The following is a 144179-nucleotide window of genomic DNA, read 5'->3' as shown; positions in this document are numbered from 1 at the left end:
GCAAATTAAAATGATATAGGCCACATATCCTATTCCGATTCGGCTTGCCTCCAGTTGCAAAATAACAGGACATCTCCTTGGTCAGTAGAATGCAGACAAGAATGCTAACTGTTAGCATTCTGCTGGTGGCTATGGGGTCAGTAGAATGCAGACAAGAATGCTAACTGTTTTTTATTTTTTATTTTTTTTTTAAATTATTATTTTTATATATTTTACAATTAGCATAAATGTAACAAAATTTCATATATCTCAGTTTTATATATGAAAATGATCACTTTTATCAATAAATATTAATATATATTAAAAAAAATCTGTTTATCTCAACGGAATTGAAATTGAAAGTTAAAAAAAATCGCTAAAAAAAGTCAGACGCTTTCGCGAGAATCTAAGAACCAAGACAGGACCAACGCACACCATTAAATCGGTTAAAACCAATATAATCACAATAGGGCCCACAACTGACCTACAAGTACAACTGACCTTGTCACACCACAATAGATTACATATAATATAAAATCGGAGGTTAAGGTGGGACCCCACCCAATATAATCACAACAGGGCAACAATTTGTTTTGGCGAAACTTTGTTTTGTTTTGGCGGTCTCCAACGGAGCATCCGGAGCATTGTGGGGAGATAAATAAGGTGCTCAGATTTCTACGCTATGCTTGTTTTTGGTTTTCTGAATTCGTGAATTCGTGTAGTTTTCTTATTTTGATTGCATGCATTACCACCATTTCTACTCTTAAATTAAAACCTTTTAAAGAAAAGATGGCTATTTTCTTTCCCCATTTTTTCTCTATATTCTGTGTCATGCATATGTGCCTGTTCTGCGACCGCCACAAACTGGAAGTCTAGCGCGTTTCCTTCATCACTTGAAAACTACAGAGTGATTAGTGATATCTCTTCATCTGATCTGTAACTTGGGTTTTTAGCCGAAGACTCAGGAGATGACTGATCATCAATATGCCCCGCCGGCCTTTAAATTAGCGGGAGTTAGCAGACGTTTAAGGTTGTTGCTAAGGAGACTGAAACGAGCACGAGACAGTGGCTTTGTGAGAATGTCCAAAATTTGGTATTTGCTGGATAAAAATTTGACGGATGCTTTTGTTGAGCGGCTTGAGCAACCCAGTCCAAATGAAGGTCGATTTTGATATGTTTGGTGCGGGCGTGAAGGAGGACTTATCGGTTTCCGTTTATCTCACCGAAAAAACAATCGCTACAAAATTGCAAGAATTGATGTGAAAAAATGGACTAACAGAAAATCTACACAGCAGCCTCACACTTTTTTATACCATTAAAAAATATGAATTTACTATTTTACCCTCTGTTATTTTACACTGGTGTGTTGGGTGTGGGGCTGCTGTGTAACAGTGCTCATGAACTAACTCATAGATTCCGATGGACCCACAAAGATAATCGCTACAAAATTGAAATGGACTAACTCATAGACCCACAAGAGCAACGAAGCAACTTTTTAGGAAATCCTAAATGGGACCCACAAAGAAGCAACTTTAGGGGGACAACTGTCACCCATCACGCTTTTACAAATATATAATCACAACAACTTTAGGGGGTGACAGGAATTTGTCACCCTCACGCTTTTACAAATATATAATCACAACAGGGCAACACAAACGAGTTCCTGCTCCGGAGCATTGTGTTGTGGAGATAAATAAGGTGCTCAGATTTCTATGCTATGCTTGTTTTTGGTTTTCTGAATTCGTGTAGTTTTCTTATTTGGTGGATTGATTGCATGCATTCTTAAATTATAACCTTCAAAAAAAAAAAAAAAATTATAACCTTTGAAACTTTCCTTTTCAAAAAAAAAAAAAAATTATAACCTTTTAAAGAAAAGATGGCTATTTTCTTTCCCCGTATTTTTCTCTATATTCTGTGTCATGCATACGTGCCTGTTCTGCGACCGCCACAAACTGGAAGTCTAGCGCGTTTCCTTCATCACTTGAAAACTACACAGTGATGAGTGATATCTCTTCATCTGATCTGTAACTTGGGTTTTTAGCCGAAGACTCAGGAGATGACTGATCATCAATATGCCCCGCCGGCCTTTAAATTAGCGGGAGTTAGCAGACGTTTAACGTTGTTGCCGAGGAGACTGAAACAAGCACGAGACAGTGGCTTTGTGAGAATGTCCGAAATTTGGTATTTGCTGGATAAAAATTTGACAGATGCTTTTGTTGAGCGGCTTGAGCAACCCAGTCCCAAACCAAATGAAGGTCGATTTTGATATGTTTGGTGCGAGCGTGAAAGGAGGACTTATCGGTTTCCATTTATCTCACCGAAAAAACAATCGCTACAAAATTGCAAGAATCGATGTGAAAAAATGGACTAACAGAAAATCTACACAGCAGCCTCACACTTTTTTACACCATTGAAAAATATGAATTTACTATTTTACCTTCTGTTATTTTATACTGGTGTGTTGGGTGTGGGACTGCTGTGTAACAGTGCTCATGGACTAACTCATAGATTCCGATGGACCCACAAAGATAATCGCTACAAAATTGAAATGGACTAAGTCATAGACCAACAAGAGCAACGAAGTAACTTTAGACCTAGGAATCCTAAATTGGACCAATTGGACCCACAAAGAAGCAATTTTAGGGGGACAACTGTCACCCCTCACGCTTTTACAATATACAACTTTAGGGGTTGACAGGAAATGACAGGAATACCCTCACGCTTTTACAAAAATGACAGGAATACCCTCACGCTTTTACAAATATATAATCACAACAGGGCAACACAAACGAGTTCCTGCTCCGGAGCATTGTGTTGGGGAGATAAATAAGGTACTCAGATTTCTATGCTAAATTTGTTTTTGGTTTTCTGAATTCGTGTAGTTTTCTTATTTGGTGGATTGATTGCATGCATTCTTAAATTATAACCTTCTAAAAAAAAAAAATTATAACCTTTTAAAGAAAATAGCCATGGCTATTTTCTTTCCTTTTCAAAAAAAAAAAAAAATTATAACCTTTTAAAGAAAAGATGGCTATTTTCTTTCCCCGTATTTTTCTCTATATTCTGTGTCATGCATACGTGCCTGTTCTGCGACCGCCACAAACTGGAAGTCTAGCGCGTTTCCTTCATCACTTGAAAACTACACAGTGATGAGTGATATCTCTTCATCTGATCTGTAACTTGGGTTTTTAGCTGAAGACTCAGGAGATGACTGATCATCAATATGCCCCGCCGGCCTTTAAATTAGCGGGAGTTAGCAGACGTTAAAGGTTGTTGCTGAGAGACTGAAACGAGCACGAGACAGTGGCTTTGTGAGAATGTCCGAAATTTGGTATTTGCTGGATAAAAATTTGACGGATGCTTTTGTTGAGCGGCTTGAGCAACCCAGTCCCAAACCAAATGAAGGTCGATTTTGATATGTTTGGTGCGGGCGTGCAAGGAGGACTGGCATGTGCTTACGATCTTGCCTCACCAATGTATAGGGGCAGAGGTAACTGGAAAGCAGAGCTCGCCAAGGAGAGATGTAAGACACTGAAGTTCAGCTGCCGTATTTGCTACTGTGGGCATGAAACAAGGTTGTTTCTTAGTTAAACACCGAAGGCACCTGTTAAGCGGCGGCCATCAGAGCTGTCATCAATAGTGCATTAACCTGCAGCTTCTCTTCCTCCTCTAAGCGACTAAATATGCCCGAAGATGTTTCTCGACGGCATTTTGTTTTTCATTTCTTCCACCATAGGCTTCCATTATTTTTGTCAATCCCTTTTCTTGTTTCTGGTATGCCTCTGTTTTGCAACAGAGCATTCCTGGTATGATCCTATTGGGTCGTGGATGGAGATAGTACTCCCTTATCCAAGTTTACTAGGTACCCAGAATATTCATGGCTATTCTCTCTCCATCTCTAATAATTTAGACAGCCGATACGTCAGTTATCTTCCCGTATCATCTTTGTTTCGGTCCGGTACCTCCGTCCGGTTCAACATTCTCGTTTGGTCCCTTTTTATTTCGGGCCAAATTACTCAAACACCAGTGTCAGTGTGTGTGATTCTCTCTACACGCTCTTTTTCTTCACAGATAGTGTTGGATTTGGGAGAATCTTGGGGTTCTGTTATTCTCTCTTTAGCTACGTACAGAAGTTTCTGTGCTACATATTATTTTCTGAACGAAAGTGGGAAACTTTAGAATTTTGTGTACTTTTGGATTGTTGATTATGAGATTATGGTTTGGGATTGAGATCAAAGAACAGGACATATAAAACTACGTATTATTGGGTTAGCATCACGGAGTACATTTCTTATTTTAGTGAATAAAAATTGCCTTCAGTTTCAGCTCTCTATGATAGAAGGGGCACTCTACGATATAATTTCTTTTTGGGAATGCTAATTGAATTGGTCTTCCTCTTCATAAAAGTTCATGACATGGTTTTGACATGGTTTGATACTAGGAACATTTTTCATTTAACCCCATTCGCTCCCAAAATGAGTAAACCTACATTTAGTGTTTTTTTTTTTTTTTTTTAAATTTTAATATAATCAAGTGGTATTAATGGGCGTCGAGTTTGGCCAAAAAGGATTCTAAATTTGCTTCAAATGCTCTGTGTTATCTGCAGGATAGAGCTGATGGGTGGGGCCTGTTGTTCAAGGCATGTTACAGCTGTTTCACCAAGCCAGGACTTTGAGCCAAGGCAGCATGTTGCCTCTCCACCTCCAATACTTGTTGCTAGTGGGGCCTCCGAGCCAAGAAGGAGGTTATATGTGGAGCATCCAAACATAGCTGTCCGTCATAACAGCCTGGACGAGGTAATGCAGTATTTTCGGTTTCTAAGTGAATGAACTGGTGTTATTGGAGAATGACAAGATGTAGCCAGTCTCTGTTGAAGTCTACTGATGATACGTAATCAATTGAAACCAAGGAAATTAAATCGCTTAAAATTTGAATCAAGATCAAACCAGGAGATGACGGTAATGCTACTACGTAGTTATCTTTATTCTTTCGGGTTTCAAATATAGGATACTGATGTATGGGAAACTCATCCTTGTAACTATTGTAAAATCCAAACACCTAAGCATCATTTAGGTCTTTAATGTCTTAGCTTGCTTTTGGAAACGGCTTCAACCTTCAATGCTGGCCTCTGCCTGAAAAACACTGTGGCTTGCATTTTGAAGTGGTTGGAGATTTGACCTTGTTGGCCTTTCCACTTTTTAGTTAAAAGATGTTCAATGTTGTCTACACCGTAATAATATTTGAGACGCTTAATATTATTATAGTCCAGACATCATTACCATGGCATACTTCGATGAGTTTGGAGTGCGCTAAGTGTGAAATGCTCAATACTTTACTACCATGGCATATATTAATGAGTTGGGAGAGTTTTAAGTGGGAAATGCTTAATCTTACTGAACTGATGTTATTTCCTATCTATCACAACATGACATTATATGGTCTATACCAAAATGTACCTGGCATTCTTATACGACTCGTATGCCTCTGTGCTCAGTGATTAGTTGGTACCTTTCTGTTGATGACAAGACATGAGATAGTGCCTTTGTGAGGCATTTGACTCTGTATTCTGTTGTTAGATGAGTGCTAAAGATCTGTGTGATGAGTGATCTTCTGGAGGAGCTGTGGTGGTATTTGACATGTTCTGGTCATGATCAACCTTGGGCGGGAACATGGGATAATATATTGTATAAATTCACTTTTCCTGTTTGTTATGTTATAAACACGCACACACATGCATCTGTTTCTCTGTATGTATGAAAAACCTTGTTATATTGACTCTGTATTCTGTTGTTAGATGAGTGCTAAAAATCTGATCTGTGTTATGAGTGATCTTCTGGAGGAGCTGTGGTGGTATTTGACATGTTCTGGTCATGATCAACCATGGGCGGGAACATGGGATAATATATTGTATAAATTCACTTTTCCTGTTTGTTATGTTATAAACACGCACACACATGCATCTGTTTCTCTGTATGTATGAAAAACCTTGCTAAGCACCCCAGTTCACTGAGAGGAAGAAAAAGGCATTTGCTTTATTCTTATTGTGTCTCAACTCATTTTCAAGTCTTGGTGTATGCTCTAATTGGAAATGCAACTGGCGCGTTACAATTGTCTATATGTAGCTGATCTTGGTATCTCTTATCTTTGAAGAAAACATGAATTTTCATATAACTGTTCTCGGTGATGCCTATTACTGGGTGTGATGTACTGTTGATCTTAATTACTGTAAACTTATGACATTAATTCTGAGAAATTCTACTGACCTTAGGTTCTTGAAGCATTGGCACATGCTGGCCTGGAGTCTCCCAATCTTATTGTTGGTATTGACTTCACCAAGAGCAATGAATGGACAGGTATGGTCTCATATTGGTGCATACATACTTTCTTTCAAAGTTGAGTGAAATACGCTTGCTTTTGTATTAGGCACTGAGTCATTCAACCGGAGAAGTTTGCATCATATTGGAGCTGAACAAAATCCCTATGAACAGGCGATGTCTATTATTGGAAAAGCAGTGGCTTCCTTTAATGGGAACAACTTGATTCGCTGTTTTGGATTTGGGGATGGTATTTCTTCTATATTGGTGTTACATTCTTTCTTTCTTTCTTTCTTTCTTCTTCTTTTTTTGTCTGAAATTCGTCCTGTAGATAGCTAAGGATATATGCAATTCCATTGACAGCAACAACACTTTCCCAATAAGTTTTCAGTTTCTATCCAGATGAGAGGTTATGTAATGGATATGAAGAAGTATTGGGACGATATAGAGAATTGGTACCTTATGTACAGCTTGCAGGTTTGAATCTCTCTTATTATTTTCTCTGTTCTTTTCTCTGTTCTTCTTCCTTTGCTTATGGAACATTGTATCCCTTTCCTGGACAGGGCCAACATCATTTGCCCCCGTCATTGAAATGGCCATCAATGTCGTTGAGACAAGTGGTGGCCAGTATCATGTGTTACTGATAATAGCTGATGGAAAGGTACTTTGTCTCTGATCTTTACTTCACCTATTTACAAGAATCCCGATCCATCTGCGCACAATTTACAAACCAAAATGATTCTGTAATTATCTGTGCCTCCTAGGTTTTGGATTTAAATAGTGAAAGGGTTATATTTCAAGAAATTAAGAAGTTTTCTTTTAATTCTGATATGTTTCCGTACTTACTGACATCTAGCCCAAAGAACTTCAGAAAAAAACATCTACAAATTGTCAATATGAGTGTATCCATTAGAAAAAACCTCTGTATTAAACAGCATAATTATGGCATGAATTCCCTACTTAAAGAGATTGTCAAGTTTGCGTTGTATTGTGAATAACTTAAGCTGTATAAAATTGAGAGAGTATGGTAAGACTAGAAACTGCATAGGTCCTTGGTCACCAAGAATTGTAGATATCTTTGTTTAGGGCTAATCATACAGATTCTCCACCCATTTACTTATCAAAGAAATAGAAATAAAAGGATTCTCCACTCATACATATATGCTGCAGACGCCCTATGGCTCTAGTGGTAGTTACCATTGAATTCCCTCATTGATGAAAGGATTAGCAGTTGAAGCAGAATCCTTGAGTCGAATAACATATCAATGGATCAATAACTTTTGTCTTGGAGGAAGTTAGAGCTAACAGATACTAAGAATAAAAACAAGTTCAAGTTTAACACAGAAAGGTCCATATTATTATTGTATTACTTACAGCTACAAAATCTCCAGTTTCTGATTAAAAAGTTTTGCAGTCAGACACACTACACACGGGGAAAACTTTTGATGCAATAGTAAAAGCGAGGTAAGGCCTTGATCACCTGTTTATGATCACACACTCTGCTTCAAGCCACTTATTTAATGTGCTTTACAACTTGCAGTGAGTATCCTTTGTCAATTATTCTAGTTGGGGTTGGAGATGGGCCATGGGATAGCATGAGAGAATTTATTGGTAGGATCCCTGTTCGTGTCTTTGATAATTTCCAGGCAAGTAATCCCGACACTTCTGGATATTATTTTGCTCTATTTAAAGTTCGTATCATTTTCTTCATATTTTTGGTCAATGTTTGATTGACAAGTAGTGCATTGTTTTGGTTTTTGTAGTTTGTGAATTTTACAGAGATAATGTCATGGAATATGAACCAAACCGAAAAAGAAGCAGAATTTTCTCTTGCTGGCTTGGTTAAACTACCATCTCAGTATAGAAAAATCATAGAGCTTAATTTAGTGGGGTAAAAATACATGTCTTCTCTATTTTAGAGTCTTCATAATTTTTTTATTGCAACTATTAACAGAAATCATTTTCAATTTGACGATATGCTTATTTTCAACTGTTCAACCTGTTTTAGTAGAGGGATGGCTCATCAAAGGGTTCCCCTTCCCCCACCTATGCAAACTACAGCTTCTTTCAGCACCCAAGAATCTTCTTTTAGGAGCAACTTGATTCTGAGTGCACCCTCTTCCAGTGTAGATCATACGGTTGGTGCCTTGGCCCTCCCATGTTATACTTTTGTTAATTCTGTAATGCACACCCTACTTCTGGAATTGGCCATCTGCCTCTGATAACCATGTCACGATGCAAGTGATCCTGGGGTCTTGATCTCAAGTCACAATGTCACCAAGAGTACTATTTTAAATCCTTGATCTCAAGTCAGTCTTATGATTTTAAACTTCTCGTTTTTTGTTACCTGACAGGTTTGTACCATTTGCGATGACAAATCAAAGGACACGTCATTTGGTTGTGGACATTCGGTAATGCAGTTGGGCATTCTGCTTGGATCTTTTTTGGAGCTTAATTAGTTAATATTCCATAGGTGACCTATATCCTTTTAATTTGCAGACATGCTGGAACTGTCGAGTAAACTGCGGCCACTTATGCCCCTTTTGCGGGGGTCGATAACCAGATCCAGGCGCTGTTAACCATCTGTTGTTCAGGAGAACTTTCTGGTCACCTTAAAACTTCAACTCTATTATGAGCATTAGCATTGGCTTCATCAAAAGTCAATGCATCTTCAAATTTTGATGAATTTATTTAAAATGAACCTACATTAGATTCATCAAATAGGTATTTGGGAAACTTTGAGCTACAGTAATTATTACTTTTCTTTCAAATTTGAAGGTCTACTATTCCACATTCAAACTAATATTTTATTTTAATTTTAATAGGCAATAGTTTTATTTTATTTTATTCTAAATTAATTGGGAATCAATTATTTAAGTACTAAATTAAAATATTAATGTCCATATGGTTAGTATAATTACAAAATATGAAGAAAAAAAATTAAAAATATTATTATTAAAAAAATAATATTATAATATTATTTTGATGAATCTAATGGCTAATCTAATGTGGAATTATAGATATGAAGGTTTTGGATTTATGAAAAATGTGTACTTTTCATCAAATTTTAAAGATAAATTTGATGAGTCCAATGCTAATGCTCTTAAATTTGCCAATACTTTTGGTTAACAGTGGATGCTAGATTTAGCTCTGAACACTGCATCAGATATTTTTCCTAGCGGAGCTGCTACAAATTGTGCCTGTATGTCATTGACGTGGCAATGCGTGTTTATTTTATTTTTAAAAAATTATATAACGGAATATATATTGTTTTGGTAGTTTCAACTCCTCTCTTATTACCGTTCTAACTTCCAAAGCAAGTACAGTAGTCTTGGGCTAAAAACTGCAACCAAGCAGCAAACAGCAACCATTCATGATCTCCTACCTTTTCTTCACCACCCCACTCTCTCTCTCTCTCTCTCATGCCATACCCAAACCTTCCAAACAGGCTACATAAATGTCTTTCTCCACTACACACAAACACAACCCTCTCTCCCTCTCTCTCAGAACGATCTAGCTAGACCAAAATTTGTAGAGAAGGAAAAAAGAGAATAAAAGAAAGATAGAATTGGAAGGATGGGAGGAAGGAAAGAAAGATGTCTTCCATTGTCCCCCAACCGCAGCTCTCTCCCAAAGACAAACTCTACTTGTCACAAATGCCCTTCTGCGAATCCCATTTTCGTCACTCGTTCCTCCCCCTCTATCTCCCATCTTCTTTTCTTACTCCTATAAGGTGAGCTTTGCAGTTTTCAGTGGGTTCTCATCAACTTCAGTCTTGACCTTTATATCTCTAAAAGTCTCAATTCAAATAGGATTCGTCTATTTCTTGACTGAGATTAGAGTAGTGAGTTACCTAGGACCAAATCAAACTTGGAGCAAAATCCTCGAACACAAAGAGAAAGGCTAGTTAGGGTTAAGGTTCTGTAATGGTAAGGGAAGTCGCACAAAGAGAGGGCAAGGGAGAGAGGGGGCTAGGGGAGTTTGAGCAATCTAGAACCAAATGTGAAACACACCGTTTCAACACGGGTGGAGGAATTCATCAACAGTTCGGCTTCAACTAAACTGTAACATATTCCTTGTGAACAATAAATGAAAATAAATTAATTTAAAGAAATGATATTTACAGTAATAAATTGTGTAAATATCGTACAGTTTAAAAAAATAAATAAATTAATATAGAATTCACATAAAAAAATTAATTTTTTAATTATAAACTTTATTTTTTTTTAAATAATTGTATAATATTTATACACTTTACGACTATATATAATATTATTCATTGTTTTGAGGGGAGCTCCTGCAGAAATCGTGAGAGAGAAAATGAATGAACATTCCAGGTGAAAATACAAGAGACTCATTAGGTACTTATACCAGGTACCCTAGGCTACCGTAGGAAAATTGTAACACCCAGGCCCGCAAAGTCGTCCTCACTGCCTATAAAGCACTATCATTTTGATGAGTGATTTTTCTCTCTTTTTGCCTCTCCTTTTACCCCGACGGTTTCTCAGTTTTATCCTATACTACCCCTTTTTGTCTCATTCCCATCAGTTTTCTTCTCACCATCTCATCCACATTCACGCCACTCCATTTTAGTTTTTCTCTCCCTAACTGCCTTTGCCTTTACCATGCCACACTCCCTCACAAACTCTCTCTCGCTAATCTTTTTTTTTTTTCTCTGTAAGCTTCCACGCTGCATCAACACGCACCCAGCCAATGCTCAGCCACTGTTATGAACCTATAAGTAAGAACAGTAATATAGACAATAAAAGAGAATCAAGAATAAGAAAGATGATAATAGCTACGCCTTGGGATGTTTGAGGCTCCCAATTCCTCCCAAAAATAATGACAAACGGTTTCAACAATATTTTCATATTCCCAAACAAGAAGCCTATTGCTCTACATATACTGGAACAACTAACTAAGGCCATGGGCTAATTCTACTAACATTAACTAGACCCATGGGCCACTAAACAACTTCATAACTCAATTAAAGTAAAAGGTAACAACTAAGTTGGACATCAAGCGTAGCCCACTTATGGGATTCATAACAAATTCTCTCCCTTTAAAGAACCTTGTCTTCAAGGTTCCAGTTCAACATTTCCGCCTCTGTTGCTATTCAAATCCGTCAAAATCCAACATAGTGGACAAAAACTCTTCGGCATAGCTGGCTATAAACCCCAGAATTTTGCCATCAAGATATACATCATTACACTTCTGCCATCTATCAGTCACAATTGCATATTTGCCTTTCTTCCCTCTGCAGCTAAGGCCCTAGACAAGCCTCTCCAACTTGCAAACTGCCAGGATAAGCACGAAATGCTTCAATGGCTGCACTTTTACTTAAAGTATCTGCTCCAAAGCTTGATGACATGACCAACTGTATGGAGGGAGCTCAAGTGGAGTGTTGAGATTGTATGGAGGCTTTGGACCATCGTGATGAGCTGAAGGGATACAGGTACCAAGAAGATTTCTATAGAGAAATCATCCATGCTTGTTGCAGTCTAAGAGAATGGAACTTATGCCAACTAATCTCGATACCATCTTCATGGATAGGTACCATCGATTAAATTTATGGTGAGGTAGAGGATTATAGACATGAGTTCAATTCTTCTAAGACAATCAGCCAGTCAATTGGAATAGCCCACATCTTGACATTGATTTTAGGCTGTGGGTCCATGTAATCGTGCACTTGACTGTCATCTTCTGTGAGCTTGTAAAACTTGTAGATATCACCTACATATTCGACTGCTATCCAAAAAACAAGATCAAATCCGTTTGTGTCAAACAGCATTAAAGCCAACAGTCCAAATCCCATTCCAGCTACATAACCCATCATAGCTCAATGAAGCATAAAAAATGCCTTCGCCCCCATTTCTTCTTCCTTTCCTCTATCAAAGGGCCACAATATTTGTTCCTCTATCAATTTCCAAAGTTGTAGCAACTTCATCCCATACCACCCAAAAACACCCTAAAGTGGCAATATATCAAACAGATAAGGTGCAAAAATATTCTTACTCTTAAAATTTTCAACACTCTCCACCATGAGGGCCTTTTTATCACTCTTCATCAAACCAAATATTGCTAGTGTACACTTTTCATCTCTTCTAGAATTGCCTACACGGCAACCATGCTGTTCAGCAGGGGCAGTGTGCTGAAAATTAGTTGCTTGCATTGCAACATTTTCAATCTCCTTTTCAGCATTTGCATCCTCCACAATTTGATCAGTGTATCCTCTCAGTTGAGTAAGTTGCTTCACCCAAACTTTTACAATCTGGCGAATTCGACCAAGAACCTCCTCGCTCTTGGCAGCTTCCAGTTTTATCTTGTTAAGCCTAGCATCTACCAAGAACTTCTCCAGTTCTTTGTTTCTCTGTCTATCAGCTTCACTGGGCCCAACCGTTGATATCGATTTCTCTATAGGGAATGCAATGTAATCTCCACCACCGCTTCCACGATTGTACTCACTATGCTCATCGACTTCCTTTGTTAGAATCGACCTCAAATAACCCGATTCTTGTTTTTCCTCAACAATTCGACTAGAATCATTATAGTTGTCCATCGAAATCATAGCAACATTGGGCATAAAGCTGAGTATCCTTTCTGTGAACACAACATTACCAGTCATTCCTCTTGGATTTATTTCTCCCCCTTTATCAAAGGGCTTGAACACCACTTTAAGTAGTAATTCATCAAATGAATAATGAACCAAAAGTTTCTTACCGATAACAACGAGTCCATCCCTTTGCAGTTTTACTGCTTCATGAGCCTTCTTTGGACCTCTAAGAATAACCATGGCTATTTCTTTAGCTTAGCCATTAAATGAGAAGTGGGATCTGAAAGTGGGGAAAATAAATTCGGTTTCCTAATATCAGAGGGAAGAGGCATTGCTGTGAAGATAACTTCCGTGGGTACTACCACTATCCTCTCCACTCCAACTGCCTTCTTCTTTTCTTCCCTCACGATTTTGTCTTCACTGTTCGTTTCAGTTTCTTCGTGCATTACCGATTTCTATGTTTCTTCCATCTCTACTACCGTATATTCGTCCTCTTCATATTGCCACTCCCAGAGAGTCTGCTGTAATCCCACGTACTGTTGCTGAATATTCTTAGAATTTTCATGCAATCCGTCGACTGGTACTCTTATCTCCAGCAACTTATCCAGCATTTTTTTAAGCAACTTTGTTTGCTCTTCATTGAATCTTACTCCGTCTGTGAGGATCGACTGCTTTGATACCACTTGTTATGAACCCAGAAGTAAGAACAGTAATATAGACAATAAAAAAGAATCAAGAATAAGAAAGATGATAATAGCTACGCCTTGAGATGTTGGAAGCTCCCAATTCCTCCCCAAAAAAAATGACAACGATTTTCAACAATATTTTCTAGATTCCCAAACAAGGAGCCCCTTACCCTACGAACAACTAACTAAGGCCATGGGCCAATTCTACTAACATTAACTAGATCCATGGGCCACTAAACAATTTCACAACTCAATTAAAGTAAAAGGTAACAATTAAGTTGGATATCAAGCCCAGCCCACTTATGGGATTCGTAAAAGCCACCGTAGCCTAGCTCCCTCAACCACGATCGGGTAGACGTCTCCAGCCACATCATCAGGGTTGGTAGCCTTTCCTGTCATGTCTCAAGTCACCACAGCCGCGATGCGAACTATCGTTCCTGCACCACACAATGATCACAACCTCTATTTTTAGGAAAGAAAAACAGAACGTGTGTGAGCTCTCAGCCCGCTACACAACTGGAGCCTAGCTATGCCGCTGCACCTCCTTGTCGCCTCAGAAGATGCCGTTGAGTACTACACATCAGCCCCCCTAATAGCCACGGCATCAGGTGAGGTTCTTCCCCTCGACGCCGTTCCCATTCTTTTCGATCTCTCTCTTATCACTCTATCTCTCTCTCTCTCTCTGTTACTTGGTCATGCAGATCGACAGCAGTTTCGTCTAGCGTAGTTGACCTCCATCCAGCCACTTGCAGCCCCGCCTAGCTCCATCGCATGCCCTTCACACGAGTATCTGTTTCCATTTTCATTTTTTGGGTAAGCTCTACCGCTCAAAGCTTGGTGTTCCTTCGTGTGTGTGTTTGTAAATGTCGCCGCCCAAGTTTGTCTTCCTCACGTATGGTTGCCTTAAAAGATTGTTTTATGTGAAACACTTCGGACCGGAGGGTCCTATAAACAGAGAATAACGGAGGCCAATCATAATTTGCCACGTAAGAGGTACATTTTAAAGTCTGTACTGTGCGATGTAGGGGATAAATCGACTCCATCTTCGTTGCTTTTCATCTGGAACTCAAATGAAAACTTCTCTCTTCTCTCTCTCTCTCTCTCTCTCTCTCTCTCTCTCTCTTAGAAACCCTAATGTTAAATCTGAAGCTAAATCGGAAGCTCAATCAGAAGCAAGCAACATGCAGAAAAATCAGTTTATCCCAAGTTCATCAAGGTTTCTGTCTTTATTATTCTCGCGTGCGTCTATACCAGTTTGTATCTAAGTGAACTCTAAGAAAAATCCATTTAGACCAAAATAGATTGATTATTTATTGATTATTTACACTTTGTGATGTGAATGAATCAGTGAGTGTTTACACCTTTACACAGCTGGTTGTTGTCAATGTTGCTTGCGAGAAAATCTTAAATTCGTTTAGCTTCAATCAAAATGTGAATCTTTTTCCAATTGGTGTTAATTTGTTTTCTTTCAAGCTTGTTTATGCGTGAATATTAGATTCACTAGATTTATAGTAGGAGATCCCATGGGTCATGATGGGTAATGACTTGAAAAAGTGTTCTGCATAAAAGGGATTTGATCTTGTAAAGTGTCTTGCAAAAGTGTTCCGCATTAAAGCAAATATGCACTGTCTTGCAAAATGAGTTTTATTCGATTACATTGTAAAGTGTCTATTTCTTATTATCTGAAGATTAAACCTGTATGTATCATTAAAAAGGCTCCTATCAACCATGAATAATTTCAATTTATGATACTTAGAGGCACTATTATTACTTGAAAAGTTGCTAGTAAATTGATAGGACCTTATGAAACAGGTTATTGTTTTTTTCACCAGTACCATGGATGAAGAATAGTCACTTTGTTTTTGTTGCGAGTATGAGTGAGTTTCGTGTACTGCAAAGTAGAAATAGACAAGAAAAATAGAAGATGGCTGCAAAGTAGAAGATGAAACCCGTCTTCAATCAAACGTAGAAGATGGTTCGAAATAGAGAAGATTGGGTTCGGAAGAGAAGATTGGGTTCAAAAGAGAGAAGGGGAAGAGAGGAAAGAAATGATGGTAGCTGAATCACGTGAAGAGAGAGGTTGAGAAGGGGGACTTGTTTCCCTACATCGCGGCAATCAGAACTTGTTTCTGTCTCACTGACGTGGCTATCACCTATTAGCCTCCGATAAATACGAGTCGTAGGATTGTCCGGTTTTAAGTTATTCTCTTATTTTATATTACTCTGTTAACCTAGTGTGCAAGATATTGTTTTATTACGTTTATGCCCTTTTATTTTGAAAGTGATGATCGAATATATTTTGAATGATATTTTAACATGGGTTTCTATCTTTCTTTTTTATTGGTCTTGTTTTAAGTTGGATTGTGTTTAGTCTTTTTACAGTAGTCATAATTTTACTCTATTATTCATAAACTTGATTTTAGAGAAAATATTTAAAGGCTTTAATTATATTATGTAGTATTAATTTTACAATTAGATTTTGGTAGTAAATTGTAAGCATTTAATCTTTTGTTTTAAACACTTTAAGCCCTTATTATATAGAAATAAATATTTGATAGTTTTAAATTAGATTTTGATTAGTAGTTTACATTGATTTTTAATAGAAGTATTATTAAGAATATATTATGTGCTATGGTCGACTTTCAGGAGAGCCTTTGTTGAATTGAACTTGTTTCCTAGTCCAAGGTTTGTTTGACTTCTTGTGTTAGCCTAAAAATTATTAAAGGTATTAATTTATATTATTTGGTTTAAATCTTACAATGCGATTTTAGTAGCAAATAGTAAGTGTTTAATCTTTTATGTTAAATACTTAAAGTTTATTGTTTGAAACGAACCTTAAAGGTTATTTTTAAAGATGTTGGTTATATGTATGCTATTAAAATTAGTGTTGTAAAATAAAAGAATATGTTAAGAATATTAAATCCTATGGGTATTATTAGATGTCCTGTGAAGTTGAATAATTATGTTAATTAAAAGAAAGTACACCTATTTTTAAGAGAGAAGGTTTTCGCAACTAATTTTATGAAAATTTAAAGTAGCCAAAGTATTCTATTATTTTATAATATGTTATTATTATTTTAAATATTATTTGATTATGTTCTTCGTTATGAATTCGATTATAGATATTGAGGAATTTAGAAGGTGATGGTATTTTAGGGTTAAGAGAATTTTAGGCTTTGGGAAATTAAAATAGGCTATTTGAGTATTTTAGGTATAAATATGTGATAACTGTTCAATTGGAGATTTACTCAAGTTACATGAATTTTTTTTATGTGATAATTGATTTTCGTTGGCACTACTGAGAGGAAATTCAGAAAAGTTAAGAAGTTCAGGTAAACAGAGTTCATATACTAGCTTTGCACAAAAAGAAATGAAATGAGGTTAACTTTGACAATATGCATGCTTGTTTTTTAAAAGAAATTTGAAAACAACCTCATATGTTTGTTCTGCATATGCATGAAATATGATAAGAGAAAGTGTTTTCTATCATAAATGGTGTAGACATGAGCTAACTTTTGTGCATTTTATTTCTGAACTGAGAAAGAGCGAATATGAGTCTTTTTGAAAAATTCTATTTTGATGAAATGAAGATGCTCTTATTCATGAGATCTAAAAGTTTTGCTATGAATAAATGAAGATGCTTTTATTCTAATTCCAAACATGTGGAATGATAGGAAGCTATTCAGTACTTGGTTTTTTATGTGGCCTTTGAAAACTTTGGCATGAGATTTTGAATATGTATTATGATAAAAGTCTGATTCTGATATTCTGTACTGTTTTTGATACAGCCCCACCATGGGTATAATAGTGGCATACAGCCTCACCACAAGTATAATGTGACATAACCTTACCACGAGGGTTAAACATGGCATATGGCCCTGCCATGGGTATAATAGTGGCATACGGCCTCACCACGGGTATAATGTGGCACAACCCTACCACAGAGATTAAACATGGTATTTGTCCTGATGTGATGCTATGAGATGATATGAATATAATGTTTCAAATTAGATATGTTAAAGGATTTTATTTTTGGGAAAAGTTTACTTTCTAAAGAGTTTCGCTCTAATGTTTTGTAATAAGATCTGCTTTTGTATTCTGAAAGAAAATATTTTGTTATGCATTTTGAACGTTATAAAAGCTCGTGTTTACATACTAGTATATGTGCTCTGCTTACTGAGTTGTTGATAGCTCACCTCTTATCTTCACCATATTTTTCAGATGATTTTGAATATTTCAGCTAAGGATCAAATTATAAAGCATTGGATGAGATGATTTAAGAATGATGGTTCAAGTTTAGAGAGTTTCTATATGTCTATTGATGAAATTTATTAAGAAATTTTATTGTGTTATGATGACTTAGCATTATGGGAAATTAATTATATTGAGGAAATTAGTTTGTATCACAATTTCTATATGATTTTGAAAATTTGGAGTTTGTAATTATATTGTTGAAATATGACTTTAAGTGATAGGAAGTAACTCTCCGACCCCTGTGAAACCGGGGCATTATAAAAATAACATAAAGCCGCAAGAACACTCTCCAGGCCATTACTAAACCATTACATTAATTAAAATAGTGAGGCCCACATACGGCCCCAGCCCTAGCTCCTTATTCACTTGTTGTTCAAAACTCTTTGCCTGCAAGGTGGGCAAATCTTCCATCAACCATGAGTAAGCCTCCCATGTTGCTTAATCTTCCTCCTCTCCTTGCCATTTCACAAGCAACTAAGCCCGTGCGTGATTCCCTGATTTCACCATGTGTCTAGCCAAGATTTCTTATGGTTCGGGTCTCAAAATGCCGCGGGGGTCTATTGGAGGTAGTGACGACAACAGTGAGGTGGTGGATCCAAGCTTCTTTTTTTGAGTGGATGTTAGACGTTGGCGGAAAATCGAGACGATAAGCTGCTTTCCCAATTCTCTGTAGTATTTGAAAAGGCCCACAGTATTTTTGTGCAAGTTTGAGATACCTTCTTTGACTCACTGTGGTTTGCCAATAAGGTTGTAGCCTTAAGTACACCCACTCCCTTTTAGAAAATTCTTGATCCTTTAGAAAATTCTTGATCCTTCCTGCGTAAGTCTGAGTATTTTTTTCATCTTGTTCTGAGCTTTGTGCAAGTTGTGACAGAGTAATCTTGAAATTTGATCACGGGACCTAAGGGTGGCTTCCACCATTTCAACTCTTGTTGTACCCAGTACGTAATTTGTCCATTTTGGTGGGGGATAATAGTATAGTGCCTTGAATGGTGACATTTTAGTGGAAGTTGTGAGTTGAGTTGTACCACCACTCTACTAGTGGTACCCACTGAGACCAATCCTGGTGCTTATCCCTTGAAAAATACCTTTAAAATACTGCCTCTGCTTGTTAGTCTATTTGTGGGTAGTACGTGGTGCTTAGAGACATATGGACCCCTTGGAGATTAAAGATCTCCTACCAAAACTTATTGGTAAAAGTTTTATCCCTATCTAAGACTATGGAAGTAGGGAGGTGTAGTTTAAAGATGTGCTGGAAGAATAGCTTAGCTATGTCTGGGACTGTGTAAGGATGTTCGAGGGGAATCATGTGGCTGTATTTGGTGCATCTGTCCACTACCACCCACAGACTATTAAAGCCATGAGAATTGGGTAAGCCTTCAACAAAATCTATGGTAATTTGGGTCCATGGATGGGTGGGTAAAGAAAAAGGTTGGAGTAACCCACTAGGAAGTGTATTCGGGGTCTTAACCCTTTGACAAATATCACAAACCCCCCCCCCCCCGCAGGGATGGACTACTGTACGACAACTCTAGCAGTTTGTTTTTAAATTCCTCACTTTGAGGAATATAAAGCCTATTCTTATACAGTAGCAATCCATCTCTCATAGAGTATTCAGCCCCCAATTTATTCTCTAAAAACAATGAAATTAAGGATTGTACCTGATGGTCATTGGCGCATGCTGCCTTGGGGTCTTCTGTTAGCAACATCAGTGTCACTTCCCATCTTTCTCTTTTCTGGACAGCACATCTGCCACCCTATTCTCTGCCCCTTTCTTGTATTGTATGACAAAATCGTACCCCATCAATTTGAAGACCCATCTTTGTTGCATAGGTGTGCCCACCCTTTGGTCAATTAGGTGTTTAAGGCTCTGCTGATTCATCTTGACCACAAAGGTCCTTCCTAGGAGATAAGGCTTCCACTTCACCATCGTTGCCACAAGAGCATAAAGCTCCTTCTCGTAAGTCGATAAGAGTAAGGATCTTCCTTTCAAGGCTTGACTAAAAAAAGCCAAGGGTCTTCTTTGCTGCATCAAAACTACCCTTATGGCTATACCCGATGCATCATACTCAATAACAAAGGGAAGGGTGAAGTCAGGTAGTGCAAGGATAAGGGGGCAAGTCACCGCTTCTTTTAATATGTGAAATGCTACTTTTGCTTCTTAACTTCACACAAAACAATCTTTTCTTAGCATCCTTGTAAGTGGACCAGCTATTTCTCCATTGCCTTTAATGAAATGACGGTAATATCCGATCAAGCCCAAAAACCCCCTTAACCCTTTTATGGAATTAGGTAAGAGCCAATCCTTCATAGCTTGCAATTTTTTTGGGTCTGCACGAACCCCTTGGGCAGAAATTAAATGTCCCAAGTAGGTTATTTCCTTGCGTCCAAACCTACACTTGGACTACTTAGCGTATACTGGTGTTGTTTTAGGATTTCTAGAGTCACCTACAAATGCTCAACATGTTCAGCCTCATTACTGTTGTGCACCAGTATATTGTCGAAAAATACAAGGATAAACTTCCTTAAGTAGGGCTGGAACACCTTGTTCATCAAGCTTTGGAAGGTCGATGGAGCATTAGTTAGCCCGAAGGGCATAACAAGGAATTCATAGTGACCCTCATGGATCCGAAATGCCGTTTTATGCACATCTTCAGGCCTAACCCAAGTTTGGTGATATATGGACCTTAAGTCCAACTTAGAAAAAATCACAAACCCATGCAACTCATTCATCAACTCCTCCACTATCGAAATAGGAAACTTAACCTTAATGGTAACTCCATTCGACCCTCTATAGTCCACACACAACCTCCACGTCCCATCCGGCTTTCTTACTAGCAATACCAGATAGGAAAATGGGCTTTGGCTGGGTTGTATGACTCTCGAAACTAGTAATTCTCTAACAATTCTTTCAATCTCATCTTTTTGAAAATATGGGTATCGGTATGGTCTCATGGAAATGGGTTTCGTGTTTGGGATTAAATTTATGGCATGATCATGGGTTCTTGAGGGTGGAAGGCCTTTTGGTTCTTCAAATACTACTGAAAATTGCTTCAGAAGTTCCTAGACAGAATCTGGTACCTCCTCTTCACCCACCTTCATCATACCATGTAACATTTGTAGCACTACTCCTTTCTTTTCCAGCTTGTTAAACTTGTTAAGGGACCCTTCTTCAATCAACTTTGTAGCTATCAAACCCTTCAATTTCACCATTTTCTCACCAACAGAGAAACTCATGGTTAGTTTTTGAAAATCCCAAAGAATTGACCCTATCTCTTGGAACCATTGGATCCGAAGAACCGTATTACATTCAGCCAATACTAACACATGAGCCTCCAGAAAGAAAAGTGTGTCCTGAATTTTAACCTTGACACCCGAGCACCTCCCTTCACTGGGAATTACTTCGCCATTGGCCACCCTTAATTTAACTTTTTCCTCCATGTTCAGGGGCAGTTTAGTCTTTTTCAACACTGCTGGATCTAAAAAATTGTGAGAGGATCCAGTGTCGATTAAAATCGTTACCCATTGGGCCCCAATCCTTCCCATCCATCTCATGGTTTTGGAATTTTGAAATCCCGTCAACGCATGAAGAGAAATTTCTAGATTATCCACAAAAGGAAGTGTCACTACTTCCTCCACCACTTCAGGAAACCCTTCCTCTTTCCCTTCTCCCTCTTCTTTTTCAAAAAGGACCTCTTCTAGCAGGTATAGTTTTGGTGTTGGTTTATTTTTTGTTCCATTTGGCATCATAGTAATAGTACAAACCTTTTTCTCTTCTCTCTTTCATTTGTTGTTGGTTTATTTTTTGGATTTGGATGTTTGGTTTGGGAACTTTTTTGTTGGGCTCTCACAGGTTAGGCTTTTTCAAGATTCCTAGGTAAGGGGAGTACATAGGTCCAGATCTAGTTGTTTTCTTGGCTAGGATTAGGTTCTGTTCTTGTATTTTTGCTAGGCTAAAGGTTGAAATTAAGTTAGGTGGTCTGAACATTCTCATTGTCAGTTGTATGTCATCTCTCAACCCACTAAGGAAGAAACTTAATTTATGGTGTTCAGGAAGGCCTCTTAATCTGTGGGATAATACCTCAAACTTGTCTTTGTACTCATCCACTGTTCCCCCCTCCCCCCCTTACCTTAACCGAGAGATAGACTCCAAAGGGTCATCATGGGCCTTTGGTCCAAATATGACCAAAAGGGCCCTAATGAAATTATCCGAGTCTGGTATTTGCCCTGAACTTTCTAAGTCTTGCAAGAGCACCCACAATAGCTTTTTCATCTTATCTTTTAAAATACATCATCAAAACTCACTTTTTTTATTTTACATAATAAATTTTACAATATATCATACATCAGCTTATCTATTTTTTCTTTATATCATTTAAATATTATACTTTATAATATTTTTTATTCATTTCTAATATTTTCTCTAACTATCAATAATATCCTCATCTCTTTTAATATTTACAATATCTCCCCTCTTCCTCCCAGCTTCTCTCTCTCTGAAAACCAGAAATCACATAAAGAATCTGAAACTCAAGAAATCGCGACTTTACCTTCCTCCAATCCACCAAAATCACCTTCAAATCCGTACCCAACCCCACCACTATCCCTTTCTCAAATCTGTGGCACTGTTCTCGTCGTACCCATCACTCATTTTGTTTCCAACCAAAGCAAAACCCACCCTCATCTCACACTCCAGAACCTACCAATAAAATCCCACCAAATTAAACCAGTTTCACCACGAACCCATTTCTAGCAATCCCTCAGCTTCACAAACCCTTCAATTTGGGCCTCATAAGATGAACTTTGGATGAGATCAGGGAAGATTACCCAGAGGGCTAGAACCCACTCAGACAAGGAAGAGCAACTAAAAGCAAACTGTGGTTGTTGGAATCAACGAGAACAGGGAGGGAAGATGACACTAAACACACGGTGGTGCTTTTGTGAAATAAGATGAATTTTAGATGCAGAGAAATAGAAACCAGAAGAGATAAATTAATTTTAAAATGTTTACATTCATAACAGTGTCATGCGACATGTAGCGATAACATTGTAGCAAACTGAAAAATAAAGATGAAGTAGAGAATCGGTTGGATGTGTATTTTAAGCTAAATTCTTCAAATTTTACATATAGATGGATTTTACACAATCCATTAGGAGTGCTCTAACCATGCTAATGCTTTTCCTTCCATATGAAATGATGCTAACTTTAATCTATGTTGTGGCAGGGTATTGTGAAAGGAAAAAAAAAATGTTGTACCTTTTAGATCCAGCCCGTTAGGTCATCTCCATGGAAAGATGGAAATTCTAGCATGATAGTTCTAGTCTGCACATCTCCACAATTCTATAGCTAGCCTCTCCTTCAGCTACTCCTTCTTTGGTGGCTGCTGCTACTTCGGATTTGAAATCGGGCCCCTTACTTTATAGGGCTCGGACGTGAATATGGATGTGGCTTCTAGCTCAGCAACAACTCTGGCTTCGGATGTTAAAGCCTGCGAAGGACACTTCGACAGTGCAATTGTTCTTCCCTACCATTGGTCCAAGTGGTCTAGGACTACAGCATGCCAAATCCATTAGACCACAACGATGAAATTTGATGCAAACTTCTCTGCTCTTCTACGATTAGACGTAGTGTCATTTCTGTAACCACTCTTTTTTCTTTCGACTTTTTTTTATTACCCAGCTCGAGAGGAAGCTACTCTCTCTTTGGTGCGAACATCTTCCTTCCATGATCCATTTCATGTCAACTCTAATTAGTTATCAAAAGGCCTTACAAGGAGCAAAGCTTTGAAGCTAACTCGACAAAGCCTGATAGGAAAAATCTTATTATCCCTCGGATGGTGGGTCACCTTATATTTGCACGCAACAACGAAAGTCTCCTCGTCATTTTCTTCTCCATTTAAATTCTCTTTATCGGCTGGAGTATTCGAAGATTCCAGACAGTCATCTCCAATCCCTTCTCCATTTCCAGCTTCCAGAGCAAGAGAGATTTTCTCAGACCGGTACCCTATGGCTACATTGACACACTGCCGATCCAAGCAGCTTTATGTTCCAGGAATGTTCTATGGGTGCTATTGATGTTGACCCCTATGGGTGTTAAAAAATGCGGTGAACTTGTAAACCAAACCGGTGGGACCCGGTCCCAAGTTTGGTTCGATCTAGTACAGGTTTTATTTTTCTTCAAACCGGTCAAAATTGGTACGTTTCCGATTTTTCTGTTTTTAAAACCAAACCGAACCGAACTGGACCGGTTCATATAATATTTTTTAATTTTTTCTATTGTATATAATTTTTATATATAAGATATAATTATATATAAAATACTTTTGTATTATATGATAAATTACTAATTAATATAATATTAAATTTTAAAATCTTTTATCATTTTGTTTATTATATTAATAGTTATACTAATATTATATAGCATATATTAATAGTTATATTAATAGTTATGCCGGTTTAGGAGAGTAATCGGTTTTGAAAAATACAAAACTGATACATACTGATTCGGTCCTATAATTTGTCCAAAATCAGACCGATTACACCCCTATTAACCCCCCGCCTCCAGCATTCAGATTTCTCTTATGCTACTCCATCGTAATGAGAAAAAGCTATTGTACTATTCAGTCACTTTGTCTTTTTAAAGCAAACATAAAGCAAACATTTCAGTCTCTAGGTTGGAATATTGAGCTTATAAACCATGATGTTATGTGTTGTGGATTTGTTTAGGTCATTGGGCCCATCTTGTAGTTGAGTCAGTCTAGTGCCTTCTGTAATTGTTGTAAATCTGGAAATCACATTATAAACGGTGTCTTTCTAATACCACTTGTAACATATCCCTTCTAAATAGTAAATTAAAATAAATTGCTCTTTTCGAGGGGAGCTCCTCTAGAAATTGTGAGAGAGAAAATAAGGGAAATTGAAATAGCTTCTTGAACATTCTAGATGAAAATACATAGATGAGTCCTCAGGTACTAGGGGTGTAAAAAACAAAACCGATAAACTGATAAACGGACCGGACCGGACCAAACCGGTGGGATCGGTCCGGTCCTGAATTTGGTTCCGTCCGGTACCAATTTTATTTTTCTTAAAACCGGTCTGGTTCTGATTTTTCTTTTTCTAAAATCAGACCGAATCGGTTTGTATATATATTTTAATTTTTTATATTGTATGTAATATTTATATATAATATATAACTATATATAAAATAGTTTTGTATTATATAATAAATTACTAATTAATATAATATTAAATTTTAAAATCTTATATCATTTTGTTTATTGTATTAATAGTTATACTAATATTATATAGTGCATATTAATAATTATACTAATACTATATCACTATATATTATAATATACTATAATATATCATTATAGTATATAATATAGTATATCATCTTAGTATATAATACAATTATAATATATATTATAATATACTACAATATATTATCACTATAATATTATATATTATAATATACTATATTATATATATTATATAATGTATAATGTAGTACATTAAAACCGACCAAACTGGACCGGAAACTAATAAAACCGGAGTATCGATTTAAGAGGGTAACCGGTACGTAATCGATTTGAAAAATTCAAAACCGGTACGTAATCGGTTTTAAAAAATTCAAAATTGGTACATACCTGTTTGGTCCTAAATTTTATCTAAAACCAGACCGAACCGGACCGGTTACACCCCTATAAGGTACTTATGTACCAGGGAGAAATACTTTTTGCAGTCGGGAGATGTAGTCGGAGTGCAGTCGGCTGTAAAAAAAAATTAATACGGGACCTACATGAAAATAAAAAATTATTTTTATAACTTTTTATAATTCATGTAGGTCATCTTGAATATAAAAATTTTTTTTTATAATTTTTTTTATTCATTCTGTACAGCCGACTGCATACCGACTGCATGTGGCGACTGTATGTAGCAAAACTGTATACCAGGTGCCCTAGGTTACCGCAGGAAAATAACATAAAGGCCATGGGCCATAGCTAGCTGCGGGCCAAAGGCCAGGCCGAACTAAATTATATAACTGATAGATTAAGGCCCCAGGAACAGTCTCCTAGCCATTACTAAACTACTACATTAATTTAAATAGTGAGGCCCACGTACGGCCCCAGCCCCGGTCCTCATTCACCTGTTGCCCTGCGTCCGAAGACTTCGAAGACTTTGACTTGGCCTTTTAGTTCGTGTTCTGCACTTCCCTTCCAACGCCGTTCATCCATGGTAGTTCTAGGGCTTGTTACATAAACGCACATTTTTATTTAATATAAAACGGTGCGTTTTACTCCACGTAAGATGCCGTCCGTGGGGCCTTCCTTCCGTATGCCTGGGTTTAGAATTTTTCTTTTCCCGTACACTTCTCCTGTTTTGTTGATTCCTGGTGTGTTTTCTATGTATGGTATCTCCTTTCGATTCCTGGGTTCCTCTGACTTCATTGAATTTGGTGTTAATATTCGACTTTGCCAAAACTTTAGTAAACGGTGTGAGTTGTGGTTGATGGGACCTATACAAACAAAAAGTATTTGTAATTTTCACTCGGTAGGAGTTCAGTTTCTGGTTTGCATCTTGAAGTTTGTTGAGACCTGAGCAGCCCAATTAGGTGGTGTTAATCACTTCACAGCCTGCATTATAGGTTTTCAATTTTGCCAATCGCATCTTATGATATTGAGTCATTTCAATTTTGCGGTTGAGAGTCTAATGTGTTTTGTCTTGTCCAGTTTTAAGCATTGGTCTTTTATGGCACCTTTTTGAGCTTTTTTCTTGATGTATCCATCAACAAAGCTTTTTCTAAATGAAATTGGAGTATTTCCCCCTTCTTAGGCAAAAACCATGATCTGCACCCACGGGGAGAAGTTTGGTGAATCCATTCCATAAGCCAAATATTCAATTGCAAAAGTTCAAAAATTATTAATATTACAATATTGGTTTTTCGTATTCATAGCATGAGTGCCAAATAGGCTGAATTCCACAAAAAACCCATCACTACTAAAACAAACCTCCACTATTTCTATCACAGCAAGATTCTCCGCGGTATCACAGCAAGATTGATCTGCTTAAAAAATGCACAATGTTTTAGCACGAAGAGGCTGTCTGGAGTATAGAAGACTCATGTCTCTAAGTGCATGACTGCCTTGGTGGATTTGGACTCCCACCTATTTCTTATTTAAATGGCTTTCACCCAAAACACACAGCTCATATATATGTATATAAAAGAGCATTGTTCCCCAACATTCGTCGTTCAACAAAGTGATCTCTCTCACATTGCCCTCGATCACCATCACATGGCTGACCAAAAACGCCACTCTCTTTCTTTCAAATCTTTGCTTATTGCAGCGTTTTTGTTATGGATCCCTGATGTTGGATTTAGTGCTGCGGCTGTAGGGTCCCCAGGAAGGGGCCAGGGCCAATGGCAGCTCCTCCTAAACAACACCGGAGTGGTGGCAATGCACATGGCATTGACACACCAGAACACTGTCTTGATGTTTGATCAAACAGGATCAGGCCCGACTGGGTACCGTCTCCGGCATCGTAACAACGGGAGAAGGTGCACTCGATCCAAGAATGATTTTCAAGATTCCTCATGCTATGCTCACTCTGTTGAGTACGATATTTTCCAGAACAAAATTAGTCCTCTAACGCATTACACTGATCCCTGGGGCTCTTCAGGTTCTTTCTTGAGCAATGGAACACTCCTACAAACAGGTGGATTTGGTCATGGTTCTCGAAGTATCCGATACTTTAGGCCATGCCGGGATAGTAAATGTGATTGGAAAGAATCGAGGAGAAGGTTATCCAATGAGCGCTGGTATGCTTCGAATCAGAGACTCCCTGGGCATGACAGGGTCATTGTCTTGGGTGGAACAAGTGTCTTTACATATGAATTTGTACCAAAAAGGTCAGATGGAGAAGGATCTTTTGATCTTCCTTTCTTGCACCAGACTTATGATCCTGATAGTACAGGAGGGAACAACCTCTATCCCTTCCTTCACCTTTCTTCCGACGGCAATCTGTTCATTTTTGCAAACCGGGATTCTATCCTTTTCAATCATAGAAGGAATAGGGTGGTCAAGACCTTCCCTCAGATTCCTGGGGCTGGGTCGAGGAACTACCCGAGCTCCGGGTCCTCGGTGATTCTTCCATTAGACCACAGAGACGGTTTCCAGAAGGTGGAAGTAATGGTGTGTGGAGGTGCAGCTTCAGGAGCTTATAAAGCAGCTGGTGAAGGAAGATACTTGAAAGGTCTGAGCTCTTGTGGAAGAATGGTGATCACAGGGAACAAACACAAGTGGAACATGGAAAATATGCCTGGACCCCGTCTTCTAAACGACATGCTGATCCTCCCCACTGGAGATATCCTGATCATCAATGGAGCACAGAGTGGTTGCGGTGGATCCAACAATGCAAGGAATGCTTCTCTCCAACCTTACCTCTACAAACCAAACTCAAGACTAGGCAGAAGATTTTCAGTCCTAAAGTCCACCAAAATAGCCAGAATGTATCACTCATCCGCCATTGTTTTACCTGATGGAAGAATCCTAGTTGCTGGAAGTAATCCAAACAACAGGTACGCTTCCAGAAACGTGGCCTACCCAACTGAGCTTAGGTTACAAGCATTTGTTCCCCAGTACATGGGGCGGGAATATCATAATTACAGGCCGATCAACGTGACAATACACTATGGAGATCACGGTGAGGATGGTGTTAAATATGGCAGAGAGTTTAGAGTTTGGTTTTCGTTGGGAACGAAGCCAAGCAATGGAGTGGAGTTCAATGTTTATGCACCACCCGTCACAACGCATTCCATCTCGATGAACCAGAGGATGCTAAAGCTGAAGTGTAGGAGCATGGTGAGAGCTAAAGATGGAAGGATGGATGCGGTTGTGGAGGCACCTCCATCTCCAAATGTTGCACCCCCTGGTTATTTCATGCTCACTGTAGTGAATGGAGGAATTCCTAGCATATCTCAATGGGTGAGGTTCACAGACACGTAAAATTAAGATCAGTTTGAGATCCCTATCCTTCCCTAGCTAGAAGATTAGGAATGGAGGATGATTCGTGATAACTAAACTACATTAATTAATGTTATGAAAAGAGATCACATTAATTGGGCTGCGGGCATGCATAGCATAGTATGATTTTTTACCCTAATTAATTAGCAATGCTACCATGCATGGATCCAGCCGATCGTTTTGTGCTTTTATTTCTCTCAATTTTTCCTTCCAAAAGTATTTATTTCCACTTGTAATCAAACAAAATATTTATTTGCAACAAACCGCTAATGTGCCTTCATACTAGCTAACATAAAATTCTGTCTATATTTTTAGAAATTTTTATCAAGTCTTACTATAAGCGATAAAGTTTCGCATCGGCTTGCATGTAATAATAATACTTTGTAATGAAAAAGATTTAGGAGTTGTTTGGGATTACAAACTATATATCTCATATCTCAAGATGTTTCATAATTTTCTTCTCAAACATCATTTAAATACAAACACTCTTCAAATTCAAATTTTCAGCTTTTGCATCTAATCATTATCTACTCATTACAACTTTCTCAAACATCCAAATAAAATACTATTGTAATTCTAAAATAAAAATAATATTAAAAACTATATAATAACACTATTGTAACTTCAGAATATTTTTATTCAAATTTTTTTCTCACATTTCTCAAAATCTAATAAAACATTTTAATTCAAACAATTTAATTTCACTTTCATTATTATTCATAAACAATTTTACCATTAGAGTTAAAATTAAAACCGGTTAGGCTGTTAGAGCACCCCTATCCGGATCCCTATAAAATTTTTTATAATTTAACTCAAAATCACATTCCCTCAAATTTATCCCTAAATTTTATTCATCTTCTAAAAACCCTTCTACATCTCATTCATCATCCCTATCTCTATTATATTAAATAATATTTCTCTATTATTTTTTATTACTTTTTTCTCTCACTTCCATTTACAATCTTAACTACTAACTCTTTTGTCTTATTATCTTCTTTTCAAATATCACTTTCTACTAAATATTTATACAATTTTTACTATCCAATACAGTATTATTTTTCAAACCGAAATTCGTATTATAAAAATATTAATTTTTGTTTAATATGTGCATTTTCAAACGAGATGGTTAATTTTTTTACATTTAGTACTTTTTATCAGTTTCTATAATGGTAATACTTAGTCACATATTGATGATAAAATTTTTTGTCATTTCTGTAACGGTAATAATTTTTGTCCTTTCTTCAATGGTAACATTTTTTGTCTTTTCTCCAAAGGTAACTTTTTTTTGTCTTTTCTCAAATGGTAACATTTTTTGTCCTATATATAACGGTAACTTTTTCTTCTATAAATATACATATTGCTAGTATTCACATTCTCACAAACTCAAGTCTCATTTGATCTATAGAACCGAAATTCAATAGTTTCCCATGATCTCCCACTCCCTTCATCAAATGGCTCGTACATTCTTTTGCAAATTGCTCACATACGTATCCTCTAAAGATGATATCGATATTGTTCTTAATGACGAGGCCGATGGACAGTCATCGAGGCATCATAGCAATCGCCAACGTTGTAAGTTTATTCGGCGTAATCATATTCAAGGGCATGAACGTCTATTTCGCGATTATTTTGCAGAAAATCCAGTATATCCCCCGAATCTATCTTGAATGATATTTTGGATGAGCCGTCCCCTATTTCTCTATATTATAAATGAGATAGAGTCTTACGAGTCGTACTTCGTCCAGAGAAAAGATAATGCTGGAAGACTCAGTTTATTTTCTATGCAAAAGATAACCGCAATACTTAGAATGTTGGCGTATGGGGTTATAGGAGATTTTATGGATGAATACATACGTATTGGTGAAAGCACTGCAATGAAGAGCCTCAAATAATTCTCTGAGACAATAGTAAGTGTTTTTTTGGATGAATATCTACAGTCGCCAAATTCCAATGATATTGCCTGATTGCTTGTTGTTGCCGAACAACGGAGATTCCCAGGAATGCTGGGAAGTATTGACTGCATGCATTAGAAGTGGAAAAATTATCCCGTAGCCTGGAAATGTATGTACTCCGGCCACATCCATGAATCGACTATTATTTTAGAAGCAGTTATTTCATATGATTTCTGGATATGACATGCATTTATGGGTATGCCTAGTTCACATAACGACATTAATGTGTTAGAGAGATCTTTTATTTTCACGGAACTTGCCTAAGGGCGTGCTCCTCCAGTCAATTACACGATCAATGGCAAGGACTACACTATGGGGTATTACCTTGCTGACGGTATTTATCCCAAGTGACAAACTTTTGTGAAGACGATTCCATCACCACGAGGGAATAAGAAGAAAGATTTTATGAAAGCACAAGAATTGGCAAGAAATGATGTCGAGCGTGCATTCGGATTACTTCAACAACGATTTGCAATCATTCATGGACCTTCCTGAATGTTCAAAGTGAAGGAACTAACAAATATAATGAAAGCATATGTTATTCTACATAATATGATCATTGAAGATGAGCGTGATGATAGTGAGGGGGTCCAAACATTGAGTATGATCAACTTGATGATGAACTCCTGGAACTGTCGCGCAATCATACAACTGAGCTTATGGATTTCATGCAGCGTCATCATCATATTAGAGACATTACAGCATATCATCAGCTCCAAGCAGATCTAATTGAACATCAATGGCTATTATATTCCCAACATTAGGCATGCCGCATTATAGTATGGTATTTCCTTCATGTTAGTAGTGACTATGTTTGAGTTAATCTCCCCTGCATTTGTATTTCATTCATGTTAGTAGTAACTATATTAATGGTAATCAAATTTTATTTCGTATTTCCTTCATATTAATAGTGACTATATTAGAGGTAATTTGTAATTGTTTCTGAAATTATAATGGCCAATTTCCTTGCTTAAAAAATATCAATTTACACCACAAAATTAAGTTGATCATAGGTTTAGTATCAATAATATACTCATCTATCATTGTCCGAAACATAATAAACAAATAAATAAACTTTTTACAAAAATACAAATCAATCCAAATCTGCCGCAGCATTGTGTCCGTCATTATTTCCCTTTGCAGTTACTGGAAATATAACCGCTGCATTTCTGGCATGGCAATCACGTTCATCATCATAATGCGTTGATCCGCTTCCTTCAATCCGAGCTCTACTTTTTGCGCCTCCAATCTCAATCTTTTGTCTTCTTGAAAGATTTTATTTAACTCTCTTTCCCGATCAATCACCATCTTTTCGCCTCCAACCTCAGTCTTTCATCCTCGAGACGCAATTTCTTTTCCTCTTTTTCCTTGTCATACTCCATCTTTTCAACCTTAAGGCGATAAAACTCTTTCTCTTGAGCGTGTGACTCCTCCAAAAGCTTATACTTCATCTTTCAAAGTTCAAAATTTTCTTTTGCTTGCCTGCCTTGAGCCTTTCATTTTCCTTTCTCAGCTTTCCTTCTCATTGATCGATCTAATTCAATCACCTCATTCTCCATCACATTATCCACCTCGAGATCAAAGACTGAATCTACTGCAGTGCCCGAACATCGAGTCGGGGTCGGGAACGGGGACATCATCTTCATTCGCTTTATATCCTCCTTTGTGGAATGCCAAATCCACTTAGGTTGGTCCTTCAACAGGTGCCAACAATACTCGAACTAGAATGAACATTTATCTAACGATTGGTACATAACCTTGGCCTTGTCAAACTTGCATGTAAACAAAAAATTCCATGTTAAACCAATGTACACAAAAATCTATAATTATTTGTAAAACAAGTACGAGTATGGTAATTTTACCTTGTCTTGCTCGGTCATGCCACTTTGATTCAATCTGGGCTAGTTTTACACAAAATTTATTTGTGGCCTTTGAATAACCGACCATCGATGTATTAAAGACTTTATTGTTCGGTCAGTTGTGGTTTCTTTAAATTGTTGGAAGTAGTCAAAAAAAAATTTTCATAGTTGGGAGTGTTTTTGATCTGTTCCCTGTACAGCATCAAGGCTACAATTCAACCATGCAGAGACAAGTAACTTGTCTTCTTTAGGAGTGAAGTTCGCACCCCTGACTGATTTCCTAATGCCGATAGGCTTGTTAGGGGGTAGGGGTGGAGATTCATCAACGGTCATAGGAGAGTTTCCACTTTACCCATCGTAAGTGGGGTCGAGTTGAGGATCTTAACTAAGGAGGTTGGTGAAGTACATATGTCCAGGGTCTTATGAATCCATCTCTAAAAAAGCATTAAAATGTTAGACACGTCACTTTGAAGTTTGGGGTTTAGTCGGGGTCGTTGGCTCGAGAACCGAATGGTGACATCTTGAAAATTTGATCACCCACTCATGGCTCTAACAACCAGTTGCCAGTACTTGTTGGCCGTCCGGGTTACCTAGACATTGAGGAAATGACCATAAATTTCCTGCATCCGCACATGCGGTTGTCATCATCACAACCGAAGGGGTTTAGTTTACACATTACTTCTCTATCACAACATAATATAAAATAACAGCCAAACAACATGCAAATCACAATAATGTTAAATAAGAGCATCCCCATTCGATTTATTAATATATCGAATATATTAATAAATAAAAAGGCTCCGAATAGTGTAAATATTGACTGCATACGTAAGCAAGGAGCCCAACATCAAATGGCTGCAAAACCCCACCCGAACCCCGATTGCCTTTTGTGGATCGTACCACAAACTGCAATATGGTCATCCGAGTGAGAATTATCCCGCCATATTGATGGGGCTCCATTAACACTTGTGAATTAACCCGCACTATAACACCATCATTACAACCTAATAACAGCCGCCCTCCCCTGAGAGATACGCAACCCTGCAAATCACCCAACACCAAATAAAAAACTAGAACATCAAATGAACTATAGAAAAGCACTGATATTACCAAGACAATTGCAATATTCCAATAACTAAGCATATAGAAAAGGAGCATGTTATTGGCGCACCATTAAAAAAACCATCCATTCATACACGTGAATAAATAAAATTATTACCCTGACAAAAGCAACCAAAAATTAAAGATGAAGTCAATTAATCCATAACCAAGAAACATATGAAGAGGAAGGCAACCAGAGTACAAAGAAGAGTGTGAAAAATATGAGAATAGAGTAAATATATAACATAGCCAGCTAGTATGAATTCCTCTCCCCGTTGCATAAACAGACAAAATGTGAGAACATCAAGAATGAATATAGAAGACAAAAAAAAAACACACAAGAGAATCATCGCCATAAAGATTTTTTGAATAAATTACTTATTTAAAAAACCATTCTTGCATTTCCAACAAGGGTTAATAAAAGTATTTCATGAAATAAGAAAAAAACATTCTCAGCCGTACTTATATTCATTCATTGAAATAAAAAGATAAAGCATCAAATGGAAAGTTAATAAAGAATTAACCCATTCAAATCTCAGAAAAAGCAAAAAAATTTAAAGCTCTAGAAAATAGTTGTACAGAAATTCATTGTCAAACAAAATCATTGTTGGTAAGAACAGTTGCATTAAGGTTTGCATGTCATATTCTGTGTAATATCTTTATGTAGCTTCTTATAGCTCTAGTTGGAAATTGAAAGGTTGTCATGTGGACTTAGCAATAGATCTATCAAGAGTTAAAGAATACAAATCTATAAAAGTGGAAGGATAAGTGAAAAGGATATGCAAAGCGAGCTATTTAAAGCATGTTTTGAGTTTACTTGAAGCCAAACTTTGAAAATTATGATAAGACTTTAGTTTATCAAGAGTCGTCTAATACATGGTCCATATCCTGTTATTTTATTTTATTTTTTACATTTGCATATCAAATAGCATTAATTCCTCTCAAATTGTAGCTTCTATCCAATCTATTGTTTATCAACCAATAGATTATTTGTCTAGATGTTTCCAGGAGCTTTAATTACTCATTTGGTGGAGAAGATGAGCTCTCTTTTCTAGCTTATTTTGCCAATAAAAAAATAAAAAAAAATTCTAGCTTATTTCTTTTAGATTGACATCTCACATATTCTCAATAACAACTGCCATACCAGCAATTAGCAAACTCAACCGCATAGCAAAGAACCAGAATCCATAATAGTAAAGACAAACAAGCATAATGCTCAACCATTCTGCCAGCCAGCATGCAAAAACCAACCAATCACCCGAATGACATATCTGATGGCCATTTGCAATCACCCCAATAACATATTCAAGGCCACCCACCAAAGCAAATAAAAGCAAAGGCATAGAGCCCACAAGCCATGAAAGTCCATTGGGGAAATGCACAAACATCATGGCATAGCTGCCAAATCACTAGAGATCCAAAAGAAAAAAGATAAAGTAGAGCTCAACCATGATGAGGGAACAAAGAAACAACTACTACACAAGTGCTATACCTCTATTGTTTGGATTTTTTTAAAAATGCAACTTGGATGACCCACCAAAGACAAACAATCAACCCTACAGAAATGTGCCACTAACACCCGAGGCAACATATTAATATCCATGAGCATGCATACAAACTAACAGGCAAAAGCAGTTTATCATGGTGCCAATGACCTGCTAGCACCCTCTGCATTCCCATAGTGGAGCAAACTCCATTTTAGTTCGACCCTGTTTTGCTGTGGCAGTGTTGCTCAGGCTAATTCCAACTTGGATTTTCCATTCTAATAATTTCGTAGCTCAACCAAACTACAACTCCCCACCTATTAATGTCTGAATAATCTAAATCTTGTCAACATGCCAATACACTTCAAATAATGCAGATTTGATTTACAAAATAATAGCACCCCATCAGCTTAATGTCAACATCCATAAAATCAGATCATCCGTGATAAGAAATTTGTTGAAATTGATATCCAACAACCATAAAACCAGATTAATGTAAACTTCGCGAAAATCAAACTCAAACCAAATGTTTGAAGCCCCAGATCAAACACACGCCAAGGCATGTGATGAGTTCCTCTTCTACCGAACCAGAGCCTCCATTCCTGGCCAACCACTCCACGGAAAACACAAAGCAACCCGCTTGAAGTGGTGTGAAAATGTGTAGGGAAAAAGATCATAGTGGGTTTGAAAATGTATAGGTTTTTTTTAGAAGGAGAAAAAAACGGAGAGAGACTGAAAAATAGAGAGAAACCATATGGGTTTTCTGAGAGGGAGGCGATTAGTTCATAGAGAGTCCAGATCCAAAAAAGCATAATGCTTAATCCATAGAGAGAATGGGGGAATCCAGCCATGAAAAGAAACCGAGGGGATATGACTTACAAAAATTGTCGATGGAGAGGATGCACAGGGTTGGTGGCTGCGTTCAAGGGAGGGGCTTCAATAGACGAGGTCACCCAACTGTCGAGAGAGAAGAAAACATGAGACAACGATGGCCAGGGAACGAAAATAACATTTGGGGATGTACAGTCATTCCTCAAATATGGGAAACTTTTGTAGCACCCGTAAACCTCATCCCCATTTTAGGGATTGGGATGGAGATAATGTTTTGATGAAAACCGGATAACTTTCCCCAAATTATAGGATTTATTGCCAAATGTAGATGCTAATAGGGATGATCTTAGCCTGTTTTACCCCAAACAACAGCTCTTTAATGTGTGAGCTTCACATAGGCCTAACACTTTATCTATCATGTGCCCCACTGCAAGAGAAAGAAACGCACGCAAACCCCTCCATTCTGATTCCTCTCCCACTGGAGGATAGACGAAAAACAAACCCCTTTTCTCCGTGACTTGTTAAAAAAACTCAAACACAACCATCACCACACTCTAATGAAAAACAACAACCAGAATCTAGCTACAGAAGCATTTAATGGAGCAAATCTAGCAAACCTCCCACCTGGGTTTGTGATTATTAAATCTTAACTCAGAAGCGAACCCCTTCCTTCCCATCATTGAGGCCATCAAAAGCCCCTGTCCTCTGTGTTGCATCTCAATGATTGTGTTATTTCTTTCCTTTTTATTTGAAAGGATTTTTAGGATGTCTGCAAGTTTGGACGATGTCAAGTTTTGGCTACCACCTAAGTTTATCACCGACGACGACTTGGCCACTGACAAGAATAATAATTGCTAGAGCAAAGGTAATGGGTTCCGCTCCGACACTCAGGCGACGAAGTCTTTGTTCCCCTTCGAGTTTCCCTACGGGTTTGGCTCTTTTGGCACTTTGTTGGATCTCAATTCTCCAGTGGAGGCTGCGATGCATGATTGATGGTATCTTTCCATCGAATGCTCTATTTTGAGAAACCAAAAATAGAGTTAGGTAAGGTTTCTTTAGTGGCGCACAATGAGGCTTGCGTAGGGGTTCCTAGCAGCTTGGTTTTGGAGGTTGGTGAAGGAGGCTTGAGCGGTAATGGTGCAAAGAGGTTGGTGGTTGCTGCGGAAGAGGCTCACGGTTTGTTCAAGAGCTGGGCGAAATCAGTGATTTAGATGGTGCAAGGCAGAACCATGCATGGAGATGGTGGTCTCGTGAGGTTGTGTTTCTACATGCAGGCGGCTGGTCTAAGTTCTCCAGGACAAGTTGGAGATGGAGATGGGCGGAACACATCACAATAGAAGAGTAAGTTAAAAAAGTTACCATCAGAAAATTTAGCAAACAACGGTGGGAGGACGACGGAAATGGGCGGCAGCGACAAGGGAAGAACTAAAGAAGTGATTCACAAAGCAACGAACGTGAGGGGGCTTAGTGGTGTTTGGAAGATGAATCCAGCCCAACTCATTCCAAATCAATAGACCCACTATTTTTTCAATTTCCTATAAAAAGATTTAAATTTATCTTAACTTATTTCATACATTTTAATCTAAAAATTTAAACTCATCTCAACCTAAAAGAATTAAACTCATCTTAAAGGAACCAACAAAATATTATCATTCACAAATAACCAATACCTTTGCCATGGAAAACATATCTTTAAAATAGTTACTAAATTATTATTCACTAGGCTTTTTGAAGCAATTCTTTCACGAAATATTTCATATGCAAGTCAATATAGGGAACAAATAATTATTTGATTAATAAGAAAAATTTTAAATTTTAAATCATATAAATCAAATCTTACTACATTTAAGGTATAGGGTGGGGCTTCCGACTAGACCACTAATGAGTTGTGTCCGCTAGAGAGTGAAATTATTTTGACTAAAAAAACATGATCATTGACTTTTGTATTTTTTTTAAAAGAAAACGGTATCCTAATTTCATTTATAAGCCTCACTTTAGCAGAGAAATACTATGGTTATAATAAAAACACTTGGGGTTACAAATAATCATAAAAACCCAACCCAGATATTAAAAATAACTACTTTAAAAATCAGGTTAAACATTACACCAAGATAACGGCATATTAATACCTTAATAAGACAGAGCAGAGCAAAACAAATGATAATTGACTTTAAGAAGATTTGAAGCTGCCGAAGTACATCAGCTGAATTAATTGGGGGCATGCAACTTAGAACCCCCGCCCAAATTAATTACTTCAATCATACATTAATAAATCCAAACTCAAAAGTACTCTTAACTTTATGGTACAATCTGCGCGATAATTAGCATAAACGACAGGGATGATATCATGTCCAACATATAATATATATGCACGCCCGGTTCTTTAATTAGTACATGACAAGTAATTTATTTCATTTGATCAATTTAATTCGTCTGATGCAGGAAAAACACGAACAAATGTGCTAAAGGTGGAATCTAATTAAAATCCTCTAAAATACTTCAACCACAATACCATAAATATTATAAGAGTCACCTTAGATACACTTTTAGGGTTTATAAACTTTGCGCATCATTTCCTTTAAAAAAAAGTAGAATCTATTATTAAAAATAATTTTTTTCACGTCAATCTATTCTAAATTTACCAACTTTTTAAAAAAGAGTACACGGGATTTAAACTCCTTAAGACTGCATTTCATTTCATTTTAAAGGAATTAATGCGACCAGAGTGCCCTCAAAAAATCATCAAGAGGTTTTCACCTGTCACAGCATGATGCAAATTCCTTTATATATTTAATATATATTGTAGTTGTAAACCAGAGATTTTCGAACTCTAAAATTGGTCCGATTCAAGTTTCAATTATCACCATCCATATCATCAATGTCATGTACTCGACACAACCATGTGATAAAAGGGCTATAAAGTCTCTGATATTAAATGAGGTACGTACCAAAATAAAATAAAAAAATAAAAATAAAAAAATAAAAAAGAAAAGAAAAACTAGTAAATTGTATGAAGGAAACCTTTGCCACGCATCCTCATGATACAGATCGAGATCATATATATATATATATATATATATATATATATATATGTATATCTTTGATTTACTTGCAGACTAGCTAGCTCTTTGCTCGTAATTAGGTGATGCATGCCGTGATGGTGATGGCCAAAAAAAGGGTTGTCTCGATTATCAGCAACAGGCATTACCCAAAAGTTCAAGCTTCCACCGTTTCATTAATTGCACTCAACTAGTTTCTTCACAGCTTTTCCCCACTAAATTAGCGAGAGCCAGCTCGCAAGAGGAGTTTGTGAATGATAAGAGTGGTAGCTTTTCTTTTTCTTAAAGACTATCTTCAAGCCTGATCAAGGGGGTCTGAAGTTTTTAGATTCCTTGTATTTTTTTTTTTACCAGCTTTGAGATGGCTTCAAACAAGCAATATTCCTACTACAGACTGAGAAATGAAGGTGGTGGGGTAAGTGATGAAGAACCAGAAGATCAGAGAGATCTGATCAGGAAGATAAGCAGCTGGTCCAAGATCAGAAGGTTTGTTGGCAGGAGAAGGAGAACAAAGGTTCGAATTCCCGGCTTGAGGAAGTTCTTGAGAAAAAGAAAGAGGTTCTTCACCAGGTTTAAGGTTTCATGGAGCAAGGTTTTGAAGAGGTTAAAGAATGGGCAGGCTCACATGGGTGATTTATTTGCTGGAAACTATCTGTTCATGCAGGTCAATCCCACAGCTCCTTTCAGAAGTGGTGGGAGACTAGAGGAATACCATCATTATGGATTCAAATATCCTGTGATAACAAGAAATATAGCAAAAAATCCAGGACCAATGTATTAGCAAAACTAATAAAACCTTGTAAATTAATATTAGTCCTATCCGTGCGTAAGTTGCGTTTTGTGTTCTATATATGCAGCTAAGATGTCCATATTCATGATGTCTTCCCGTAAATATATATATATATATATATATTTATATATTTATATATCTATATGTGTGTGTGTGTGTGTATATATGTTGATCACTTGTTTGATCTTATGGAAAAATAATATTTGTCATGGGTATTCAGTTTTGATCAACGGAGGAACAATATGTCAATATCACCAATATTAGTGACAGTGGCAGCTAATAAATCATCATCACTGGGTCAAAAACTTTATCCATGCAATAGGAATGATAAGCAAGAGAATGAATGCACAGGGTGTGATAGTTCTTCAACCGCCACTACTCCAATATCTAGGGGTGAAAATTGACGTTGTCGGTTCAATTTTGGTCCAAAACTGATGTCGCACTGATGTATTCCTCAAATTTTTAGAATGAGCTGAACTAGTCAATTAGGGGGAGCAAACTGGCAATTTCGGTGTCGGTGTGATTTTGGTCTATTCTTCGATTTCTTCTTGTTGTTGTTGGTGTTGTGAAGGAGGAGGGGATCGGAGAGCTATAGTGCTGCGGGGCTGCGTGTGAGAGAGAGGATTGAGATTATGAAGAAAGAAGAAGAAGAGGAAAGAAGAAGAACAAGAAGAGGGAGGGGAAGGGACGGGTTATTAAGCACAATGTCAAAACGGCTCCATTTGGCTTTATAATTTTTTTATAAACCAAAAAATTAAAATAACGTTGTTTTATTCATTTAAGTGAAATAACGATCGTTTTCTATACATATAATATAAATAAATATATATTTATATAATCAGCCAATTAAGTGGTATTTTTTTTATACCACTGGTCGGCTGGTTCTGTGCTAGTTTCAGTCGGTTTCGAATTGTGACGGCCAATTCACATGGATGACAACCAGTGTAACCGGTTTTTGTATTGCCCTACAAATATCTGTTGGTAAATATATTTTTCATAAGTAAAATGCTAGTTGAACCGAGAATTCCTACAAACAAAATGGATCGATTGGGTTTTTTTTTTTTTATTTAATGATTAAGAAAATGACTATTAATAATTTATATTATATTTTTATTTTTATTTTTTAAAAATTATTTGAAGATGTATACAAAATGATTGAAAGAGAAAAGGAAAAATTTAAATTTTTTTTTTTAAAAAAGTACATTTTTACTAGTCAGTATAATGTTGGTACCATTCTGGTCCCTAGCATTGCCCTTTTCATTAATACAACCACTTTATTAATAAGTTATAATTACGTACATCTCTTTTTTATGGTTGCTTTGTTTCAAAAGAAATAATATATTTAGAAAAAAAAACGTTCCCAATACAAACATATAATATTTTTAATGGATTATATATTTTTGTAAAACCCTATAGGAAAAGTTATAGGAAAAGTTGCCACCCGAGTCCTAACTCTAAAGTGCAGTGAACACTATAAAACCATTGCCACATGTCATTAAATTATAAGTCAAAATGTGATACAAGTCAGTAAAGTTACACATGTACAAATTAGTTATGTTAGTTAGCTCTAATGTATATGTATAAATAGAGGCCTGATTCATGTAAAATAGATACAAGAAATAGGATACAAGAAGTTCAATTTTCCTCTCTAAGACTCTGTTTCTTCCTTTACTTTCTTGCAGTATTTTTCATTCCTTTATTTTGAGATGGTATCAAAAGAAATAAACTCTGATATGAATATGGCTTCCGTTTCGTCTCTGTTTATGCTTAAGGATTTTTCCAACCCTTATTATCTTCATCATGGAGAAAGCCCTGGATCGATCTTGGTCTCTCAACCTTTGAATGGTGAGAACTATTATATGTGGAGCAGATCTATGTTGACAACTCTCAATGCCAAGAACAAGACGAGTTTCATGGATGGAATGTTTTCTCAACCTCAAAATCAATCTGATCCTTTGTACATTCTATGGTTTCGTTGCAACAACATGGTCCTTTCATGGCTTTTGAATTCTCTTATACGAGAAATTGCTGCCAGTGTTATCAGCACTTCAATTGCTGAAGAAGTTTGGAAGAATCTGAAAATCGAGTTTACACAAGGTAATGGTCCTAGTTTATTTCAACTTAAGAAAGATCTTGCTTCATTAGTTTGAGATCAATCCTCTGTTGTACTCACTGATGTTCCACCCATTGTCACCATTAAACCTGCACAAACTGAAACTACAGCTTTCATTGGAGCAATTTCAGCCAAGTCCAGCTAGACCAGCTCTATTCATGTTTTCTCTCTCAGAGTTCTCAAGTGGGTATCATCTTCCATTTTAGTATTCGCTGCCACATTCTACTTTTGTTCTACGTGAAATAATGGACAGATCAACAGACAGTACATAGTGACAAGCATGCATGTTCTAGCTAGGTGTTGTGATTAGAAAAAATTTAGGATCAAAGAATAGTATTTTTCCTAACCAAAAAAATATTTCTTTATTTCCTTTTGGGTTTTAACTAGATTCTATATATAACGGCATGTTTCTCTGTCTCAACTTTTGACCTAATGGTGCGACAATTGCAGGGGATTTAGGTTAACAAGTCTCTTCAGATCCAAAATTTGGTGGATGATCCCTTGTTTTGGAACGTCAGGCTGCGATGTTCCAATAGAAACACAATTTCTTCTGTTGGAAGCAAGAGATGAATCCAGCTAGAATCTGTGATGAAGATTCTAATCCCACAACTGTGAACACCTTCTACATTTTGGATTTACCTGTGTTGGATGGACTATTCTGAACTAGTTTACAAGGCACAAGTATAAAAGAGCTCGAATTTTGCGTTGAAAGTGGTGGGTTTGCACTTTTGGTAACGTTTTCCTACCTTTAATAGTCCTTTTTTTCCCCATCTTAACTATGGCACATCATTTTCTACTTGTGATTCTGTTTCATTTTCCATCATGTTCTTGATTGTTCACTGCCACAGGTGATCCTGATGTTCAAACCTCTCTAAGACTCTATTTCTCCCTTTACTTTCTTGCAGTATTTTTCATTCCTTTATTTTGAGATGGTATCAGAAGAAATAAACTCTAATATGAATATGGCTTCCGTTTCGTCTCCATTTATGCTTAAGGATTTTTCCAACCCTTATTATCTTCATCATGGAGAAAGCCCTGGATCGATCTTGGTCTCTCAACCTTTGAATGGTGAGAACTATTATATGTGGAGCAGATCTATGTTGACAACTCTCAATGCCAAGAACAAGACGAGTTTCATGGATGGAATGTTTTCTCAACCTCAAAATCAATCTGATCCTTTGTACATTCTATGGTTTCGTTGCAACAACATGGTCCTTTCATGGCTTTTGAATTCTCTTATACGAGAAATTGCTGCCAGTGTTATCAGCACTTCAATTGCTGAAGAAGTTTGGAAGAATCTGAAAATCGAGTTTACACAAGGTAATGGTCCTAGTTTATTTCAACTTAAGAAAGATCTTGCTTCATTAGTTTGAGATCAATCCTCTGTTGTACTCACTGATGTTCCACCCATTGTCACCATTAAACCTGCACAAACTGAAACTACAGCTTTCATTGGAGCAATTTCAGCCAAGTCCAGCTAGACCAGCTCTATTCATGTTTTCTCTCTCAGAGTTCTCAAGTGGGTATCATCTTCCATTTTAGTATTCGCTGCCACATTCTACTTTTGTTCTACGTGAAATAATGGACAGATCAACAGACAGTACATAGTGACAAGCATGCATGTTCTAGCTAGGTGTTGTGATTAGAAAAAATTTAGGATCAAAGAATAGTATTTTTCCTAACCAAAAAAATATTTCTTTATTTCCTTTTGGGTTTTAACTAGATTCTATATATAACGGCATGTTTCTCTGTCTCAACTTTTGACCTAATGGTGCGACAATTGCAGGGGATTTAGGTTAACAAGTCTCTTCAGATCCAAAATTTGGTGGATGATCCCTTGTTTTGGAACGTCAGGCTGCGATGTTCCAATAGAAACACAATTTCTTCTGTTGGAAGCAAGAGATGAATCCAGCTAGAATCTGTGATGAAGATTCTAATCCCACAACTGTGAACACCTTCTACATTTTGGATTTACCTGTGTTGGATGGACTATTCTGAACTAGTTTACAAGGCACAAGTATAAAAGAGCTCGAATTTTGCGTTGAAAGTGGTGGGTTTGCACTTTTGGTAACGTTTTCCTACCTTTAATAGTCCTTTTTTTCCCCATCTTAACTATGGCACATCATTTTCTACTTGTGATTCTGTTTCATTTTCCATCATGTTCTTGATTGTTCACTGCCACAGGTGATCCTGATGTTCAAACCTCTCTAAGACTCTATTTCTCCCTTTACTTTCTTGCAGTATTTTTCATTCCTTTATTTTGAGATGGTATCAGAAGAAATAAACTCTAATATGAATATGGCTTCCGTTTCGTCTCCATTTATGCTTAAGGATTTTTCCAACCCTTATTATCTTCATCATGGAGAAAGCCCTGGATCGATCTTGGTCTCTCAACCTTTGAATGGTGAGAACTATTATATGTGGAGCAGATCTATGTTGACAACTCTCAATGCCAAGAACAAGACGAGTTTCATGGATGGAATGTTTTCTCAACCTCAAAATCAATCTGATCCTTTGTACATTCTATGGTTTCGTTGCAACAACATGGTCCTTTCATGGCTTTTAAATTCTCTTACATGAGAAATTGCTGCCAGTGTTATCAGCACTTCAATTGCTGAAGAAGTTTGGAAGAATCTGAAAATCGAGTTTACACAAGGTAATGGTCCTAGTTTATTTCAACTTAAGAAAGATCTTGCTTCATTAGTTTGAGATCAATCCTCTATTGTACTCACTGATGTTCCACCCATTGTCACCATTAAACCTGCACAAACTGAAACTACAGATTTCATTGGAGCAATTTCAGCCAAGTCCAACTGGACCAGCTCTATTCATGTTTTCTCTCTCAGAGTTCTCAAGTGGGTATCATATTCCATTTTAGTCTTCGCTGTCACATTCTACTTTTGTTCTACGTGAAATAATGGACAGATCGATAGACAGTACATAGTGACAAGCATGCGTGTTCTAGCTAGGTGTTGTGATTAGAAAAAATTTAGGATCAAAGAATAGTATTTTTCCTAACCAAAAAAATATTTCTTTATTTCCTTTTGGGTTTTAACTAGATTCTATATGTAACGGCATGTTTCTCTGTCTCAACTTTTGACCTAATGGTGCGACAACTGCAGGGGATTCAGGTTAACAAGTCTCTTCAGATCCAAAATTTGGTGGATGATCCCTTGTTTTGGAACGTCAGGCTGCGATGTTCCAGTAGAAACACAATTTCTTCTGTTGGAAGCAAGAGATGAATCCAGCTAGAATCTGTGATGAAGATTCTAATCCCACAACTGTGAACACCTTCTACATTTTGGATTTACCTGTGTTGGATGGACTATTCTGAACTAGTTTACAAGGCACAAGTATAAAAGAGCTCGAATTTTGTGTTGAAAGTGGTGGGTTTGCACTTTTGGTAACGTTTTCCTACCTTTAATAGTCCTTTTTTTCCCCATCTTAACTATGGCACATCATTTTCTACTTGTGATTCTGTTTCATTTTTCATCATGTTCTTGATTGTTCACTGCCACAGGTGATCCTGATGTTCAAACCTCTCTAAGACTCTATTTCTCCCTTTACTTTCTTGCAGTATTTTTCATTCCTTTATTTTGAGATGGTATCAGAAGAAATAAACTCTAATATGAATATGGCTTCCGTTTCGTCTCCGTTTATGCTTAAGGATTTTTCCAACCCTTATTATCTTCATCATGGAGAAAGCCCTGAATCGATCTTGGTCTCTCAACCTTTGAATGGTGAGAACTATTATACGTGGAGTAGATCTATGTTGACAGCTCTTAATGCCAAGAACAAGATGGGTTTCGTGGATGGAACGTTTTCTCAACCTTAAAATCGATTTGATCCTTTGTACATTCTATGGTTTTGTTGCAATAACATGGTCCTTTCATGGCTTTTGAATTCTCTTACACGAGAAATTGCTGCCAGTGTTATCAACACTTCAATTGTTGAAGAAGTTTGGAAGAATTTGGAGATCAGGTTTACACAAGGTAATGATCCTAGTTTATTTCAACCTAAGAAAGATTTTGCTTCATTAGTTCAAGATCAATCCTCTGTTAGTTCTTACCACACGAACTTGAAAGTTGTATTGGATGAATTTTTTACTGTGAAACCAATTCCTAGTTGTTCTTGTAATCTGGGCTATTCTTGTGGAGCTTTAGAAACAGTAATTGATCAGCATCAAAAGGAATATGTTGTTCAATTCTTGATGGGTTTAATAACTTTTTTACACATATTTGAGGACAAATTCTGCCCATGTATCCAATGCCATCTATTGATAGAGTTTTATCTCTTACTTTACAAGAAGAAAAACAAAGAAAGGTAATGGGATCATCCTTGATGATTGAAACTGCAGCTTTGTTCAGCAAGAATGTTCCTGGAATAATGGCCAAGAATTATAAAAAACAATGACCTAAGCCAATTTGTACTCATTGTGGTCTCACTGGGCACACAGTTGACATATGCTACAAGTTACATGGATATCCACCTGGATATCGTTAGAATCCAAGAACCAAGACTTCTTCTATACATCAAGTTTCATTATCTTCAAATGATCAAGATTGTTCTTCCATAGATTCCACTCCTCAATTTCCTTTCACCAAAGAATAGTGCCAACAACTTTTTTCTTTTCTACAATCTTCTTCACAAACACCTCAACCTACAGCCATGAATGCTATGAACAACTCCTTTTCTGTTTCAAACTCTTTGAGTTTATCAGGTATGATTAATTCACCTGATTTTATTTCTAAACAATCAAGTTCCTAGATAATTGATAGTGGTGCTACTGATCACATGGTCAGTTCTATTTCGCATCTCACTACAATTACCTCTGTTATAAACACATCAGTCAAATTGCCAAATGGAACATGTGTTCTTGTCACACATGTTGGAACTGTACAACTTTCAGATTCATTAGTTCTTCATAATCTTCTATGTGTTCCATCTTTTTCTTTTAACCTCATTTCAGTCAAAAGACTCACAGAAAATTCTTGTTGTTTTATGTTTCTTTCTCATTTTTTGCTTCATACAGGACCTACACTCATGGAAAACAATTGGAGTAGCTAAGCAAGTAGCTGGACTATATTTGCTGCAAACATCTATGGTGAAGTCTAGTGTTTTTTCTACTGTAAACCTCCATTCTGCTGTAAATTTTCCTTCTTTCGATCTTTAGCATTTTAGGTTAGGCCATCATTTTCTCAATAAAATTCGAACACTACAAAAGTTGTTGCCTAATATACATACTCCTTCAAATTTCAATTGTAATATCTATCCATTGGCAAAACATAAAAGGTTGCCATTCAATACTAGTCATTCCATTAGAAATAAGATTTTTGATTTGACACACTGTGACATTTGGGGTCCCTTCTCTGTAGAGTCAATTACTGGTTTTCAAAATTTTGTTACAATTGTGGATGATCATTCACGTTGTACTTGGGTATATCTAATGAAAAATAAATCTGACACTCGTTCTCTAGTTCAATCATTTTTTAAGCTCATAGAGACACAATTTGATATTCATATCAAAACTATAAGGACTGACATAGGAGCTGAGTTTGATATGCCTGATTTCTATTCATCTAAAAGAGTCTTACATCAACAAACATGTGTTGCTACACCTCAACAAAATGGTGTCGTTAAGTGTAAACACCAACATCTATTAAATGTGGCAAGATCCCTTAGATTCCATGCCAATTTACCTCTTGTTTTTTGGAGTGACTGTGTCCTCACAACAACCTACTTAATAAATAAAACTCATTCTCCTCTACTATTTGATATAACACCATATAAAATGTTATTCTCAAAACCACCAAATTATTCTCATCTTAGAGTATTTGGTTGTCTTTGCTTTGCATCAACCTTATCCCATAATCATTCTAAATTTGCACCCAAACCTCATCCTTGTGTTTTTCTTGGATATCCATATGGTAGCAAGGGATATAAAGTCTATGATTTAGAAACCAATACCACTTCTTATCCAAAGATGTCATTTTTTGAGAGTCTATATTTCCATTCAAAACTGGCCATGATCTTTCTACCAAATCAGTAGTCATGCCAGTTCCCCAAACAGATGATCTCATTCCTATTGATATATTCACATCTCCTATACCTCAGACTACTCAAAATACCCTTTCAGATCCTATTGATATTTTTTCAAATTCCATATATGAGCTCACAAATAATTCAGTCTCAACTACTTCCAATTCTGCTACTCCACAGCCTAAGATTAGAAAATCCACTAGAACTCGCAAAAACCCAACATACCTTGCAGATTATCATTGCAACTTAGCTCATATTGCAAATGCCACTTCATCATCTGATTCTTTGAGCAAAGGTCCCCTCTCAGGTACTCAATATCCAATTTCTTCTTTTCTATCGTATTCTAATCTTTCTTGTTCTCATAAAGCATTCACACTTTCTATTTCTTCTAAAAAAGAACCAACATATTTTAGACAAGCCATCCAACACACTCAGTGGTGTGCTGCCATGGTTGATGAAATTAAAGCCTTGGAAGATAATGAAACTTGGACTATAACTCACTTACCTCCCAACAAGCAAGCTGTTGGACGTAAATAGGTTTACAAAATGAAATATAAGTCAAATGGTTCAGTGGAAAAATACAAGGCCCGATTAGTTGCTAAAGGCTATACACAATAGGAAGGTTTGGACTACTTGGAAACATTTTCACCAGTTGCCAAGTTAGTCATTGTATGAGTTTTGTTAGCCATAGCTGCATCCAAGAACTGGTCTTTGCACCAACTGGAACCAAATGATAACCTCGTAATCAGATAGGAGTTAGCATGCTCATTTGGTGCTGCGTTCATCTACTCCTGTTGATTCTTTTGTCTGATTTAGTGCCTAAAATCTATATACATACATACATGTACTTGAGATAGCTTTCGTTGGCTGCACTAAGAATTGTTTGTTTAGTACCAAGATAGCTTAAAGATGACCATAAACACGACGTCTAGCATCAGAGATGGCTGCCTCATGGTGCATGAAAAGGTTGTACTCACTGATGTTCTGCCCATTGTCACCATTAAACTCGCACAAACTGAAACTGCAGCTTTGGAGCAATTTCAGCCAAGTCCAACTGGATCAGCTCTATTCATGTTTTCTCTCTAGGAGTTCTCGAGTGGGTATCATATTCCATTTTAGTCTTTGATGTCACATTCTACTTTTGTTTTGCATGAAATAATGGACAGATCGACAGACAGTACGTAGTGACAAGCATGCATGTTCTAGCTAGGTGTTGTGATTAGAAAAAATTTAGGATTAAAGAATAGTATTTTTCCTAACCAAAAAAATATTTATTTTTTTCCTTTTGGCTTTTAATTAGATTCTATATATATAACCTCATGTTTCTCTATCTCAACTTTTGACCTGATGGTGCAACAATTGCAAGGGATTTAGGTTAACAAGTCTCTTTAGATACAAAATCTGGTGGATGATCCCTTGTTTTGGAACGTCAAGCTGTGATCTTCCAATAGAAACTCAATTTCTTCTATTGGAAGCAAGAAATGAATCCAGCTAGAATTCGTGATGAAGATTCTAAGCCCACAACTGTGAACGCCTTCTACATTTTGGTTTTACATGTGTTGGATGGACTATTCTGGACTAGTTTACAAGGCACAAGTATAAAAGAGTTTGAATTTTGCGTTGAAAGTGGTGGGTTTGCACTTTTGGTAACGTTTTCCTACATTTGATTGTCCTTTTTTTTTTTCCATCTTAACTATGGCACATCATTTTCTACTTGTGATTCTATTTCATTTTCCATCATGTTCTTGATCGTTCACTACCACAGGTGATCCTAATGTTCAAACCTCCCAAGTAACAGAATCATTTTTCTAAATTTAGGGGACAGTTCATTTGCTCTAATTAAAGACTTTATAGTATGGTTCAATTACTTTTCATTCTAATAGGTTCAAATGGCATGTGGTGATTCGTTATTACTTCCATATACTGCTTGTGGATGAATAGGATATTGGAAAAGCACAAAGGTACATTCAGTCACATAGAGAACAAGAAGGTAAGGAAACCAAATATCACCATTTTCATGGTGACTGTATTCTAGACACTAACACACTGTCGTTTCAATTGTTAGCTCCCGGCACATTTGGATTGGTTTGGATAGAACACCTGGGATGTATTTTATAGTAATATCAGTGCATAAGGAATTGAATAGGGTCCTAAAAGGTAGAATGACAATAAATGAGGTGCCTTGGTCTAACTTGAACCATCTAGGAAAATTTCAGACTCCACATCTTTTCCCATTTGTATGCAATTTTTCAGAAGGAGGCTGCTTGCCAAAGTGTGTGTTCATCGATGATGGATGGCAAAACACATCATATGAAAACGGTTTACAATATGGGGAAGACACAAAGTGAGAATTTTTTTACATAAAACAATTCATCTTTGATAATCTTGTAAGATTTTGCATCACTTTACTAATCAATTGTCATCAAAATTTATCCAAATATCTAGGTTCATGTTCAGGTTAGTAGATTTAGAAGAAAATCCCAACTTCAAGGGAGAAAAATACAATAATCTTCATTAATTTGTCAACTTCAAGGAACTTCAAAAGCAATAAACTGATCTGCTCCATGAGTATGAGCAATGACTATCTATTTAGGTTTGCCTAATCTTGGTTTAAAAACTAAATCAGAATTAGACAACGATCTACATAGCTACCTTTCGAGCTGTGGTATTGATGGAGTCAAGGCGGATGTTCGGAATGTAGTGGAAACCATTGGTGCTGGTTATGAGCGCCGGGTTGCATTGATGAGACTTTATCAAGAAGCTCTTGAGGAATCTATTGCAAGGAACTTCAAAAGCAATAAACTGATCTGCTCCATGAGTATGAGTAATGACTATCTATTCAGGTTTGCCTAATCTTGGTTTAAAAACTAAATCAGAATTAGAAGTGATTTTTGAATGAGCAAGCTTTTCAATTTTAGCTCTAAGAGGAGTGCTTCTGCTAGAGTATCAAAAGATTTCATGCCAAATGAGCCTACATTTCAAACTGTACATATTGTTGTAGCATTTAATAGTCTTCTTTTTGGGGAGGTCGTCGTACTAGATTGGGACATGTTCTACGTAAGATAATGCCTTGAATATATTTTTAAATCCCATATCCACTCAATACCAATATTGAAGCTATTAGGGATCTTGGCTGTTGTATGTTGGGAACTATATCAGGGAACACATAGCATTAATTGATAAGAAGAAACGAAATCAGAATTATACACTAATTTTCAAGAACATTCCACTTCTTGTGTTCTTGTCCCTAATGACAATTAGTATTAAGTATCCCTTTCACAGCTGAGCTCCACGGCTCAGCAAGAGCATTGGATGGTTGTGCGGTATATGTAAGGTCAGCCAAGAAAGATACTAATTACAGTCTCATTAGAAGTAATCACCATACATTGAAGAAATATCTCTTGGTTTCTAAGTTTCTTTCTATCTAAGACTTGCAGTGACAAGCCAAGCAGTCATAATTTCAATGTCATCAAAAAGCTTGTTTTGCCTGATGGCTCTATCCTTAGAGCTAGATATGTGGGGCGACCTACTCGTGACTGTTTATTCAACGACCCAGTCATTGATGGGAAGAGGTGAGATAGTCACTCTAATACAAGAAAATTTTTATTCGAACACTTTAAAGAGAGAATTAGTATTCTCAATGCTATTACTGTTCACACAATGACTAGTTTGCAGTCTTCTCGAGATTTGGAACTTGAATAAGTTATTAGGGGTTATTGGCGTTTTCAATTGCCAAAGATCAGGAAAGTGGCCACCTGTAGCAGGTTCTCAATATCTACCACCCCCAAGATCTGCACTTATTCTTGCAGGTAGTGTTAGCCCCTTGGATTTTGAGTTTCTGGAAGAGGTTGCAGGTGAAAGTTGGATTGGAGATTGTGCATTATATGCATTCAATTCGGGTTAAGTATTGTACTTTTCACAGCCATCTTTTTCTTAATGTCCATGTCAGCACACACCAAATTTTGCCAAATTTTGCACAACTCGAAACTTGAAAATTATGTACTGCAGGATCACTCTGTACAATGCCAAAAAATGGAAGTTTAGAACTTTTCTTGGGAATTCTGAAGAGTGAAGTCTTCACCATCTCTCCTGTTAGGGTCAGTTAACACCATCTTAGCTACATTTTTTTTCTCATCTCATTTGAAATTATTTTTCAGCCATATGTTTACTAAAGTGTAAAAGAGTGCTACGCAACATGTCTTTGGTCAAGAGATTCAATTTGCTCCAATTAGACTGCTTGATTTGTACAACTCTGGAGGAGCCCTTGAAGCTTTAGAATGCAATGCTGGTGATTATGCATGGATGGTGAAGGTCCAAGTATGAGAATGTGGACATTTTGGAGCCTATTCCAACAAAAAACCAAGGTTGTGTTATTACTGTTCACACAATGACTCGTTTGCAGTCTTCTTGAGATTTGGAACTTGAATAAGTTATCAGGGGTTATTGGTGTTTTCAATTGCCAAAGATCAGGAAAGTGGCCACCCGTAGTAGGTTCTTAATATCTACCACCCCCAAGATCTGCACTTATTCTTGCAGGCAGTGTTAGCCCCTTGGATTTTGAGTTTCTGGAAGAGGTTGCAGGTGAAAGTTGGATTGGAGATTGTGCATTATATGCATTCAATTCGAGTTAAGTATTGTACTTTTCACTGCCATCTTTTTCTTAATGTCAATGTCAGCACACACCAAATTTTGCCAAATTTTGCACAACTCGAAACTTGAAAATTATGTACTGCAGGATCACTCTGTACAATGCCAAAAAATGAAAGTTTAGGAGTTTCCTTGGGAATTCTGAAGAGTGAAGTCTTCACCATCTCTCCTGTTAGGGCCAGTTAACACCATCTTAGCTACATTTTTTTTCTCATCTCGTTTGAAATTATTTTTCAGCCATATGTTTATGAAAGTGTAGAAGAGTGCTACGCAACATGTCTTTGGTCAAGAGATTCAATTTGCTCCAATTGGACTGCTTGATTTGTACAACTCTAGAAGAGCCCTTGAAGCTTTAGAATGCAATGCTGGTGATTATGCATGGATGGTGAAGGTCCAAGTATGAGAATGTGGACATTTTGGAGCCTATTCCAACAAAAAACCAAGGTTTTGTTCTGTGGAAGCAAAAGACCAATATTTCAACTACAACGCTATGGCTAACAACGTGTTACTGATAATTACACTGCACGGCGAATTTAGTTTGAGAGAGATCTAAATCTTCTATTAGACGTAAGTATGTTAAAACTTTTTTGCTTACTAACTAGATAATGAAGCAAGCATGAAATGACTGTTGTCTTTGAGACTGAATTGCAAACATACTTTATGTGGTGGCAGCATGAACCATGAATGTATTATGTATGCATAAACTCTTTGTACAGTCATTTTAAGTATTTTTTGTACATTCTACTAATATAATTGATTGTGTTACTTTGTTTTAATATAAAATAACTATTTTGACCAATCACATCGGTAAAATACATAAAAAATACGCAAAAGTGACTATATATAATAGAACTCATATTTATATTAAGAAACTCTTTGTTGATCTGTTCATTATTTTCCTTCTTCAACTTTTGTTAATTACAAATTAGTTTCTTAATATTTTATTGTTTTAATTTGTTTAAAATCAAAGCAAACATCTTCAAATCTTAAAATAATACAATTTTAACTTTTATCATTACTCATTATTACTCAAACTCAAAATTTAAAATGATTTTTTCAAAAATATATATTAAAAAGATTATATTTAAACAGCTTTTCAAGTCTATCCTCATCCACTTTCACAATCTACAATACAAATATATTTTAAAAACATTATTCAAAATTCTCTCTCCTTTTAAACAAAATCTAATAAATAATAAATTTAAAAAATTTACAAAAGTTCATAAAATTAGTAAAACAAACATGATCTTATTATCGCAAATTAATATCGTTTCATTAACTATTTCTTTCTCTTCCGATTGCATGGAATGTTCTTTTTTCAATAATTTCTGATCTCAAATGAACCTCTCAATAAGATTATGGTATAGATCTAAATTGATTTGGAGTCTTAGTTGTTTTCTCCTAAATTATTCAGAATAATATAGGTTGTGTTCTTACAAATTATATAAATAAACAAGAATCTTATAAAAAAATTGGTCATAATTGAAATCAAAATCACTTCTAAACTTAAAATTAAATATTTATAAATAAGATAAGAATGAGCATAAATGTATGATTTAAAAAAAAAATAACTAATATTATTTTAAATAATTTAAAAGAAAATATCTAATACCCAAAATCAATTTGGATGTGCACCATATTCGAACTCAGACGAAGTTTTGCCCATATGTTATAGAAAAAAGATCTTGCAGGATTCTGACTTAATCCTTCAATTTCATCAGATGATTATTCATATAAAGGTCGTCTATCATAAAACGACATCTTTTAATGTCGTCGTTGTTTGGTTAATAACTGACCTGTTCTCCCTGCCCCTGGTCCTCTCTTTTTCCCTATAAACCCCGTCGTCTTCTCCACTCCTTATCCTCACTCCTCTAACCTCTACCCCCGCCCCCTCGACTCTCCATCTCGATCGAAATGACTGCTGCAGTTACGTCAGTCTTCAAGGCCTTGTCAATGGCCGACTCATCTTGCGTAACCACCTTTCCCTCACTCTTTACCACCACCACAAAAAACCCATATCGGATTCTCTCTGTAGCCTCCAAACCTATCAAGCTCAACCTCTCGTGCTCTCACTCTTCACTCTTTTGCCCACGTCTCTCTCTCAGAAACAAGACCCAATCTTCCTCCGTAACTACCTTTGTAGCCCAGACCTCAGATTGGGCTCAACAAGAAGAAGAAAACAACACCATCACCATTGACACCGAGGACCGTGTTTCGGGTTGGGATGCTGAGGGAGAGGATTCGGCCATTGAGGGCGTTGAAGCGGAGGCAGAGGGTAGTGAAGATGGGGTTTTTAAGGAGACAGAAGAACAGGAAGACCAGTTTGTAGAACCTCCAGAAGATGCAAAACTTTTTGTTGGAAATTTGCCTTATGACGTTGATAGTCAGAAATTGGCTATGCTTTTCGAGCAGGCCGGGACGGTGGAGATTGCCGAAGTGAGCTTTATATGGCTTTCGGTTTTGCAAAGTTCGTGTTTTTGGGTTTTAATGGTAATTTTACGTGGTTATAATATGTGGAGAATTTTGGTATTTCTTATGCGGTTGTAGGTTATTTACAATAGGGAGACTGATCAGAGTCGTGGGTTCGGGTTTGTGACGTTGAGCACTGTTGAAGAAGCTGAAAAGGCTGTAGAGATGTTCAGCCGCTATGTAAGTTGCCTCTACCACGCACACTCTCTTTTTCGAGTGTAGGTTCCTTTAGTTGTTTATTACCAGAATTTTATTATCAAGAATAGGCATAGCCAAGTACACATGAGCGATACAAGAGGAAATACTACATACAGTAGCTAAAAAGACAGAACAGACTAAAATAAACCCAGAATATCTTCACCATTCATTACAATAGCCTTAACCCAAAAACATAAAGTTTTGAAAAAAAAAAAATCCCTAATTTCCTCTAGCGACCGTTCTTTATCTTCAAACATCTCCCATCTCTAGCCATAAACACCACATCAAGCACAAAGGAATTATTCTCCAAATGGCAGCAATACGTTCACTCCTCTCTACACCTCTCCAACAAGCTAGTAAATCCACCACTTGCTTAGGCATCACCCTAACAATACCCATCCTTCCAAAAATCTCGTGCCACAAACTTTTAGCCACCTCACAATGGAGAAACAAGTGATTTTCTAATTCAACATCTTTCTTGCACATGGAACACCAATCTACAACACAAAGTCCACGCTTCCGTAGATTTTCCGTAGTCAGAATTTTATCATGAGACACCAGCCAACAGAAAAAAGGCACCTTACTCGGCACATTAGCTTTCCAAATGCTTTTCCAGGGGTAGTTGCATACATCTTGACAGATTAATGCATTGTAATAGGAATGAACAGAAAATCTGGAATTTCTTCCCTGAATCCACATCAATCTATCCTCCCTTCCTTGAACAATCTTCAACTCATATAATCTACTAAAAAAATCAGAGATAACATTAACTTCTCAGTCATTCACACGTCTCACAACATCAACCTTCCATTGAATACTATTATTCGAAAAAGAGAGAATCAGCCACAGCTGCATCTTGATGCCTTGCAATCTGAAAAAGTGAAGGGAAGACATTCTTGAGAGCTGACTCGCCACACCAATTTTCATGCCAAAAATATATTCTAGATCCATCCCCCACCTTGAATTTGACATGTTTAACAAACTCCCCCCAACCCATTCGAACTGACTTCCACAATCCCACCCCATAAGCTCCTCTTACTTCATTTGAACACCAACTCCCCCACATACCCCCATATTTAATATCTATCACATTTTTCCATAATGAATCCCTCTCTAAATGATTTCTCTCTAACCATTTCCCAAAAAGTGCTTTATTAAAAAACCTCATATTTCGCACTCCCAAACCTATAAATCTTTTCAATTTTAATAGAAACCCCAGCCAGAAAAGGAAAGAGAGAGGAAATATGTTGGAAGATTAGACAATCTACTCTTTATCAAAGTGATTCTACCCTCTTTAGACAAATATAACTTTTTCCAGCTGGCTAGCTTCCTCTCAATCTTCTCAATCACCCCGGCCCAAATCAAAACAGATTTGTGCAGAGTTCCCAGGGGAAGGCCAAGATACCTCAGAGGCAGCAACGATATCTTACACCCCAAGATATTAGCCAAATCTGAAATATTTGAAATTGAGCCCACTGGAACAATTTCAGATTATCAAAGTGATTCTACCCTCTTTAGACAAATATAACTTTTTCCAGCTGGCTAGCTTCCTCTCAATCTTCTCAATCACCCCGTCCCAAATCAAAACAGATTTGTGCAGAGTTCCCAGGAGAAGGCCAAGATACCTCAGAGGCAGCAATGATATCTTACACCCCAAGATATTAGCCAAATCTGAAATATTCGAAATTGAGCCCACTGGAACAATTTCAGACTTGGTTAAATTAATTCTAAGGTCCGAAACAGCTTCAAAACATAATAAAAGAGCTGTTAAAGACCAAAGATGTTCTTGATTAGCTTCACTAGAAATTAATGTGTCGTCGGCAAAATGGAGATGAGAGACTTTTACACTATTCTGAGAATCACAGCCCACCCCAAAACCCGACAAAAAGCTACCTCCGAATATGGCAGTTTACTATTATCTAAATATTTAAAGCATTTGTATAAATGAAATAATAAAACTGAATCGGAACTGATGAAATTAAGAATGCAATGAAAAAGTACACAATGAGAAAAAATTTGAAGAAACTAAGAAAGCAATAGATTTTATAATAAATTTACAAGGTTGTGAACCCTAGAGGAAAATAGTCATTTAAGGGTGCCAATTATTTCTTACGGAGAGGTGGCATTGGAAAGAAATGAGTCAGGTGGATAGCTCATTGCATCTCTTCTGCCTAATGGATCCGATTCTGGCTCTTTTAGCAGTACTTTTCATGTACAATTTATGTACTTGAGTTGCATTCAATGAAGATGACTGACTGATCAAAAAATGAATAGCATGTTTGAGGGGCTTTCAATTATTCTCTTGCGGTCCCGCACTGGATTTTGTTTCATAAGTTATAAGAATTTCATTAAAAATCACAAAAGCTTAAATTGAAATACATAGGATTTACGCAAGGAAGACAACTATCGAGAAAGTGAAAACAATATATAAGAAAATCATGTAAATTGAGTCCATTGAAGTCTATAGAAGCTCTCGAAAGGAGAAGAGTATTGAAGAAAGTCCTAAGTTATTCTATTGTCCGTTCGCGATCCTCAAAATTTCTATCTTTCATTTCCCTCCGAGCACACCATAGGAGGAATGTAGGAACCACTTTCCATATTGCTACAGGAGCAATACTACTATTCATCCTAGTTAGTCACACTTACTAATATGGCACATTTTAATTAACTTCATATGTCAACTGTTAACCACTTAAATGAACAGTCACTTAAGATGTGTCACATTAGCAGGTGTGACTGGAGTTGACAAAATCTATGATGAATAAGAACATATCTCTTGTTGCAATTTATGGACTACTACTACCTAATCCTCTCCTAAGAGTCAAAAGGTCCACTACTCTTTCTTGGCATGACCCAAGCTAAACCAACCGGGGAGATGAGTTTATGCAAAAGGGGTTTTATCAATCTATATAATGATTGATACCCTGTATTTATAGTCTGCTTTTCTCTGATGAGCAAAATCTTTCGCCATCGCTTTAGAAGGGAAGAGGATATTTTCATCTAACTGGACAATAATGAAGACCATTGAAACACAAAAATCCTCAAGCCAACAGCCACTGTATTTGTTGTGAGGTCGTAAAGAGGAGGTGGTAGAAGCCACTTTATAATGAATCTTTTGACCCACCAAGTTTTTTTAAGTCTCTTTTTACACGTGAGCTTCTTTGAATGATGTGCATCTATCTAAGTACCTTGCATTTCATCAATTTTCATCATGCTCCCATCACATAATATACACACAAAAACGGTTGCTTTTTCTTGTCAACATATCTTAATGATCTGTGTTTGCATTTTTCTCTTTTCTTCTAATAGGATTTAGATGGAAGGCTGTTAACCGTTAACAAGGCTGCTCCAAGAGGAGCTCGGTCAGAACGCTCCCCTAGCTTATTTGGATCCTCCTTCAGAATTTATGTGGGTAACCTGCCATGGGATGTGGATAATGCTCGCCTGAAGGAGCTTTTCAGCGAACATGGTGAGGTGGTTGATGCTAGGGTAGTTTCTGACAGAGAGACTGGACGTTCACGTGGTTTTGGCTTTGTGACAATGTCAAGTGAGACTGGAAGGGATGATGCCATTGCTGCTCTTGATGGACAGGTATATTGCCCTCTTCCTCTCTCATGTTAAAGAGTTCTGTTTCATACCATACGGTTTCTGGATTCAAAATTTTATTTGGTCACGTTATCATGTCCTATAAAAAGCCATGTTGGCTGATAGAAGGACACAAGGATGTAGTTCTTGTTGCAAGGACTAGTTATATAAACCTAATCTAGTTCGGGTGTCTTGGTGGTGCAGAGTTTGGATGGGAGGGCAATAAGAGTGAATGTTGCTGAAGAAAGACCAAGGCGTACCTTCTGATTCGAGCTAATATGAGTCCGAAGATATCTGGTGCTGTTGTCCTCCTTCTGTAGCGAAAAGTTCCTTGTGAACTAGTTTTAGTTGAGAATTTGATGTTCCCATTTTATTTTTTCCTGTTCCTGTTAAAATGATGCACGTTACGACTGACTTGAGAGATTTTGGCTTATTGTTGTTATTATTATTTATTGTAGAAAAATAGCTATCAGTCCAATCCTCAGTTTTGTATTTTCTTAGAATCATTGTCTAGCAGGAACAAGAATTGTGCAAGATGTCTCAAAATTCTTCTCGTGCTTTCAAGAAGAAGACCGTACCATAATTTTATTCAAAAAAGAAATGATCCTTACGATGAAGAAAAACTGTGGTCATGATCAACCACTTTAGGATTACAACATTAGTCAATGGTCCATCTATATGCTACAACTCATCTACAACTCAGATATTTTGAAACACGTTTCTTCTTAACTATTCCACTACCACTTTTGAACCAGTTTTGAATCTTTGAAAATATTTAAGCTCCAGTATTTGTTGCTCTTCTTTTAAATTTGAAAATCTATTATACCGCCTTCAAATTAATATTTTATTCTAATTTTAATAGATATTAATTTTATTTTATTTTATTCTAAATTAGTTAAAAATCAATTATTTAAGTACCAAATTAAATTATTAATGTACATATGATTAGTATAATTACAAAATATGAAAAAAAAAATTTAAATATTATTAATAAAAAAATAATATTATATTATTATTTTGATGAATCTAATGACCAATTTGAAATTATAGATAGGAAGGTTTTAAGGATGAATTTGACAAGTCTAGTGCTAGTGCTCATAGTTCCTTCACCATTATAGAAATAAGAAAATTATGACTCCCTATAGTAATAGAAGCGCGTAAAATGGGTTGATGAGATTTTTTTAAGTATTCAATTTGTCTGAGTTTACAACAATAAATATTGTATTTTGAAGTTCTTTGCAAGCACATACAATTACAGTTCGATCACTTCAGAATTGCAGAAACATGGATTTGAACAAGGAAGAGACTATCAAGTTGCATTTTAGCATGCACAAGATCGATGGCATCATCATATATACAAAGGGGAAAAAAAAGTACAGGCACCCCAACTTCAACTACAACTATAAACATCCGAACAACTCCAGATAAGAGACTTATCCACCTCGCAACTGAACATCTCGACTAGTGAGAGGTACATAACGAACAGAGGTCTCATTTCGGACGCTCAAAGAACCATCAAGGTTCTTGTCGATCACCTTTAAATCTTGGAATATACTTCCAACGGGAATCACCATTCTTCCTCCAGGCTTCAACTGGTCAATAAGTGCCTGTGGGATTTCCGGAGCTGCTGCCCCAACATGAATAGCATCATAAGGTGCATGCTCTGGCCAACCAAGCCTTCCATCTGTCATTTCATATCAAACGGCAATACAATGCAACAACACATTATAAATATATCACAACCTGATCCTCACCATAGATAACTTAAGGAAACGTCACATAATGATGTTGTATGTGTAAGAAGAATGGTGAATTAGTAGATCATTCGTTTTTACACTACGAGGTGGCCAGGACCATGTGGGATGATTTGTTTGCGAGTATTGGATTGTTATGGGTCATGCCTCTTTAAGACTGGTGGATTTCCTTGCAAGTTGGAGAGGCTTCCGAGGCAACTCACAAGTGGCAGCGATCTGGAAAATGGTTCCTACATTCATGTGTTGGTGCATTTGGCAGGAGAAAAATCATAGAAGTTTTGAATATCGTGAGAGAACAATGGATGAGCTTAAAGCTTTCTTTTTTAAAACTTTGTTCTTATGGACGGGGGCTATTGTTTGTAATGGGCTAAATGTCCATGATCTTCTTTTTTAGATTGTAAAGTCTAATTAGGTTATTCTCATGTATACACTCTGTGTACCTGGACTTTGCATACTTCTATGAATAACATTTCTAGATTACCTATAAATAAATGTGTATATATATATCACAACCTGATAAAACACTTCACAAATAAAACATCTCAAAGGAGACTCTCGTTGGTCTGTTATTTTTTGACATTCTTCTGCCCACAAAATTGGCAAACTACTCTTCATGTAAGGTACATTATTTAAAATTCTAATTATGTGGACTTTGAGAAACATACCACCGGCATGCACTGAGAGGGAACCTTCCTTCAAAAGTGGAGCTGCCGCACTTTTTTGAATATTAGAGATTGAGGAAGCAACCAACTCAGGAATATGTTCCACGCCCACAACACGACCTTGTGGTCCAACCATCAATGCAAAACAAGCTGTCAAATACCCAGTTCCTACAAAGGGAATCATGGTAAGGGCAAGAAAAAGCAAATTATGCAAAATCATCAAACTGCAGTTAAGGTGGATAACAATCAATTGGTTTGAAATGAAGCCATTTTTTCTCCTAGTGGTTTAAGATGCAACCACTTTTGCTTAAACAGATCCCTCAAATAATGGGACAAGAAAATACTCCGTGAAATTCATTGCATTCAAAACAAATGAACTTATTAAGAAATCCAGTGGTACTTGGCTTCTGTTCACGATCAAAAGAGAAGAAAACAAGGGGAAAGAGGGAGGGAAAAGAGAGAGCAAGAAGGGTCGATGCAATTAAATGCTTCTTGTCCTATAAGGAGTTTAAAGTTTAAAAAAATAGTAATAAAGGATACAACTGGCATAATAATAAACTTCCTCCTAGCACATCGAGTTATCCGAGCTTCTCTTCAAGGGTCAATTTTACCCTTTTTTTTTATTTTTTTATTTTTTTAATGGGGAATTCACTCCATGGCAGAGCCCTTAGGACTCACGCATGGAACCTAAACCCACGGTAAGACTAGCACAACAACCCACCACCATGAATTCCCACTTAAATTGCAGTTTGACCCCAGGGGTAATTGAAACTGTGACATGGGGCTCATGCACACAAGTTCGCCCTTACCACTTGGGGCACCCACGTGTGGGTACCAGTCAGTTTTACATCTGAAAATCTGAAAGTACTAATGTGGTTCTATGTGTGTGATATTTCTATGAGAATACTCATCTTGAGATGTATAGATAGGAAAGAAACATTTTAGAGCATAAATATATATATATATATATATATATATATATCAGTACAACATCCGATAGATGGTTGAAGAACAATACCTGAGCCAACATCCAAAGCATGCATGCCGGGCTGCAAATTCTCCTCTAATAATTGAAGGCACGTGGCATGCATATGAGGGGCAGAAATGGTGGCATTGTAACCTATCGGCATGGGACTGTCATAGTAAGGTGCATTCCCATCGGGTACAAAAAAAGCCCTATCAATACCCTCCATTACTTCAGCTACCTTCTCTGATGAGATCACTCCATAAGTCTTCAAATGCTCCACCATCGCTTTGTTCTTATTAATGCCACTTCCTGCCCAGAACCGCTGCAAATGACACCAAAATAAGGGAATAATCTTTAGTTTAAGGCAACAAAATTGAGTATACAAAATGAAGCAACACTTAGAGATAACTTTTTTTTTTTTTTTTTTGATCAGTTACAAATACCACATTACACCAGCGGCAGCTATGGGCTGAGTTAGATAATGTAACACCATGTTCCCCTATGGTTATGAATAAGTTCATTTTTAGAATCTCAGGAAACCGGCATGCTATTAACCTAGACTTAAATTTCTTCTCTTTTATTTTGAAAAGTCCACAAAATCTTTTGATCTAGGCTCTGATACCAATTGTAACACCTTGTTCCCCTAGGGTTATGAATAAAGTCATTTTTAGAAATCCTGGAGTTCATGATACAATTAGAGTCCCATTAGAACATTATAAATAGCAAAAACCTCTCCTTTTTTTTTATTTTTTTTATTTTTTTATTGTTAATAGGAAATTTTATTACCTAGAATAGGCAAAGCCCAAGTACACAGGATGTATACAAAGGAAATACCTATTACACTAGAAAACAAAAAAGGGGCTAATACAAATTCTGAAAAATTTCATCATTCAGTACAAGAGTCTTTGCCCAAAAACACATAGTCCTAAAGGAGAAATCCCTAAGTTCTCCCAAAGAACATTCTTTATCTTCAAAGCATCTCCCATTTCTTTCCAACCAAAGACACCACATCAAGCACAAAGGAATAATCTTCCATAAGACAGCAACTCGTTTTCTTCGCTCAAAACCATACCAACATGCAAGTAGATCCACCACTCCCTTAGGCATCACCCAATCTAATCCCGTACGACCAAAAACCTCATTCAACAAAGACCTGGCCACCTCGCAGTGAGAGGAAAGATTAGTTACAGATTCACTATCTTTCTTACACATGACACACCAATCCACTATAAACATACTACACTTTCTTAAGTTATCTGTGGTTAAAACTTTACCAAGAGAAACTACCCAACAGAAAAACACCACCTTCGTAGGAACCTTCACTTTCCATATGCTTTTCCAAGGGAACTCACAGCCACAGTGACAAGTTAACTCCTTATAAAAAGAAATAACTGAAAATCTGGAATTTACTGCATGATTCCACAGCAGACAGTCCTCCCTACCCTGCACCACTCTTGAATTATAAAGTCTTCCCAAAAAATCAGAAACAACATTCACTTCCCAATCATTTGGTGCAGGACGAAAACGAAAATCAGGTAATTACCCGATTTCGAACCGTTTCAAGAATGATTACAGAAACTTCTCCATTCCAGTTCTTTCCGTGTCGGTTAATTTGGGTCTGTTCAGGTTGGGCTTTTCGGGTTTGGTTGGTTACCGATTATTTTGTTCACCCCTTGGTAAATGGGCCTCACGGAGGGAATTTGGAAGCATATTAGTCGGGGATGGGGGGTGTTATCTCGTCATACTAGACTTGTGTTGGGAGATGGTTTTAGAATAAAATTCTGGAGTGACATATGGTGTGGAAATAATACACTAAAAGATTTATTCCCCTCAGTATTCAAGATTGCATGTGAGAAAGAAGCTTTAGTGGTTGATTTTATGATGATAGCTGGGGATCAAATATAGTGGAACATCATTTTTAGTAGGGTGGCCCAAGACTAGGAAGTTGGTAGTTTTGAGGAGTTCTTTCGACTTCTGTATTCTATGAGACCAAGCATCCAAGGAAATGATAAGCTACGGTGGGTACCCGCAAGTAAAGGCACATTCTTGGTTTGATCGTTCTATAAGTCTCTCATACAAGTGCAGAACACTCAGTTTCCATGGAAGAGGATCTGGAGTAATAAGGCACCTCCCAAAGCGACTTTCTTTGCATGGACAGCTTCATTGGGTAAGATCTTGACAACGGATAATTTGCAGAGACATGGGATGATCATAATAGACTAGTATTGCATGTGCAAGAAGAGCAGTGAAACTGTGGATCATCTTCTACTGCATTGTAATGTTGCTAGAGAGTTATGGGTTGAGGTGTTCAGCATATTAGAGTTAGCGTGGGTTATGCCAGCCACAGTGGAGGCGCTTTTGGCTTGTTGGACAAATCTAGGAGGTATTCCACTAATCAAAGCCGTGTGAAAGATGATTCCTATTTGTATTCTATGGTGCTTATGGTAGGAAGTGAAATGATAGGACGCTAGAAGACAAGGAGCGACTATTTGAGGATCTTAGATCTTTTTTTGTTAGAACGTTATTCCTATGAGCCATTGCTATAGATTTTAATGGTCTAGACCTGCATGATTTTCTTGTTTCCTTTTCTTCATCCTATATAGGTGTTTCCTCTTGTATACCATCTTGTGTACTTTGGGTTTTTGGGCTAAAGGTTATGTAATGGTGGAAAGTATTCTGAACCTGTTTTAGTTTTCTGGGTTTGTTTTCTTTTGTTTCTGGAAGTTGTAGGTATATCCTTTGTATACCTCCTGTGTACTTGGGCTCATGCCTATTTCTTCAATAAAATTATTACTTATAAAAAAAAAAAAAGAAGATGTTTCCTATTGTATACCATCTTGTGTACGTGGGCTATGCCTATTCTATTAATACAATTGTTTACTTATCAAAAAAAGGAGTTCAGCTTCTGGCTTGCATCTTGAAGTTTGTTATGACCTGAGCAGCCTAATTAGGTGGCGTCAATCACTTCACAGCCTGCATTAGGTTTACAATTTTGCCAATTGCATCTTATAATATTGAATCATTTCAATTTTTCGGTTGAGAGTCAAATGTGTTGTCTTGTCCAATGTCCAGTTTTAAGCATTGGTCTTTTATGGCACCCTGGTAACTTGGTTTTGAGCTTTTTCTTGACGTATCCATCAACAAAGCTTTTTCTTAATCAAATTGGAGTACTTTTCCCTTATTAGGCATAAACTATGATCTGCACCCATGGGGAGAAGTTTGCTGAATCCATTCCATAAGCCAAATATTCAGTTTCTAAAGTTTGGTGAATCCATTCCATAAGCCAAATATTCAGGTTCTAAAATTGAAGAATTAATATTATTACAATATTGGTTTTTCATATTCATAACATGAGTGCTGAATAGGCTGAATTCCACAAAAACCCATCACTACTGAAACAAACCTCCACTATTTCTATCACAGCAAGATTCTCCGTGGTATCACAGCAAGAACTTCTTCTTCTTAAGCAATGCAGGATCGCATACACCACCTACCCTTATGACTTATCAGAATGGGGTATCACAAAAAGTCAAGGCTTTCTAACATGTACAGAGTTTGATATATTTACAGGGGCCAATATCATTATAGAGGGTGCAATGAGGCCCAATAAATATGCTCAGTATGATACTATATGTCCACATTACTTGGTAGAAAACTCCCTGAAAATTACATGAAACACTCAGTCCAAAAAGAACAATATACAAAAGTTCACAACCTAAACTTTGAGCAATGAAAATTGATTCAAGGTGTGTTGCACTTGTATATGTGCCGTGTACTTGGGCTATGCCTATTTCTATCAACAAAATTACTTACTGATAAAAAAAGAAAAATTGATTCAAGATGAAATAACATTTAATAAACTATTACACCTAACACATAAGTTGTATAAAACCGCAAAAAATAAAGAAATTAGAGTTCTGAACTCAAAAGGTTTATATAATAATAATTAAAAAAAAAAACACAAGAATTAAAACAAAAATCATCACTCTCTTTCCCAAGATTTATCAGATACCAAGCAGGAAGCAACAGCACAACGAAGCAGTACTTACAACCAAGGAATAAAACGAAGATTCATCGGAAAATCAATCTGTTTCCTAATCATTTCACCAAAATCACTCCCAAAAAATACAAAGGAATATCAGCACATATATATACGTATTGAATTGCAGAAACATAAAACCGATACCTCCATGCGGAAGAAGGGACAGTTTCCCGTGACGAAATTAGGGTTTGGGAACTGGGAAGAGAGCGAGAGAGTAGTGGGTAATAATGGAGTCGAGTGTGTGGGACGATGATGACGGAGGGAGAAGTTTAAGAGGTGTTTAAGAGGAGGCGCACTATAGTAGCAACCATACGCTAAGGCTGGAGACAGACGCATCTCTCGCACTTTCTACACCTTGCTTTTGCGGCTTTGCCCCCACCGACTCTCATATACTTCACACGTGTAAACTAGTGCTCTGTTGAGCTTTCTTGCCTTTCTTCTACTGAAGCTGAGCCTGACCAATTCAGTCTTGGGCCCAACTAGTTACGTTTGGGCCTCATGGGCTCTTAACGTTGCTCACGACTCCCGTTTCCTGCCGAATTGTAAGAATAATAAATTCATAAGAAAATTACTGTCTATTACTCTACCATTGCTCACTTAACAAGTCTTTGTTTAATAAAAGCTTACTAAAAATTTAACTAAAAAACCTGATTGTACATCAACGTGTAAAATCAATTTTTTACGATTTTTGTGTATACGAAGTAATTCTTTTTAATGTAAGTGTTTGGGTAAAAATATTAGGTTTAGCCTATCAAAGAGCCATCATCAGAAGGCAAGTGAGAAGATAGAAGAATAGGACAAGATCAAAAAAAAAAAAAAAAAACAAGGTGTCAAAGAAAAAGTGATAACTGATAAAAAAAAAAATAGAGAAATGAGAGGAAACTGAGTCAGATATGTAAATAAAAAAGTGATATAAAGCTGAATTTCTGACCGGCCACTCAAGAAACCTCAATAAAAGGGGATTTGATTGAATCAAGCAAGGGATCATCTTCAATTTCACAAAAAGAGCTCTAGGGAAATTATCTTCTTTATAAAAAGGGGTCACTATGGATTTTAGATCGCTTTGTCGAGGCTCAAACGGTTGTCGTACCCAAAAATAACTCTTTCTCCCATTTCAATCTATTATATAATTTTTAACATCAACAATACGTTCACGTGTTTGATTTAATATATTAGATTAAAAAGTTTTTTATCATAAAGAAAATTTGATACATCATATCACCGAATGTTAGTTTATATATATTTTTTATAATTCTCCTCGTAGATCTAGCATTTATCTTGTCTTTATTTTCAAAAATAGTTTCTCGACTTTTAATTTTCTACTTATTTCTTGTGATATATATAATTTGTCTTGTGATATACACGATTTTTCTATTACAATAATTTTTTTCATGGTTGGGACATTTTTTATTGACGGAGAGCAAGGTTTTTCTCACACGTTCAATTAAACAACAAATAAAAATTAAATAATGTTAGGACTGTATCTAGTATCAATCATAAAAATTTAATAATCTAAGTTTAGGTTTAAGCCCTATTGGGATACAGAAACGGTTTCATATCATTTTATCTTATTATTATAATTTTATTAATTTTTTATATAAAATATAATAAACAATTCAACTTTTTCAAATCTCAAAATAATAATAATATTAAAAAATAATATTATAATAATATTTTATTTAACTTTCAACTTTTATCTAAAACCATTATATCTCTTTTTATCTTATTATCCAAACTACACGTTAATGAAAATACTTGTTCAAGATGAAATTCAAGTAGATATTGATCGATCATGACGATGAGAATGACGTGTGCATGTGGAGGTATTGGCAACTTTGTGACATGGCTCTCACTTTGAATAAAGAGAAGTACCTAATTAAGACATGATCCACAAGTATAGTACCTTAGCGACAGCACATGAAGGATCACTTTATATTTTAGACTATATATTAATTTTCTTTTTATAAATATAAAGAAGTCACTTGCAAAGAAAGTATGGAGCATTATCCTTTTTCATCTTTTCCTGTTGAAATTTATCTTTCTCAAGCACTAGGATTAATGTTATTAATTTCTTGAGAAATAATATATTAATGAGGCGTATCACAATCGTTTGTTCCTCTATTAGAATCCTTAAAGTTTCAAGTTTCAAGTTTGATATTGCTTGAGGACAGGGGAGACCTACATTGATGCTTGCCCAAAAAATTTTAAAAACTTATTTTAGTATATGGTTTTTTAAAGATGTCCTAATATAAAGATAATTTGTCCCCCAAAACATTTTCAAAAATCTTACTTGGTACTTAGTTGTCTAGGTTTCTTTTAATTTTTCAACAATTCTTCATACTCACGCCTGTTTTTTGTCATTTATAATAAATTATCACATTCTCATTTTTTTTTTTTTTTTGTACATCTCATAAGATGCAAGAAAATATCTAAGTATCGTTTTATAAGCTATTTGGTAAATTTACAACCTAATTTTTTCTATTTATTTATCATAAGCTATTTGGTTTTATCTTTACGCCTTCCACTAACTAATTTATTAATTTGAATTAGTTTTGTTAGTAAGTATATATATATTACCATCGAATTAACAATTAGGAGTGAATACAAAAATAAAACCACATAACTAATTTTTATCATTTATTTATTTGATTTTTATCTTTTGTTTCAACAAATCTCACATAGCTGTTTTTATCATAATTTTTATCGTTTACTTAAATCCGATTGAGCTCACGTGAGAGGTTTAAATTGGTAACTTTAAAATTTTAGTTGTTTCTAGATAACTACTTTATATATGATTAATGTTAAATATCGGTGACGCATTTTACTACCTTAAATGTCGGTTACTCCTTACATACGACACACTTTACTAATTGTCTCCATGCATCAAATCTTAATTCCGCGCTGCTTGAGGATAAGGATGGATTAAACATGATTGAAGATGCTCTATCGAGATCTGGTCTACCATTTTAATTTTGGCAATGTTAACTTTGCTAGTAATCCAGAAAAGAAAAAGGGTAAAAGAACAAACCAAAAAACAAAAAAAAAAAAAAATGGAAGAAATGTAATGGACAAATTACGATCAATAGATCGGAAGGTAGTAATTAAGAAGATGATGTAGACCCTATATATAATTTTAATTTTTTATTTTTGAGAAAATGGACCCATGATATCACAGCTATTTGCAAGGTAATTTAAATTATGCAATCAAATCAAACCTTATCATCAAATCAATATAGAAGGCATATCTCCATATCAAATTTTAAAGAGAAATACTTGAACCATAAAATTAAAAATTACATAAAAATAACTTATAAATTGATGTGATTTTATTTAATATATTAAATTATAATATTATTTTTATTATAAAATAGATTTAATAAATTTTATAAAATCAAGTTAGTTTATAAATTTATTTTTAATTAATATTTTTAACAATTCTTTTTATAATACAAAAGGAAATGACATAGCTATCGTACGTGATTGCCAGTTTGCCACCATAAAGTGCAGCGCTCATTGATTAGTTTATCTTCTAGCAGGCTAGGTAGTATAAATTCCATATTGCTTTTGAGTGAGAAGTCCGTGAACAAATTATTATTATTAAAATTATATAATATATAAAATAATTTTAGGTACAATGGTGTAATAATGTCGCCTAATTATTTTAAAAGAGATTGAAATCGATCATTTATTATTATAAAATTAATTTCTTTTATATAAATTATTTATTTATTTATTTTTTAAATTATTTAATACTTACACACTAATTACAAATATCATTTATAAAATTAAGTTATTTGAGTAGTACTGAACATATATATATATATATATAATATAGATATTTAGCCCCAAATTAAGACTGAGGTAAGGATCGTGACATGACGCTGATGACGTCAGAAAGTAAAACTCTAAGCTAGCTTCACCCCACCCAATAATACATGAAGGGAATTCTTGAAATTAGCTCACTTTATGCTGCATGAATTAACAAAGTTCATTAGGGGCCACCCTAGCTAAGTGGATAGTGTTATCGAAAGTATCGTGGCTTTAGCTTTGTTTAGACTCCACTCACAAGCAAGGTACTGATCAACAATAGTATTGCTTTATTCCCTATGGCCTGCCTAGCCTCTTCTTTTTCTTTTATATATATATGGCCAAGATTGGGCACGTCAAAAACCACACACATAAACCAAATATTAAGTACCATATCCCTTCTCTATCTCCCCCTGCCTGCCTTCCTTCCTATTTCCTTCCCTATTTTATATATGGCCAGCATCACACACCCAGCAGCTCCTCGTAAAACGAGGCATACTATGGTAAAGGATCATGACCGTAGGATGTTCGCATTATCCGATGATAATGCATTGATGAAGCAAATTATTGCAACCCATGCTCCTGATGGTCGTGAAGTTGAAGTCAAGCCCATTCTCCAAATCATTGGGGACGTCTTTCGTCGTGCCACTCCCACCCTCGTTGGCGTTCTCAACGTATATATAATTAATTAATTATTAATCTCTCTCCGCATTTATTATTAATGCTATACTTTCTTTACTTGCAACCAAATTATAATGTTGAAGATAATTAATCATGTTTCTTGTTGTCTTTGTACGTGTATATAGGGCACACCAGAACACGTGGATACGGAAGACAAGAGTACTGTCCCGGCGCTTGACTTTGATGACATTCTTGAAGCATTGGCTTTCCTTATATACAAAATCTCTTGCGAGGTGATCATTTTTATTCTAGGCCACGGCCAGTAGTCAATTGGATCTCCTCATTAAATACTTTCCTTTATATATTATACAAAATCTCCACATTCCTTTAGTTTACGATCGACATGCATGCATGATCAATCAAATGCGCGCGCGCTTTACTAACAACTTCGTAATTTTTTTTTTTTTAAAAAAAAAAAACAAAATTAATTACTTTCTTTAGTTCCACTACTCTTGTTTCTACACAAAAAGTACTGCATCTTCTTGGCGAACTCTACACACACACACACATATATATAGGAACTGGGTCGGCTTATTATAATGAAGATTTTTTTTTTTTTTAAACTCTTTCTTATGGCAGTTATCATGCAAGTGCTCTGGTGGTGGAGATGCACATGGAACTACAATGGCATTATTGAACACTCTCACGAGCTTTTCATGGGATTCAAAAGTGGTTCTAACCCTAGCGGCCTTTGCGGTGAATTATGGGGAATTCTGGCTTGTTGCTCAGCTTTGCACCAAAAATCCACTTGCCAAATCTGTGGCTTTCCTCAAGCAGCTGCCCAACATCGTAGAGTATTCGAGCTCTCTAAAACCCCAGTTTGAGGCACTTAATAAACTAATCAAAGCCGTAATGGATGTAGCTACGCGCATTGTTGAGTTCACGGAACTTCCATCTCAGTTCATTTCGGATGAGACCCCAGCTGTGAAGGCTGTCACTTCTCATTTACCAGCTGCTACCTATTGGACCATTCGAAGCGTTGTGGCTTGCTCTACACAGATTGCAAGCCTTATAGGTTTGAGGCTGGAGTAAGTTGTGCAGGATACACCAAGCTCGATTATTATTATTATTATGATTGTTATTATTTTTAACAAAGAGGACGGTACCCAGCCATAATTTTATTCATGAACCCTCACTTTTGATGTTCGAATTAATACGTGGATTCAATCTTTGGTTTAATTTCTTGGCAGTTACAAGTTTTTAATACATCAAGCTCATCATTCAGTTTTCTATGTATGCCATATATATATATATATAAACATACTGATCTTTATGCTGATTTTAGGAACAGTACTGCATTAACCACAGAGGCATGGGAACTATCAAGCTTGGCGCACAAGGTCACCAATATACACGAGCATCTGAAGAGCCAACTCGCTCTCTGTTATCAACATATAGGTGGGCCATTGATTATCTATTTCTCTGTATCTTTTGAAATATATCATATAGGCCGCAAGCTAACTAGTTCAAAGATTTTGGAAAAATATCTTAATTAGTACCATATTTTCTAGAGACCGGGGCGTCATTTAATGTGGAACCAAGACTAGAAAACCATGACCTTTCTTTTGCTTAATTACAAGATTTGGATTGAGATAATCAAACTGTTAAAGAGGTTGAGTTGAGTCAATTGGAAGGAAAATGTATTATTCTTCATTCTTGAAGTTGTTTTTTTAAGTGCCTGCATGATAATTAATTATAGCCTAAATAAAGTCCACTGTGGGATGCAGAGGAGAAGAAACATCTGGAATATTTCCACACTCTCGTCCGTCTTTTCGAGACATTACACCTGGACAATTTTAAGATTCTCAGGGCATTGCTACACCCCAAGGAAGAGCTGGTGATTGGTTCCTCCAAGAAAAAGGTTTGCTTTTTAAACTCCATTTCTCATTAATTAACTAATTGTAAGCTCCATTAATTAATTTTATTATTTTAACTTGCAATTATATAAATAAAAGTTTTAAGAGCTCTCCTGTTGGCTGGCTGGCTGGCTGGCACAAACAGGTAAATATTGAAGCACTAAAGAGAAAGCATGTGCTACTGCTCATATCAGATCTTGATATCCCCCATGATGAAATTACGATTCTTGGTCATTTGTACCAACAAGACCCAATAAGGAAGACAGATCAGACGCAATACGAAGTGGTCTGGTTCCCAGTCGTGGATAGGTTAAGTCCCCATGCAGATCAGGAGAAGGCCAAAATTAAGTTCCAGGAGTTGCAGTCAATGATGCAATGGTATAGTGTGATTGATCCCTGGACAGTCGAACCGGCAGTTATTAAGTATATCAAGGAAATGTGGAGTTTTAACAAGAAGTCGATTCTAGTGTCCTTGGATCCACAAGGAAGGGTGGCCTCAAGTAATGCACTCCACATGATGTGGATCTGGGGAACTTTGGCCATCCCTTTTAGCGTTGAGAAAGAGGAAACTTTATGGAAGTCAGCATTTTGGGGACTTGCACTACTTATCGATGGCATCGATACAACAGTCATAGATTCGGTATCTCCTTCGTCACACATGCATATGGACACCAACACACACATGCATGCACCTATATATATTTGTACGTGTGTGTATCATGTAAATTTTACTCGATGAAAAACCAAGAATTCTGATGACGTTATTAATTAAAATGTGTGCGTGGAAGGGTATACGCAAGAGCTTCTTTTGAGTAACTCAAGACTAGTTACAGTATCATATGGTTGCATATATTAATATTCTTTCTCTAATTATCATAATCAGATGGGAAAAGGGAATATCATATGCATGTATGGAGGTGAGGACATTGAGTGGATTCGGAAGTTCACAACCTCAGCAAAAAATGTTGCCAAGGAAGCTAGTATCACTTTAGATCTTCTTTATGTTGGAAAGAGCAAAGCGAAGGAGAGGGTGCAGAAAACTAATTCAATTATCAGTACGGAGCATCTTAGTCATTTCTGGGATAACCTCACATACGTATGGTTCTTTTGGACACGACTAGAGAGTATGTTATACTCCAAAATGAAGAGTGGCAAGACTGTCGAGAACGATCCTATAATGGAGGAGGTCATGACTATGCTTAGCTTTGATGGCAGCGACAAAGGATGGGCAGTAGTGTCCGGCGGACCACCTGATCATGAAGAAATAATAGCCAGAGGCAGCGGAGAGATTGCCTTAAAAACCATGGAAGACTTCGGAAACTGGAAAGATGATGCTGTGAATATTGGCTTTGTGCCAGCATTCAAAGAGCATCTACGAAAGCTTCACAGCCCGCAACACTGCAACCGCCTTATCCTTCCTGGGATCACTGGGGAAATCCCAGAGAGGATAGTGTGCGCAGAGTGTCGCCGTCCTATGGAGAAGTACTTCATGTACCGCTGCTGCACCGATTAAGACATAACAAAATATATGCATACATATATATATGTATGGTACTAATTACTTTTGAGTACCATCATCATCATGTTCGCTATTATATATTAGATATATGCGTACTGCATGTGTGTGGTGGAGATCATCCATAGTGTGAATTTTAGTTAATGGTTTGAAGGATTGCTATTGTACGTAAGATCATGTATTTAAGCTGTGTGAAGCTTCCTCTTGGGCGCGTATGTACTGTGTTAATGCAGTTTGGGTCTGCTATTTATCAGTAATAAATAAATTGTGTGCTGTTAGAAGTCTGTATAAATCTCTCTCTCTCTCTCTCTCTCTCTCGGGCATGCATAATTTGTAAGAGTTTTATTTAAATTTTATTTCTAATACATCCCTCTCTAATGGGTTTAGATAAATTCAATCTTATTATTTAATTTAAATAAGTTACAGTAGGACTAGAATACATCTATATCTAATCACAGTGGGAGACAAAGTTTCTAGATTTATGATGACCAAAAGTTTATAAATAGCACTGAAGGGTTAAAGAGTTAATTCTCACATACAACATTATTGTACATCTAGTCATCAGGAGATATTCAGAGGTTAAGCTGTTAGGATGATCATTTCCTTATAGTAAGATTAATTTCTTTATCAATCAGATAGAGAAAAGTACATATTTATTTATCATTGTTTTATTATTATAAATCATAGAAAATTAAAAATTCGATTATTAATATTTATATTAAAATATTTAACATGTGGTATCAGAATTTCAAATTGCAGATATTCTATGATTTCCATAAATTATACTGCAAATTTTGATTTTGATGTTCATGAGTGTGTGTTAATTTTGCGTAGTAACCTCGCATCCTTTCTTTCTCAAATATATATTATTTTGAAACGGGCAGAAATTAACTAGAAAGAGATTACGTGATTATAATTTGGGTATGAGAGGAAATTGGAAAAGTTTAGACTTGACGTTATTTGAGTTTTGGTTTAAGAGAAAATAGGAAAGGAAAAATATATGTTGGCCTCTGTATGTTAAGCTTGAAAGGAGAAGATTATTTTAAGGGTCCTTGATCGTTGGTATTGGGTAGGGTTTCAAACCCAGTTTTAATGGACGGCTGGGCTTTTGTTTTGGGCTGAAGATCTAGTTTCAAATATTGAGTGGCACAACAAATTAAAACAGTGGGCTGAAAGTTGGCCCAACCTGAACTGATTTTTTTAATAAATAAATAAAAATGACTATTACACGGCCTGTGGGCTAGCACAATAGGCCTGCAAGGTATGACCCAACCCCATAATTGAAACTGAACCTAAAAAGAAAAAAGGAAAGGAAAGTGATTCGAGGGTCGGCAACAAAAGGAGGACGTCAGCCTCTCATCACTGGCGACACCCATAGCCACAACTGTAGGCTGCAATAGTTGAAACTTGAAAGGATAAGTTGCAGCGACCGAAGGTTGAAGAAGATGTAATTAGGGTTTCCGTCGAGGGATGGGCTACTTGGTTGGGCCATGGGCCCTAGCCCAGTCCAAGATCAAAGAAAAGCAAACGGGCCAATGCAGCCCAATAAAAGAACGAAAAAAAAATGAATCGGGCCTGTACAATAGGCCCAATCCCACTTGTTCTTGAACTAGGTTTTTGGCCTGGGTTAGAGCATCCTCATCTGAATCCTCATAAAATTTCCTATAATTTAACTCAAAATCACATTTCCTCAAATTTATCTCTAAATTGTATTCATTTTCTAAAAACCTCTTACATCTCATTTCTCATCCCTATCTCTATTTTATTAAATAATATTTCTCTATTATTTTTTTATTACTTTTTCTCTCTCTTCCATTTACAATCTTAATTACTAACTCTTTTGTCTTATTATTTTTTTTTCAAATTCATTTTCTACTAAATATTTATATGATCTTGACTATCCAATACAATATTATTTTTCAAACCGAAATTCGTATTATAAAAATAGTAATTTATTTTAATATGTGCATTTTCTAATGTGATGACCAATTTTTATTATTTAGTACTTTTTATCAGTTTCTCTAACCGTAATACCTAGTCATGTATTGATAATAAAATTTTTTGTCATTTCTGTAATGGTAATATTTTTTGTCATTTCTCCAACGGTAATATTTTTTATCTTTTCTCCAACAGTAACTTTTTTTTTCTTCTATCAAGCGGTAACTTTTTCCTCTATAAATACGTATATTGTTAGCATTCATATTCTTACAAACTCAAGTCTCATTTGATCTACAGAACCAAAATTCAATAGTCTCCCCTGATCTCCCACTCCCTTGATCAATTGGCTTGTACTTTCTTTCACAAATTGCTGACATATGTATCTTCTAAAGATGATAGCGATGTTATTCTTAATTACGAGGCCGATGGACAGTCATTGAGGCATCGTGGCAATCACCAACGTCGTAAGTTTATTCGGCGTGATCATATTCAGGGGCAAAAGCACCTATTTCGCAGAAAATCCAGTATATCCCTTGAATTTATTTCAAAAGAGAGTTCGGATGAGCCGTCCTCTCTTTCTCCATATTCTAAATGAGATAGAGTCTTATGAATCGTACTTCATCCAAAAAAGAGATAATGCCAGAAGATTCGGTTTATCTTCTATGCAAAAAATAACCGCAGCACTTGGAATGCTAGCGTATGAGATTACTGGAGATTTTATGGATGTATATATACGTATTGGTGAAAACACCACAATGAAGAGCCCCAAGAAATTCTTTGAGATAATAGTCAGTGTTTTTTTAGATGAATATCTGCGGTCTTCAAATTCTAATGATATTGCTCGATTGCTTCTTGTTGCTAAACAACGGGGATTTCCAAGAATATTGGAAAGCATTGACTGCATGCATTGGAAGTAGAAAATTGTCTCGTAGCCTGAAAAGGTATGTACTCCGGCCACATCCGTGAACCAACTATTATTTTAGAAGCAATTGTTTCATATGCTCTCTGGATATAACATGCATTTTTTGGTATGCCTGGTTCACATAACTATATTAATGTGCTAGAGAGATCTTTTATTTTTAAGGAACTTGTCCAAGGGCGTACTCCTCTAGTCAATTACACAATCAATGGCAGCGAATACATTATGGGGTATTACCTTGTGGACAATATTTTTCCCAAATGGCGAATTTTTGTGAAGAGGATTTCATCACCACAAGGGAATAATAAGAAAAATTTTATGAAAGCACAAGAATCCGCAAGAAAATATGTCGAGCGTGCATTCAGAATACTTCAACAATGATTTGCTATTATTCGTAGACATTCCCGAATGTTCAAAGTAAAGGAACTAACAAATATACTGAAAGCATATGTTATTCTACATAATATGATCATTGAAGACGAGCGTGATGATAGTGAGGGTCCGAGCATTGAGTATGATCAATTTGATGATGAACTCCCGGAACTCTTGCGCAATCATACAATTGAGTTTACGGACTTCATCCAGCGTCATCATCATATTAGAGACAGCTCGGTACATCATCAGCTCCAAGCATATCTAATTAAACATCAATGGCTATTATATTCCCAACATTAGGCATGTTGCATTAGTATGGTATTTCCTTCATGTTAGTAGTGACTATGTTTGAGTTAATTTCCACTGCATTTGTATTTCCTTTGTGTTAGTAGTGACTATATCAATGGCAATCAAATTTTATTTCATATTTCTTTCATGTTAATAGCGACTAATATTAGAGGTAATTTGTAATTGTTTTTGAAATTCATATGGACAATTTCCTTTCTTAAAAATATCAATTTACATCACAAAGCATTGAAATACAAAAGTTTAGTGAATCCATATACTCAACTATCATTGTCCAAAACATAATAAACAAATAAATAAACTTTTTAAAAAGATACAAATCAATCTAAATTTGGGCTACTTTCGTGTCTCCCATAATTTCCCTTTGTAGTTGCTGAAAATATAACCATTGCATTTTTGGTATGGCACTCATGTCCATCATCATAATGAGCTAATCTGCTTCCTTCTTCGCGAGCTCTACTTTCTGCGCCTCCAACTTTAGTCTTTCTTCCTCTTGACGGATTTTATTTAGCTCTTTTTCCCGATCAATTATCATCTTCTCGGCCTCTAACCTCAATCTTTCATCGTCAAGATATAATTTTTTTTCCTCTTTCTCCTTGTTGTACTCCATCTTCTCGACCTTAAGGCGATAAAAGTCTTTCTCCTGAGCACGTAAATCCTCCAAAAGAGTATATTTCATCTTTCTGAGTTGAAAATTTTCCTCTGCTTGTCTGCCTTGAGTCTTTCGTTTTCCTTTCTCAGCTTTCCTTCCCATTGGTCGGTCCAATTCGATAACTTCATTATCCATCACATTATCCACCTCGAGATCAAAAACTGAATCAATCATAGCCCCAGAACACTAAGTTGGGGTCGGGGACGGGGATATCGTCTTCTTTCGCTTTAGATCCTCGTTTATGGCACGCCAAATCCACTTAAATTGGTCTTTCAACATGTGCCAACAATTCTCAAATTGGAAGGAGTATTTTTCTTACGATTGGTACATAATCTTGGCTTTGTCAAACTTGTATGTAAACAAAAAAATCCATGTTAAACCAATGTATGAAAAAATAAATTTTTCTTAAAATAAGTAAGAGTATGGAAATTCTATCTTGTCTTGCTCGATTGTACCACTTTAATTTAACCCTTCAACTTAGGCTAGTTTCACACAAAATTTGTTTGTGGTTTTTTGAATAATCGGCCACTGATATATTAAAGACTTTATTGTCCGCTCATTTGTCGTTTCTTTAAATTGCTGGAAGTACTCAAATATTTTTTCTCAAAGTTGTGAGTGTTTTTGATCTGTTCCCTAGACGACATCAAGTTTACAATTTAGCCATGCAAAGACAAGTAACTTGTCTTCTTCAGGAGTGAAGTTCGCACCCCTGAATAATTTCCTAATGCGGATAGGCTTGTTAGGGGATAGGGTTATAGGAGATGTTCCACTTTGCCCACTGTCCAGGGTCTTGTGAATCCATCTCTAAAAAAATATTGAATTATTAGACACGTCACTTTGAAGTTTGAGGTTTAGTCAGGGTCGTTGGCTCAGAAACCTGTTGGTGACATCTTGGAAATTTGGTCACCCACACATGGCTGCAACAAGCGGTCGCCAGTACTTGTTGGCCGTTCGGGTTACCTAACCATTGAGGAAATAATCATAAATTCTCCGTATCCCTACATGGGGTTGTCATCATCATAGTCAAGGGGGTTTAGTTTACACATTAGTTTTCTATCACAACATAATACAAAACAACAACCAAACAACATGCAAATCACAATAATGCTAAATAAGAGCATCCTCATCTGATTTATTAATATATTGAATATATTAATAAATAAAAAGGCTCATAATGGTGTAATTATTGATAGCATGCGTAAGTAAGGAGCCCAACATCGAATGGCTGTAAAACCCCACCCGAACCCCGATTACCTCTTGTGGAAAGTACCACAAACTGAAATATGGCCATCCAGGTGAGGATTACCCCGCCATATCGATGGGACCCCATTAACACTTGTGACTTAACCCGCACTATAACACTATCATCACAGCCTAATAACAGGCCCCTCCCCTGAGAGATACGCAACACTGCAAATGACCCAATATCAAATAAAAAACTAGACCATCAAGTGAACTGTAGAAAAGCACTGATATTACCAGGATAGTTGCAATATTCCAATAACTAAACATATAGAAAATGAACATGTTATTGGCGCACCATTAAAAAAACCATCCATTCATACACGTGAATAAATAAAATTATTATCTCGACAAAAACAACCAAAACTCAAAGATGAAGTCAATTAATAACAACCCAAGAAATATATGAAGAGGAAGGCAATCGGAGTACGAAGAAGAGTGTGGAAAATGTGATAATAGAGTAAATATATAACATAGCCAGCTAGTATGAATAAATTACCATACAAAAAAACACACAAGAGAATCATCACCATTTTAAATAAATTACTTATTTAAAAAACCATTCTTGCATTTCCAACAAGGGTTAGTAAAATTATTTCATGAAATATGAAAAAACATTCTCAGCAATACTGATATTCATTGATTGAAATAAAAAGATAAAGTATCAGATGGAAAGTCAATAAAGAATTGGAAATTGAAAGGCTGTCATGTGGACTTAGCAGCAGATCTAAAAAGGGTTAAAGAATATAAATCTATAAAACTGAAAGGATAAGTGAAAAGGATATGCAAAGCCAAATATTTAAAGCATGTTTTGAGTTTACTTGAAGCCAAACTTTGGAAATTATGATAAGACTTTAGTTTATCAAGAGTCGTCTAATACATTGTCCATATCCTGTTATTTTATTTTATTTGTTACATTTGCATATCAGATAGCATAAATTCCTCTTAAATTGTAGCTTCTATCCAATCTATTGTTTATCAACCAATAGATGAGCTTGTCTAGATGTTTCCAAGAGCTTTAATTACTCATTTGGTGGAGAAAATGAGCATGGTATCAAACATTAAACTTCAAATTAGGGTCCAATTTACACTAAATAGAAGTTCATATGTATAAGTGAGACTGGAATGGTAGTTTGAGAGATATAAACCTAAAATCATGCCATGTGAGAGACATATTTATATTTGCAAAAAGGCTATACCAACTATTATTGTGACGCCCCCAAATCCCCGCGCACGGACACGGGGAAATCGAGACGTTCGGATGGTGACAACCCGGGTCACCACCCTAACAACGAGTGTCAAGTGTATGCAAAGGCAACATATGTGCACGAAGAAACACGCAGCGGATAACGAAAGCCATAAAACTAAGTACCAGAATTTTTCTTAACTTATTACAAGCTGTTTTAAACATACATAAAATATTACAAAACATTAACATAGTTTTAAACCGAACTATAAAGCATAACATCAGCAACCCGGCGGAACCGCATCCTCGGGCTCAGCCTCCTCCTCCTCATCCTCAAAACCTGCACCAAAAGCTACGGAACAAAAAATGGTACCGCAGGTAAGTAAAACCCAAACACCACCAGATAAAAACACATAGAACTCAAACAAAATGCATGAAGCATGCCCAATACACAAAACCCAAAAACATAATTTTCCACACACGCCAAAAATCCCATTTGGCCCAAAAACACATCTTTTCCAAAAACCACGCCAAAAGTCACATTTGGCCTCTATAACCGTCTCAAACCAAAATCCATTTTATCCGTATGCGCCATGACCTCCCCTAGGGGTCATCCGCACACCCTGACTCCAGTGCCACACCGCAGAGTACCACTACGCATGTGACACCTAACGAGCGATGCCCAGTTCCACGCCCCGCGTGTTCGTAGCCAAGCATCCTCTAGCCCTCACCAGCGAAGGGCCACGGAGTCGGCGCATTCGTAGCCAAGCAACCCCTAGCCCCCACTCCCGTCGTTGCCCAGCGACGACCCAGGGGACATCACTCAGTTTATTCCACTCCCGAGTGACCAGAGGAGCTCCACCGGGATAATACCCCATCCCGGCTTGGGGTTGTGATACACACGCACCCGTAAGTCCACTTACGCCAATTAACAGGCTTTTCTCAATTAAACAAAAACACACATGCATGCACCATGTAAATGCTATATCAATGCACAAAAATAATCAATCAACATAAATCAAATAAACAAGCAACTCCGTCTTCCATCCATCCGACTCCCGAACTCCTCGGACTCAGTCCGGAATCAACCAACCAGCAAATAAAATTATTGAATGAGCAATATATATTTAAATCTGAAAATAGGGTTTGGAAAATACTTACAGCGCTATACGGTAATTTTAGAAAACACTCGGCGTTGCAAACGGCGGAGGAAAAGCAACGTTACAGTGAAAATTCACTGTGGCCGTGGGTTGTAAAATACCCACTTTTGAACGGGGACAAACCATGGCTTGGGATTGATAGGGAATGGTCTAGGGATGATTGTGAAGCTATTGGAAGTGGTGGTTGGCCGTGGGTGGCGGCAGAAATGGCGGAGAGAGGCCGGATTTTCCAAAAAGGAAAGCTAGCTGTTCCGGTGATCGTTGGAGGCCGAAAATAGGTGGGTTAGGACGGCAAGGGACCGATGATGATGTGGTGAAGAAATGGTAGCCGGAGGTGGAGCGACGGCGGCGGATCGAGCCAAAAACCGTGGAGGCTTTGAGGGGGTTTTCCAGCCAAACGGCCGGCTGGATGGGGCTGGGAATTGGTGGTGAGGTGCGCCAGAGGGAGAGGTGTCGACCGGTATGGGCGGTGTGCCGCACGGTGGCCGGATGGCGGCGGGTCGAGGGCAGGAAGCAGCTCCAGCGTGAGAGAGGAGGAGAGAGAGAGGGACGGGGTCGACGCGGGAGGAAGGAGAAGAAAAAAGAAAAGAAAGAAAAAAGAGAAAAAGAAAGAACAAAAAGAAAAAAAAAAGAAAAGAAAAAAAAGGAAAAAGGGAAAAGAGATGTAGGAAAAGATGAGGTCTAATCCTCATCCCGGGAAAACAAAACTAAACCGCCGAAACGAGATTAAAAACCGTAAACGACTAAAAGAAATAAAACACAACATCAATTAAATTAAAAACTAATTTTTAAAATGCAATAAATTAAAATAAATAAACTAATATATTAATTAAAATGAAAACAACTCTTCAGTGAAAATACACGCGAAAGCGGGGGTCATCACAATTATAATATAGAGTTGTGTGCAAGGAAACTCCACTTACTAATTATATTCCCAATAGGAGTCGGAAAGCCCAAGAACTAATTTTTCAAACACAAGTTCTTAGTAACAAACAAGAGCAAGAGAGAAAATGACAAGACCCTACAAAATACAGGAAAGAGGATGGAACCCCTTTTCTTTTCCAGTACCAACTAAGAAAACTACAACGGCAAAAAGAACTGAAAGATCGCACATTTAATGGCATCTAAGAACCACCTATTTTTAAACAACTAACTATAATCTAAGAGTTACCATAAGCACCATGGCCAGTAAACAAAATATCCAGTGAATTGCACTCAACTAAACCAACTTTTCTTGAGATCGATGCAGGAACTAGTTGGCCAAAAATTGAAAAATACATGCTTGTTTGGTAGATTTAAAGGAAATAGAAATATTGAAGATGACAAACCTAAGAATTAACAGCTTAATTAAAGAATATTAGAAGTAATATTGAGAACAAAATCCCAAAAACAGATGTGAATTGAAACATAATTTGTAATGTTGAGTCAAACAAAGTTTGGTGATTATCTTGTGAAAAATAAATTTGTAATTGGAGTTAACCAACAAGAGTCAGAAGTCCTACATTTTTCTTGATCAGGCATACAAATTACAGAGTTTACCAGTGAAGACTATAGCTCCATTTCATTGAGAGGGGGTCCTTAAATAAGGCTCTCCCCGACATAATCAATGGAAAGTTAATAAAGAATCCACCCACTCAATTATATATAGCCAATAACCACATCAACACTAAAACTTGCTACCAAAGAAAATTGGATATGAAGAATCTGGAATGTTTAGAATTTGGACCCGCACTATAACACACAACATAGCCAAAAAGTGTAAAAGAACTCAAAATCCATTCCGTAACCACAAACTCCACCAAATTCTCCTCAAAACTAAAAACCCAACACAACAAATCCTCAAAAAGCCACAATTGCAATCCTCTCTTTTCTCTTCTCACTCAATGAATGGATCAATAAAGAAAAAGGGTAAAACATGAGAGACAAATTTAATAAAAAAAGAAAAATCTATGAGAAAGCATCTCAACTTTCTCGGCAGCAGAACGGTCTTAGTGAAGATGCAATCCCCAAAAAAATTCATACCCAAAGAGAGAGCTAACGCAGAGAGAGAGAGTTGTAGGCAAAGATCTCTCACAGAGTTAAGGGCAGAGAGAAATAGAGAAGGAGAGAGAAAGGGAAAACATAGAAGAAAATTAGTGAAGAGAGAAAGTAACGATGGAAATTTTCACTTATAGGAATTGTCGATAGAGACTTGCAATCTATGGTGGAGCGTTGCGAGGGAAAGGCTAACGGTTTACCCTAGCAAGATAGAAGAAGACGTGGGATGGAAGGGGACTTTGCTAGGGCTTTGGAACGATGGGATGTACAGTTGTTCCCCATATATGGGGAACTTCTGTACAGATCGTAAAACATTTCTGTAAAATAGAGATTAGGATGTGGATGAGTTTTTGGCTAAAACCCTAAAATATTCCCTAAAATATAGGGATAAAGCTGATATGTAGACTCTCTTGTGGATGCTCTTACTGTACTAGTCTGATCATATTATATACTAATATTATATTATTATTTTAATATTATTTATTATCTAAAAAACATTCTCGAAATTTTATTTTCTTTTATATACATGTTCTTTTGTTAAATACATGTATGAATTGTTTGATATTTATTTGGCTATTATTTAAATAATTGTTATATGCATATTTTAAATTTTATTTATATGCATGTTACTGTTTATTAAATTTTATTAAATTTATATGCATGTTATGATTATTAAATACATGTATGAATTTTTTATTTTGGCTCTTATTATCATGCCATATTTATTTGTTTATCCAATATGAGGCAAATGATTTATATCAAAATTTAAGAAAAGATTGGTTGCCTAAAGGTATAAGATTTTCTTAATTTTTTTGAAAAATCATTAAACTCCATAGTAAGATAGATATGATAGAGTGAACAAATTTGTGTGTCAATATCTACTCTAAAAGGAGGGTCTTAATGACACTACTAGTTCATCCATCAAATTAAGTAAAGTTGGGGTGAACAATTTGTATACCAAAGTTTACTCTCAAAGAAGAATTGTGGTGATACAGCTAGTTTATCTACATAATTTAAAGTTAGAGTAAACACTTTGCATGTCAAGATATACTCCCAAAGAAGGTCTTAATAATATTACTTGTTCATCCATCAAAGAAAGGTTGGAGAGAATAATTTGTATGTCAGAGTTTACACCAAAAAGAGACTTTTGATGATATAACTAGTTCATCCACATAATTTAAAATTAGAGGCAATGCTTTATATGTCAGAATTTACTCCCAAATGAGAATTATAATGATACAGCTAGTTCATCAACAAAACTTAAAACTAGAGGGAACATTTTGTGTGTTGGGGTTCATTCCCAAAGGATGGATCTCGATGACACTATTAGTTCATTCATAATAGTTTAAATTCCTGATAATGCACTGTTTAAATTCTGAACTTAAAACCAAAGTAAACATTTTGTGTGTTGGGGTTCATTCTCAAAGGATGGACCTCGATGATACTATTAGTTCATCCATAATGATTTAAATTATGTTATTGTTTATGAGTGTTGAATTCAAAGTATTAATGTGATTAAAATGCTTTTTTTGCAGTAAGTATATGAATATGATTACAACTTTCATGTATAGAATGAACTCTAGTGTAAAACAAAAATGAGCATGTCAAATTTACACTAAGAGTTTTAGATCTTGGTTTATCCATTTTAAGTTTAACATCAATTATTATTGAGAATATTGATAAGGCTAAGCAAAGTACAATGTTTAAGAAGATTGCATTAATTACTACATATTAAACTATATGAATTTCTTAATTTTGTACAAAATGGTTTACTTCAGAGGCATTATTTCATTAAAGTAATGAGATATGAACAAGTTGGTAGCATGGTTGTTAGCTAGATTTAAGTTTATTTTGCTAATTTGTATATTTTGGAAAAGGAATGAAGTGATTGTGATGATAATATAAGAGTTGTGTCAATTGAAGTTTGAAAGAAACAATGACACATGAAGGTTTACTTGCCTAAGCATAAGACATAATTCGAAGGGAAAAGTAAACCTTTTTTTTTTTAATAAGTTCCGGATAAGATCTTATACATGTTTATACATACATTTTAAATTAAACACGAGTGAAAATGTTCATATTTATTTTCTCTGTATAAGTTTCAAATCAAACTCTATAAATGTTCATACTTATTTTAGTTGTTGAACTCAAGGACAAATGTTCAAATTTCAATTTATATCAAAATGCTATTTATGTTGGTTCCATTCTTCATTCCAATAAAGTTTTATTTGTCATGCCTTCATAATAATATTTTGTTAAAAGTTTTTTCACTCACAAGGTATGTATTGGAACCAAAGAAAAAATGATTTATGAAAAACTTCTACAATTTATGGCATAAAATTTGAAATATAATTTATAGCATAAAAGTTTGGAGAAGATTTCGAAGAAAAGTTGTAGAAGTTTGTAAATAAAATATTTTCCTCATTTAGATTTTCTAATCTTAGAATGTGTGTTGATTTATGTTAAAAAAAAAAATCAAACATATCAATAAAAGATGCCATAAGAAATAGAGAGTTTATTAAGATAATACATACAAAAGCATGTAAACTTTTTTTTCTCTATAATGTTTGATAAACAGAAGTATTTCATTGCTTTCATAGATGATTTTTAAGGAATTGATGTATCTATCTACTACATGAGAAGTCTCAAACCATTGGTAATTCTTGAAGTACTTTTCATGGGGAGGAAATGTAGCTAGGTACAAAGTTAAAAGTCATCGACTTGGATTAAAGTAATGTTATGAAAAGTATTAAAAATTGGGCCATAATCCTAACCTATTTCGTTAACTTCTTAAAAAAACTACTGAAATACTGAAATACAGACAGCTACCAGATATTGTTATATAACCAAAACTACTAAAATACAGATAGCTACCAGATATTGTTACTACCAGATATTGTTACTTGTTCCCAACTACAACAACCAACAATACAAATTAAAATCAATTACATGTTCTCATTCTAACAAATCAAATATTCGAGGTTTCTTCCCATTCCCAGTTGTGCTGAAGCACAACTAGCCTCCTAAATTATCCGATCAACCTATCGTCCATCATCAGCACCAATAATATTATTTCTTCCCAACTACAACAACAACCAATATTTTTTAAGTTCTCATTCCAACAAAAATAGAAACCCAACAACAACAAAAGAAATAAGTTGTGCTTGAAGAAAAGAAAACCAAATTAAATGTTCTCATTCCAAATTTTCAACAACATTCCAAATTTTTATACTGGACTTATTTCTAGTGTCTAATTACATGTTATTATACTATAGTATTACAAGTTATTATTTTATACTAGTGTCTAACTTACTTCTAGCTTAATTATATACTAGACTTTCTATTGTCTAATTGCATGCTATTATACTTTAGTAAATTAGTATTATGTGTTATTAACTCTTATTACATTAGACTTATTTCAATACAAGTGCCTAATTCATTTCTATACTTAATTATCTATGGTGGTAATACTATAATGTTTATACATATTAAACTATTATTAGTATATATATATATACTTAATTTCTTTTTGAAAATTTTGGAAATAGTCTTGCAACATTGCATTCATATCAGTAAGATATAATTTTATAATTTCCATACCGATTTTCTTCTCTCCACCATGCAAATGCTTCTGTCATTGATCATGTGAGTTAAGGCATGATTAAATTCAGCCTCTGACCGTTCTAAGCACTTCCTCTTTCTCTTCCTTTCTTTCTCACATTTCTTGCCTGGAGGTCTGCCACCAATGACTTCAACATTGTTATCCACTCTTAGTGGACTTGAGTCTGGAATGGTTGCACAGTTTCTAGGAGGTTTTCTCCTCGTTGACAACATTAACATACATTGCTACCATTTTAGAACAGTGTGTTTCATAGTGTAATTGGTCTTCTCAATTTCTTTATACATTAGTTTGTCCTACTCAATGTACAAAGACCAAAAAAGAATGTAAGTATGTAAATCAATCCAAATGAAAAAAATTAAAGGTCAAACAAAATTAATACCCTGTTTTACTCCATGGCACCAATTGGATGTAATGATTCTACTTGTGTTAAAGCAGTACAAATTTTATTTGTGCATTTTTAGATTGATGGACTAACATCGATTCATTAAGGACACAATAGAACTTTCAGGGGTCCTTGATTTGGAGGTATATGTTTAAACTAGATGAAAATTAAGATTGAACAACCCAGATAAACTATTCTTATAAACTTTTCTTATGATTGCAACCTAGATGAACTATGCTTATGATTAACATTGACAATAATTTTTTATTTGCACTATGCTTATCGACTTTAGATGAAAATATAATTGATCAACCCAGATGAACAATATTATGATATTGACACAATCATAGGAAATAGAAAAATATCAAGATCTACGCGTGCATGCACACACACAAAAGCAAATAAAAAAATGATACATTGTATGATAAGCAAGGAACAATTGAATATACTCATACAATTTGAAGTTACAAAGTTATACTTTTACTTTCTACTAAAATAAGCAATAAAAATAGAGATGCTAGTAGTGAGGTAGGGACTATTGTTCACAAAAATACATTCAAATATTACACCCTTGCAACAGTGGAAACTTCATAATCACTATAAAATACATTGCAACTCTCACATTCTTACAATAAATAAAAGGAATGGGGAGTTAGTTAATAAAAAAAATTGGGATATTTCTAAAAAACAATATGTTATTCTAACTTCTGGAAAAAAAAAAGACACTTGCAATGAATTATCTTCCATGTCAATTCTCATATCTCATTCAAAAAATTAAGATAAGAAATCAAGAAAGACACATCTGCTTTATGAACCATTCTCCAAGCGAGGAAAGGGTGATCCAAATTTAGGATGAAATAAAAACTCCAACAAAGAATACAAAAAGTAAAGATGCAATAAACCCAATCCCTACATAAAAAACCAAGTGCATCCAAAAAGGAGTTAAATCTGAAATAAAAATTGGGTGAAGTAGAATAATATAATTGCAAGTTTTAAGCATACAAAAAGTATGTCATGTCACAGTAAATACATCATCATAAGAGTTAAACTCTTTTGAGACATGGTAAAGGCATCATAGGTCAGTCGAGCCACACTAACCAGACAAATACAATGGGAATCCACATGATCCGATCATAATCTATTCTCTAATGTCCATACATACCGAGATTCCCAAACAACTTGACACTCCAACCAAACCTCATCACATTTTAGATAACATCAATCATTCTATTCACACTGAACACTTAGTTCATAATCCACAAGGTCTACTCATTAAAATGTAAGAATAAAATTACAAGCTAGGGGAGGATAGCACAAAATTATTATGCAACAGATGAACTAGTTTTTATTAACTTGGTTTTCTTCCTTCCATTTTCTAGCACGACTTTAATTATTTACAATTGAGCTTCCTTATTCATGTCAAGAAGAATAACCCTAATTTAGCATAGTTTAAATTCACTAATTATTTAAGTAAGGCTCAAGTGGAGCTATATGTGCTCATCGTACTTCTTAAAATAAAACAATTGTCAAAAATTTTAAATAACAAATTGTGGAACTCAGGAATTGAACCCAAAGTGTTGTACCATTGCAGTTGCCACCTTTGCTAATCACTAGAACTCAAGAGTCTTTAACAAAATCCAAAAATTTGACCCAGAAAATCATTGACAGAAACAAAGTCCAAAACCACCAATACTAAATTCAAGTGGTGCTATGCCAAATAGAAGTATAAAAACTTGAAGAAACCCTAAAATCCAAAATCCCTACAATAAGCCTACAACACAAACACTAGGCAACCACTAGTCTATCAAAATCATCACCAACAACATGTAAAAACCAACACACATTGAGCTTTTTATATTTATTTTTTATTTTTTTAGTGAAGAGCCAGTAGCCACATGTTCTTGTGGCCCCATCCCAAGTTTATTAAAAATGCCTCCACTTATAGCAGAAGAATTTCTTGTTTACAAACCATGCATCTGGGAGTATATAAATAAAGAACTAAAAACCTCCCAAATACAAACCAACTAAACCAAACAAGAAAAACAAATAAAACCAATGAAACTAAACAGGCCTATAAAAAGGAATGCAATAAAATTCTAAACAAGCCTAGATAAAACCAAAATCAACAAACCAATAAAAAACCATAAACAGATATAAACAAACCCATAAACAATTAAAAATGAAATTAAGGAAGTCTTAAATAGTCAATCTGGACTATGTCTTTTAAAATACGAGGGGATCTTTGAATGCTATCATATATTTCATTTTTTCCCATTTCTTCTTCTCGTGCTAAAAAATCTGCGGTATAGTTTGTTTCATGGAATTGATGTGCAACCACGTAATTTAGACTCTTCAACTCCCTACATAATTCTTCCCAAAAATCTCAAAGATACCACAACGTGTACCTCCCCTTTCGGATCCAATCAACAATAATTTTTGAATCACTTTCAATAAAAATATTAATCATTTGAAGCCTTTCACACAGTTGAATACCTTCCACAATAGCCTTCAATTTTGCAGCATTATTAGTGCCATCTCCGTAATGAGTTGAGAAAGCCCCTTTCACCATGCCATCACTATCTCTAATCATGCCCCTGTATTTCCCAGGTTACCTCAACAACTACCATCACAATTAAGCTTTATCCAACCTAGCAGGCCTAGACCATTTGATAATTTTTCCTGGTCTTGAAACATTTATAGGACATTGCAACTTAAAAATCTCAAGGATAGCTTTGTCATATTCTGAAAGATTATGGGCTGAGCAAATGTTATCGCCCAGTAATTTTATCCATATCCACACGGCTTGCCAAACCTGTTCAACATTCTCAGACTTCCCCTCCATTTTCGCTTTACGTCTTCTCTTCCAAACACCAAGTAATTAAACAGGGAATTAATCCAATTAGCGTACCTTTGATAGATGATTTCTTTGCATAATGAAACCAATTCAAAACTTTGGTTTTCCATGACCAATGGTGTGTCGACGGTACCCCTAATTCTTTACTTGCATAAGACTAGACCTGAGCTGCTATCTCTCCCTAGGAGAAAATATGATCAATACTTTCGGTTTGACACCGTGAGCAACAGTCACAAGCAAAAACAAAAGGCACACCTTTTGTATGAACTTTCTCAAACAAAGCCAAAGAGTTAAACCAAATCTTCCAGATACAAATAGATATCCGTTTAGGCAAACTTTTATGCCAAAACCATCCATAGCCTAGAAGTATCTGTCCTTTGTTCTGTATCACCTCCCATACTGTAGCTGTTGAGAATTTACCATCAAGGGATGGTTTCCAAACAACTATATCTGACCCTCTTCTTCCAACCAGTACATTTTGAATAATCTCTATCGCTGTATCAATACCAACTAAATCTCTTAACAGGTCCATATTCTAAGAATTATTCATCCAGCAGTCACTAATACACAACTTGACGTTGGCAATATCTTGAACTCTTGCTGATAACAAGCTAATGATAGCAATCTATCAAACCAGAAGGTAGCATTCCCGCCTCTCACCAAAACCTTCACATTTTCCATCACTTCTAGTAAAACTGAAATAATTGATTTCAAAAAACGGGAATCTGTAGGATGCCCATTTTGTATTGAAACATGCTCATCATGGAAATACTTGGCTAGGGAAAAATCAATCCACAAGTTATTAATAGATAAAAGACGGAAATCAAACTTCATATGGAGTGACTTCTGCACCTATTTAAAATCTCATACACCTAAACCCCCTTCCTTTGTAGGCTTGCACATTTTTTTCCATGACAACCAGTGGAACTTCCTTTTTGTTATCCATCTTCCCTCATAAAAAATTTGCAAGAAGTGAATTTATACTAGATAAAATAGCTGCCAGAACATTCATCACAAACATCAAATGAATAGGCATGCTCAATAACACATGTTTTACAAGAATCAACCTTCCACCTGGTGAAAGTAGCCTAAATTTCCAACCAACTATTTTCTTTCTCACTTTTTTCACAAGAGTTTTGAATAGCCTAGTTTTCAACTTGCCAGAGTTCAAAGGAGCCCCCAAATACGTCACAGGAAAATTACCTTCCTTAAAATCTGTAATTCTCCACAAAACACACTTATGATTTGGTGTAATCATCTTGGATGCAAATAGAGTTGACTTCTCCTTGCTAATTTTCTGCCCTGACCATTTTTCATATAACTCAAGTGTATGCTTAAGATTTTTGGTGGATCTTTTCCCCTCATTAGCAAAAATAAGGACATCGTCCATGTATAGTAGATGGGAAACCAAAGGAGCACCAATTGGGTGATGATATTTTTCAATCCTCCCTTCCTTAAAATTTTTTCTCAGCAGTTTCATCAAAATTTCCTCCATGACAACAAAAAAATATGGAAAGAGAGGATCCCTTGATGTAAACCCCTTGAAGATTGAAAGAAACCTTTCAAAGTTCCATTCAGCATGATAGAAAATAAAAGAGATTTTTACATAATTTTAAATCAGCCCACAGAACCTCTCCGAAAAACATTTAAAGGAAGTCCCAATTCACACTATCATAAGCCTTAACCATGTCTATTTTCACCATCACATTTCCACTAACAATATTTTTATTCAAAGAATAAATAGTTTCCTGTGCCAAAGTAATATTTTCAAAAACACTACATCTCGAAAGAAATACACCTTGTTCATGCGATACTACTTTATCAATAACACCTATCACTCTGTTAACAAGAATCTTGAAAATTTTTTTTATAAGCCACGAAACAAAAACTTATAGGACAAAACTTATCAAAACTCGTTGACTCAGGCACTTTCAGAATCAAAACCATAAATGATGAGGAATAAAACTTGAATAGAGGAGCACCCTTGAAAAATTCTCTTGCTGCATCAATGACATCCTCTTTTATAATATCCTAGCATGACATATAGAATTCGGACCCAAAGCCATCGGGGCCTGGATTGCTATTCTTTGGAATAGAGAAAATGGTTTGTCTAACTTCCATCTCGGATGGCTCTGTACAAAGCATCACATTCTCCTTATCTGAAACTTTTTTCTCTACCAAATTTGCCGAATCGCAATGCTTAATTTCCAAAGTCTCGTTTAAGACGCTCCAGAAATAATTCTCAGCACCATTGTGTACTGCTTCAACATTTTCCAAGTCCTACCATCCAAAAGTTTCATTTTCTTAATCATGCCATTTTGGCGTCATTGGTTAATGACTGAATGAAAGAAGGCAGAATCTTGATCTCCTTTTGACAACCAATTTTTCTTAGCAATTTGACCTAGGCAAGTGGCTTCCCTCTTTTCCCACAATTTCAGCTCAATTTTTGTCACTTAAAAATCTACCTCAATCTCCTCAGAAAACTCTAACTGAAGTTGATTTTCCAAGACTTCCATTCTCTCCTCAAGGGCTCTTATATTGCCTTCCACTCTTCCAAAAATATTTTTGTTCTAGGCACGAAGGGCTACCTTTGTTCTTTTTAATCTGATAGCAATCTTCATAAGTCTCGTCGCTTCATTTGGTCTACTCTAAACTTCATTCACAAAAGGCAAAAAATTATTATGCAAACACCACATATTGAGAAAATGAAATGGAGAAGGATCGTAAGTGGTGACCGGCAAATCGAAATAAACCACCAGCGGATAGTGATTTGATGATTTATGATTAAGATATTTAAACTGAGCTGGCTGGAAGTGGGTTGAAAAAGAATTATTAATGAGCATTCTATCAAGCTTTGCACAACTTCTAGAAGCCCCAACATGCCCATTGCACCATGACAAATGTTGCCTCAAACAAGATAAATCAATGAGGCCACACCTATCTATACAATCATTAAACTTTGTCAATTTCAACAAGAAAATGCATCAAACCTAGCAATTTCATATTCTGAAAAAACAAAGCCCATCTCACCATCAATTTCAACAAAAAAATGCATAGAAATTTTGAAAGCAAAGTGCTCTATTTTCTTATTCACCGCTTGCGCATAAGATTTCATTACGGCAGCATCAGACCCAGCATTCCCCATCGACGGAGAAGTCATCAAAGGGGTGAAGGGCATCGTCAGAAAGCAAACCTAGACGCAGAAACCAGCCAATTCAAACAAAAAATGAAAATCCTAGTAAAAACGGACTTTCCAATTTCTAGCAGAAAAAGTCGCCTTTAAATCGCCTAGGAATCACTCTTGCTCTTGCCAACCTCTATCTTAACACACATTGAGTATTAAAAACCAACGTTTGACCAAAATTTTACCAGAGCTTCAGATTTAAATAGATATGAGGTAGGGAAACACTCTAGGGCAAAACCCAAGATGAGTAGTGCTATGTCAATTTAGAGACCATTGATGTTGATTCTCGACCCCAAAAGATAAGTGTTGAATGGTGTTTAGTCGTGCGAAGGAAACCAAAATCAAAAGAGTAAAATAAGTTGTCAAATGTTCTTGAGCCAGGAAAAAATAGAGAGGTATTTACACAACCTCTAGACGATAGGAAGCAATGGGCAAATCCAAGAAATGCAAGACAGAAACGGAGAGAGAATGCTAGGAAATGGAAGGCTCAGGAGTGAAGGGATGGGAAAAAAGAGAAATTCAAGGGAAGAGAAGATTTGATTGTTGGGGTTTGCAAAAAAAGAAGAAGAAAATAAGATCCAGTTGAGCTACAATGACATGTCAAATATGGCCCCAAGGGTATGAAACACTATAGCGCAAAGTCAATTTTATTTGGACTTGGCTTCCTAATCTAATGCAAGCGTTTTTGATGTAATATTAGGCAACTTTTTGACCTTGTTAGTAAATGCCAAATCCAATGAGGATGATCTCTCAAGCAAGGTATATGATCATTAATGATCGTGTTGATACATTTTTTCGAGATAGTCGAAGTCCAACAATACGGTTGAATGGCCCATAATACGATGCTCAAATGCTCATTCATAAAATAAATAATGAAACAAACCATATAAAATATAAATAAAGAGACATACAAATATTTATCTGGTTCAACATAAAAACTTACTTCTATGAGTGTTTGGAGGTGAAGCCCACTATGCTTGATGATTGCCCATTCTCTTATAGCCTCACATATCTCTCAATAGAATGGATGAAATGAGGATTTTGAGGAAGGTTGAAGAAGACATCTTCCTTCTATAGAGAGAAAATTTGAAAGGTCTCTGCTTCCCATATGTCACTTTCACTTTTTTTGTATCTTAGTCAATATAATTTGGCTTTATCTATTTCTTGCCTTATCTCCTGGTTTATCTCTTTTTTATCTTATCTCTTCCTTTATTATTAATGATGAGTTTCGCTAGACCCGGTTTAGTTTATATCCAATAGATGCCTACAATTCTTAATGTCAATTTTTCCAACAAAACGACATTGAGAATCTCCAAGTCAGTTGTGATTAAGATAGACAATAAAAGTTGTAGAAAGATAAATTATGGGAGCTTGTCCCTGATTTTTCCATTGTTGTCTAATGTAATGAAGATCTCCAAGGGTGGACCTCGAAGAGATTTGCTAAATTCATAATAAGGGCCTTCAAAGATGTGCATTTGAGAAGCTTGTTTGTGAGCATGCATCTCACACTTGGTAATCGTTTGTGTAAACTTTTTTTATCGTTAGTGAAGATAGTGCATTTCATACTTGCTAATAATTTTTGTTTTTGTGGGCGCTAAGGGATTTCTTTCCCTTTGAGGTGATTTCAAGATTGTATTGTTGTTTTGGCATTAAAGTCAAACTTTATTTATTGTAACCCGCACTTATGTCGTTTTGGCAAAGTCAAACTTTATTTATTGTAACTCGCATTTATATTGTTAGGGAGCTTGTCGATGCCCTAGGTCCATCTCAAGTAGTTGTCGAGCCCTCTGACTTTTTCCCTATGGCAACCCATGTGAGAAGGTTATGGAGCTCGAAGACTCATTAATTAAGAGATTTAACTTTTATCATAATAAAGATATTTACCTTTACTAATCTATATGTGATTTCTTTATAAATAATGATCAATGCTTTGTATTCAATGATAATTACAAAAGGCAAAGATGTGCCCTCAAAGTTTCTTCTCTCCCATTCTCCCTCCCTCTTTTTGCTTCTCATTTTATATTTTATTTAAATTCTTCATGGTATTAGAGCTATTGGCTAATGCCAGACTTTATTTTGTACACTATTTATTTTAAAATTCTTCATCTAGCTTTACTTCTTACAAAATTTTCATTGTCGTTCAATTATGTCTCATCTCAAATTCATGCATTTAGAGTATCTTTATTAGTTGCAAGCCTTTTTTATTGGGCTTTATTTGTTGTGAGCATTGTTTAAAGCTCCATATCCATTTTGGCCTTTTGATTTTTTTCTTATAGTTGACTAAGGTCATATATATCTCATTGTTGGTCATAGCTCCATATTTGATGTTCCAGTTGCCAGTCTGTTCATTACCAATGTCATTATCATCATTACCTTGACGATCAATCAATGGACATGAAAGTTATATTCAAATTTGAAATATTTCAAAATTATTCACCTTAAGTTTGATCGGGGATGTTGGAGATAATTATTATTATCTTAATTTGATTTCATAATTATCAAATCAGCTAATCCAATTTTCATAATTATCAAATTAGCTAATTTGGTTTTCATAATTATCAAATCAAGAGGTTTAATTTTCATTATAATAAATATGTTTACCTTATCTCATTTCTATGTAATTGCTTTATAGATATAGACCAATGGTTTAGATTAAATTACAATTGAAAATAGCAAAGATATAACCCTTAAAATTTCTTCTCTCACTCATTTTCTTCTCATTTTATATTTTATTTAAATTTCTGTCATCTCCATCTTAACTCATATGGACACCAACACATGTAAGATGCAACTTATAGAAGTTTTACATTTTTCACAAAAAAAAAAAAAAAACTCTACATTCAATCATTTTTGCATACTTTTTACATGCTTCACTAATATAATTGGTTGTTGTATTTTTTTAATATAAAATAACTTATTTGGCTAATTATATCAATAGAGTGCGCAAAGGGCATACAAAAATAATGGTATGTTATTGAACTCTTTAAGCCATTTACAACAAAAGATAAAACTTTGAAAATGAGATGTATATTTGAAATTAAATAACAAAACACTATGCTCAGTGGTTGTGAAGTTGTGGTTTGAGGTTTGAAACCTAATCATTTCTATCCTTATCAGTTGCAAAGGTTGTTCGACTTGAGTTATTGCAAAGCTGGAAAGTTTTCTAACATGCCTCCTCAAGTGAAACGCTATCTGAGAAACACTAAGCTTGCTTCGAAATAGTGCTAACTGAGATGAGGAAAGGAGTTTAGTGAAGAAGTGTACGACATGATTTTGACTTAAGAGAAATTGAATGTTTAGAGTACCATGAGTAACCATGTCATGCACAAAATGAAATTTTATTTGAATGTATTTTTTAGGTGCATGGAAGATGGGGTTGGAGGTGAGATAGATGGCATCTATGTTATCACACCACAAAGTTAGAGTTTTAGTGATAGTAATGCCAAACTCTGTTAATAAGGAAGAAAGCCATGAAACTTCAACTGCAGCATTTGCTAAGGCCTTGTACTCAGCATCGTTACTTGATCATGCGGTGGTTGCTTGCTTTTTGCAGCTTCAAGAGATCAAGTTGTCACCAAGAATAACACAAAACTATCGGTGGAGCGCCTATCATCCTTGCTGCTAGCCAAGTCGACATCAAAGAATGCATAAATTTGTAGATTCATGAAGGCTTGTGATTGAGCTATAATATTGTGATTATTTTATAATTAAATTTGAGTCAATCTCACTTTTCTTACTAGTAATTGAATGAATTGGGTCTCTATAAATCAATTTTAACTCAATTGATAACAGCCTAATTTTATGATCTTAATCTTTAATTTATTACATGAAATTGAGGAAGTTAATTATTGTGTATATATGCAGGTGGCCATGCGGAAATTTCAAAGCTTAAATCAATTCATGCCCTGCATTTTCAATCTCATTTTTTGGATTTGATAAAAACGCAGCACAACATTTACGTTTAATGGAAAATGCACGCTTTGGCTTTGGCTTAACTCTTCCTTTTGCTGAATATGGCCCCACAGGATCATATTTGGGCAATTTCCAATTCACACGACCACGCATCGCCTGACACACCACCACATGACAAACTTCATGGCTTATCTTCAAAGTGAACCCTGCCTTGACTCTTCTTCAACTATTTAAAGCACAACACGTCAATTCCAACCTCACACGAAAAAGCAACTTGCCCGCTTCACTTCATAGAAATTCATCATGCTACAATTTCAAAAGCAGCTGCTTTGGACGTATGTAGGACACAAATATTTTTGGCATTTTACTCTTCAAAACATCCCTGCACCTAAGCGGAAAGCACCGAACAAAAAGCACATTTACGGAAAACAAGGAACAACTCTAGGACCAATCGTGCAAATCCAGCCATGCGACCCCTTCATCTTCACCTCATGGAAGCATCCTGCAATTAACATGGAAATTGACTCACGGCTTTGCACCAGGTACAACACATGGCTCAATTCACTCCAAGCTACAGAAGGGCAGTCACCCTTTTGCCATTCCTAGACATACAGTTGCTGCTAGAGAAAAGTGCCTCCATTACACAAAGTCACGCCTGCAGTGCAGCTCCATTTTGGGCTATGTTGATCTATGTGAAGGGAAATGCATTGATTTTGTTACTTGAAAGGTGGGAGAAAATGCAAGGGGGTACTTCGCATTTGGTGGTTTTTGCAAGAGAGTTCGTCCGACTTCCAAGACCCATTTTTCTCTTCCATGTTTTCATTTTTCATTTGTTTTGTGATTGATTCAAGTTTGTATTTACATTGCACTTATATTTAAATTGTTCTCCTTCAGTTTATTTTTATTTTCGGTAGCATGTGATTTTTTCTTCAGTAACTTTTGGCTATTTTCATGCGTATTGTGTTGTTGAATTAAGTTGGATTATTTTGGGTTGTTTGGACTTGTATGTTGGATTATTTTCATTGGTGTTGATTAGTCTGAGAAATGTAAATCATATTTTTTGGATTAGATTGAACACTTGGGAAGGGAAAATATTGGGTTTTAAAAGTGCACACATAATGTTTGATAAAATGCCCTTTAGAACGTAAGTTCCATAATCTTCTATTTATTTCTTGGAAACTTTGGATTAGATGATGTTAATGAATGTCGTTTAGTTTCTTAAGCGAGGATAACCATAATTTAATTAGCACACATTCACAAATCCACTAAATGAACATAAGTGATTGAAGTAGCGTCAAGGTGCATTGGAGCAAAAATTTCTATATGCGAGCTAATTTCCCATTCCCTACTCGTGTTCGACACATTTTTCTCTTTACTTTTTCTTGCATATCCTTTAGCATTCACTTACCATCTTATACAAAGGAAAACAAGGCATTTTTAACAATGTTAAAAAAGAATCAATTCTCACTGTGAATATCATTGTCGATAGCCTTAGTTAATAATTTTCTTTTATTTTCGATAGTGAATGAATTTATATTTTAAACTAATCGTTTCTTGAGGAAATGACTTAGGAACTTCCCTATTACTACTTGACAACTCTTATACTTGGGAGTAACTGTTAAACCATTTTTTAAAGTGAGTTAGATTGATATGCAAACTTTAAGGCATAGTCTGTTGGTGGTACCACATTCAACATATTGCCAATGGAGATTTGTTGTTGTTTTTCTTTTTTTGGAAGAAATTGGTAGAGCTTGTTCAATGTGAATACGATGTCGGGCCTTGTTATATAGATACTGGAGAGCACCAATCATGCTTCTATAAAGTGTTGGGTCGTCGAGAATTTCTCCCTCAAAGGCAAATAGGCTAGTGGTAATAGCCATGAGTGTACGCACAAGTTTGGCTACAAGCATTCTTGTCCTTTTTTAGAATATATTGTATAACAGTGTTGAGAGAGAAGTATACCTTTATTGGATGAAATTACTTCTATACCAAAGAAGAAATGCAAAGGACCTAAGTCTTTGATAGTAAAGTTATGCTTCAAAGCATTCAACAACTGAGAAATATCATAGAAATTGGAGAGCACCAATCGGGGTTCTATAGAGAGTTGGGTCATCGAGAATTTCTCCTTCAAAGGTAAATAGGCTAGTGGTAGTAGCCATAGGTGTACACACAGGTTTGGCTACATACTTATCCTTTTCAAAATATCGTGTATATGAATATAATGTTGTATCCCTTGTACTTCAAGCTTTGGGCCTCTTAGATACTTGGATAACTCATGTACAACAACATTTCTTAGAACCAAAATTTTCAATTTCATTAAATGGTACTCTAAAGGGTTTAGTCATTTAAAGCAAAGGGCTAATTTTTATTTGAAGTGACGAAACATTAAGGAGATTAATTTCTAATTTGTTGAATAATGGAAAAACTTTGCCCTATAAAGATTTCAAAGGATGCTTAACGGTCGCTGGTTTGCTATTTGCAGATGACATTCTAATTTTCACAAATGGGACTAAGAGAAGTTTGAATGATCTCTATGATTTCTTAACAGCTTACGAGAGAGCATCTGGCAAATTAATAAACCTTCATAAAAGTGATTTCTTGGTTCATCTAAGCTATCCAGATTAAGGAGAGCTATTATCTTTGCCATTACTTGATTCAGGGAGGATTTCTTCCAATGACAGTTAGGTGCTCATCTACATTACAAGAAGCTTCCTATGGCTATGTTTGAACCTTTATTAACAAAGGTGAAAAATATGGTAGTTGGGTGGAAAGGAAAAATTGTTATAAGTTGGAAATAGACTTGTGTTGCTAAAACATATTTTTTTTTCCTTAAACATTCACATCCTCTCATGTGTTAATACTCCCAAGAGAGTTATACAGCATATACAACATATTTTTTCATCCTTTTTTGAAAAAACAAAAAAATTACATGGTTAAAATCACGTGTTGCTAAAATATGAAGGGCATGGTTAAAGGAAGTGGACTTCTTGGGATTAGATTTATGGACCAATAGAAGAGGGAGGATTGGGGTTGAGAAACTTAATTGATCTTCTTCAAGCACTGCTGCAAATTGGCATGACAGATTCTTCATTCAGACTCTTTATGGCTTTATTCGTGCAACATAAGTATATAAAGTCAAAATGTGATTTTTTACAATTAAGGATCAAATGTTATCACTCCTATTTCTGGAAATTGATGGTTAAATCACTTCCTGTAGTTCTTGTTAGTAGTTCTTGAAAGATCAAAGAATGACCTATTAATTTTTGGTTTGAGTACTGGTATGGTAGTGGTTCTCTTTCGAATAAAGGTTATGTTGTGGTTTAACCTTCCCTTTTATTAAGGGATCTTATTGTGGGTGCACATTGAAATATTCCAATATTGAATCAACTTGGAGGTCATGGTCATTCTTTGGTACAAGAAATACTAATTCATCCAATTCCATTAAAATCTGGTTTGGAGGAAAGGGTTTGACAACATTATCTTGATGGATCTTTTTTATTAAAGTCTGCTTGGCAGGCTATAATAAGAAAATATCCTGAGTTTCAATTAGCAAAGATGATGTGGAATGCTATTATTCCTTCAAAAATCTCAATTTTTGGTTGGAAACTATATTTTGGAACTGTACCAATAGATTCAGTTGTTAAAGGGTATGGTATTCCTATAGTCTCGAAGTGCTATTCTTGTAAACATTCTCATAAGATTGAATCTGTTGACCACTTATTTGCTGAGGGAGAACTTGGCTCAAATGTATGGGGTTATTTTGCTACCTTTTTGCATTTTCTACTATGTTGCAAGTTCCATAGAAGCACGAGTTATCAAGATGGTGGTTGGCATCAAGGGGAAAAAAAGATAAAAAAGCCATTCTTGCATCCATCACTCCCATGCTTATTGTATATTTTAACAAGAAATGACCATTACCATAATGAAAAATAACCAGTGTGCTCTAAAATAATTAACAAAATTCATCATTGACTAGCAAAATTGAATAATGTTGATAAAGTCATCTTAGGTTCTCTATCGTTTGATGCCCTTGTTTCGTTCTCGAGACATTCAGTAAAAAAAACCACCATTTGAGCAAAACACTTTCTGTTGGAAGTGACAGGCTGAGGCTCTTGGGGCATGATCAGCATCACTATCAACGTGTCAGTGATGCACGGGCGCCGAGCTGGTCTTGGAAGGGTCCCTCCTTCTCCTTGGCTAGAGGGCATTCACTCGAACCTGAATGGTTCAGTCTCAAGAGAAGCTCCTGACACTGGCCAAGCCTAAGAGGGAAGTGTCGCCCCAACCCGTTTAGTTGAATGGTTTGCAATGTCATAATGGAATAGGGACTACACGGTGAGTCCTAAGCTATGAAGCACCGTCGAACAATACAACCATGGAGCCCAGGCCATACCACCTTTAGAACGCATCTCCAAGTGACTGGGAATAGCACAACCTTTGACAAGACTTCATTTGAAGGTCCTGAGGAGTTACTAAATGTTCACTTCAGTGCAAACTTGTGGCGAGCCTTCATCCAAGAAGCCTCGCCCAAAGCTAGAAGGCTCATTGGACCCAGGGTTCTCTAGAATGGAACCCATGCAAGGAAAGCAAAAAGTTTGAAAGGCTTTAGTTGCTTGAAAGGCTGTAAGGGACATATGATGATTGCCAACTGAGAAGCTAGCACTTATATAGGCATTCGCGACAGCCCGCACCCCAAGACTTTGGAAACGTGTGTATCCCACAGCCCCCATCAAATCTAGCGAGAATCTCACGGCAGGCGTTATATGAATCTCGCAAAGCACGCCACAAAGGCCATCTGGCACCATTAATGCGAGAAGGGCATAACAAGCAAGTATTAATATCCAACTACTAGAAGTGCTCGAGAACCCATGCACATTACATCAGCTGCCAAATAGGCCCAATGAAGAAGCTTGGGAACTGACAAGTGGCAAAGGCATAGAGGGCAAGTCCTTCTCCTTTTTTTGAGAAGGGGAGATCTCAAACCATAGTGGACAAGGTGAGTGGGAAGTCTCGACAAACCAATCGACAAGAGAAAAAAGAAACGGCGATAAAGCAAAGCATGAGGCAATACAATGAAAAACAAAAATGCATATGCAAGTATACTAGTGTATAAATCGTCACAGTCTATACAAAGAAAAGATTAGAACAAAGAAATTTACATTATGCTGATATAAGGGGGAGATACAAAATCAAGCAAAGGAGGCGTCGGGATCCTCCTTGGACTCAAGGGGGCCCACCTCAGAAGCATCTAGGTTTGCTGAGCATCTCTAGGGCAGGTTCCCTCAAGGTCTACCCCCTAACACCCTCTGGAGGGTGGGCCATAGGAGCTTCATCTTTGGGAGTAAAGGCATCCGAGATCAAGTTTACGAAGATTGACAGCCCTCAATTGTGCCTCTAGTGCTCGAGAACTTGCATGAGGATTTGAGATAATGTGATCCTGCAATTTCTCAAGGCCTTCAATATACTCGTACACCCAAGTTTCATCACGAACGTAAAGGGCCTTCCCCAGCTGATCGCCCACAAGGGTGGTGGCCTCCTAAACTTGAGTCAAGTTGCTTTGAAGGTCCTCGATAACTACGTCCTAGTCAGAGATCCTTCGTTGAGCTGCCCCTAACTCCTTCAATGCCTCCTTCACCCTCGACTTCTCCTGATAGGCAGCGGCCAGAGCAGCTGACAGCAAGTCATCTCGGTCTTTGAAAGTTGTTGATAGAGAGGAATACTCGCCCTTCAACAACTTGAGCTGCTGGGCTTCAGCATCCCAAAGGCTCCTCAGTTCCTCATTCTTTACCTAAAACTGGCTCAATGACTCTTGAGCCGATGTGGCCCACCCCTCTGCCGCCACCAACTCCGCCTCTAGAAAATTTTTCTCCTTTCTCTCCCCACTCACGTAGTTGAGACCCATCTTCACCATGGAGCAAAGCTCCCAATTCTGCCCCTTGATTGCCTCTTGGCCGCTCACGATGAAGTCAGCCAACATATTAGCTCCTTACAACCCACCACGATAAGCGATGAAGAGTCAAAAGAAGTGAAAAATGAACAAAACGAAAAAGGGGCAAGTCAAGGAGAAGATAACCTTAAAGAAAAAGTTCTGCAAAGTCCCAGCCTCCTACTCCAGAGCCTTCGTCTGTGCTCCCCCAGTTTCAAGATAGGTGGATGTAGAGATAACCTTCTTCGAGCCACCTGCAGAAGGTGATCGCCGGTCTACCCTAGCTCTCCTAACCTCCTATGAGACCTCCAAGTCCGATCCATCGGCTAAGAGGAGTGGGAAGGCCCCCTGGTTATGGGCGTTGGATCCCCCTAAGAAGGGAGTGATCCTTCTCCTCTCTTGGAACATGTGGGCTACCCTTCTTGGACCTCACGATAGCAACCCCCCATCAGTCAGCGGGTTAGATACGGGGTATCGATTTCCCCCTTAAGAGTCTCCTCAATCGATCCATCGCCTGACACTACTGGGAGATGAATGGCAGCGATAGTGGCCATGATACCACCCATGGGAGCTTTGCCACAGGGAGACCCTCACAAAAGCATACTCCCCTCAGAAGAACCGAACTCCTTTAAGGAGGTCTAGAAGCAGCACCTGAGACCTGATCCCCGACCACAAAAGGAGCAGTGGAAGCCAAAGAATGAGTCATCTCCATATTAACCTTTGGCGGTAGCTCGACCGCGGAAGACCAATGAGGAACCTCATCCAGAAGGATCCCCTAGAAGTTCATTTGGAGCAAGTTACCACTTTGAGTCTTGTCCTATGGCCCCATGGGCACGACAAGTGCCTCTGAATCAGCGACCACCATAGGCTCGATGACTAGAGCAACAGTTGAAGGAGCAGCCGGGGTACTAAGGCCAAATGATTTCCCCTCTGCCAGCCCATGGGAGACACTTGAGAGACTGGATTTTGGATAGGCATCACGAGCCTCAGTTGCTGGACGCCAACCGCTCTCGCTGATTGACCCAAAGGAGATGCAGTGTCACTGCCGGCCTTGGTTGCCTCTGCGTGAGACTTATTCCCTTTACCCTCTAAGGGAAGGCTCAGGGAGCGCTTTTTCGGCGAGGCCGTTGGTGGGACCAATAGGAGGAAGGTATGCCTCGATGTCCTCATCCCCCAAAAGAACCTTCAAATGAACAAGAAAGGGGCGCCCTTTTGCCCACTCTTTAATGATGGCAATGTGGGCACAGCTCCTCGAGCGTGGTTGTTGGACACATAGCCTTGTCGTTGGAAACGACACCCAACTAGGCTTTGATAGGGAACTCGGCGCGGCCAATCTTCCCAACAGGGAACTCTCACCCCTGATCAGACACAAAGAAAAACTTACCAGTCCAATCCAAGGTTTTATTGCCCTGAAGTTGTAGATATCCTCGACCCCTCTTTTTACATTATGGGTTAGGAAGAATTCACGATAGGTTAAGTCGGCATGCTTTGGGTCAAACATCAACAATGCATGCCACCACAGGACACAACAGCATATTAGAATCCGTTAGGCGTTCAGATGAAGTTAGGTGGGAGCCAACCTATGATGATGCAAAACTTTACAGATAGGATGAGGAAAGGGTAGCCCTAACCCACAGGAGAACATAATGGGTAAGAGGACAACATACGACGCAAAATGATCAGCATCGACAACCCCTTCTTGGCGCCTAGGGATCTCGAAGAACTCCGTGTTAGAAACGCGATAAGTAGAAATCAGTGAATGCAAAAAGTCGTGGGATGCCTCCGAGCCCCAGTGGCAACCGACGTAGCCTAGTTAAGGAACACTGGCCTTGAGAAGGATTTGTTCATCGAAAATCATAGGCTCATCAAATATTTTGGCATCTATTTGGAGTAAGAGTGATGAGGGAGACGAAGGGAAAAGCAAATGAAGTAAGAAGGAAGCGGTAAAAGCAAGATGAAGTTTATGTAGGGAGTAGTAGTTGACCTTCCAATTTTCACAAACTAAATGTGGGAAGTTGAATGGTTCAAATCCCACAGACGCATGACATAGCCCGAAAAAGAAGAAACTTCCTGACAACCATTATTGCGGAGGGGATAGAACTGTCGCCATCGAATACAGGGATCCAATCCTTGGGGACTGTGTCAGAGAAGTTGGAAAGCGGCGTATGACTTATTGTATCAAGCAACAGAACGAGGCATAAAGGCTTGACTTGTGGAAGGATCAAGGGGAAAAGGTGTCATCTCACCTTGGCCAGACGGGTATAAGGCGACAACAATGGTAAAAGGAAAGGGAGAAGAAGAAATTTCCATCGGTCTAACCCAATGGGAATTGGTGGGATAACTGTTAGGGAATTTTTCCTAGGCTAAAAGGCCTAAAGGCTAAGCCCAATACCCAGGGGCCCATGCCAGCCAAGCCATCCGCCAACCCGACAAGGGCTTTCAACCCAGTTAGCAAGATTCAGGGCCTCGGAGTAGAGGTCAGCCTACTGCCCAAAAAGCACGAGAAATCTATTGAAGCACAAAGGGAGGAGGAACATGCCATCTCGACAAGACCTAAACCTAGGATGAAACAGATGATCATGCCACATTAAATGCACTCTCCAGAGGATCACGCCACATTACATGCATCCCCTAGAGGGCCACGTCGCATTAAATGGACATAGCAAAAGGAATTGGAGGAGGACATCTCCCCTAGTCACAAGGCATGTTCGCCTGATCCTAAATGCCAGGTATAAAAGAACCCCTAGGTATTAGAAGACTCTAAACTCTCCGAACTCTTTCTACTCACTCACTTACATTCTTCTAAAGTCTTAGAGACTTTGGCACTAGAGTCTGCCCCGGCCATCACCCTAATCATCGCCTCTCGATGTTTTCTTTGTGATCCCAAGCCCAGGTCTTAAGACTCGAGCTATTGAGAGTCCGCCCCAAAGACGTACGAAATACGATGTTAACAAAGCTATTTGCTAGGTAAATTAAATCATGCAATCAAATCAAACCTTATCGTCAAATCCTATCATGTCAATAATATAGAAGGCATATTTCTTAGTCAATTTCTAAAAGGAAATACTTGAGCAACATAAAAATAAACCATAAACTGATATGGTTTGGGGTAATACGTTAGATTATAAAGTTATTTTTATTATAAAATATATCTAACAGATCTTATAGAATCACGTTAATTTATGAATTTATTTTTATATAATCTTTTTATAGTTATAGTAATTTTTTTATAAAATAAAAGGACTCAATATTAATAAATGAGTTTTGCTACATACAAGCACAGTTGCGTACTAATCTGTGTATCAATACTGATTTATTCATACTTAAAATTTAAATTAACATTATTTTTAATAAAATCTACTTTTTGATCAATTACATTATATTAGTGTACAGATTAATACATAATTATGCTTGTAACTATATTTTTCCTTAATTAATTTAGTCCAAATGATGTAGCTTTTATATATATATAGATCGTACATGATTACCACCATAAAGTGCAGCGCTCATTGATCAGTTTATCTTCTAGCAGGCTATTATATAGTATGGGGTCCATACTGCTTTTGAGTCTTTGACTGAAACTGGAACAAATTATTATTAATAAATATATATAATAATGTAATGAGTAACGCTGCCTAATTATTTTTAAAAAAAGTTTAACGTATATTATGATTAAAAAGTTAATTTTTTTTATTTATATTTCATATTTATTATTTTTTTTAAAAGAATCATGGGACGTAATTCACTGTTATATACATATATATGAGACCTCCAAATATAATGATTTGAGTACTACTGAACATATAATATAGATATTTAAATTTTAAATTAGCCGTAAATTAAGACTGAGGTAAGATGATGACATTGCCTTGATGATGTCAGAAATTAGTAAAACTACTCTAGCTCTCTCCATCAGCTAGCTTGCCCCCACCCAATAATACATGAACGAAATTCTTGAAATTAACCTCACTTTATGCTGCATGCAATTAAAACAAAGTTTATTTCATAAGTGAATAGAAGTTTTATTTGCTCATTAAAAGAAAAATGAACATTTATAACAAATTGTTTATGATAAAAACAATTATTTGAGATAAAAATAGATTTATTTTAATAAAAATAATTATTTTTAAATAAAACAATTGACTATAAATATACAGTTTTCTTGCCGTGCATGTTATCGAAAGTAGCGTGGCTTTAGCATTGTTCGGACTCCACTCACAAGCAAGGTACATATGTTCCTGACCAAAAATAATATTGCTTTATTCCCTATGGCCTGCCACTTCTTTTTCTTATATATATATGGCTAAGATTGGGCACGTCAAAAACCACACATATAAACCAAATATTAAGTACTATATATATCCCTGCTCTCCCCACTGCCTGCCCTCCTATTTCCTTCCCTATTTTATATATGGCCAGCATCACACACCCAGCAGCTCCTCGTAAAACGAGGCATACCATGTTAAAGGATCATGACCGTAGGATGTTCGCATTATCCGATGATAATGCATTGATGAAGCAAATTATTGTAACCCATGCTCCTGATGGTCGTGAAGTTGATGTCGAGCCCATTCTCCAAATCATTGGGGACGTCTTTCATCGTGCCACTCCCAGCCTTGATGGCGTTCTCAACGTATAATTAATTAATTAATTAATTAATTAATTAATTATTAATTCAACGTATATATAATTAATTAATTAATTAATTAATTATTAATCTCCCTCTGCATTTATTATTAATGCTATACTTTACTTGCAACCAAATTATAATGTTTAAGATAATTAATCATGTTTCTTGTTGTCTTTGTGTATATAGGGCACACTAGAACACGTGGATACGGAGGACAAGACTGTCCCGGCGCTTGACTTTGATGACATTCTTGAAGCATTGGCTTACCTTATATACAAAATCTCTTGCGAGGTGATCATTTTTATTCTAGGCCCCGGCCAGTAGTCAATTAGATCTCCTCATTAAATACTTACCTTTATATATTATACAAAATCTCCACATTCCTTTAGTTTTCGATCGACATGCATGCATGATCAACCAAATGCGGGCTTTTCCAACAACTTCGTAAAATTTTTTAAAAACAAAACCAAAATTAATTACATTCTATAGTTCTACTCTTGTTTTTACACAAAAGTACTGTTCTTGGCAATGTGTTTATATATATATATATATATATATTTATAGTGACTGATCAGTCGGCTTATTAAAACGAAGAAGGTTTTTATTTATTTATTTATTTTTTATTTTTAAACTCTTGCTTATGAACTAGCTAGTATATAATATATGGAAAAATATAGTTGCAAGCACAATTGTGCACTAATCTGTGTACCAATATGATGTGATTGGTCAAAAAGTAGATTTTATTGAAAATAATGTTAATTTAAATTTTAAGTATGAATAAATCAGTATTAGTATACAGATTAGTACGCAACTGTGCTTATATGTAGCAAAACTCATTATATATATAGGAACTAACATCTTCTATATATTCACTCATCCCAGTTATCATGCAAGTGCTCAGGTGGTGGAGATGCACATGCAACTACAATGGCATTATTGAACACTCTCACGAGCTTTTCATGGGATTCAAAAGTGGTTCTAACCCTAGCAGCCTTTGCGGTGAATTATGGGGAATTCTGGCTTGTTGGTCAGCTTTGCACCGGTACCAGAAATCCACTTGCCAAATCCGTGGCTTTCCTCAAGCAGCTGCCCAACATCGTAGAGTATTCGAGCTCTCTAAAAGCCCAGTTTGAGGCACTTAATAAACTAATCAAAGCCATAATGGATGTAGCTACTTGCATTGTTGAGTTCACGGAACTTCCATCTCAGTACATTTCGGATGAAACCCCAGCAGTGAAGGCTGTCACCTCTCATTTACCAGCTGCTACCTATTGGACCATTCGAAGCGTTGTGGCTTGCTCTACACAGATTGCAAGCCTTATAGGTTTGAGGCTGGAGTAAGTTGTGCATGATACACCAACCTCGATTATTATTATTATTGTTATTATTTTTAACAAAGAGGACGGTACCCAGCCATAATTTTATTCATTTTGATGTTCGAATTAATACGTGGATTACATCTTTGGATTAATTTCTTGGCGGTTACAAGTTTTTAATACATCAAGCTGATCATTCACCTGTTTTCTATGTATGCCATATATATATATATATAAACATACTGATCTTTATGCTGATTTTAGGAACAGTACTGCATTAACCACAGTGGCATGGGAACTATCAAGCTTGGCGCACAAGGTCACCAATATACACGAGCATCTGAAGAGCCAAATCGCTTTCTGTTATCAGCATATAGGTGGGCCATTGATTATCTATTTCTCTGTATCTTTCGAAATATATCATATAGGCAAGCTAATCAATCCAAAGATTTTGGAAAAATATCTTAATTAGTACCATATTTTCGAGGGACCGGGGCGTCATTTAATGTGGAACCAAGACTAGAAAACCATGACCTTTATTTTGCGTAATTACAAGATTTGGATTGAGATAATCAAACTATTAAAGAGGTTGAGTTGAGTCAATTGCAAGGAAAACGTATCATTCTTCATTCTTGAAGTTGTTTTTTTAAGTGCCTGCATAATAATTAATTATGGCCTAAATAAAGTCCACTGTGGGATGCAGAGGAGAAGACTAGGCATCTGGAATATTTCCACACTCTCGTCCGTCTTTTCGAGACATTACACCTGGACAATTTTAAGATTCTCAGGGCATTGCTACACCCCAAGGAAGAGCTGGTGATTGGTTCCTCCAAGAAAAAGGTTTGCTTTTTAAACTCCATTTCTCATTAATTAACTAATTATAAGCTCCATTAATTTTATTATTTTAACTTGCAATTATATAAATAAAAGTTTTAAGAGTTCTCCTGTTGGCTGGCTGGCACAAACAGGTAAATATTGAAGTACTAAAGAGAAAGCATGTGCTACTGCTCATATCAGATCTTGACATCCCCCATGATGAAATTACAATTCTTGGTCATTTGTACCAACAAGACCCAATGAGGAAGACAGAACAGACGCAATACGAAGTGGTCTGGCTCCCAGTCGTGGATAGGTTAAGTCCTCATGCAGATCAGGAGAAGGTCAAAATTAAGTTCCAGGAGTTGCTGTCAATGATGCAATGGTATAGTGTGATTGATCCCTGGACAATCGAACCGGCAGTTATTAAGTATATCAAGGAAGTGTGGCGTTTTAACAAGAAGTCGATTTTAGTGTCCTTGGATCCACAAGGAAGGCTGGCCTCTAGTAATGCACTTCACATGATGTGGATCTGGGGAACTTTGGCCATCCCTTTTAGTATTGAGAAAGAGGAAACTTTATGGAAGTCAGAATTTTGGGGACTTCCACTACTTATCGATGGCATCGATACAACAGTCATAGATTCGGTATCTCCTTCGTCACACATGCATATGGACAACAACACACACATGCATGCACCTATATATATTTGTACGTGTGTGTGTATCATGTAAATTTTACTCGATAAAAAACCAAAAATTCTGATGACGTTATTAATTAAAATGTGTGCGTGGAAGGGTATACGCAAGTGCTTGTTTTGAGTAACTCAAGACTAGTTACAGTATCATATGGTTGCATACATTAATATTCTTTCTCTAATTATCATAATCAGATGAGAGAAGGGAATATCGTATGCTTGTATGGAGGTGAGGACATTGAGTGGATTCGGAAGTTCACAACCTCAGCAAAAAATGTTGCCAAGGCAGCTAATATCACTTTAGATCTTCTTTATGTTGGAAAGAGCAATGCGAAGGAGAGGGTGCAGAAAGCTAATTCAATTATCAGTTCGGAGCAGCTTAGTCATTTCTGGGCTGACCTCACATACATATGGTTCTTTTGGACACGACTGGAAAGTATGTTACACTCCAAAATGATGAGTGGCAAGACTGTCGAGAACGATCCTATAGTTGAGGAGGTCATCACTATGCTTAGCTTTGATGGCAGCGAGAAAGGATGGGCAGTAGTGTCCGGAGGACCACCTGATCATGAAGAAATAATAGCCAGAGGCAGCGGAGAGATTGCCTTAAAAACCATAGAAGACTTCGGAAACTGGAAAGATGATGTTGTGAATATTGGCTTTGTGCCAGCATTCAAAGAGCATCTACGAAAGCTTCACACCCCGCAACACTGCAAACGCCTTATCCTTCCTGGGATCCCTGGGGAAATCCCAGAGAGGATAGTGTGCGCAGAGTGTCACCGTCCTATGGAGAAGTACTTCATGTACCGCTGCTACACCGATTAAGGCATGACAAAATTTATGCATACATATATATATGGTACTTACTTGTGAGTACCATCATCATCATGTTCTCTATTATACATTAGATATATGCGTACTGCATGTGTGTGGTGGAGATCATCCATAGTGTGAATTTTAGTTAATGGTTTGAAGGATTGCTATTGTACGTAAGATCATGTATTTAAGTTGTGTGAAGCTTCCTCTTGGGCGCGTATGTACTGTGTTAGTGCAATTTGGGTCTGCTATTTATCAGTAATAAATAAACTGTGTGCTGTTAGAAGTCTGTATAAATCTCTCTCTCTCTCTCTCTCTCTCTCTCTCTCTCTCGGGCATGCATAATTTGTAAGAGTTTTATTTAAATTTTATATCTAACACATCCATGGCTTATGGGTTTAGATAAACTCAATCTTATCATTTAATTTAAATGAGTTATAGTATGACTAAAATACTTATATATCTAATCACATATAATATTATTGTACATTTAGTCATCGGGAGACACTCAGAGGTTAAACTGTTAGGGTGATCATTCCCTCATAGTCAGATTAATTTCTTTATCAATCAGATAGAGAAAAGTACATATTTATTTATCATTATTTTATTATTATGGATCATAGAAAATTAAAAATCTAATTATTAATGTTTATGTTAAAATATTTAAGATGTGGTATCAGAATTTCAGGTTATACTACAAATTTTGATTTTGATGTTCATGATTGTGTGTTAATTTTGCATAGTAACCTCGCATGCAGCTTTCTTTCTCAAATATATATTATTTTGATACGGGCAGAAATTAACTAGAAAGAGATTACGTGATTATAGTTTGGGTACGAGAGGAAAGTGGAAAAGTTCAGACTTGACGGTATTTGAGTTGGAAAAATATGTGTTGGCCTCAGTATGTTAAAGTTGAGGAGGGAGAAGATTATTTTAAGGGTCCTTGATCGTTGGTATCAGTTAGGGTTTCAAACCCAGTTTTAATGGACGGTTGGGCTTTTGTTTTGGGCTGAAGATCTTGTTCCAAATATTGAGTGGCACAACGAATAAAAACAGTGGGCTGAAAGTTGGCCCAACCTGAACTGATTTTTTTAATAAATAAATAAATAAATAAAAATGACTATTACACGGCCTGTGGGCTAGCACAGTAGGCCTGGAAGGTATGACCCAACCCCATAATTAAAACTGAACAAAAACCAAAAAAAAAAAAAGGAGAGGAAAGTGATTCGGGAGTCGGCAGCAGAAGGAGGACGTCAACCTCTCATCCCCGGCGACACCCATAGCCGCAACTGAAGGCTGCAATAGCTGAAACTTGAAAGGATAAGTGGCAGCGGCCGAAGGTTAAAGGAGATGCAATTAGGGTTTTTGTTATGTACTGAGGGATGGGATACTTGGTTGGGCCATGGGCTTTGGCCCAGTCCAAGATCAAAGACAAGCAAACGGGCCAATGCAGCCCAATAAAAGAACCAAAAAAAAGAATCGGACCGTACAATAGGCCCGTATAATATAATATAATATAATATAATATTATATAATAATATTATATTATTATTTTAATATTATTTATTATCTAAAAAAAATTCTTGAAATTTTATTTTCTTTTATATGCATGTTCTTACTGTTAAATACATGTACGAATTGTTTGATATTTATTTGACTATTATTTAAATCATTGTTATATGCATATATTAAATTTTATTTATATTCATGTTGCTGTGTATAAAATTTTATTAAATTTATATGCTTGTTATGATTATTAAATAAATGTATGAATTTTTTATTTCGGCTCTTATTATCATTCCATATATATATATATATATATATATATTTGTTTATCCAATATGAGTCAAATGATTTACATCAAAATTAAATAAAAGATTGGTTGCCTAAAGGCACAAGATTTTCTTAATTTTTTTGAAAAATCATTAAACTCCATAGTAAAATTGATATGATAGAGTGAACAAATTTGTGTGTCAAGATCTATTCTAAAAAAGGGTCTTGATGACACTACTAGTTCATCCATCAAATTAATTAAAATTGGGGTGAACAATTTATATACCAAAGTTTATTCCCAAAGGAGAATTCTGGTGATACAGCTAGTTCATCTACATAATTTAAGGTTAGAGCAAACACTTTGTGTGTCAATATATACTCCCAAAGGAGGTCTTAATGATATTACTAGTTCATCCATTAAAGAAATGTTGGAGGAAACAATTTGTATGTCATAGTTTACTCCTAATAGAGAATTTTGATGATATAGCTAGTTCATTCACATAATTTAAAATTAGAGACAATACTTTGTATGTCAGAGTTTACTTCCTAAGGAGAATTCTAATGATACTGTTAGTTTATCCACAAAATTAAAAATTGGAGGGAACATTTTGTGTGTTGGGATTTATTCCCAAATGATAGACCTCGATGACACTATTAGTTCATTCATAATAGTTTAAATTTTTGATAATGCATTGTTTAAATTTTGAACTTAAAACTGGAGTGAACATTTTGTGTGTTGGGGTTCATTCTCAAATGATGGACCTTAATGATACTATTAGTTCATCTATAATGATTTAAATTATGTTATTGTTTATTAGTGTTGAATTCAAAGCATTAATGTGATTAAAATGCTTTTCTTATAGTAAGTATATGAATATGATTACAAGTTTCATGTATAGAATAGATTCTAGTGTAGAAAAACATGAGTATGTCAAATTTACATTAAGAGTTTTAGATCCTGGTTTATCCATTTTAAGTTTAACATAAATTATTATTGAGAATAGTGATAAGGGTTAGAAAAGTACAATGTTTAAGAAGATTGCATTATTACTACATATTAAAGCATATGAATTTCTTAATTTTGTACATAATGGTTTACTTCAGGGGCATTATTATTTCATTAAAGTAATGACATATGAACAAGTTGGTAATATAGTTGTTAGCTATATACAAGTTTATTTTGCTAATTTGTATCTTTTGGGAAAGGAATGAAATGATTGTGATGATAATATAAGAGTTGTGTCAATTGAAGTTTGAAAGAAACAATGACACATGAAGATTTAGTAGCCCTAAGCATAAGACATGATTCGAAGGGAAAGGTAAACCTTTTTTCTGTATAAGTTTCGAATAAGATCTTATACATGTTTATACATACCTTTTAGATTAAACTTGAGTGCAAATGTTCATATTTATTTTGCCTGTATAAGTTTCAAATCAAACTCTATAAATGTTCATACTTATTTTAGTTGTTGAACTCAAGAACAAATGTTCAAATTTCAATTTATTTCAAAATGCTATTTATGTTGGTTCCATTCTTCCTTCCAATAAAGTTTTATTTGTCATGCTTTCATAATAATGTTTTGTTAAAAGTTTTTTCACTCATAAGGTATGTACTTGAACTAAAGAAAAAATGATTTACGAAAATCTTCTACAATTTTTGGCATAGAATTTTAAATATAATTTCTGGCATAAAAGTTTGGAGAATATTTCCAAGAAAAGTTGTAGATGTTAGTAAATAAAATATTTTCCTCATTTAGATTTCTTAATCTTAGAATGTGTGTTGATTTGTATTAAAAAAAAAAATCAAACATATCAATAAAATATGCCATAAGAAATAGAGAGTTTCTTAAGATAATACATACAAAAGCATGTAAACTTTTTTCTCTATAATGTTTGTGTTATAAAAGTGACCCTCTTATGGTTGAAAAAGGTTTAACGTTATTATGATATAATAGTCTATAGTTTTATTTTATAAAGCTATTCTGTTTTTACCGAATATAAACCCTCTGTTATATTACCAAACAGAAACATAATATTCATAATAACCACAGTTTGATGATGATCAAAACCCTAGAAACAACAGTATACCAATAGATGTCCAGATTACCAATATATATACCATGATATTGAACAGTATTATACAGATCAACAGAATGATGAATATCTTCCAATATTATCGCAAGAAAGCATCAAAAATCAAATATGAACAATAAGAACAATAAAGAAACTAAAAGCAAGGAAAGAACACACCAATATACGTGGTTCGACCCTAATGGTCTACGTCCACGGTAGGAATGGGCCTCAGAGCTTTTTATTGATGAATAATACTTCACAGAGAAGCCTCAGTACAGATAGAGTCACAAATCCCTCACAGAAACCACAAGAAATCACTCTGATTTCTTCTCTCTATAAGGAAAACTCACCGAAACCCTAATTCCCCTCTCTGTTCTCTCTCTCTATCTGAAACGGCCGATATATACAGAATGAATCAACTAGGGTTTACACCGTATAACATACATATATATATATGTTACAAGAGATGCCGACACGTGTAAGTAATCTAGCGGCTCAACTCTTAAATGTTCTGAAGGAAGCACGAGCCTCTCACGTGATTTCATCAGCTCAGTTTTAAACACATCAACGATCCAGATTTGGCCATTTGTACATCATCCTTTAATCAAACGCTTCAAGAGAGCATATTAAAAGATTAAATAAAACATAACTGATAAATGTATTGACATACATATTACAAATCTCCACCTTGGCAAAACATTTATTTGCCAAAAGATTTTTAAAAAAAATTTCTCATCATTGGCTCATTCCTGCATTGTCCCCCTAACAGGGCTAATCCTAGACTCCATACCCACTAAGTTCAGACAGTGTCTGAACTTGGACCAAGGGACTGACTTGGTCATCATATTTGAGGGGTTATCCTCAGTTGGGACCTTTTCCACACCTACTATTTTAGATTCTATAACATCCCTTACAAAATGAAGCCTCACATCAATATGTTTTGATCTTTCATAAAAGACTTGGTTTTTAGCTAAGTGCAGTGTGCTTTGATTATCACAGTGGACTGTGATGTTACCATTGAAAATATTTAACTCACTAGCAATACCTTTCAGCCATATGGCCTCTTTAATGGCTTTTGTCAGTGCTATATATTCTGCTTCTGTGGTTGATAAAGCCACCACAGATTGTAGGTGTGATTTCCAGCTAATAGCTCCCCCAAAGGCAGTAAACACATAACCAGTCAGTGACTTCCTAGTGTCTATGCTTCCTGCGTAATCAGAGTCTACAAACCCAGCCAATTCACAACCCTTTACAACATTTTTTTTCAAAACTAAGTCCCAAGTTAGTAGTGCCTCCTAGGTACCTTAACACCCATTTGATAGCTTGCCAATGAGGTTTCCCAGGGTTACCCATAAACCTACTAACTATACTAACTGCATAGGTCAAATCAGGCCTGGAACAAACCATCGCATACATTATACTTCCAACCATGCTAGCATATGGGATTTGTTTCATAAAACTGATATCCAAGTCTGTTTTAGGAGCCTGGTCGAGGACAATTTGAAATGCTGTCCTAAGGGTGTACTTACAGGTTTTACATGTTCCATACCAAATCTATTTAGAATTTTAGAAATGTAATTTTTTTGAGATAAATAAAGCATACCAGCACTTCTATCTCTTTCAATTTCCATTCCTAAAATTTTCTTAGCAGGGCCCAGATCCTTCATTTCAAATTCTGATTTCAGCATGCTTTTGACTTGATTAATCAAAACAGTGTCTTTACAAGCTATTAACATGTCATCAACATACAAAAGGAGATAAACACATATTCCTTTTTTTTCCTTGTAGTAGACACAGCTATCATAGCAGCTTCTTTTAAAATTATTGTTAATCATGTGTGTATCAAATCTTTTATACCACTGCCTAGGTGATTGTTTAAGACCATATAAAGATTTTTTAAGTAGACACACTTGATTACTTTTAATTTCATTTGTAAAGCCTTCAGGAGGTTGCATATGAATTTCTTCCTCAAGTTCTCCATGCAGAAATGCAGTTTTAACATCTAGTTGTTCTAAATGCAGATTTTCATAAGCAGTATAAGCTAACAGTAGCCTAATTGAGGTATGTTTAACCACTGGAGAGAAGATTTCATTGAAATCTATTCCTTCTCTCTGTGAAAATCCTTTGGCTACAAGTCTGGCCTTATACCTGGTCCCTTCTACCCCTGGTATGCCTTCCTTTTTCTTAAAGATCCATTTGGATCCTATAAGTTTTACCCCCTTAGGTTTAGGTACTAAAACCCAGGTTTTATTTTTATTTAGAGATTCCATTTCCTCTTGCATAGAAAGAATCCATTTTGAAGAATCCTTGCTATTCACTACCTCTTTATAGGTCCTAGGTTCCTGGTAAACCACTTCACCAGCTACAGTTAGTGCAAACATAGTGAGATCTGCCTGCCCATATCTTATAGGTGGTTTTATAACTCTCTTCTTCCTATCTCTAACTAGGTTATATGAGTTATCACTACCTAGATCTTTGTCCCCTGAGTCTTCTTCCTCAAGTTTGCTACTTTCCCCAATTTCAGGTTCAGATTGGGCTCTTGCTTGCTCCACCTCAATCTGAGATCCACTTGGGGACTGGTCAGTCTTAGGATCACACTTTTCCTCTTGTGCCCGAGCCATTTGTGACTCATTAAAGGTCACATCTCTGCTCACAATACAGTTATACCTACCAGGCCCATCTACCCAAAGCTTATAACCCTTAACCCCTTCAGGATAGCCTATGAATATGCACTTGAGTGCCCTAGGTTCCAACTTGTCAGTTTTTGAGTGTGCATAAGCAACACAACCAAAAATTCTTAAGTAGTCATAGCTAGGAGGTTTTCCAGTCCACAACTCATGTGGTGTTTTAAACTCTATGGCAGATGATGGGCATCTATTTATGAGATGTACAGCAGTAGTGGCAGCCTCTGCCTAGAATGTTTTGGGCAGCCCTGAGTTTGACAACATACACCTTACCCTTTCTAAAATAGTTCTGTTCATTCTTTCAGCTAGACCATTTTGTTGGGGTGTTTCCCTCACTGTCTTATGCCTAAGTATTCCTTCCTTTTGACAGTACATATTAAACTCATTTGACAAAAATTCTAGACGATTATCAGTCCTGAGAATCTTGAGTTTTCTACCTACCTGGTTTTCCACTAAAGTCTTCCACTCCTTAAACTTACCAAAGGTGTCACTCTTATTTTTAAGGATGTATATCCAAACTTTCCTAGAGTAATCATCTACTAAAGAAAGAAAATAACTTCCTCCACTGTGTGAATTCACTCTAGCTGGTCCCCATAGATCTGAATGAACATAATCTAGGGTTTGTTTAGTGTTGTGGGTTGCTGACTTAAAACTAACCATCTTTGCCTTTCCATAGATACAATCTTCACAGAAAGGTAAGTTACCTAGGTTTTTATCACTCAGCAGTCCTTGTTTTTGAAGTTCTAAGAGTCCCCCTTAACTTACATGTCCAAGCCTCCTATGCCATAGTACGACTTTGTTTTCTACTATGTTCTGAGTTGGATATGCTTCCCCAACTACTGTTTTCCCAAGTAATGTATACAACCCATTTTTAATTACTCCTTTCATAATGACTAAAGAGCCTTTAGTAACTCTAAGAATACCTGCCTCAGATTTGAAGGTGTATCCTGCCAAATCTAGCATGCCAAGAGAAATTAGGTTTCTCTTTAGTTCAGGTATGTACCTAACCTCCCTCAACACCTTTTCAATCCCATCATGCATTTTGAGTCTTACTGACCCTATTCCCATGACTTTACAGGTCTTATTATTTCCTAGGATTACTTGCCCCCCATCCATCTTAGTGAATGTCTCAAACCACTCTCTGATTGGACACATGTGAAAGGAACAACCAGAGTCCATTATCCACTCTGTTTTTGAGTCAACCTCACTCACTGTAAGTACCTCAGCACTCTCATACCCCTCAGAGGCATCCCCTGCCTCTTTGGTCTTATTCCCAAAGTTAGGTTTCCTCTCTGGGCAGTCTTTCTTAAAATGCCCTTCCTTGTGACAGTGAAAGCATTTAAACTGTTTCCCCTTTGACTTAGACCTATGTTTCTTATTCTCATATTTTCCTTTCTTCTCTCTTTTTTCTGATCTACCCCTTATAGACAAGCCTTCCCCATGATTCTGTTTGGTATCTCCTCTATGTTGTAGTTCCCTAGTGTGAAGTACTGATTGTACTTCATCAAGAGTCAGAGAATCTCTACCATACATCATGGTTTCTTTTAGACTTAGGTATGAAGAGTCCAGAGAACTCATTAGGAGGATGGCTAGATCCTCATCCTCCACCTTAATGTCTATGTTTGCTAAGTCTAAAATAATCTTGTTGAACTCATCAAGGTGCTGTCCTATTGGTGTTCCAGGGGCCATCTTAAAGGTATACAACTTAGTTTTCTTGTGTAGTCTGTTAGCTAGGGATTTGGTCATATACAAGTTTTCTAATTTTAGCCATATGCCTGCAGCAGTGTCCTCACTGGCCACCTCTCTCAGGACTTTATCCACAAGAGAGAGGATTAGGGCACTGTGAGCCTTCTGGAGGATGTCCTTATGGACAATCCCCTTTTCTTCCTCTTTCAAGGAAGAACCTTTTTGTTTCTCACCAAGAAGGGCATCCTGCAGTCCATGTTGGACTAGCAGTGCCCTCATTTTAATTCTCCATAAGCCAAAATCGTTATCCCCAGTAAACTTCTCTATATCAAACCTCATGGTTCCCATAAAACCTAGGCTCTAGATACCAGTTGTTATAAAAGTGACCCTCTTATGGTTGAAAAAGGTTTAATGTTATTATGATATAATAGTCTATAGTTTTATTTTATAAAGCTATTCTGTTTTTACCGAATATAAACCCTCTGTTATATTACCAAATAGAAACATAATATTCATAATAACCACAGTTTGATGATAATCAAAACCCTAGAAACAGAAGTATACCAATAGATGTCCAGATTACCAATATATATACCACGATATTGAACAGTATTATACAGATCAACAAAATGATGAATATCTTCCAATATTATCGCAAGAAAGCATCAAGAATCAAATATGAACAATAAGAACAATAAAGAAACTAAAAGCAAGGAAAGAACACACCAATATACGTGGTTCGACCCTAATGGTCTACGTCCACGGCAGGAATGGGCCTCAGAGCTTTTTATTGATGAACAATACTTCACAGAGAAGCCTCAGTACATATAGAGTCACAAATCCCTCACAGAAACCACAAGAAATCACTCTGATTTCTTCTCTCTACAAGGAAAACTCACCGAAACCCTAATCCCCCTCTCTGTTCTCTCTCTCTCTCTGAAACGGCCAATATATACAGAATGAATCAACTAGGGTTTACACCGTATAGCACATATATATATATATATATATGTTACAAGAGATGCCGACACGTGTAAGTAATCCAGTGGCTCAACTCTTAAACGTTCTGAAGGAAGCACGAGCCTCTCACGTGATTTCATCAGCTCAGTTTTAAACACATCAACGATCCAGATTTGGCCATTTGTACATCATCCTTTAATCAAACGCTTCAAGAGAGCACATTAGAAGATTAAATAAAACATAACAGATAAATGTATTGACATACATATTACAGTTTGATAGACAGAAGTATTTCATTACTTTCATAGATGATTTTCATAGTATGGATATATCTTTCTGCTACATGAGAAGTGTCAAACCATTGGTAATTCTTGAAGTACTTTTGATCGGGAGGAAATGTAGCTAGGTAGAAAGTTAAAAATCATCGAATTTGATTAAAGTAATGTCATGAAAAATATTAAAAGTTGGGCCATAATCATGACCTATTTCATTCACTTTTTTAAAAAATGTAGTAAAGCTGTTAAAAATAAAGGCGTAGAACTTATATCGTATTCTTAGTAATGTAGTTTTAATGACTTATTTTTGACTTATGGATTGATTTGAGGCATATACATGTATGGATAGTTAAGTTAAAGTAATACCTTATATCCCGAATGAAAGAAAGTTTAGTTTTATAATAGTTATTGGGTACATTATCATTATTGATTAGTCGAGAAATTCAAATGATTTAGGTTGTATTGTTTCTATTTATAATTTGAATTTTGAAGAAATTGAAATATCAAATTCCTTAAGGTTGGCAAAATCAATGGGAGCATAGAAATTAGAGATGTGATTACCGTGAAGTGCATTCTTGTACTTCGAAAATTCTTGTAGTTTCTTTTTATGATTATCTCAATGATAATATGAAACAACAAGCAAATGATCATTTATCTTATCAAAGAAACACCGCTGAAGAATTGGTCATGGAGACATCAAAACAGGTAGACTCATAATTTTCTTGATCTACATTTTGGTTAGGCTATGTGGTATATCTTCAAAATTTAAATTTGACATAAAAACAAATAAAAGTTCACTTATGTTTTTACAAGGTTTAAAAATAAGTGATTTTATAAAAGATCGATACATAAAAGAGTGATTAAAATCCATAAATAAATGTGAAGTCTGTAATTTCGTCTAATTGCCTAAAAGTATAAAAAGTTTAATGTAAATGGGTCTTGGAGACAAAATTCTAACTTAAAAAATGTACGATATAAAGTCAGACTTATAATAATGGGTTTTACTTAGAAATAAGTATTAATTGGAGAGAGATTTTCTATTTAATCTGAAAGAATTCATTAAGGATCACTATGACAGTAGTAGCTCATTATGGTCTAGAGTTACATTAAGTGGATGTGAAAATAATTGTAGAGTGAAAGTCTAAAGTCTACAAGAAACGAATAGAATGATTACTTACGAAAGGTAACAGTTATTTTTAAAAAATTGGAATCTGAAATTTGATAATACTAATACTGTTTTGGAATTAAGAAAAATATTTCTTGTTAATGTATATATCTATAGGTTAGTGGGAGTATAGTTGTATTTATGGTCATGCACGTATATGACTTTTTGACAAGTATGAGTCATGGTTTGTGGTATGACATTAAAGTTATGGTTTTAAAGATCTTTAAAAAATGAAATTTATGAATGAGATATCATTTGTAATTTGGATTGAATTTAATACCAAGATGATGACTATTAAGGTTGTTAGTATAGTTGCAAAAAGTTTTGAAATACTTTGCATGAAGAATTATTGGTCAATTGATACTTTAAAAATAAAATGTGACATGCTCAATATTTTACAGTGTCCTGAAATTGATTAGGTTGTTAAAGAAATTATGTATATGATTGTTATAAGAAATTTGATGGTTGTACAAACTTGTATAAGATTGAAAATCAGTTTTTCAGTTGGCACTCATGGTTTTTGCCAAAGTAACCAAATGATATTTGACCCAAAGCTGTGAAAAGAGTGCAAGGTTATTTGCAAGAAATTAAAGAATATATTGTTGTCTTAAGAAGAATTGATATTCTTAAGGTAACTGGATGTTCAGACCCTATTTTGTGGGATTACTCTAATGGTGGAAAATACAATTATGATTATGTATTTTGCTATATAGTAGAGTTATTTTATGGAAAAATATGAGACAAATCTTTTGCTACTTCATGTGCAATAGGGATTAAGTTTGTGGTATGCTTTGAAGCCACATTGTATGGTCTAACTGAGAAAAATTATGTTAAGACTTGGAATTGTCGACTTATAGCCAAGCCATTGAGAATGTATGGAAAGAATTCCTCAAAGTATTTTTTCTCCGAATGATGAATATTTAATGAAATTTTAGATACTTAAGTGTTAAGGAGAAAGTACATAAACAAATATGTCCATATCAATATTAGGTACATTAAATGGTGTGGATAAATAACGACAAGATAATGTCTACAATAGACATGGATTGGAATCCAAAGCATCACGACAATAGCCTTAATTGTCCCAATTAAAGATTGTGTTAAATTAGTTATTGGTGTTATGATACATAGAAGGGAATTTGTTAGTTATATAACAAAAGACCGCCATGACTCATATTGGTGGTTGATTTGACATTGATATTACGGAACTCAAGTAATGTATATTTTGAGTTATGAAGTTTCTAGAAATGAATTTGCGTAGTATGGTTAATTTTCTATAATAGACCCATAAACGAAAAATTGTTATTTTATAGGTGTATGCGCCAAGTGGGAGAATGTAAGAGTTTTTTTTAAAACTCTATGTCCCGCATACCTATCTCTAATGGATTTAGATAAGCTCAATCTTATTACTTAATCTAAATGAGGTAATCTGGGAATAGAATACCTTTATATATAATTATAGTGGGAGACGAAGTCTCTAGATGTCATGATGGCCATAAGTTTAGAAATAGCATTGAGGGGTTAAAGGGTTATTACCTACAATATTATTGTACTTCTAGCCATTGAGAGACATTTGAAGGTAAAGTTATTAAGATAATTATTCTCTCATATTTAGATTAATTTCTTCATCAATCAGATGGAGAAAAGTACGTGTTTATTTATCAATGTTTTATTATTATGAATCATAGAAAATTAAAGATCCGATTATTAATATTTATGTTAAAATATTTAACATAATAATAATTAATAAACTTCTTCGACCTCATAGCATGCATGCATGCAGCTGGTAATCTGAGCTTAATTATGATCTTCATTGCTCAAATTTAACTTTGGGTAATCCAAAGTACTATATATGTACTCATCATTTGGTTCTATATATGTGATCATATTTCTAGACCAATATCGTGATCTTGCCTTGTATAAACAGGAATTAGAAACATTTTAGGGCATAAGGGCAAGAATAATGGTATAAAATCTTATGGACGATAATGGAGGAATATATATATATATATAATTAATTAAATCTGAATTATAAAAATATAAAATCTACAACAAAATTACTACTCTATAAAATCTGATGCACGAGTGAAAATCCTAGTAACAGATAAAATTTATACAAACATATAGGGCCGCCATATATAATTAATTACTTTATACTTATTTAAAAATAATTCTACTTAATATCACACAAACCGCGTACTCATAAATTCTGGAAACTAAGCTCACTTTATACTGCAAAACAAAGTCATCATGGGCCGCTAGTCCGAGCAACGAACGTCTCTGATCCACCTAATTAAAAGATAAATTTTATTATGATGTATTTATTTGTTTTCAATCATGTCTAAACAATCATTATGTTTATTTATTTATTTTATTTTGATGATTACTGTACATTTTGTGTGTTTTTATGCTTCTATAAAAAAATTTTAATTATTACCAAACTTTTGTCATGTTTCCTATTATTGAATTAAAATTTGTTGTCGGTGGATTTATAACATTTGTATGTTGAAATATGAAAGTATGTTTTATTCTACATTAAATAATATAAATAATAAGTTTAAAAATTAAAATAAATGATATTTTAATATTATCAAATTCTTATTAAAAGATTGAAATTTTCACACTCAAACGTTAAGATATGGATGTTCAAACATTTTTAAGTTCACGTCTTAATGTGAACTATATATTGATGTTCAAACATTTTCATATTTACGTTCGAACATTATTAAATTCATGTTCAAACGCTTCCCTCTCCTGTTCGTCGGGGAGAAAGCGCTCTCTCCATGTTAGTTTAGCTATCAGGATTAAGTTCAAGCAAGAAGTCGTTTTTCATTCTCTTTTTATTGGAAGCATTCTTAGTGTGTTAAGGGTCAATGGCTTTTTATAATGTCTACCTTCTTACCCCAAGCAAGTAAGGATTGTTTGTTCTTCCCTCGCTTGGCTCAGTGATTGAAGTTGCTTGCCTAGCGGTTAATTAGTGGGCTATATCTATATTATATGCCTAAGAAAGAAACTCAACTGTGCCCTAAAGTAGGGGAGAGTGACATAATTTTGTCTTCACTTAGTTACCTTATTCATCTTCCTATGTGATATCGAGTGTAAGAAAGATACATTCAGTTATTATCTTTAAATGTAGATTTATAAATTTGTGGGTACATTCAAACTTACTTTTGTGATGGAAATCGACTGTCACAAAAAATTGATCATGTTCAAACCTTCAATTAAACATTGGGTCATAAACTATCACAAAAAACGTTTTTTGTGATGATTGTTGAGTCAGTACAAGGAAGGTTTTTAACCATCATGAAACATTTTGTATGTGATGATTTGGCTTTTTTTTTCTTCTTCTTTTTTTTTTTTTTACGATTTTGTCCGTCACAAAAACATCAATTTGTTGTAGTGAGGGGTGAGCACCGACCAAGCTAGAGTCATAATCTCCTAAATCTAACTTCGACTCTAACTTATGTAGGCCTTGATCCGACTCTTACTTATCAGAGCGAAGTTGGATTGGACTTCTTGGGTCTTTTCTTTAGCTTCATATTTAATCAATTTTTTAAAAAATAATTTTATGTGGGTGTTCAAATTTCAGTTTTTTCAAAAACTAAATCATTCACGGCTGATTTACTTCAATTTTACTAAGAATATAACCAAAACTGCAAAACCAAATCATTCACTACTAATTAAAATAACATAACAAAAATTAAAACCAATCTCGACTGGTTTTCTACAACTTACAAGCCAAAGGCCCACAACTAAAACGTAAGTTATATAACCAAAACTAATGACATACGGTGCCCAGATAACTTTTCGATCCTCCTCGGTCGAGTGGGGTTCTCTACTTTGTCGCTTGATAAAGCTCTAGTCTCTTGGACTACAGTCCTGAGAGGTTCACCATGGAAGAAGAGCTTGCACTAAGGTGGAGCTCCCTAAAACTTACAGAAGCAGAGCAGCAGGAGCTGTTCCTACCGGAGGAAGAAGCCTTGTCTTCCAAATTGAGAGGTCACTTGTGCCTCCTTGGTTCAATCCTCAACGATAGAACAGTGAACCGAGAAGCATTCAAAAGTACAATGGCAAAAGTGTGGAATACATCTGGCTGGATAACCTTTAAAGAATTTGGCCCCAACAAATTCTTACTAGAGTTCCAACTTTTGTCCGATAAGAAGAAAGTTCTACATGGCAAGCCATGGTCCTTTGACCGCCACCTTATATGTCTTAAGGACTTCGAGAGTGACTTGCCTCCCAACGAAGTGCAGTTCATCACAGAGCCGTTTTGGGTACAAGCACACAACCTCCCCTTCGCAGGCATGAATAGACAACTGGGGGAAAAGATAGGAGAAGCCACTGGCAAGGTACATACGGTGGAAGTAGATGACCAGGGACACGGTTGGGGGAGCTACCTCAGACTCAAAGTAGACGTGGATGTCACCAAGCCACTGGTTCGGGGTAGGATGGTTAACTCAGGAGGTAAACAACTCTGGTCTCATTTCAAATACGAACGTCTGCCCAATTTCTGTTTTAAATGTGGTCTATTCAAACATGCCAATGGCAAATGCCCTAACTTTGGACTAAACAACCAATCCCAAGACCAATATGGTCAATGGATGAGAGCTCCCGACCTATTCCCACCTCAAGTTTCAGTAAAGAAGTATGGAGGTTCACCGGAAAACCAATCTTAGGGTGCACACCCTTGGAAACAGGCGGATAGAGAAAGTGCAGAGAGAGATGGCCATGGAAGGTCACTGTCAGAAGGAGTTGTTGAGGAGGCATGGCATGACATCCTTGCCAGTGCCTACGGCTCAGAAAGTACACGGGTTACCCCTAGTCAAACAAGTCAGGCCAGAGTCACGCCAGCTGAGCAACTTGCAAACAACACAAGTAGGCATGCAGACCCCTTAAACCCTGGGAAACATGCAGAAACAATCATGGATCAACTAAAGGCCCCAGAGGATACTGTTTAGGTTCGCCCCTCACAACATCCTTTCCTTTTTAATGCTTTTGATAACTGCCAGCCCACTGTAGAGAACAAGAGGGGTAAAGAAGTGTCCTCCTTGAGCCCAAAACTTACCTTTCTCAGTAATCCTTCCAACAAGGCTGGACCAAAGCCAACTCCCCTTTCTAAAAAAAGCAATACATAGAAGAGGAAGGCAAGAAAACAGAGCCCAACCCACTTAGATATCACCAATACCCAAAATTCCATTCCATCTCCTATCAAAGCCAAAAGACCAGCATCTCTAATCGAGACAAGGTCCCACACCCATGTCTCTAAAAGACTCAAAACCAAGCTCATCCCTGACATGAGCCAAAACCAGGGACTTGAGGTGGAGCCTCCACCAAGTCTAATGAATTGCATGGGTTGGAATTGCCGGGGGCTTGGGAACTCCCAGACAATTCATGAGCTTTACCTGTTGGTGAAAGCTAAGTCCCCAGATTTGATCTTTCTCATTGAGATCAAATGTAGTAGAGACAGAATGGAGTTCATTCGAAATAAGCTGGGTTTTGACAACTGCTTCACAGTGAACAGTAGAGGCAGAAGTGGTGGTTTGGCTTTCCTTTGGAGTTCTAACATCGAGTTTAATATCTCAACATACACCAGTTGGCACATATCAGCAACCATCAAATTGCCTAGTGACAAAGCTCCCTGGTTGATAACAGGTTTCTATGGCCACCCAAACACAACCAAGAGAAGTGAAACTTGGCTCCTGCTTAGGGAGTTTGTCCTTACAACAAATGTCCCTTGGCTGTGTTTTGGTGATTTCAACGAGATAACCATCATTGATGAAAAACATGGGGTAGCACATAGGCCCTACAGGCAAATCAGGGACTTTAGATCAACTCTAGCTTAGTGTGACTTAAATGACTTGGGGTTCGAAGGGGACAAGTATACCTGGGCAAACAACAGGAATGGAGAGCAGTTCACAAAAGAAAGATTAGATAGGGCCTTAGGGAACACAGCATGTTTAGACAAGTTCGAGTATCATTCAGTTCTTCATTTGACAGCAGCCTCCTCAGATCACAGACCCATCATGGTTCAGGTCAAGATCAACCAAGGAACTCTTAAACGTGTGAGACCTTTCAGGTATGAAGCATCATGGAGTAAAAAATGGGGGTGTGAGGCCCTAATCAAACAACACTGGGGCATGACAACTGCCAGTCAGGCACTCTAACAGACTCCATCACTGGTTTAAGGTTTTGCCAAGAGGGCTTGAAGATTTGGAGCATGGAAATGAGAAGAAGTCAAGGGGCACTCATTAAGGAAAAACTGTCAATTCTCAGCTCCCTCAAAGAAACTAATGAGGGGCACCTTTACACAGAAATAAAAATACTTCAGAAGGAAGTGGACTTACTGTTAGAGACAGAAAAATCCAAGTGGCAGGAAAGGGCCAAGCAAAACTGGTTGAGAGGTAGGGATAGAAACACTTCTTTCTTCCATAAGTGTGCCAGCCAAAGGAGAAAACAGAACCCCATCTGCAACATAAGGGATATAGCAGGAAATGAGACCACTAATCAGAAGGAGATTAGCCAAATTTTTCAGATCAGCTTCTTTCAAGAGCTCTTCACCTCATCAAGCCCAAAAGGCATTGCTAAGTTGACAGGGACTATGCCTAGAAAAATCAACACAGAGATGAGTACTACCCTTGCTAGACCCTTCACTACAGCTGAAGTCAAGAAAGCCTTGTTCAACATGAATCCCCTAGGCTCACCTGGACCAGATGACTTCCCTACGTGTTTCTACCAAGATCATTGGCCCACCATAGGACCTTGAGTCACCTCTGCTGCCCTAGAAGTTCTAAACAAAGGCCAATGGTCAAATGGCCTGAGTGACACTCTCATTGCTTTGATCCCTAAGAAACCATCCCCTTCCCTAGTGACAGATTTCAGGCCCATCAGCCTCTATAATGTCCTATACAAGATAATAACAAAGACTGTGGCAAACAGGTTGAAACTAGTGTTGCCAGCAATAATTTCTCCAACCCAGATAGCCTTTGTCCCAGGTAGGCTGATAACAGACAACATAATAGTGGCTTTCGAGTCACTACATACAATGAAGGCTAGATTAAAGGGCAGGGATGGCTTTATGGCACTGAAGCTCGACATGAGCAAAGCCTATGATAGAATTGAGTGGCCCTTCCTTAAATCAGTCTTGCATCAAGTTGGTCTAGACCAGAAGTGGGTAAATCTGATCATGAGGTGTGTAGAATCAGTGTCTTACTCTTTCATTTTCAATGGTACTCCTCAAGACACATTCTATCCAACAAGAGGGCTGAGGCAAGGGGATCCCCTATCCCCCTACCTTTTCATCCTGTGCTCAGAAGTGCTGAGTTGCATGCTAAACAAAGCTGAGAGCTCGGGCCTTATCACTGGACTACCAATCAGAAGGAAATCTCTTTCAATTAACCACTTGTTTTTTGTAGATAACAACCTCTTGTTTTGCAAAGCTAACCCTGTAGAATGGAGTAGGCTCTACAACTTGCTGAAAGTCTATGAACTTGCCTCCAGTCAGAGGCTCAACAAGGACAAAACTTCTATATATTTCAGCAAAAACACCAAGGAGGAAGCCAAGGCATTCATTACCAGTATAGCAGGGATAAGGGGCACTTCCTCATATGAAAAGTACTTGGGCCTACCTGCCCTCATAGGCAAGTCCCGAGCTCAATCTTTCAAAGGAATCCTGGACAAGGTGCAGGACATAATCTCCAACTAGAAGAACAAGTTCCTTTCCCAAGCTGGGAAAGAAATACTCATCAAATCCATCATTCAGGCCATCCCTAAGTACAGCATGGGGATTTTCAAGCTCCCAAGACTCCTGCTATAGGAACTTAACAAGATGGTGAGAAGCTTCTGGTGGAATCACAAACCACAGAAACATAAGATACACTAGATCCATTGGAACCAGCTAAAGAAAGCAAAGAGCCAAGGTGGCCTGGGCCTTAGGGATTTTTCCAATTTCAACCTAGCCCTTCTCGCCAAACAAGGTTGGAGAGTTGTAAACAACCCAGACTCCCTTGCTGCAAAGGTTCTTAAGGAAAAGTACTTTAGTAACAGCTCTTTCCTCTCCACAAAGTTAGGACAAAACTCTTCATACCTCTGGCAGAGTTTCCTAGCAGCGAGATCATTACTTAAAGAGGGATTGGTGTGGAGAATAGGTGATGGGGCCTTTACTGAAATTTGGAATGACAGGTGGCTTTTAAGAGAGTTGATCTACAGAACTCCCATTTCAGTCAGGTTCCTGCAGGCTGACACCAAAGTTTCTAATCTCATCAGTGGCTCTACTAACCAGTGGAAGAGAGACCTTATTTATGCCATGTTCACAAAGGAAGAAGCTGAATACATCATAGCCATACCACTCAGTCCTTACCCCAAACCAGATAAGAGGATGTGGAAGTGCACCACTTCGGGTGAATTCAGTGTCAAGAGTGCTTACCATCTTCTTCCTGAGATGGATGAGCAACTGTGTGGTCAATCTTCAACCCCAAGCCCTTCTAAGCCCCTTTGGACCAAAGTTTGGAATCTAAAAGTCTCCAATGCCACCAAAACCTTCCTCTGGAGGGCTTGCCTCAATGGAATCCCTACTCGAGACAATCTGGTGAAGAGGAAAGCAGTGGAAGACCCTGCCTGCCCAGTTTGCAGTGTGCAACCAGAAACAGTGGAGCACATCCTGTGGAGCTGCCCCTCAGCCAGGGACGTGTGGTCACTAAGCTCAAGGAAGTTGTAGAAAGCTAGCCCCCTCTTCCACCACTTCAAAGAGCTAGTTGAAGTATTCATAGAGGCTTTGGACATAGAGGACCTGAAAGCTTTTGCTGTCACCTCGTGGCTCATATGGAAGAGGAGGAATGAATTGGTGTTCAAACAAATTCTACAACACCCTTCAAAGGTATCCCAGCAATCCACCTATCTATTAGAGGAGCTACGACAGATTTCTCAACAGGGTAAGCCTCAGTCAATCTCCAGTCAGTGTAGTCCTAGATGGGAAGCTCCTCCTCCAGGCAAAGTAAAGCTAAACTGGGATGCATCAATCTCTAAGTTACCTGCACAGTGGGAGTGGGAGCAGTCATAAGGGATTGGGAAGGCAGAGTACTGGCCACCCTCAGAATGCAACGCAATCTATTCCCTGATCCATTAATGGCAGAAGCTTTTGCAGCACTGCAAGCCTCCCTATTTTGCAAGGCCATCGGACATAGAGACATCATCATGGAAGGGGACTCACTGCAAGTGGTGTCAGGCCTCAACTCGTCAACAGAAACCCATACATACACAGGTCAACTCATTTTAGACACAAGAACAACCCTGAACTCCTTTTCATCTTGGTTAGCAAGGCACACTGTGAGAGCAAACAATTCTGTTGCTCATGCCTTAAGTAGGGATGCGTTATGCATCAGTGGTTATACCACCTCTTTTGATCTAATTCCTCACTGTATTAAAGACTTGGTTTAAGAATATTAATATAGTCTTTATTTAAAAAGAAAACTAATGACATACAGACAGCTACCAGATATTGTTACTTGTTCCCAACTACAACAACCAACAACACAAATTAAAATCAATCACATGTTCTCATTCAAACAACAAACAAATCAAATATTCAAGGATTCTTCCCATTCCAAGTTGTGCTGAAACACAACAAGCCTCCCAAATTATCCAATCAACCTATCATCCATCATCTAAATTATCCAATAACAAATTGCTGAAACACAATCAGCACCAATAATATTATTTCTTCACAACTATAACAACAACTAACATTTTTTAAGTTCCCATTCCAACAAAAATAGAAACCCAACAACAACAAAAGAAATAAGTTGTGTTTGAAGAAAAGAAAACCAAATTAAATGTTCCCATTCCAAATTTTCAACAACACTCCAAATTTCTATACTAGACTTATTTCTAGTGTCTAATTACATGTTATTATACTACAGTATTACAAGTTATTATTTTATACTAATGTCTAACTTACTTCTAACTTAATTATATACTGGACTTTGTACTGTCTAATTGCATGCTATTATACTTTAGTAAATTAGTATTATGTGTTATTAACTCTTTTTACATTAGACTTATTTCAATAATAGTGCCTAATTCATTTCTATACTTAATTATCTATGGTGGTAATACTATAATGTTTATACATACTAAACTATTATTAGTCTATTTATATATACTTAATTCTTCTGAAAATTTTGGAAATAGTCTTGCAGCATTGCATTCATACTAGCAAGATATAATTTCATAATTTCCATACCGATTTTCTTCTCTCCACCATGCAAATGCTTCTGTCGTTGATCATGAGAGTTAAGACATTATTAAATTCAGCCTCTAACCCTTCTAAGGACTTCCTCTTTCTCTTCATTTCTTTCTTACATTTCTTGCCTGGAGGTCTGCCACCAATGACTTCAACATTGTTATCTAAAGTGTCGTCTTCTAGTGGGCTTGAGTCTGGAATGGTTGCACATTTTCAAGGAGGTTTTCTCCTCGTTGACAACATCAACATACATTGCTACCATTTTGGTTGGTATCTTAAAAGACACCAACAGTGTTTCATAGTGTAATTAGCCTTCTCAATTTCTTTATATATTAGTTTGTCCTACTCAATGTAAAAAGGCCAAAAAAGAATGTAAGTATGTAAATCAACCCAAACGACTACAAAATTAAAGGACAAACAAAATTAATACCCTCTTTTGCTCCATGGCACCAATTGGATGTAATGATTCTACTTGTGCTAAAGCAGTCCAAAACTTATTTTTTGCATTTTTAGATGGAATAATATCAATTCATTAAGGACACAATAGAACTTTCAAGGGTCCTTGACTTGGAGTTATATGTTTAAACTAGATGAAAATTAAGATTGAACAACCTAGATAAACTATTCTTATAAACTTTTCTTATGATTGACCAACCTAGATGAACTATGCTTATGATTAACATTGACAATAATTTTTTATTTGCACTATGCTTATAGACTTTAGATGAAAATATAATTGATCAACCCAGATGAACAATATTATGGTATTGACACAATTATTGGAAATGGAAAAATATCAAGATCTACGTTTGCATGCACACACAAAAGCAAATAAAAAAAAAAAAATGATACATTGTACGATTAGCAAAGGAACAATTGAATATACTCATACAATTTGAAGTTACAAAGTTATACTTTTACTTTTTGCTAAGATAAGCAATAAAAATAGAAATGCTAGTAGTGAGTAGGGACTATTGTTCACAAAAATACATTCAAATATTCCACCCCTGCAACAGTTGAAACTTCATAATCACTATAAAATACATTGCAACTCTCACATTCTTACAATAAATAAAAGGAATCGGGAGTCAGTTAATAAAAAAATTGGGATATTTCTAAAAAACAATATGTTATTCTAACTTCTAGGGAAAAAAAAGGCACTTGTAATGATTTGTCTTCCATGTCAGTTCTCATATCTCATTCAAAAAATTAAGATAAGAAATCAAGACAGACGCATCTGTTTTACGAACCATTCTCCAAGTGAGGAAATGGTGATCCAAATTTAGGATGAAACAAAAACTCCAACAAAGAATACAAAAAGTAAAGATGCAATAAACCCAATCCCAACATAAAAAACCAAGTGCATACAAAAGGGAGTTAAATCTGAAATAAAAATTAGGTGAAGTAGAAGAATGTAGTTGCAAGTTTTAAGCATACAAAAAGTATGTAATGTCACAGTAAATACATCATCATAAGAGTTAAAATCTTTTGAGGCATGGTACAAGCATCATAGGTCAGTCGAGCCACACTAACCAGCCAAATACAATGGGAATCCACATGATCCAAATCATAATCTATTCTTAGTACCCACAAACACCGAGATTCCCAAACAACTTGGCACTCCAACCAAACCTCATCACATTTTAGACAACGTCAATCATTCTATCCACATTGAACACTTAGTTCATAATCTATAAGGTCTACTCATTAAAATGTAAGAATAAAATTACAAGGGGAGGATAACACAAAATTATTATGCAACAGATGAACCAGTTTTTATTAACTTGGTTTCCTTCCTTCCATTTTCTAGCACAACTTTAAATTATTTACAATTGAGCTTCCTTATTCATGTCGAGAAGAATAACCCTAATTTAGCACATTTTAAATTCACTAGTTATTTAAGTAAGGCTCAAGTGGAGCTATATATGCTCATTGTACTTCTTAAAATAAAACAATTGTTAAAAATTTTAAATAAAAAATTGTGGAACTCAGGAATTGAACTCAAAATGTTGTACCATTGCAGTTGTCACCTTTGCTAATCACTAGAACTCAGGAGTCTTTAACCAAATCCAAGAATTCGAACTAGAAAATCATTGACAGAAACAAACTCCAAAACCACAAACACTAAATTCAAGTGGTGCTATGTCAAACAGAAGTATAAAAACTTGAAGAAACCCTAAAATCCAAAATCTCTACAATAAGCCTACAACACAAACACTAGGCAGCCACTGGTCTATCAAAAGCATCACCAACAACATGTAAAAACCAACACACATCTAGTTTTATTTATTTATTTTTATTTTTTATTTTTCTTAACGAAGAGCTGGTAGCCACATGTCCTAGTGGCCTAGTCCTAAGTTTATTAAAAATACACTCACTTATGAAGATGAATACATTGGTTACAAACCAAGCATCTGGGAGTATACAAATACAGATCTAAAAACCTCCCAAATACAAACCAACCAAACCAAACAGGAAAAACAAATAAAATGAAACTAAACAGGCCTATAAAAAGGAATGCAATAAAATTCTAAAGAAGCCTAGATAAAATCAAAACCAACAAACCAATAAAAAACCATAAACAGATATAAACAAACCCATAAACAATTAAAAACGAAATGAAGGAAGTTCCCAAAAGTAAATCTGGACGTTGCCTTTTAAAATCCAAGGGAATCTTTGAATGCTATCATATATTTCATTTTTCCCCATTTCTCCTTCTCGTGCTAAAAAATTTGCCGCATAGTTTGCTGCACGGAATTGATGTGCAACCATATAATTCAACTCCCTACATAATTCTTCCCCAAAATCTCAGAGATGCCACAATGTGCACCTCCCCTTTCAGATCCAATCGACAATACTTTTTTAGTCAATTTTAATAATAATATTAACCATTTGAAGCCTTTTACACAGTTGAATACCTTCCACAATAGCCTCCAATTCCGCACCATTATTAGTGCCATCTCCATAATGAGTTGAGAAAGCCCCTTTCATCATTCCATTACTATATCTAATTATGCCACCACCTCCATATTTCTCGGGTTACCACGACAACTACCGTTGTAACTAAGCTTTATCCAATCTGTAGGAGGCCTAGACCATTTGAAAATTTTTCCTGGTCTTGAAACATTTATAGGACATTGCAACTGAGAATTCTCAAGGATCGCTATGTCATGTTCTAAAAGACTATGGGTTGAGTAAATGTTGTTGCCCAGTAATTTTATCCATACCCGCATGGCTCGCTAAACCTATTTAGCATTCTTAGACTTCCCCTCCATTTTCATTTTACATCTTCTCTTCCATAGACACCAAGTAATTAAACAATGAATTAATTCAATTAGCGTACATTTAATAGATGATTTCTTTGTATAATGAAACCAGTTCAAAACTCTAGTTTTCTATGGCCAATGTTGTGTCGACTGTACCCCTAATCTTTACTTGCATAAGACTAGACTTGAGCTGCTATCTCTTCCCAAGAGAAAATATGATCGATACTTTCAGTTTGACGCTGTGAGCAACAATCATAAGTAGAAATTGAAGGCACACCTTTTGTCTAAACTCTCACATCCACAGCCAAAGAGTTAAACCAAATCCTCCACATACAAATAGGTATCTGTTTAGGCAAACTTTTATGCAAAAACCATCCATAGCCCAGAAGTATCTGCCATTTGTTCCGTATCACCACCCATGCCGTAGCTATTGAGAATTTTGCATCAAGGGATGGTTTCCAAACAACTATATCTAACCCTCTTCTTCCAACCTGTACATTTTGAATAATCTCCATTGCCATATCAATACCAACTAAATCCCTTAACAAGTCCATATTCCAAGAATTATTCTGCCAACAGTCACTAATACACGACTTGACGTTGGCAAGTCTTGAACTTTTGTTGATAACAAGCCCGATGACAACCATCTATCAAATCAGAAGGAAGCATTCCCACCTCTCACCAAAACCTTCACATTTTCCATCACTTCTGGTAAAACTGAAATAATTGATTTCCAAAAATGGGAATCCGTGAGACGCCCATTTTCTACTGAAACATGCTCATTACGGAAATACTTGGCCTACAAAAAATCAGTCCACAAGTTATTAACAGATAAAAGACAGAAAGCAAACTTCATATGAAGTGATTGTTGCACATCTTTAAAATCTCGTACACCCCAACTCCTTTCCTTTGTAGGCTTGCACACTTTTTTCCATGACAGCCAGTGGAACTTCCTTTTGTTATTCGTCTCCCCTATAAAAAATTTATAAGAAGTGAATTTATACAGGATAAAATAGCTACCGGAACATTCATCACAGACATCAAATGAATAGGCATGCTCAATACCACATGCTTGACAAGAATCAGCCTTGCACCTGGCGAAAGTAGCTGGAATTTCTAACCAACTATTTTCTTTCTCACTTTTTCCACAAGAGTTTCGAATAGCCTAGTTGTCAACCTACCCGAATTCAAAGGAGCCCCCAAATACGTCATAGGAAAATTACCTTCCTTAAAAACCCGTAATTCTCATCAAAACACGCTTCCGATTTGGTGCAATCATCTTGGACACAAATAGAGCTGACTTCTCTACCATTGTGTACTTCTTCATCATTTTCCAAGATCCTACCATCCGAAATTACCATCTTCTTAATCATGCCCTTTTGGCGTCGCCGGTTAATGACTAAATGAAAGAAGACAGAATTTTAATCTCCTTTTGTGAACCAATTTTTCTTAGCAATTCTACCTAGGCTTGCCTCTTCTCTCACATTTTGCATCTCAATTTTTGTCGCTAAAAAATCTGCCTCAGTCTCCTCAAAAAACTTTGACTAAAGTTGATTCTCCAAGACTTCTATTCTCTCCTCAAGGGCTTTTATATTGCCTTCCACTTGTCCAAAAATATTTATGTTCTAGGCATGAAGGGTTACCTTTGTTCTTTTTAATCTAATAGCAAGCTTCATAAGTCTCGTCGCTTCATATGGTCTACTCCAAACTTCCTTTACAAAAGGCAAGAAATCATTATGCAAACACCAAATATTCAGAAAATGAAATTAAGAAGGACCGTAAGTGGTAACCGACAAATCGGAATAAACCACTAGCGAATAGTGATTTGATGATTTGCGATTTAGTTATTTAAACGAAGCTGACTGGAAGCGGGCTGAAAAAGAATTATTAATGAGCACTCTATCAAGCTTTGCCCAACTTCTAGAAGCCCTAACATGCTCATTGCACCATGACATATGTTGCCCTGAACAAAATAAATCAAAGAGGCCACACTTATCTATACAATCATTAGACTATGTCATAGAAGTAAGAGGTCATGGTTGACCACCAATTCTCTCAGAGTCCCTTCTAATCGCATTAAAATCTCCCAATTCGAGCCATGGCTGATCAGCCATTTGCCTCTCCTCTAATTCTTGCTATAAAACTCTTCTATCCACGTAAGAGCACTTGGCATAAACAAAAGTAACCAAGGTTTTTTCCCCATCCAACATAACCCACCCAGAAATGGAATGATTCGAGCACACCAGCACTTCAAAAATATCAGGGTCATTCTAAAAAAGCCACAACTTCACCTTGTGCTTCATTCAAAATAAGATAGTTATAATTCATATTAAGAAAATTTCCCAGAACATACATGCGATCTTCAGCAAGAAATGGCTCCGAAATAGCAAACAAATTAGCCTTGTATTTTTTGAGAAACTTTTTCAACCTTCCTCTAGACTCGCCCAACCCTATAATATTCCAGAAGAAAATAGTATCACTCATAAATCTAATTTTTAAGAGTGGATATGCATCCATTGAGACTTCCTCACCGATTTTTCCTCATGGGCATCCAATTTTTTATTTTATTTTATAGCAGTTGAATGTCTTTCCCCATTTGACTCATATAATTTTTCTTTCGCCATCAAGATTGGAATTTCTCCCTCCTCTCTCTCCAATGAATAGCCGAAGGCTAATTTCCCTTGATGTATGCCTTCACCCGAATCATCAATATCATTTTCATCTACAATATCCTCAATCTACACCCGGTCCACAACTACACTAGGGTTAGCCTCATTTTCCTCATCATGCCATACTTCTTCGTACTCCTCATCCCTACTTTCATGTTCCCTCTGAATAGCTATCTCCACATGTTGACAACACTCTACCTCCTCTAGTTGTTTTCCTTCTCTTTGTTTTATCACTTCAACATGCATTATCGAGATTGGGGAGCAAGGTAGCATCACCTTTGTCATAGTAGTCTGAGCCTCAGGTACGATAGTTGCCACAATATTTGCACTTTCCTCCTTATCCTTTAAATTACCAGAGCTGGCCACAGGAGCCATACTTTGTACCCTTGAACCAATACCAGATTTATCCTCCATAGACCTCTTAATAATTTTTGGTTGCCAAATCTTTTTTTCCTTCACTTTTCCTTCATCCTTCCTCTTCTCTACAACCCTACAAACAACAAAGGTATGACCTTGTCTGAAACATTTGGAACAATAAAATCCAATTTTTTTTTTTTCATATTTGGCCTCCTGCCACAGACATGTCGTGGGAGATAACACAATAGGAAAACCCTTTACTAGCTCCATTGTCAAGTCCACTTCAACACAAATTCGTGCCCCAAAAATACGAGTATGATTAAGCATATCATTGTCTATTCCTAGATAACGACCAAATCGGGTCGCTAATATCTATAAAAAATCTGCTCGATATAGATGCATAGGTAATCCGGCCAAGAAAATCCAATGGGGTGCCAAAGGGGATTCTCTTTTAACTTCAAAATCTTTGGTCCATTTGAATAGCTGAAAAGAAATTCCTCCCATTGTTCTTCCTTCACTTGCCCAGCCATGCACAAAGTCTCTCTCATCCTTCATATGAATCAACACATGAAACTCATCCATAAAACTGATAGTTAGTGTTTAATTCAGCCCCCAAGTTTTCACCACATTAAGTCGTATTTTGTTAATAGATGGTCGATTCCTCATGAACTTCATCACCACAACAAAACAGAATTTCTCAGCAGCTTATGACATTTTAGATTCTGAAAAAATAAAGCCCATCTCAAAAGGAAAATGCATAGGAATTTTGAAAGCAGAGTGCTCTGTTTTCTTATTCATCGCCTACGCATAAGATTTCATTACAGCAACATCAGACTCGGCATTCCTTGCCAACGGAGAAGCCATCAAAGGGGTGAAGGGCGCCGTCAGAAGGCAACCCTAGCAATAGAAACTAGCCAATTTGAATGAAAAATGGAAATCCCAGTAATAAAAATGAACTTTCCAACTTCCAGCAGAAAAAGTCACCTCTAAACTGGCTAGGAATCACTCTCGCTCTCACCAACCTCTATCTTAGCACACATTGAGTATCAAAAACCAACGTTTGACCAAAATTTTACCAAAGCTTCAGATTTAAATAGATATGAGATGGGGAAACACTCTAGGGCAAAACCCAAGAAGAGTGGTGCTGCATCAATTTAGAGACCGTTGATGACAATTCTCAACCCCCAAAGATAAGTGTCAAATGGTGTTCAGTCATGCGAAGGAAACCAAAATCAAGAGAGGAAAATAATTTGTCAAATGTTCTTGAGCCAAGAAAAAATGGAGAGGAATTCACACAAACTCTAGACAATATGAAGCAATGGGAAAACCAAGAAATGCAAGAGAGAACCGGAGAGAGAATGCCAGGAAATGGAAGGCTCGGGAGGGAAGGGATGGGAAAAAAGAGAAATTCAAGGGAAGAGAAGATCTAACCATTGGGGTTTGTGAAAAAGAAGAAGAAAATAAGATCTAGTTGAGCTACAATGACATGTCAAATATGACCCCAAGGGTATGAAACACTATAGCGCAAAGTTAATTTTATTTGGACTTGCCTGCCTCATCCAATGCAGGTGTTTTTGATGTAATATTAGGCAACCTTTTGACCTTGTTAGTAAATGCCTAATCCAATGAGGATGATCTCTCAAGCAAGGTACATCATCATCAATGATCGTGTTGATACATTTTTTTGAGATAGTCGAAGTCCAACAATACGGTTGAATGGCCCACAATACAGTGCTCAGATGCTCATCCATAAAATAAATAATGAAACAAACCATAAAAATATAAATAAAGTGACATACAAATATTTATCTGGTTCGGCATAAAAACTTCTATGAGTTGTTTGGAGGCAAAGCTCACTATGCTTGATGATTGCTCATTCTCTTATGGTCTCACATATCTCTCAATAGAATGGATGAAATTACGATTTTGAGGAAGGTTGAAGAAGACATCTTCGTTCTGTAGAGAGAAAATTTGAAAGGTTTCTACTTGCCATATGTCACTTTTCCATTTTTTGTATCTTAGTCAATTTAATTTGGCTTTATCTATTTCTTACCTTATCTTCTGGTTTTATCTCTTTCTTATCTTATCTCTTCATTTATTATTAATGATGAGTTTCGCTAGACCCAGTTTAGCTTATATCCAATAGATGCCTATGATTCTTAATGTTGATTTTTCTAACAAAAAGACATTGAGAATCTCCAAGTCAGTTGTAATTAAGATAGACTATAAAAGTTGTACAAAGATAAATTAAGGGAGCTTGTCCCTGATTTTTCCATTGTTGTGTAATGTAATGAAGATCTCCAAGGGTGGACCTCGAAGAGATTTGCAAAATTCATAATAAGGGCTTTTGCATTTGAGAAGCTTATTTGTGAGCGTGCATCTCACAATTTGTGATTATTTGTGTAAACTATTTTTATCATTAGTGAAGAGGGTGCATTTCGTACTTGCTGATAATTTTTATTTTCGTGGGTGCTAATGGATTTCTTTCTCGCTGAGGTGATTTCAAGATTGTATTGTTGTTTTGGCATTAAAGTCAAACTTTCTTTATTGTAACCCTCGCTTATGTTGTTAGGGAGCTCATCGATGCCCTAGTGAAAAAGAAGTGGTTCTATACTACACTACACTTAAAGGGGGGTAAATAGGTGTAATCCAATTTTTATGGCATTTTGAAAATTAGTCAAACAAGCAGTTAGTAAATGAATCAAATAACACAAATAATCACCACATGATTTTGATCACGGAGTGAAAACTCATTTGAAGAACATCTTCAAAATCTAAAACCACTCTGAGTGTAAGACACCACCTCAAATCCACTATAGAAATTTTAGTTCGTTACAACTAATTTAGAGACACTCACAAAGTCTTTGTAGTAGCTAAACTTGGCTTGCAACACCATGAGTGACCCACTCGATCTCTACACGCATGTAGTGTCGAACCTCCAACCTTCTTATAGCTTCCCACTAGAACCTCTCGATCTCTACATCAACAGTAGCTCTAGACTCTTCCGGCCTAACAAATATGTCCACTTCAATGGACTCATGTAAGAGTTGATTTTGAGTGTGTTGTGGTGGAGAAGTGTTTATCCAAGAGAGAATCAACCAAATGGGGGAGAGGTTGCTCTAAGAAGTTCTTGGAGGCCTTTAGGGTTTTTGCTCTGATTCTCCACACTTAGAACAGAAGTTAAGCTGTTCTATTTACAGTTCCAATCAAATGAGGTGCTTCAAAATCCTAAATTGTAAGTGATATGGAACATTGGCTTGAGCGAAGTATCGAGCGTGGGTCGAGCGGTACAATCTGTCTGAGTTCGCTCGAGCTCAGTGTCGAGCGGCACACTCTGCCTGAGTTCGCTCGAGCTCAGTGTCGAGTGAGGGTCGAGCGGTGCAATCTACTTGAGTTCGCTCGAGCTTCATGTTGAGCGAGGGTCGAGCGGTGCAATCTGCCTAAGTTCGCTCGAGCACCCTGTTGAGCGAGGGTCGAGCGGTGCAATCTGCCTGAGTTCACTTGAGCGCCCTATTGAGCGAGGGTCGAGTGAAGTCATCTATTTTGACCAATAACGAGCACACTTCAAGCCTTTTTGCAACAACACTTGTTACAACACTATTTTACATAGGTTTTCATAAGAATATGCCAATACACTCATTTTTTCCTCAACACCTAGGTCAATCTCAAGCAGTTGTCGAACCCTTTGACTTGTTCCCTAAGGCAACGGGAGGAGGCTATGGAGCTCAAAGGCTCGTTGATCAAGAGATTTAATTTTTATCATAATAAAGATATTTACCTTTACTAATCTATATGTGATTTGTTTATAAATAATGATCAATGCTTCGTATTCAATGATAAATACAAAAAGCAAAGATGTGCCTTCAAAGTTTCTTCTCCCCCATTCTCCCTCCCTCATTTTGATTCTCATTTTATATTTTATTTAAATTCTATCATGGTATTAAAGCTATTGGCTAACGCCAGACTTTATTTTGTACATTATTTATTTTAAAATTCTTCATCTAGCTTTACTTCTTACAAAATTATCATTGTCGTTCAATTACGTCTCATCTCAAATTCATGCATTTGGAGTATCTTTATTAATTGCGAGCATTTTTAATTGGGCTTTATTTGTTGTGAGCATTGTTTAAAACCCCATATCCATTTTTGGCCTTCAGATTTTTGTCCTATAGTTGACCAATGTCATATATATCTCATTGTTGGTCATAGCTCCATATTTGATGTTCCAGTTGCCAGTCAGTTCATCACCAATGTCATTTTCATCATCACCTCGACGATCAATCAATAGACATAAAAGTTACACTCAAATTTGAAATCCGAGATTTCAAAATTATCCACCTTAAGTTTGATCGGGGATGTTGGAGATAATTATTATTATCTTTATTTGATTTCATATTTATCAAATCGGCTAATTCAATTTTCATAATTATCAAATTAGCTAATATGGTTTCCATAATTATCAAATCAAGAAATTTAATTTTCATTATAATAAATATATGTACCTTATCTCATTTCTATATAATTCCTTTATAGATATGGACCAATGGTTTAGATTAAATTACAATTAAAAATAGCAAAGATATAACCCTCAAAATTTCTTCTCTCACCCATTTTCTTCTCATTTTATATTTTATTTAAATTTCTATCATCTGGATCTTAACTCATATGGACACCAACACATGCAGAGATGCAACTTATAGAACTTTTATGTTTTTCACAAAAAAAAAAAAAAAAAAAAAAGAACTCTACATCTAGTCACTTTTGCATACTCTTTGGCTAATCACATCAATAGAATGCGCAAAGAATATACAAAAATGACTGTATTTTACAGAACTCTTCAAG

The 144179-nt window shown here is 36.3% G+C and overlaps 6 protein-coding genes and 2 pseudogenes across 7 annotated transcripts; 7 read left to right on the top strand and 1 right to left on the bottom strand.

Moving 5' to 3' along the window:
* Positions 1–3378: 3378 nt before the first annotated feature.
* Positions 3379–9108, top strand: LOC122281328 (annotated as a pseudogene).
* Positions 9109–26794: 17686 nt separating this feature from the next.
* LOC122282902 (aldehyde oxidase GLOX-like) lies at positions 26795–28856 on the top strand. The gene has a single exon (XM_043094967.1). It carries the CDS (start codon positions 26969–26971, stop codon positions 28790–28792), a length of 1824 nt encoding a protein of 607 aa, XP_042950901.1. The 5' UTR covers positions 26795–26968; the 3' UTR covers positions 28793–28856.
* Positions 28857–50615: 21759 nt separating this feature from the next.
* Positions 50616–53088, top strand: LOC122281323 (annotated as a pseudogene).
* A 1414-nt stretch (positions 53089–54502) lies between these two features.
* On the top strand, positions 54503–59415 carry LOC122282705 (28 kDa ribonucleoprotein, chloroplastic-like). The gene is made up of 4 exons (XM_043094690.1): positions 54503–55121; positions 55233–55334; positions 58662–58943; positions 59142–59415. Exons 1-4 carry the CDS (start codon positions 54600–54602, stop codon positions 59202–59204), a joined length of 969 nt encoding a protein of 322 aa, XP_042950624.1. The 5' UTR covers positions 54503–54599; the 3' UTR covers positions 59205–59415.
* Positions 59416–60136: 721 nt separating this feature from the next.
* LOC122282119 (protein-L-isoaspartate O-methyltransferase 1-like) lies at positions 60137–66762 on the bottom strand. Its single transcript, XM_043094078.1, has 4 exons — positions 66507–66762; positions 62372–62642; positions 61357–61521; positions 60137–60621 (listed from the first exon to the last, which is right to left on the bottom strand). Exons 1-4 carry the CDS (start codon positions 66696–66698, stop codon positions 60371–60373), a joined length of 879 nt encoding a protein of 292 aa, XP_042950012.1. The 5' UTR covers positions 66699–66762; the 3' UTR covers positions 60137–60370.
* A 3761-nt stretch (positions 66763–70523) lies between these two features.
* Positions 70524–74506, top strand: LOC122282861 (protein SIEVE ELEMENT OCCLUSION B-like). 2 transcript variants are annotated; one of them, XM_043094920.1, is made up of 7 exons: positions 70524–70843; positions 70976–71083; positions 71430–71878; positions 72142–72248; positions 72578–72711; positions 72852–73346; positions 73590–74506. In XM_043094920.1, exons 1-7 carry the CDS (start codon positions 70622–70624, stop codon positions 74217–74219), a joined length of 2145 nt encoding a protein of 714 aa, XP_042950854.1. In that variant the 5' UTR covers positions 70524–70621; the 3' UTR covers positions 74220–74506. The 2 variants fall into 2 exon arrangements, with proteins under 2 accessions (XP_042950854.1, XP_042950853.1); XM_043094919.1 differs by having other exon boundaries at positions 70525–70843; positions 72136–72248.
* Positions 74507–108308: 33802 nt separating this feature from the next.
* On the top strand, positions 108309–112506 carry LOC122282863 (protein SIEVE ELEMENT OCCLUSION B-like). Its single transcript, XM_043094921.1, has 7 exons — positions 108309–108541; positions 108734–108838; positions 109430–109884; positions 110128–110240; positions 110567–110703; positions 110832–111326; positions 111572–112506. The coding sequence occupies exons 1-7, from the start codon at positions 108329–108331 to the stop codon at positions 112199–112201; spliced, it is 2148 nt and encodes a 715-aa protein (XP_042950855.1). The 5' UTR covers positions 108309–108328; the 3' UTR covers positions 112202–112506.
* A 15596-nt stretch (positions 112507–128102) lies between these two features.
* LOC122281317 lies at positions 128103–131521 on the top strand. The gene is made up of 5 exons (XM_043092698.1): positions 128103–128617; positions 128708–128884; positions 128995–129531; positions 129745–130486; positions 130703–131521. Exons 1-5 carry the CDS (start codon positions 128103–128105, stop codon positions 131519–131521), a joined length of 2790 nt encoding a protein of 929 aa, XP_042948632.1.
* Positions 131522–144179: the final 12658 nt, after the last annotated feature.

Source organism: Carya illinoinensis, chromosome 11 (genome assembly GCF_018687715.1).
Source record: "Carya illinoinensis cultivar Pawnee chromosome 11, C.illinoinensisPawnee_v1, whole genome shotgun sequence".
NCBI classification, from domain to species: Eukaryota; Viridiplantae; Streptophyta; class Magnoliopsida; order Fagales; family Juglandaceae; genus Carya; species Carya illinoinensis.
Note: the sequence above shows the minus strand (reverse complement) of the source record. Positions and strands in the feature narration are given on the sequence as shown.

What these genes read in the sequence shown, in the direction of transcription:
- LOC122282861 (XM_043094919.1), top strand. Translation starts at nt 70,622, where the DNA reads ATGGCCAGCATCACACACCCAGCAGCTCCTCGTAAAACGAGGCATACT. An exon ending in TCTCTGTTATCAACATATAG is followed by an intron (nt 72,249 to 72,577) that starts GTGGGCCATTGA and finishes TGTGGGATGCAG; the next exon opens with AGGAGAAGAAACATCTGGAA. An exon ending in ATACAACAGTCATAGATTCG is followed by an intron (nt 73,347 to 73,589) that starts GTATCTCCTTCG and finishes TATCATAATCAG; the next exon opens with ATGGGAAAAGGGAATATCAT.
- LOC122281317 (XM_043092698.1), top strand. Translation starts at nt 128,103, where the DNA reads ATGAGCCAAAACCAGGGACTTGAGGTGGAGCCTCCACCAAGTCTAATG. An exon ending in AAACGTGTGAGACCTTTCAG is followed by an intron (nt 128,885 to 128,994) that starts GTATGAAGCATC and finishes CACTGGTTTAAG; the next exon opens with GTTTTGCCAAGAGGGCTTGA. An exon ending in GGACCAGATGACTTCCCTAC is followed by an intron (nt 129,532 to 129,744) that starts GTGTTTCTACCA and finishes TGTGGCAAACAG; the next exon opens with GTTGAAACTAGTGTTGCCAG.
- LOC122282705 (XM_043094690.1), top strand. Translation starts at nt 54,600, where the DNA reads ATGACTGCTGCAGTTACGTCAGTCTTCAAGGCCTTGTCAATGGCCGAC. An exon ending in GGACGGTGGAGATTGCCGAA is followed by an intron (nt 55,122 to 55,232) that starts GTGAGCTTTATA and finishes ATGCGGTTGTAG; the next exon opens with GTTATTTACAATAGGGAGAC. An exon ending in TTGCTGCTCTTGATGGACAG is followed by an intron (nt 58,944 to 59,141) that starts GTATATTGCCCT and finishes TTGGTGGTGCAG; the next exon opens with AGTTTGGATGGGAGGGCAAT.
- LOC122282902 (XM_043094967.1), top strand. Translation starts at nt 26,969, where the DNA reads ATGGCTTTCACCCAAAACACACAGCTCATATATATGTATATAAAAGAG.
- LOC122282863 (XM_043094921.1), top strand. Translation starts at nt 108,329, where the DNA reads ATGGCCAGCATCACACACCCAGCAGCTCCTCGTAAAACGAGGCATACC. An exon ending in CCACTCCCAGCCTTGATGGC is followed by an intron (nt 108,542 to 108,733) that starts GTTCTCAACGTA and finishes TTGTGTATATAG; the next exon opens with GGCACACTAGAACACGTGGA. An exon ending in CTTATAGGTTTGAGGCTGGA is followed by an intron (nt 109,885 to 110,127) that starts GTAAGTTGTGCA and finishes TGCTGATTTTAG; the next exon opens with GAACAGTACTGCATTAACCA.
- LOC122282119 (XM_043094078.1), bottom strand. Translation starts at nt 66,698, where the DNA reads ATGCGTCTGTCTCCAGCCTTAGCGTATGGTTGCTACTATAGTGCGCCT. An exon ending in TGCTTTGGATGTTGGCTCAG is followed by an intron (nt 61,522 to 62,371) that starts GTATTGTTCTTC and finishes TTCCCTTTGTAG; the next exon opens with GAACTGGGTATTTGACAGCT. An exon ending in CCTCTCAGTGCATGCCGGTG is followed by an intron (nt 60,622 to 61,356) that starts GTATGTTTCTCA and finishes ATGAAATGACAG; the next exon opens with ATGGAAGGCTTGGTTGGCCA.